General features: G+C 39.6%; 2 protein-coding genes across 5 annotated transcripts; one reads left to right on the top strand and one right to left on the bottom strand.

Annotated features, from left to right (window-relative positions):
- Nucleotides 1-25,082: 25,082 nt before the first annotated feature.
- DROSHA (drosha ribonuclease III) lies at nt 25,083-99,181 on the bottom strand. 3 transcript variants are annotated; one of them, XM_075084220.1, is made up of 32 exons: nt 99,119-99,181; nt 95,649-96,506; nt 91,806-91,898; nt 90,614-90,845; nt 89,643-89,784; nt 85,844-85,998; nt 82,691-82,771; nt 81,004-81,090; nt 80,796-80,882; nt 77,702-77,773; nt 76,050-76,131; nt 74,674-74,748; nt 71,097-71,266; nt 66,087-66,211; nt 62,828-62,927; nt 59,745-59,852; nt 54,954-55,061; nt 52,364-52,502; nt 51,651-51,711; nt 49,697-49,756; nt 47,603-47,702; nt 44,759-44,861; nt 42,214-42,284; nt 41,066-41,110; nt 38,096-38,253; nt 36,587-36,692; nt 32,748-32,889; nt 31,694-31,776; nt 31,477-31,580; nt 29,382-29,474; nt 28,528-28,574; nt 25,083-25,525 (listed from the first exon to the last, which is right to left on the bottom strand). In XM_075084220.1, the coding sequence occupies exons 2-32, from the start codon at nt 96,497-96,499 to the stop codon at nt 25,395-25,397; spliced, it is 4,011 nt and encodes a 1,336-aa protein (XP_074940321.1). In that variant the 5' UTR covers nt 96,500-96,506; nt 99,119-99,181; the 3' UTR covers nt 25,083-25,394. The 3 variants fall into 3 exon arrangements, with proteins under 3 accessions (XP_074940321.1, XP_074940319.1, XP_074940322.1); XM_075084218.1 differs by lacking the exon at nt 99,119-99,181 and adding an exon at nt 98,279-98,404; XM_075084221.1 differs by lacking the exon at nt 99,119-99,181 and adding an exon at nt 98,310-98,365.
- On the top strand, nt 98,788-113,369 carry C2H5orf22 (chromosome 2 C5orf22 homolog). 2 transcript variants are annotated; one of them, XM_075084223.1, is made up of 9 exons: nt 98,788-99,482; nt 100,290-100,435; nt 101,599-101,748; nt 104,075-104,537; nt 106,601-106,663; nt 108,831-108,952; nt 109,832-109,898; nt 110,499-110,638; nt 112,047-113,369. In XM_075084223.1, exons 1-9 carry the CDS (start codon nt 99,270-99,272, stop codon nt 112,177-112,179), a joined length of 1,497 nt encoding a protein of 498 aa, XP_074940324.1. In that variant the 5' UTR covers nt 98,788-99,269; the 3' UTR covers nt 112,180-113,369. The 2 variants fall into 2 exon arrangements, with proteins under 2 accessions (XP_074940324.1, XP_074940323.1); XM_075084222.1 differs by having other exon boundaries at nt 99,193-99,368.
- Nucleotides 113,370-135,182: the final 21,813 nt, after the last annotated feature.

The raw sequence follows: 135,182 nt of genomic DNA, 5'->3' as shown, positions 1-135,182 counted from the left end.
TCAAACAGAGGACCTATTAAAAGGTACAAAGGAATTCAGTGGTTGTAACATGAAACGGGGTGGGGGGGGGAGCAGGGAGAGGAAGTTACATGGCAGACATTTCCGGCCTTGCTACTGCACAACAACAACATCTCTACACTTGAAATGGAGTAAGGCTTCTAGTATAGCTATTCCACCCCAGCTCCCAAACCAGCCACTTTATCCCAGAAAAAGGAATTTTTTACTCCAGAAGAAAGAATAATTTTTAACCTGAAATAATCTATCCCACAACAGTACCAGTATGGGGAGACACAGTAGGGGACATACACTAGCACATGCCTCAAAATGTACAAGGACATTGTTCTGTTTAGACAAGTGCTTAGAAGAGAGATGAGGCAGAACCTTGCAGCAAGCTCTGAACAAGGGAACTTAGGGGTTTCCACAGGGCTCTACTGACAGTACTACAGGACTGGGATATGTTCCCAAAGTTGACGTCGATGGATACCCTGCCGAACCATGAGAAAAACAACTTGTCTGTGTGATCCTGTTATAGCTGGTTAAAAAAATTCCTCTGAAAGATTACGAGTAGAAGAACAACACTCCACCTCTACCAACACTAATTTTATAAATTTGTCCTAAGAAACAGATATATTTTTAGAGATATTTTTTGTTTCATTAGTTGTCAGATCTTGCTTTGTTCTATGGACAGGTGTTTCCTAGCTGTGAATTGTGAATGGGAGAGGCAACCTTCAAATAATCCAGTTTTGGAAGTAGCAGGCTACATTACAAGACACAACATTTCCATTTACTGTCACAAAAAAAAAAAAAAAAAAAAAAGAAAAAAGAAACCCACAAAACCAACTAACTGAATATCTGTAGTACCATAAAAAGCAGAATGGTCATAAAGAGGTAGAACAGGGATAGTTGGCTTTGGGAATGTGTGTCTGCACATATATAGTATGAATAAAAAGAAGGGAAATAATGACCAGTGGAAGCTAGTGATGTTTCAAAACCAGACTTATCCCTGTTGAGCAGGGGCAACAGTGCATAGTCACTTCTAATGCTTCCAGGTTTCCTACAGCAGCCAGAGGGAGGTTTTCATGGACAGGAAGAAAGACATCATCTTTTTCAGACCAAGTAAATTAAATCCAGGGTGTTTCCATGCAAATCTTTAGGAAAGAAAGTCCCTTTGTCATGATTATTATTAAAACATGTTAAATTTCTGCAGCCGATCTACTTGGTGGCCTTCTCCAGGGTGAATTACAGCCAATGATTTTGAGCAGGTAACTCACTGCAAACACCACTTTGTTAGATCTTCCTGCCACCATCTGATTTAAATCTCTCTCTGTTTCCTTTGGCTATAAGTAGTACTGAAGTGTTTCAGAAGACCAATATCTCAACTGGATGCTACCATCCCCTGCCCATTTGTGTTTCAATTAACACTGCAGTCTGAGGTCCCTTGCCAAATGAGAGCTGACAAATTAACAGTCATTATGCTACTTCCAATGAGTATGAGCTATGTCTTAAGTTGTGAAAGGCAAGTTTTTTCCCTCTAGACCGGTGAAACAGCAGCCTCCTCCAATAAATGTCAAGGCCACAACTTCTATTTTCGGTTTAGTCTTCAGAAAGGCTTGTTTTCTTAGAGATTGTTTCTGTACTCAAGAAAGAAGAACAAAAGCATGTGTAATGTCTGCAGCATCATGCATTGCTCCAGAAGGTGAAAAAACACAGTAGCCAACGCGATGTTTTAATGCAAGTCTCTCCCTTCAGTAGTTTTATTTAGGCACAGCTGAGACAATCTTGATCTTGCCCATCATTTTGCAATATTACACTTTTCAAACCAGACCTGCCTTTGTCATACACTAAACACATTCCTGAACAGTTCATAAAATTCAGCAGTAGGTATCCAAAAGCCATGACTGGGGTTACAGGGAGTACGAAGTCAGAGCAGTGGGAGTTTCAGGAAGAAGAACAGAAAGCGGATTGCATGGGGGGGGAGGGAAATGTAATCAGTCATATGCACGGCAGGCCCATGGCACTTAAAAGCCACAAAGCTGTCATATTATGCATAGAGTTACTGGATTTCAAAAGAGCTTTTACAGAACTTTCTCTTCTTTTTCTGCATGTGTCTTTTTCTTTCTTAAAAAAAAAAAAAAAAAGAAAAAAAGAGAATAAAGGAGCTGCTAACTTCAAATTTCTCCTTCCACAAAGTCAATACAACAAATAAGGCGTAAGTCCAGCATATAGATAAATCCTTTCCACTCCCATGGGCTTTTGACCTTTCCTATGTGACTGCACTATTTATGTAAATATACCTGGAGACTCTTTCTATAAGCTTTTAGTTTTCTACAATCTATTACTGTAGTGTTTATTAAAGAAACAAATGTATAGAATTATTAAGCATTCAGGTGATCATAACAAAGAAAAAACACTGCAAACACAAAATTGTTCTGGATTTTGACACATAAAACTTCAGAATCACTGTAATGTTTTAATTCTGTGATTACTTTTGTTGCTTTGAAAAATTAAACTTAAAAGAAAGGCCTTACAATAAATGCTATGTGCATCTTAACTGTGTTACTGAGCGAAATCAATCTGGCAAACTCCTATTGAAATTTGTGATTTTTAAACCCTTAAAATAAATGTCTTTTGGTATTGATTTTTTTTTAATTAAAAGTACTTCCAAGCATAAATTGAAACTGATGCCGCCACCTGGGAAGATTTACTTGCTGGCATGCTCCAGCTACACAGTCTCTCACGATGTCATCCCGTGGTTGTGCCAAGGGAGTCTCAGCATCAGATGGATCTGGTCACTGCTCAGCACAGAGGGACATTTGCGGGCAATAAGATTTTTGTCACCCAAGGGATTTACACCTAGAAGCTTTCCTGTGTTGCAAAGGGACCCATGCTGGAACGACTATCTCTTCTGCAGCGTGGATGGGCAATTTGTTATGGTCAGATGGCAAGTGTGCATTCTCTCCCTTATATTTCTTGTTCATTGTACTGGCTTCTTTTTGGGGGGCGGGGGGCAGGGGCAAATGGAATTTAAGGATTTAATGAGAAACCAATTTGAACAACAATTTCTCACAGACAGAGTGAATTTGCCTTTTTGCAAATTGATTTTTGTAACAAGTTATTTATATGATACTACTTAATAAATTGTTTTTTCTAACTTGTTTTATTTTTTTTCCTAATTTTCTCAATCGGTGGTTTGTATTCATAAAGCTATCATAAAGATAAGCCTTCAAAAAGATTTTGCAATTGCTTTAAGAGACAGGAGTAAAGCAGCTCAGTTTTTCAAACACTCTTTGTAAGTGTCTGGCTTTCAACATGCTGTAAAAGCAGTAGGATCACTGTTCTGTGATCAATGAGGCCTCCCAAAAGAGTGATATAATTTCAGAAGGCATCATTTAGTGATGCTTACTATGAGAAGGATATTAGTATATGATCGCATGCTAAATTTTTACTAGCCAAAGTTTCCCAGGAAATCAGCAGAAGCTTTGCCCAAGTAAAGGATGCAGGTTACCCTCCTCAAAGCATATAAAGATCATAGAATTTATAGTAGCACTGTTCAGTTATTTGCCTCTCATTGTGTGAGGTCCAAAAAAGGTTTAAAGGCTCAGCTCACTTATGGAGAGTCCAAATGTCATTGGCAATATCTTTTTATATAAGGAGAACAACCTCCAGGGAGAATAATGCATTTTAACCCTTCCTTAAAGACCTGTCTACATCTCCAGAAATTCCATCGTGTTTAAATTTCTTCCTAAATACAAGGACAACGAAGAGTGGGAAAGGTCACAGCAAAGCAGTACTTCATCAAAAGCATGAGAACAAATCACAAAAAGCAAACAGTTTAATACTGAAGCCAATATGCAGTTTATGAAAGAACTGAGTGACTTTTGTAACTGATGAGAGGAATTAGCCTAACCATGCACCTGCAATATTTGGTGGACCTCCAGAAGAAAACTTTTGTATGAATAACCCAGGAAACCAGCTTTTTTAGACACTCAATAGTAGATCATCAGGCTATAAATACATAGGTCTACATAGTAGTTAAAAGTGTTTATATTTAACTATCTCATTTTCTGGACACCAAATCACAGAAACTAACTGCACTGTGCATGGAGTATGCATCTACTTCCCCTCCACACCCTCCAGTAAGGACACACACTTGCAGGTGCAAGCACAGAGGCTGCAATTACCCCATCTCTTGGATCTGTTACTTTTTGCACTAGAGCAACCCTAAAAGATGTTTTGTGACATCAGCTGGAATTTTTCTTCTTCTAAACAAAGACAGAGCAGCAGCAGGAATCCTGGTTGTCCACCTGCTGGAAGGAGACCCAGGGTTTGTAACCCTCCACATGTACTGAGGCTCTGAGTGCCAGAAGCAGAATAGAAGGACCCTACCACTTTTCGCTACATGAAAGAAGAATCTGCCATATTGCTTATGTTCTTATTTGATTTACTATACCAAAGAGCACCTTAATCACAAAGAGAAGTCAATTAAAGGCTAGCATTTCAGCCAGAAAACATATTTGATTCTCAGACATTAATTTACCAGCTTTATCTGTGTAAAATAGCTCTCCCCCAACAAGCAACACACAAACCACAAATACCCCAATATTCATCTTTCATTAACACTACCAAAGTCATCACAGAGACAAGTTACATAGACAAACCATTAAAGCCTACAGTCTCTTACGTTAAAAAAGTTTAATCAGTCCTTGTTGAATTTCAAGAACAGCTCAACAAGGAAACCAAAGAAATGAGCAATACATTTAATTGATGCTTTAATACTTGCATTCAAATTGCAGGAATGATCACTTACATGAGCAGCCAAGTGAATTCAGTGTTGGTCCTTCCAATTCTAATCTCAGATAATGTTACTTTTGTTACTATAAATTAAATCCAAGTTTGTTGGTTAAGGTACAGACATTTAAAAAGAAAACAAAACAAAGAGTACATATTCTTATCGAAAGCCTTTGAAGACTTTCCTCTTTCTTACCAGCACTAGTATGCCCTTTCCTGTTCTTAGCACAGCCAGCTGTCTAGCAAATACCCACCCTTTACACTTTCTTTTCTCCAAACTGACCGCACCAACTAACAGGTTCTCAGCAGCTGTCTGTCCACACATCAGATTCCCAAGCACCTCTGTCCCTCCAAGCAGAAAAGCTGATTCCACTTTCCTTATTCCCCACAAATTAGAAAGCAAACATGAGCATTATCAGAAGTCATCAGGCAGTCACTATTTCAGAATCGCTCTACTACTCATTATGCATTTATTTTAACCTTGGCAAACAGCAGAATGCACAAAACCATGTATATTTGCACTAGCTGTGGAGATACTCGTAGCATATTTATCTGAGTAACAAGAATTTTTTAATTTAAAAAAGCTTTTTATTAAGTAAAAAATAAAATTAGAGAGAAAAAATTATTAGGATCAGGGGAACAGAGTCAGGAAGACCATATGCAAGGGGACATGCTGATCTGAAGCTTTAGCATAGTTCCTTTTCTTAAAAGAAAACAAACATTAAAAAACCCAAACAAACAAAAAACAACACAAGACCAAGGATCACCTGTATACAGCTTTCCCTGTACCCCCTGCTGGAACTTTGCCTTTCCTAATTCAGAACTTTACTGTCTGTCTGCTCATGCATGCATCTTAATTAATAAACAAATGAATAAATCCCCTCCTGATTACTTTCACATGTTTTTCTAAACATCTGCTTCTACCTATGTTGTTAGACAAAGCTGCTCTCTTCTACATCTCAGCTGGGGAACTTATTTTTCTCTCTCTCTCAGGATGCAATTGGGTATTTCACATCAATTATCTTAATTAGAAGCAAGCTTAACCCATTTCCCAATTACAGCTCCAGCTTACTACAACAAACAAACTCCCAAGCCTCCTTTAGTAAAATAAAATAAAACCAAAAACTCCCCCAAAGAAAAAACCTAAACTTTGGTAACAAGATATTGAAAAGAGAACTGAATAAATGAGCTCTGGTAAGTGAAAGAGTGAGGAAGCTGGTGTAGGGACAGAGGAGAAAGCGAGGCTCCAACTGGCTCAGTCACTGACACAGCATTCCTATAAGTCTGCTTATTGTTGGCTCACAGAGGGTGCGCTCTTCACCCTGTTACTTGTTTCATGTACTTTTCTGCCCCACATACCAAGGTGTCCCTGTCAGAACCAAAAAATAGCGCTAGGTGCACCTTTCTTTTGCTGCTTCAGGGCATTCTGATGGCCCAGCTTTTTTATAGTTAGAGTATGAAGCTAGGTTCTCTCTGCTTCTTCCTTCTCACAGTGGTCCCAGACTTTATCACTCAGGTTCAGATGGACATGAACCTAATAACAATCACCAAAGATAGAAAGCCTAAAGCAATAAAAGGAATCCAGTGACAACAGAGCCAAGGCACTTGTTTCTGCTCCAAATTATGGTTGGGTTAGCCATGCCTCTTCACAAGGCCTTCATTCTCTTGCTTACCCATTTTTTTCACAGTGTCAAATGCATCCAGCCTAGAGTTCCCCGTACCAGACACATCCCTTATTGCGTATCTGCGAAGATGACAAATTTCAGCCTTTCTATTTGGCTTCCCATAGATGCCACCAGCTTTTTGAGAGGCACCTACAACTTTTATGCCCATGCTGGATACTAGTCTGAGAAGCCATGCGTAGAAATTATTCCACATGTTCTATTCCCTGCTTGCACAGAATGCAGGATAAACAGGCAAAATATTTAGCCCACTGGGTTATAACATTCTGCCCACCTACAGCATCTGCCAGGCACTGATCTCTGAATGACGAGCGTTTCCCCCTTGCCAAGTTCTCAGGTTCAGAAATAGTAATCGCGATGCTATTTTGATTTTGTTGTTTTCCAGTATTGTCAACATTTCTCTAAAGAATTTTTACAGTTGTTTTTGAGTAACAAAGAAAAGTCAAAACTATACTTTGAGATTCACTGTTCTAATATCTTGGTATTTAATCAACCTGTAATATAATATTGATTACAAATGCCCTGGAGACAAGAGAATGGTACTTTTCTTTAGAGCAAATACTTCATTTAGCTCTTTATTGCAGAAAAAGCCTTTCAAATGTTTTGATACCAAAAATCCATCTGGCCCACGGGCTCACTCGCTTGCGCAGTCAGAATTTTATCATTGATTCTGGCAGGAGTGAAATGGGACTCCTGAAAGACAATAGAGGTTAACTGTTTGATGACCAGCATGAAGTGCAGCAGAGGACAAAGGGGCTCAGATTATACATGTTGCTCCTGAGGACTATGAAATAAAAGAACCACATGCGAACAAAGATCGCTGGCAGGAGAATATATAAAATATCGTGCCAAGACTTCAGCATTTCATTTTATTGCCCGTTAACAATTACCTTGCAAAACTGAAAAAAAAACCCTCGTTGTATGTCAGCTGAGACATCATCAAATCCTGTTAGCTGTCTCCCTTCTCTCTCTCAAATCATCTCCACTGGAAGGTCATGTCCCTGCTGCAGGCAGTGCTTGCTTTGTGCCAGCTCTGGCCACCCCTCCTGCATACCCAGCCTCCAGACCAGCTGGACCAAAGCTAAACTGCAAACCTTCATTTCATTCAGCTCTTGCTCTTGCATGTCCTTTCTTTTATCCTCTGGGTAGCCTACATATATCTATAAACATTTACACTGTATACTAACATATAGAGCTGTTATGCTAATGACTTCTCAGTCTTATCATCTTACTCCATCTTGTCTTTTGAAACCTTGCTGTGTACTTAGCCCATGCTCTGGTTTACCCCTGCAAGTGTAAATGGGCTGGCTATTCACATTTCACTGATATCAACAGTTCTGGGCACTCGCTAGGTACCTTTTAACTGTTGGTAAAGTCCAACTGTACCGTATGTGCAATACTGCCAGCCCACAGTTATTCCGGTCATCGCTGGAGCTAGTATTGTGATAAAGTGAGAAAATGCGAATTCCAGAAGACATTTTGATTACTCAAGGGAAAACGCTTTCCACTTAGACTGCCTTCCCACTGCTCTATCTCTTTGGGACAGCAGTGAGTTAGAGGCCACCAGAACTCTTTCTAGGCTCCTTAGCAAATAAGGCACATTTTTTATTTGGTGTGAGGAAAGGGAGACACAAATATCATTCCTCCAACACCGAAAGGAAGGCTCAGAAAGTAGCTTTAGGAAGCCCTTTTTCCTATGAAAACAGTGGCCAGCTAGTGCTCTCTTCCTACCCCTTCCATCCGTTTAGTACCAGCCATGGAAAAGGGAGACAAGAGTCTGTCTGTCTGTCTCACCTAAGGGCAAAAGGGGTTGGCACTGCAGGAAATGTAAAAGAGTGCTGAGGCTCAGCTGGAGAAACACTGTTCCTGACAGAAGTATATCTTGGACTGTCAAAAAGGGTTAGTGGACATATTTACATCTCTCCCATAAACCTGAACCGTTAATATCGCAGGCACACAAGAGCTGATCAAGGGGAACTTGGAAATCCAAAGACTACTCCAAAAAAACATGGAGCTGTTTTCTAGAACTTGATGGTGGCTCAGAAACTGCTTCTGAATATTTTTGTAGTTTATGATTATTCAGTCTGTCAGTTCACGGAAACTAAAGGCACTAGTCCTGGTGCATAAAATGAAAAATATGCATAAATCCGGGCAAGATTGGTGCCTTATTTTCTTCAAGTCTGGGACAAGGATTCAAACTCTAACGAGTCTGAACTGTTATTTGAAAAAACACTTCCACACTTCTGAAGACATGCTGATATGCCGCAGGTATGAGAGTTTATATTTGTGACAAAATTATCACATGCACTGTTAGGCACTGTCCGTTCCAGTCCTCAAAAACCCTGCTGCTTTACTACATTAGATTTCTCATCCATTTCCTGTAGCAACTTCAAGTCATTTACGATAAAGTCAGGAGAAGAATACTTAGACAAACAAGCTTTGGAGAGACCTCACAAATACATGACTATCCTCTAGGTCAGGGTTCATTAGCACAATTAAAGCCACATTCACAAATTTGCTCCATTTGAGGGGATGGCTACGGCCTTCACTTCTTTGAAACTGGTTCCATACAAATGTACTGGTGTATCCCTCTGCAATAAGTAACAAAATGATGGCCCATTTAATTTCATATTATGCCCTGGATTAACGCAATACCCTCCTTTGTCGCCAGTGGTTCTGCGCCGGCAGGAGAACGCTTGTCTAATCAGATGCTGCTTGACGTGCTCTGGTTTTTTGAGGTTAGCTTTGTTTTGCTGTGTGGTAATTATATTTAAGTTGCACTGGGCTGCACAGTTTAAATGAATAAATCACACTTTGGCATATATTGGTTGTAAAAAGTCTTTGAGTTAGTTAGTTTAGAAGAAAAAAAGGGAAGGAAATGAAGTCCCCAGTCTCCTATTACAGTGTGTGGACAGAGCGCTGCATCTGTGCAGAGTGACGGAGCAAGGCGGAGAATAATTTACCAGGTTATTAAAGAGGAAAAAATAATAATGTTACCAAACATTTAGTGTTACTGGAACATTTATAGCCCCATCATAGAAGTTATTCTGTACCTGAACAGCCTAAAACTCACACACATGTATGTGTTTACACAAAGAGGTTCTTTCTGTGTTACAGATAATTCAGACTCAATAACTACTTTTTTTCAAAAAAGTGTTTTTGTCAGGGGAAAAAAAAAGGTCAAACTTCGTGTGTTTTCTCATACTTACTTCTATATGTGCTAAAGTAAATGAGTCTGCTGGGCATAAAGACAGAGTTTATGACTCAGACTTGTTAATTTTATGGAGAATTAAGATGAATTTGTATTTTGTGCTTCCTTAGCTCTGGCTGAGTTGAAAGACTTGATTCTTAATTTAAAATATTTATTTATTTATTTTAAAAATCATTTTAGTTACTCTAAAAGAAAAATTTAATCAGGGAAGCACTATCAGTCTTTTTAACTAGAGTGGCACAAATAGCATCTTCATAATGTGGTGCCTATTGTACTTAAGGCTTGAGCTACAATAAGCACAATGCTCCTTCAAATTCCCCCATATAAAAGAAAGGTGATTTTCTTTATTCAAGCCTCTCGAACTAAGAAAGAAAGGGAGACGAGATAGATACAGCTCTTTGTAGTACTGGTTAGATGTGAAGGTTAATCATAAAGTGCAGCGGTTTTTAAATGTTTCAAAATGTAAAATAGAGATGCGTTCAGACCTGCCTCATAGATGGACCGTTCTAGTTGAAACTTTGAGAAATGAATTCCTGGCTCTACTTCTTTTTACTGAGAAAGAAAACATAGTGGCCTTCTGGGGCAAGATCTTTAAAGATTTTCGATGAGATTTATGTGGCAGAAAGAGCTCTCAGAGACAAATCGATATAACTAAGTACAGCGCTCTCATACAATCACGCTGATGAGGAAAACTGGCTGCATCATCAGAGGGCTGTCATTTTCTCACTTGCATCGTGTGAGATTGCCTAAGGTTTCTCACAACATTGAAACCAAACCCTCCAGTTGACAACAGCCAGTGACAACAGGGGGTTCAGGGCGAAGGAGCTGTAGCTTCTCAAGCTCGTAGGTTGCTATACACATTTCTTTTTCTGACAGACTTGAGATTCCCATTCCCTGGCACCTTATCGCCAGTACAGGCACATTCTCAGATTGCAGCTGTCCCTCTATTAGATAATTTTTATAAACAAATATGAGGCCAGAGATTGGAATGAAAAGTATATTCTTGCACTTTTTGCACATCCAAACTCTTTATTTGGGGATATTTTTAATCAGTCTATTTGCAAAGAACAGACAGAAAATGCCTCACCTTGAATTGCTAAGCAAGCTGTTTCTGATCATCAGTTCTTCACTCTCTTGTCATCAGATGAACTGATTGCATAATGTCTTTTTGTTTGGCTCCTTCTACTTCATATTAATTCCCACTGCATGGCCCTTTGGCATTGCTCCGGTTTCATTTTGCTGCTGTTAGGCATTTTCAGGTTGGTACTGCTGAGGAACTGGTAAGGGCAGGGCTCTGCTGTTCTCAGCATTGATGGAGAAAATGGCAGTCCCCACCCCAGCAACCTTACAAGGAGCAGGTAGCAGATCTCTGAAGGAATTCAGGTCTAAACTGGTAAAATGAGGAAATTAAGGATTAGGAGCTCAGCCTGCCTAGTGACTTCTGAAAATCCTGCTAGACATCTACATGCAGGTCAAGGTGCTTAAATATAGCTGTAAACCTGGCCTGGCCTTTCTTAAATGGACAAGCATCCAAACCAGGACGTGGACACTGCATGTCATTCTTGCATTTTAATTGTGGAGCGCAGACTCTGCCTGCATGTTCAAATGCACACACCAGACTCATGTATGTACCACAAGTTATGCAGAACATAGGCAAGCCTGGGCGGCTTGTAAATAAAATATGCACCAGTGAGAAATTAAAGCAATGGGAATATGAAGTCCTACCTAAAATGAGTGAGGCTTTTTTTGTTGTTGGGTTTTTTTTTGCATAACTGCAGCAGCTGGCTTAGCAAGACAAGAAGTTTGCTGCTGATGGACATTAAAAGCACAAAACAGTGTGATAAAAGACAGGCTATTATGCAGTATTTTTGTGGAAATGTCCCTCACAGCATTTTAAGGTCAGTTCTGCTACTTAACTATTAGTCTTAAACATATGAGAAAAAGATCACATGTAAAGTTAGTCAAAATGCTTAGCTTTACTGGTGATAAAAAGAGATGGAGAGCATACAAATTAGGGGAAGAGATGAAAAAAAGAAAGGAACTGAAAAGAGCAACACAGGGAAAGAGAAACCTCAGGAGGAAAACGAACATAGCCTGTAAATATCTCCAAGGTAACAATGTAAATGAAGGAAGGAAATTACGCCAAGTCTCAGAAGGAAACAGAAAAAGAAGAAATGGCCATAAGCAAAGGAAGGAAAAGTTTAGGCCAAACATGAACCAAAATCTAAGACTAATTAGGCTAGTGAAAAATTCAAAGGTAGCTGAGGTACCGTTAATGCACGTATTTAAGAACACTGGCTCAAGATCTGTAAAATTTAAGTTTTGAGAGGAAACAAAGAAGAAAGTCCTCCCTGGCACCCTGTCTATGATTTTTCTCCACAATGGTCTGATCAACTTCAGATTGGCACAGTGTTCAAATTCTGTTACTTGCAACATACCTGTTTTCTCATTACGGCTGCTTGTTCATAATTTCTTTTTCTTTTGTGACAGCTGACATCAGTGCTATTCTTACCTTTTTTCTTTACCTTATTTGACTTCTCATCAGTTATACTTCAGTCACCGCATCTCCTCAGCTTATCATTTTGTTCCCTTTCCATCCAGCTCCTTCAATCAGTATATAGACACAGATGCCTCTTTTGCAGCGAGCACTGATTTGACTCTATGTTCCTTCAGTTGCATTTGCCTCAAGCATTTTGAATTCTGTCATGTTCCAATAGAGCCTGTAGCTGTTCAGGTGTAAGTGGTGACTGTTAAAAGCTGTGCAAATGGATGACCCTTGTTCAACATGGGGCTGGTTTTCAACAGGTCTTTTCTTTCAAGAGACATCTGTGCTTCACTAAGTACTTTATAATTTAGTACACAGCATAGATGTTGTTTCATCAGCAGTATCTCCTTGATATTTTGACAAACTGTAAATTCATGCTTTTAAAGTCTCAGTTACTTGCATGCCAATGTTTCATTTCAAGGTTCAACTTTCAGCTCAGTATAGACGCTTATTAAAGTCAAGGGAAGGACCCTATCAACTCTGATGAGTTTAGAATGAGACCTTATACTTCTATTCAAGCTTAAGTAACCCAGAACATAAATTTGCCATTTCCATCCTTTATGTTGCAGTCAGTACAACATCTTCCACTTCTGCTATCACAGACAGCATTCTAATTCAACAGTCTGTTTTAAGTCCTCACACAACTCTCCATACCGTTGTATGCAAGTGCTCAAGACCCATAACAGACTTACACTTCTAATCCTATAGGACCAAGAAGTGCTATTTTCTGCTTTTGCAGATGGGCAATTGACTCAGTTGAAAAGGAGTTGAGCACTTACGTAACCTTGATGACCTATGCCAAAAGGACTTCTGTGGTGTCCCAGTAGCCCTTAAACTTTTCCTGGAAAAAGCACTTGAACCCGGTTTTCCCACTGTGTGGCTGCAATGCAGGGAAAGCTGGATGGAGCCACAGCACTGCTACAGATGCAAGGGCAGGTTGGTGCAGCAGTAAGGAGCTCACGCCAGCCCAGGGACACTGATGGGAGGCAAAGGGGAGAGAAAGGAATGACAAAGTTCATAGTCACATAACTTTTTTCTCCTCATTTTGCCATTCTAAAGTTGCCCTTGCTGGGGTTAATTAACAACTATGCATGGCAGTACTAGAGGAACAAAGCAGACTGCAGTTTTTACCCCTCTCCTGCATTTTCCATAGCAGTGACCAGACCTTGGGGTGTAACCTCTGTAAATGCTCTCTCATTACCTTCCTACTAATTAGTCTCATTTCATTTATGAGGTATATTATCTGGGGATTTTATATAGTTTAACACATTAAAAAATAAAGCTTCTTGACATTTGAAAATACTCTTAGTTTGGAGAAACTGTCACGCCTCCTCACATCTGCACGTAAGGGAATAGTTGAAGGAGTCATCTGGGGATAAAGAAGCATTATCCTCCCAGTAAGAGCTATGCAAAGTGTTAAGGAGGTTATGCCATACTGGCTCAATTTGAGCACTTGTGTCTTATTACAGCTACACATCACAAATGTTTAAAGCCTAGATTCAACTCATCTAACTATGGGCATTGGACTAATCAGATAGACAAAAGTCCTGTCACCCTTTGGCTCTCAGACAGGAGTGGGTGATTCACTGGGCCCATGCCATGAAGTAGTCTCTGCAGGTGTTGCTTTCTCTCTCCACTTATCCCAGCAGGGGCTTAGGGGCCATGCTATGACTTCAGTGTCTACCATTTGATAGCATGTGTTTCAACCTTAGAATTTAGTATGGTAGATGAACTTGCCAGCAGTTCTTGAGCTTGGAGCATTTTCCTTTTCTATAGATGCAACTTTCTGCAAGTTCTAACTTCAGACATGGTCCTTAAAAGCCTGTTGTGCCAGCCTATGCTTCCCTCCGCTGCTTTGTGTGCTTACACGCATGCAAGCTGAAATAGAACGTTACTGGAAAGGAAAATTCATCCTAGAGCAGCAGAAGCCAAACCAGCACGCTTCCTCCACTACGTTGGCTAAGGTACTTCAAAACGCAGAGGCTATTCTGCAGAGCCAGGTATGTTCACACGTCACTGATATTCACCTTCTGCAAAATAACAGCCCTCAGTCTTTTCTCCACTATCAGCTCCTTGGAAATGTGAGAGGGATCAATGAGGATTAAACTTCTGAAAGTGCCATGCCAGAAATGAAAAGAGGAGCTTCTTACTTCTGTTCACTGGAACTCCTTCTGATGGGGTGTCTCCTCCAGACTTGCCTTCTCTACATATGCCTCCTTGTACGGAAAAATTGCTGAACAAAAGAAACTGAGTTAAGGTGAACATTCTGAGTTGTATTACAAGTTTTAAGACAGAAGGATGTGATCTATTCTGAAAATCCCTGATGATTTATTTAGTGGGCATATTTTTACATTGTTTCCTTTAACATCAGAGAAAAGGTGCCTTTGGAGAGGCACAGCTTTTATCTCATCTCCTTTAAAATCACACCACAGATCTCAAAAGAAAGGCTATGCCACATCAGAATTTAAAACATTCACCTTATGGCTGTCACCCAAGTAGATGAAATATGTGCCACCGAGTTCTAAGTGATTGCTTATGCTGCCAATCATAGTCAGATTCTCAACTGAATGATATAAGTTACCACCGTTTCCCTGAAAGTGATGAAACTGAATCTTTTTATACAAGAAAATGATCTGGCCCTTAAGTTTCAGCATCTTCCAAATCCAAAGTAATTTTATCCACTTGAATAATTTATCATCGTAACCTATTTTTCATTAATTTAACTATGCTCTCGTTCCTCTCAGGCTTGGTACTTACAGTGTAGCTCTTCTACGAAAACAACAATGTGAAATTAGCACTTTCTTACTCAGCAGATCCCTTTCCTGTGTGAAGTCAGAAAGAGTGCTGCTTAATTTACCATAAAATACTAAAATATTTTTTCCCCCTTTCCTGCTTTCCACCTGGCAGAACCAATACATCTGAGGGGAAGCAGACAGGACAGGATTTTTGGCTCGTGTATTTACAGGGCTGTTAACTGCACTGCAGGGCCACTTGGGCAGCCTCTGGGTCTCTGGATTGTGACCACCCTTAGACTCCTGACGCAGACAGCAGAAGGCTATACATACAAGCAGACCTTGCAACGGTGTTGCAACTAATGACCTACAAATCAAAACAACGAAAGTTCCCCATCCTAGCTGATGTGCTCAACTCAGAGACAGTCAGTCACGTGCTTGAAATTAATCTTAGGCACAAGCATTGCAGGATCAGAGCCACTACAAGACTAGGGACTAAAACCCCAATGAGGCTATTTGTTGATGTGCTGCAAAAAATCTCAGGTGTGAACCCTTCTGTGCCAGTCCTGAGGGATTTGCTTAGCTAAAATAGAACGTGGAGTCAGATTGAGGGTTCCACAATCAAATCCGGGGACAACTGCTTACATTTTAAGAGAGAAACTGATTGCTCTTTCAGACAGGTAAAGTAACATTGTCATAAGATCCCTTGTGGAAGACAATACAGTTTGAGGCAATACTCCCTCCAACGTATCCAAGTTATTAGGAGTTTTTCTACTTTTCAAGATAAGTCCTTTCTAAAACTCACACTACAAACTCAGGATTAGTTTTCCCCAAGAAAGTACATGCAATACACAATAAAAATAGGAATTTTTGAAATCACTTTCAGTTTCCCTTTGCCATAAGACATCATTTATTACCAGAATGTTCTTCAGGTTTAGACAGCCTCTAACAAATGACTAAATCTGAAGTCACTTCGTCTGTCAAAAGGTAAAGGGCAAATGAGTTATAAGGGCAGCTGGGTCATCAGAAGTCATTCTCTTTGGACCCAATGTAGTAAAAGATATCCTCAGTCTTCCAAACAGTTGAAGTCCCAAAAGGCCACAAATCCTAGCTTTGCAACAGGCCAACCTATTCAACACAAAGGTCAGTATCATTAAACAGAATAAACAAACCAATCCTATAGCCAGAAATGACAGATCTGCCTAGGAGGCAAAGGAGTCATGCATCTGTCTGTCTGGGCCTCCTTCACTCCTACACTTTCACAGTCCCAAACTTCTATACACATATACGCACCCTCATCTGTTTAACTCCATGCAGATGTATGCATACATATGTCTGTACGATGCGTGCACACATGGGACCAGGAAAAAATCCCCTCAAAACGCAAGAAGCTATGAGATAACCCGTTATCAAACACTATGGAAGCAACAGCTGATTGAACCGAGTTCTTCTGTCCTTTGTGTACTGTCCTTTGGACCTCTAGGCTTCCTCCTCACCGCCATGCAGGGAATACTATTTTGGCCAGAGATTTACCACAGCTTGTAAAGAGAGAGGTCCTGCTTCTAGCTTTGGCTCTCACTCCTGTCTCCCAATTTCTGCCAGTCAAGGCTGGGCTAAAACCCACGCTTATTCCTTTGCCTGCTTTCTTACCAGCTGAGAACGCACTGGATGCGCTCCCACTAGCCTGCCTCAGCACTGGCGCCCGATGCTCCCAGGCTGGGGACTGTGCTCAAGCATGCGGCGAGTGCTTTTGCCCCCACTTCCACCTCCCTTTACTGCCACGGGGGCTGGCGGCTGCTAATCCTCCTGCAGGAGCAAGTACACAAGGCAGCACAAGGCTAAGAAGAAAGGAAGGTCGTCTTTTTTAGTGACATTAACCCCATTAACCCCCTCTACCTATCTGTGGCCATTACTGGAAGGCAACAGGTTCTCAAACAATTTATTTTCAAGGAACCGAGGAAATTGCTTGGGAACTTCGAAATTATGTATTTTGCATAAATGAGACCACAGCTGTTTGCACACTTACTTTCTTTTGTAACCATGCTGGAAGTATATTATATGTGCTTAGAGCCATACTAACATCTAATGGGTTTGGTGCGGATATGACCAGACTTAAATACCAACAGCCATAACACCTGGACATGAATCCAGAACAGAGACCTGCCTTGTCCTGCGCGCGTGTAACGGAGCTGACGCCAGCTCCGCTGCAGCGCAAGTCACACTGCTTGTTACTACCCAAGTGACACTTGTCATGGGGCCCCTCACAACATGCTGAACAGTGGACCTTGGAGCTACGAGCCCAAGTTGCCACAGCAGGAGCTCAACAGCACAGGCAGGCAAATATGAACGTGCTGCCTGCAGAAAGAGATTCCACCATGCGGCACCAGCCACTTGAATTTTCTTTCACTTTTTTAAATTACTAAGATTTCAGCATGAAAGAGATTATGTTAAACTGCATTCTTGTCCGTGTGCATGAAATTTAAAACGCCCGTGTTAATGCAGAAATAAAACAATCACGGTATCTAATGCTAAATACTGTAAATAAGAAGCTATGTAGTATGAAGAAAGGACAAATCCCAGCTGGGACATGACAGGCTGATTTTGTTCTCACTTCCACCCTTGACCTGTTCGATGACTTTGAGTAAGTCGTTGCTTCCTTTCTATTTCTTTCTGGGTCGGGGACTGCCTGTCAGTTTGTGTTCATATAGTGGCTGACAACAAAAGCCCCAGTGCTAGTGAAGATCTCTGGATACTACAATACCATCAATATATAAATACCTGTTAAACAAACAATGATCACAGAGGAGACTTTTTTAACTTGGTAAAAAAGTATCATGTAGCAATGAGTGAAAACTTCAGATGTTTCATAAATAAATAAATAAATATAGACATATATATCTGCATTTACTCCAAAGACATTTATTCAAATATGTTCCTAATTAAACTACAGATACCTATTACAGCTTTGCAAGATTATTTCCCACCTCTGTTTCTTAAGATATTAAAGTTTTATTACCTCACTTCTAAGAAAAAGTATTGATTTGCTATACCTTATTTTTAAGATTTATACTCTGCCTTTGCATAAAGCTCAGCACTTAATGCATTTTTTAAAGCCATCATTATCTCAAGCACATGTCATGGAACTCTATTTACATTAAAATCAAACCCCTATATTTTTCAGTACATATTTGAAAGTGGTTAACATATTTTTCTATCCAAATGAATATGCTTCTCAGCAGTGTTGAAATAGGCCTTTTTCTAGTGTTTTAGGTAGCAGTTCTGCCTTTTCTTACCTCTCCTTGCTTACATGCATAAATGTCCATTTATAAGCTGCTAGCTGAAATAGACGCCAAACTTAATCCAATTGCATAAATTCGCAACATAAGCTGCAAAAAGAACATTGCTACATGCATGAAGACTTCACAGTCTCTCTTAAAATGTCTGACAGAATCCCCCCCAAATTATACTGGAAAGAATCAGTATTTTATTTGCATGGGTGTGCAGCGAGGCTTTTGTTCTCGCTGTTAGCACTTGATTTCTGATGTAAACGTCGAGGCATGACTTGCAAGGGCAAAGAATTCAGGGTCCTTTTTTTCCTTTTCTCACAGTGGGGAAGGAATTCATGCTGTATCTGCTAACCAAAAGTATGGATCAGGGAACTTTGAAACAGGAGGCAATAGTGCTATGGACCACATTAAACACCAAGTAAACAAACAATGAAAACATGGAAAATGAAAAAAACCCAACCCAAACCAAAAACCCCAAACATAAAACAACCCACACTGATAGCAATGGGAGCAAAAGGAATATGAAGTCTTGAAAACCTGTTGCTGGATTAAAGCCACTGAGTTCTCTGAAAGTTTTGAGGACTTGTAAGGTTGGCAGTGTCCCACCAGTTTGGATGTCTGGTCAAGCCCTGATTCAAAATACAGTGTGCTGTAACACACATATTGCTTTCAGTTGTTAGTTTACAGACCCCTACTGAGCCAGGATATTGGCTGTAAAATCTGACACATTCCGACAGGTGCAAAACATATTTAAAATACTCAGTTTGGTTTTTGGAAGAAGGAAGGAGACAACAGTATTGAATGACAAATTTTAAACATCAAAGATTAAACCATTTTTTTCTTACTTTTTCCTTTGGATGGCACGACATTTATTTTTTCTTAATGATGACAAAACAAAAAGATTTTCACACATTTGAGAATGTTTACCATCACAAAAAACATAGGTAAGAGTGGCAATTTTGGATGACTTGTCCAATGAGGTCATTAAAAAGTCTTATCTTACAGAATTTTAATTAGATTTTTTTTAAAATTACTTTATACTTGGATATTGAAAAACATAAGCATTTTCAAGTGCTGCTGGGTTGGGAGATAGCTGCTTTTTGTTTGCCAGTTCAAGTATCCCTCTGGAAACAGTGCTGCAGCATTTGAATTGTAATTCTAGTTGGCAGCAAAAACAGGTCACCATGTCAGAACTGTTCTGACACAGTAAATGGCTGAAGTAAGGACAGGAGGAAATCTGCAGGGAAGGAATTTTTTTTTTTTTTTAAAGAAATGTTGGCTCAGCTTGCATGAGTGGGGTCCCATGGGTTCCCATGACCACCATCCCCATCTTTAAATAAAGTAACAAGCTACCCCCAGTGACAAACACTCACCCTTCACTGCTGCATCACTTCTGGACCACTGTGTATGGGCTGCTTCTGCCACCAGTAAAAGTTCATGATTTGTCAGCTCAAGAGTCTGTCCTTTGGTAATGGGTTGCTTTTGAAACGTGTGCTGTAAGTGGACGTTTATTTACTTATTTACTTCTTCTAAAGATGTGTATAAGCAACATAGTGTTTGGGCTCTGGCTTTTTGTAGTAGAGGCCCCAATTTTAGAAGCCTTCTCGATCGTTGTTTCCCAAGACTCTGCAGGAAAAAGGGATGAGGGTGACAGTGCCCAGCCTGCACGGCCAAGTTCTCTTTTTCTCCATCAAAGACTCTCAGGCATGGGAAGATAAATGTAACAGGCTTTCAAAAAAATGAAGATACTTAATACACAGACTGAGGTGTCCACTGGATGAGGCATCATACAACAGACCTCCTGAGTCCTGGACCAAAGTGACAATTTAATTCTTGTTTTCATGTCTCAGCAACAGAATAAACACTCATTTATTGCCTCCACAGAGGTGCTGTAAAGAGCAACAGAATCACATGCTTGAGGTATTCAGGTATCATTGTATTGTAAGTCACAGGTATATGATTAATACCCTTACTCATGAAAGATTTTGGAATCCTTTCAAGGAATGCAGTGAGGATTTAGACCAAGGGAAATATACCTAATTAGCGAGGTTTCAAGTGTAATTTGGTGCTCTCTTTATTATCTGTAGCAAGCAGGTGAAGAAAGGGGCCTCTGAGGGTAAACCTGCTCCCTGATGGACAGGGAAATCTGAGCGGCTGGAGCACATAACGGATTTCATCCTAGGACCCCAGAAAGAATCTGTGAAATTTGAGGGTACCTAAAAAAACAGGCATGGAAACAAAAAATCCAGGAGAGTTGGAGAAGACAGTCACTCTTTTCCTTCTTTTCTTTGAGCAGCCCTTGTCTTTTGACTTTTTAAAAACAAGGGAGATTTCCTTTTATTTTTCTTCGCAGACTCAGCCTACATGGCCGATGCACTTGGCTGCAGCTGCAGGGTCAGCACCTCTGACCGCACTGTTTTCGTGACCCCCTGGCAGATCGTCCAGCAGGCTGATACCGGCCAGTGCACTCCAGTCAGCAATGCTCCTTTCCCTCAGCTCGTTACCTTCCAAGTCAATAATTCACCCACAAGCAGAAAGCACAGACAGAAGAGCCTGAGACGGTCTTCTCTTTGGCACGCTTCAGAAAGTTGCAGTAGCTGAGCAACTCACTGCAACAGCAACGAGGTAGGCTACCATGAAGGGAAGAAAATAAGAAAAACCAACCAAGACCAGTGCAAAGTCATTGACCCTTATTTCCTTCTACATAGAATTGCTTTAAAAAAAGGAACCCAGAGAAACACTAAGGAGATGTGTTGGATGGTCTTTACGTAGCGTTTCATTGCTAGGTAGACGTAGCATGCCCATAAACACGAATGATTTGCTAAGAAACACACCATCTGTAACTCCAGCTGGGAACACAAAATATATTAGAATACGAGGGAAGAAAAAGTCATGAAATATTTTTAAAAGGCTATTCTCACTAAAACTAAAATCTCCACCTTCCCTATACTTCGAAGTGACCAGTAGACCTCCTGGATTGCAATCCCATTTAATCAGTGTCTTCATACAGAGAGAAATTATGTCTTCAAAACAAACGGAGTTAACCTATTTTTCAGTGGTAGATGGTCTAATGAGCAGCTCTGCAATAAGAATAAATGGTATTGAGATCTTTCCATGACAGATGAGAGATCCAATTCCCTGTTCCACCTACCATATTGTTATCACAATTTTTTTGTTAGTGTAATAAGTAAACACAAGTTCATTATGTGGCCATTGGTTTATTTTGCAGCTGCTGTCCACGCTATTCACGGTATTTGCTTAACTATGAACAAAAGAACAGACAGCAGAATCCAGAACGTCTGTCCCTGGACGCCGTGGCTTACTGGCAAAGAATAACGACGAGCAACCAACGATGGGACATGTCACATCTCTTTCTGAGCCTATTCACAGCAAGATGTCAGTCATTCCAAGTGCTAAACATTTAGACTTGCAGGGAACAGAAGACAGCAGAGCACCCTTGAACTGCAAGTTTTCACTACGCTTCAAGGAACAAAACAGGAACCACTTTCTGGTTGTTATTCCCCATTTAGGCAAAACTATTTCAAATGTTCAATGACAAATATATAACTGGGGGAGGGGGAGAGGGGAGAAGCCAGGTAGGATGTATCACAGCATGATCCCCACCACAGACAGTGCAGAACGGTATAATGTAGACCATCAACTCCCTAAGCTCTTATAGGGCTTTACAAACTTCCACCAAACAGGAACTTTTTACAAGTGAACCGCTTACTTCATTTAAATATGTAGCCTGTATAATCAGTCTTTGAAGTAGAAAGACAGATGATCAGGATTAGCCTTTTGATCTTTCCAAATTGTTTTAGCAAGTAACAACTATGCCTGAAGTCTTTTCTGGAAAATTTTATTAGCAACAATGTTTACAGTAGTCTTAGAGCGCGAGGTTCTCTTAGCATCACTGTTAAATAATCTTACAGAAACTCAAATTTTACAAAGCAAACTTAGGCTCTGCAAATAATAATGATGACTTTTATGTAAATTCAATTACAATTCCTAATCAAATGAGCTACAATTCTATTCAATGCTCTGTACATATGCACATAAAAAGCCCAAACCCACCAGAAAAAGATATTCTTTGACAGGATCTGCTGGATCCACACAGATCTCAGTCTTGTCCTTCGTTCATCTACCTGTACCCAAATCAAGACAACGGACCTTGCATGAGAACCTCTAGATCAGAACAGATCTGGCTCTGGAGAATCAAAAAAGGACTTTATCAGTAAGCCAGAGACACCTTCACATTTCCAAAAAAGCAGCCAAAGTTGCTTAGTTATAGAATACAGCTGTTCCACTGATTAACATCAGCTCAGAAATAATTCTTCCCAAATTTAAGGCAACTTAAAGAAACAACTTCCTCTCCTAGTGTGTGTTATAAAGGACTGTGCTCACATTACACATTCTATGCATCTCCTTACATTATCAGAAACGTTCACAGCCACTGTTTTCGGAGAGTGCGTACACAGAAAGACACTGCCTTTGACGTAGACAAAGGAAACATGAATTTCTCTTACCTTTTATTTTGTTTTCTGCCCTCAAGACAAGGAAAACAAAATTTATTCAGGCAATCTTCCTAGCCCATTCTTATACAGTGAAAAAAGGGAAAATAGCCCACTCATGAAGTAATGGTTATCATCTATATTTTGTTGAGGAAGACCTAATTATTCATTAACTGTAGTAATGGAATGCAAACATTTTAAAAGTTTGCTTGTTTTCAAGCAATTTATGGGTCAAAGAAGAAAAGAGAACAGTTCTGGGTTCCTCCCACCAAACAGCGTATCTGATAAATTGAATCTATTTTTATGCAAATGTTTATTAATAAGCTCACAGTCTTCTTACAGCTAAAAAGTGAAATGATGTATAGGAAGAATGAAAGTAATGTTAAACTATGAGCTAACAATTCCCCCGGGTTACTCTGGTGATACCAGACACAATGAGAGCAATTTGCAAAGCAACCATACCTCTGAAAATGAAGTCACTGCATTTTCTACTTGTTAAACACATGAATCTGGTCACAGTTAAGAGGGAAGAAAAAAATAAAGGTGTACACAGTTACCCTTAACCCTCTACCAATGCACCATTTCAACTTACTGCTAGAAGCTGACGGGCAATTCTACAAAAGATTTTGAAATACAAAAGACTTGAGGGCAGGGGAGTTGTTGCTGCTTGCTTTTCAAGCCTGCTGCTGTTCAGAGGCATTTCAGCTTTTTATTTACAGTCTGAAGCTATGAGGAGTTACAATCACTTCTCAAAAGTCAAAGAACAGCAGCATCCAGCGGAGAGCAGCTCCTTGCCTTTATCTTGTTTTTTTTATCCCCTCCTTTATGTTTTAATGGTTTATTATCACACTCTAAATTACAGAATGTATTTGGTTTTTTTTTTTCCCTCTCATCCTCTGAAATGGATTTAAAGCATCAATCCATTAAGAAAAGGCAATCATAGAAGCTGGAAGAAATGAGGTAGTGCTGTGGGGTCAAGTTTTAAAAAAAACACATTTAAGTGCATCTCACATTGCATGCGTACAAAAATGTGCTTATGAAAATGCACGTATTGATTAGCTCAGAAGTGAAACTTTGGGAAGACATTTGGGTAATCTGAACTTTTCAGCTACGCTTGCATCTATTTTGGCACCTGCAATAAAGTGCTTTCATGAATGCCCGCCACGCACCTACAGAAAGGTGCTTCAGACAAATGCTGAATAAGTTGCTCAGTACAGTGTGGCCATTGGGCAGTTTTCTTTCAGGAGTCTGTATTTTGGGCCAGACTTATGCATCCACAATATTGAAGCTGCTCGGTATCTTATCACATACATCTGTTACTTACATCAGAAAAGATGCATAAATAACTCACCAAAAAGGATCTGAAGCAGGAAAAAATGCGCAGTTAAGGAATGTAAGAGTTGCATTTGTTTCACCAATCAGAAAAGATAAAGAAGTGACTACACAACGTGTACTAACTCAGAAATCAGCACAACAAAAATGAATGGCTTGAAGTGGGCAAATTAAAACTAGGAATAACACACCAGTATCTACAACGAAGCTGGTAGCCAGAGGGGAAAAACCACCAACAGACACGGTGGATGTTCCACTTTCAGCGCCATTCAGAGGTTTTATAGAAGAAACATCTGTCTGGCTAATACAAGCTACAGAGACCAGAAATCAAGGAAACTGGGTGACTTAAAACTGCACGCCACCTTTGAACTACACCGTGGGGACAAATTCTGCCCTCCTTCGGATCCAACCAGTTTTCAATTAACCTACCTGGAACAGCACCTGTGTGGAGTTTCTAATACACCATTTGACTGTTATGGTCACACTGGTACCTCCTGGAAAAAGAAATCAATTAAAGTAGACACCAATTTGATAGGGCAAGAAGTTGAGAATGAAACTAAAGCTGTAAAAGTAAACTCAGTACATTCTCTGTGAAAAATGTCATTCTCTCACTTCAGAATTACCTTTGGTTTTCTTTTTCTTAGAGTTTTATAATGCTGATTTAAAGACAAAACCCCCCAGCCTTCCACATACACCTCTGTCACACTCCGGATGTGGAAACCACTGTTTAAAACAAAACTGAGTATCTCCTTTGCTTAAATTAATGTACCAGTTTCTGTAAAAGGACCTGAAGTTTATGGATCTGGTTTAGCAGAGACAAGAAGTATACTTAGATGCAAAACTTAAGTCAGGCACAGGCTTAAGTGCTCTGCTGAATTAGTTTCTCATAATACTTTCCTCCTCCACAGTGGAGTTCATGCAATAACATTGCTGGTCACTGATGAAACAGCATTTGGACATAGGAGACAATTGTTAAACAGCTTTTCCTCCTACAGGCTTTTGAAATTAATGCTTTATTACTTCATACAAGACAGTAAAAATAATAAAAATAATCCCACAACTTCTCATAAAAATTAGAAGGATTTAAAAACAAATCTTATTAAAAAGCCAAACAAACTTCGCACTTAAAACCAAACTAATGAAATACTATATATATGCACACTTTTTAAAGAAGAGATTATGATTTCCTATTTGATATCAACAGGCACTCTTCATTCATCATCTGCAAGAAAGTAGGTTAGGTCTCCATAGGCCACAGTCAGAGTTATTAAATAAGTAAATATGCCACTGCTTCTGTGCCCTCCTTTTATTTCCTTGCTTCTTCAGTCTCATCTGGCTCTCTCTCTTGATGCTCTCTTTCCCACCTCATTTCTTTCAACTCTTGTCTGTACTTCCGTTCAATGAACCGTTTCTGATGGGCCATCTGGGGAAAGTTATCTATACAAGGAAAAATATTTTACATTAATAAACAAACTGGTAACCCAGAAAGCCTCAGCTCTTTTTTTTTTTTTTAAACTATGATGAGATTAGGGGTAGGGGAAATAATGTTATTACCATTTTTACTCATTTATTTCTAATAATCCATAGTAAACCAGGGCTGTGTGTCATAAGGCTTTGGTTTCTTTATGATTTTCACATCTGTTTCACCTGCTACAAAGCACTGCCAAATATAATACACTCACAAAAATAAAATATAAAATCCTGGTATAGCAACATGGACAGGTATTACCTGGATTTTACATTCTGTTCCCTTAGCAACAGGTGGTCAATACTGAAAAAGGAATGTGAGACTACTGTCAATGCTGTCAGGGTTTTTGTCTTGTTCTCACTCTAGAAAGTATGAGCCGCTGGTTCCAAGCACTGTATAGATGTTTCCATTAATATTATTATTATTTTCATTATGATTATTATTATTATTATTTTAGACCATGCAGAATCCACTAGATGCCACACATTATGGCAGCATTCCTCTTGGGAAAGTAACAGTGTAGCAAAATGGAATGCAGTAAAATTTGTTCCTGAAAAAGTTAGTGCTTGGCTCTGTACCAGAATACAGCCTTAGCATAGTCTAAGAGCATGGATGAGTGAAGACTGGATAAAGCAGACTAGACAAGGCTGAGGTGATGGAGAAATAGCTGGGGGGACGGATGCTTCTGATTTCAGATATTTGCCCATTGGCTGGGACGTATGTACACTGGTTAGAACTGAGGTTGTAAAACCAGCTTACATAATTGCTCTCAATTTAGTGCACAGCTGACAGAATATGATGTTTTCTGCATGACCAGGGTGCTGACATTCATCTGTGCCTCTGCGCTACAGAGACCTGCACCCTCCAGCCAGTCAGGAAACTAAGAGGTGGTAGAGTATGTGGCAGCCTGCAGTTGGTGGTAAATCCTGCTGGGATCCCACAGAGCTCTGGGATCAGCACTGGCTACCTACCTGTGTCTGAGCCGAAGGCAAAAGGTTACTACCGCTGACCTTTAAAGCCATAAAAAATCTGGGAGATGACTTGGCAAATGACTGCTCTCCCTCTAGTTGGCTACCAAGAGAGAATTCAGCTGAGGCTCCTCAGGGAGCACCAAGGCACCCTTGGCACCAAGCGTCTTCCTCCTCTTTCTGGGTCCCAGGCCACACAGATTTTTTCAGCTAGAGAACACAGTGCAGAAGCCATGTAATATGCAGGAATTTGTGGTAGAGCAGAATGACGTCCTACTGCTGTGTTTTATTGGCTGATGAAATTTGTGCCTTTTGTTATATATTACAGGAATAAAAGGTTATTCATCAGATAGTTACAACTTGGCCATAGGAGGGTATATTTATTTAAACCAGAAAGCAATCTAAACAAAAGTAAATTGTTTTCAAATTGCTGCTGTTTTTAAAAACACGAGTGCTTTGTTTAATGGCGTTCTGGAATATTTTGTTGCTCATGTGCACCATAAAACGAAAATCAGATTTTCAGCACTGCGCCTGTCAACATGATTCTTTAAGAACTCTGAAGAACTCAGCTTGGTAGCAACCTGTTTGTTTACAATCCATTTAATATGTTGAGAAGGAAATTTATGTAATAAACTCATCATGGCTATCATATCTATAAGCAGGTACATGGAAATTATTTTTACTTGAAGTCAATCACTTACACATTAAACGCCCCCCCCCCAAACCAAAAAACTACTTCTCCACAAATACATACATACTAGAACAGATGCCCACAGGGGCTGTGGAGCCTCCATTCCCAAAGACAGTCAAAACTTGACTGGCAAGACACTGAGAAACGTGACCTAACTTAAAAGTTGGCTCTGTTTTGAGGGGTGGTTGGAGTAGACGACCTCTAGAGGTCGATGGATTCGAACAAATACATATGTCAGAAAAGAGCTGTGAAGTCCTTGGACTGACAGGAGATGAAGCTCACAGCTGTCCGAGTGGCAATACTGTCACAAGAAAAGCACTCAAAGAAAACTTCAGTAACGTTTTGTAGATATTCAGTGGAGAAGGGAAGTTACATTCTTCTACTTGTCAAATTTACTGGTGGTGAAAAGTATATGTCTAGCAGATGGGTATAAAAAAATTCTGAATTACAAGGATTCACTGTCTTCTGAAATTTTTAAGCCCTGGGATTTCCAGATGCAGAGATAACAGATTAAAAAACTCTTTGGCATCTGAGGAACTGCACGTCTTTCCTTTGAATCAAATGCAAAAAACGTACCTCCCCGTGTTCTTCCGAATAGAGAGCTTCTGCTGCACAAAATGCATGTAATCTATTTGCTTACAGTACACCCACACCTGGCACTTTAACTCAATGGACTCAAGTTCCTTCATGTAAGATGTTTGCATACACTCACTCCTTCCATATTTGAGACTCCGCTGCAATGGAGGACTGCTCCCATGCTAGCTATCCTGTGCATAATTTTGAGATGCATACACAGATCACTGGCTCCTCAGCTGATGTAAGCTGTTCTTAACAGACAAATATTGACTAAAATTGGCTGGGGATCTGCCTGCAGATTTTAACCTAGTCTCCTGTATAATCTGAGATCAACTGTTATTTTCTAAATTGGCAACTGAAAAGCATTATTCCTCCTCCCTAAATTAGAAAATGAGACAACCACACCATTAGAGACTAAGCTGTCTTATTCCACTGAATATTTAAGCATGGAAAATCTCAGTAAGACTTCACTGCACAGGGTTCCCTGTAAGTTGCAACCACTGTAGCTGATTAACTCCCTTTAAAAAAATACCTATTGGTATCATATTAACTTAACCCATTAAAGATTTGTCTTGAAAGTACTCAAAGGAAAACCTGCTGCTCAGAAGCTGTCGGCATTCACCACAGACATGCTGTTCAAATCTTATCCCCTACAAAACCTGCACCTCAGCTCATTGAAGACCAAGGATATAAATGATAATTATAAATTATTTTCTTTGTTGCTCAAATATCTTACATTTTTCAAGTGCGTCCATTGCAGCTCCCATTTCTGCTTGCTGAATACTGTGAAAGCCAAACAAAAACATGTCACATGAGATCTAAGTTGTACAGAATAAACTAAAGTTTCTGACAAAGTGAAACACTAGCTACTGTTTCGTAATAAAACTCTTTGGTTAACCAGTAGTTAGTAATTCCCAGAGTGTATGATGTATCAGCCTTTCCATAAATATGTGAGCAATAGCACTACAGCTCCAGTAGAATATTTTTAAGCACAGATCAATAACACTAACAGAATATTCTAGTCCATTCTTCAGTGAAGCGTTTGCTTTTACTTGAGAGAAAAAAAGGAACAAAAACACAGAGGTGGGAACATTACAAAACCAATGATATTTTTATAACCACCAGCAGATTTGGTAGCAGAAAATAAGATGAGGTCTTTGGGGTTCATGGCTGAAGTCTCTGCAACTTGAGAAACCATTCTAAAATGCCTAGAAATAATAACATCAGTAAAAAAACCCAGAGCACCTTGCACCCTTAACTTGCCAGGTTAAGTTTGACAGTAATCCAGTAGCAAAGCCAAAGATAAAGTCACTATTTCCTGGAAGCTGTTCTGCAGTTTCTAGTCTGAGAGCCACAAATGGGTTAGCATTGCCAGCTACCTTATAGGCAAGTTCACCAGAAAAGCTTAAGAACCAAAACTATACAGACATTGAACCTTTCAGGTATTCCTGAGGCAGAAATTCCGAATAGCTTGAAGAAGGCTCTATAGCTTTCTTTTTCTAAGGCAAACCTTGTCTATCTCCATGGCTAGTCATTTTGGACACTGCCACATTCAAACTTTAACACCATGTGATTAATTTTTCACTATACCTTGGGCCTTTACCACACCCTATTCGTTCTCCTTTGAAGTAAACAGCTACTGTGTATGTCCTGGCATGAGATGGTCCCACTGTCTGCAAAGTCCTGAAATAAGAAAGACATGATTTATTCAAGCAGGAAGTATTAAAAACCAGAACCTGTTTGTGGCACATACATCACCAAGCTTTCAGTCTGGTCAATACGTAGAGTGGAATTAGTGCAAAGCATGGAGCAAGGGTCGAAAGATACTCGTATAAATAACGTTAACCCAGAGATTACCAGTATGGTGCGCAATAAAAAAAGAGAAATTTACATAAAATGCTCCTTGCTTATATTGGTTGTACTTATTCCTCCAGGTTCACTCAAGAGCACCAAATGAAAATTAAAACTTTATAGCAAGTGTTTTCATAGTGTGTTACAGTTTGCATTTTTGCTTATAGGTTAAAGTCATATAAATTGATCATAGCTGTGCAATTGCAAATAATCACACCAATATTATTACTATGGGTACTAAAATTTTAGTCCCTGAATGTTGTGCAGTTAGCAAGGTTTTAAAAGGCCTTTATATTGGGCATGGTTGCTCTCCACATACTGAATTATCACAGGGCAAAGAAATTTTCCATCAACTGTAACTTTGAAAAGTTACAGTTTGTCACAAAACAAACTTTCCATTGAGCTAAAGTCTAGGACACGCATCAACAACCATCTAAAGGGGAAAAAACTTAACTCCCTAGACATACAACGAATTGCTGTTTCTTCCTGCTGTCCCAAATCTCTCCTCACTGTCAGCTCAAGTTCTGTCCACTACCTTGTTTCTTTCTGGAAGGAGCACCAATTTCACATCAATTTTTAAAGGATCTAACTACAGTTCTCTGTCTCGGTGTGCTGTGACAAGAGCAAATAAAACCCACCCCAAATTTAAAAGCAATAGTAGTGACTGCACTGAAACAGATAACCCCAAGGAAAGGAATTTAACAAGATAATGGGAAGATAACAGCATATTACTAGCTCTAAGCTGTACTAAAAAAAAATCAATTTATCATCACAGCAAAACAAAACAAACATTTGGTACTTGATACAAAGTGAGTTTTACAAGAATCAGTAATTGTTTCTTTTGTATTCATCTCCCTCACTCAAGACAAAGCTGTGAGTCCTCATACAGAGGCAGTGAACAGTCACATTTGCAGAGCATCAGTTGCAGTGTTAAAGCGATCATATTACTGCAGTACAGTTTGTCACTATAACTGAACTGCTACATTTCATTGAAAACTTCAGTAAGTGTGACAAACTCACTTAGACTTTCATTCTTCATACCTTTTTGATATAATAATCCCAACAACATAAGCCTTGAACTTTCATAGCCTTTATCTCTTCATTTGGGGGCTAACACTGCACACATCCCTACATCAAATGAATGGATATGGACGTGATACACAACCTTAAATTTGTTATTTTGAAGCAGCTGTTATGCTATTTTACAACTGAGAGAAGGCAGATCCAGCCCATCCAGCTTCATGTATCTGAGGTGTACAAGTTAAGAGGTTCACGGCCCTGAGCTCTTCTATCACTAAACAGGAGGACATACGTGGGCTGAATTGCACAGCAAAAATGTCCAAAACTTGTGTTACCCTTCAGTGCCTGAATCCATGGATTAGAAACAGAGCTTACAATCAGGATGTGTAACACAAGGCATTTACTATGTTTGCATAATAACATAGAGTGTAGAGAAACTTCATACTATGACTAAAAATAGAATGGAAACAGCCATTGTTCCATTTAAAATACTGTCATTCCTTACATTAAAGGAACAAATATAGAATGATGCCAGTGAAATACTCCATTCGAACATTAAAAAAAAAATATATATTTGCCCTTGAAACTGTACAAGGTAAAATGCTTACTAATTTTTCCTTGCAATGGCTTAAAAAACCTAAAGCTTGGAAAACATTGGTTCAACACTCCATCTTCAGACAAAGAGAGACTTGAGGGCTTGGACAACTACAGTAAAACTAAACTATAGGAAAAACATTGGGCAACTGATCACACTTTCCTCCCTATACAAGACAGACTGATAACCAGCTTGTATCCATAAGATGCCAGTTCTTACTTGTAAAGAGGGATGTCTGGCTCTTTTCCTTCTGTCCTGAGAGTCAAGCAGCACTGCTGAAGCTGAGATTTAGGATCATTCCAATCCTGATTTAAAATAAACTCCTGTAAGAAGTTCACAAAGATGCTTTTATGATTGTGAGACTGTGGTAGGAGTCCAAAACACAATGATGTGTTAAAACATAGTGGCAGGAAAGTAGGAACCTGACTGGTCTTACCTTTAGCCGTGGAAAAAAGCATACGTTCATGAAAGTGTGAACATATTCCAAATCTTTATCAATGTACAGGGCAGCAATAAAGGCTGAGGGGGAAAATAAAAGGTACTGTCACTCATCCAAGGAGAACATTAATGGGCTGCACTTTTTGAAACAAGTATCTCTGAGTACTCTAAAGCCATATTCAATTATGTTTCACAGCAGTGATCTGATGAGGGTATTATTATCCTGCACACACAGGAAAAAATAAAGTTGACCAAGAGATTAAGTGACTTACCCAAATCCACTCAGTCATTTAAAGCGCTAGAAACAACACTCAGCTCCTAATCTCACATTTTAACCAGGAGACCATGGATACTTACAAATAAATCAGTACTGGGTACCGCAAAAAAGTTTTAGATATAAATCACTCCTGTTTGTATGCAATTTCCATTTGCTAAGAGGATTTGTCAAAAGCCAAGGGGTCTGAATGGCTCACAAAATACATCAAAATATACCAGATACAGATTAATTTTCTTTGCAGAATATTTATCGCTGTTCCCACTTTCTTTGGAAAGAAGGTAGCACGAACTTTCACAAATGGACTAAAAGTGATTAAATTTCAATGTAGCTTTCCCTCTTGTGGAATGATCATTTTGAAGCCTCCTAAAATGCAGCCAAATGAACCACAGAAACATTCACCTGCTGAAGGAACAACTTTATCTTCCAACAGTGGCAAGAACATATTAACGAACCATTGAAACTGCTGTTAAATAGATCAACTCTGAATACAAGCTTTAACTTCCTAGACGTGCTTTTGACCTGGCCTCCATGACCCCTCAATTTCTAAGCCTACAACTTCGTCTCGGCAATTTCGCATCCTTCATGCTTTCGTATAGGCTTCAAAAATGTAGGCTGGTGTTCAAAAATCTGGCTTTCAGAGGTATAGGAATAATTCATTTGAAAACCTGAACATACATTTTTAATGTGATTTCGGGGATTTTAAATGGCTTTTAAACAAGCCCCAAGGAAAAAGAAGTTATGTAAGTACTAAGCTGTTATAACCAAATTAACTCACATTCCAAGAGATCAGCCAAAGTCTTAGTTCGAAGAGCTACAGGTCTTTTTGTCTTGTCGTTAGTGATGGCAAATTCTTGCATACCCAGCTCTTCTGCCACCTTGGCCTGCGTCCTGTTGTTCACCAAAGAACTTCGCAACAGCTGCAACAGAAAGAAGTTCCACCCGACAGTAACAATTAGCAATGTGAAAATATAAAAGGTAGGGAGAGCAGGGGGAAAAAATTACTCTTATCCTTGTAGCCTCTCACTTCTCTCAGTTTATTGACATTTTGTTTCAGCACACCTCAAATAATTTACATAAACACACACTCTCATTCTTTCTACTGCTGATTTTTCCTTCTGTTTCAATTCTTTTCACCAAATTTTATCTATTCTATGGATACATTACTTCTGTAGATACATCTTGCATTTAAAATGCTTGTTTGTGAGCTTCTTTGCAATCACATACCATCTCTTCATCAGTCCTGTACTTCTTCAGCTAACCTGCATTTTCCTAGTTTAAATAATAGTTATATACATTTTTCCACAAAAAATATAAACATACAGTATTCTGGAGTCTACAGAGCACTCCCCAGTGTCCACCAAATAAGAAGTAAATAGGCAGTATATAAAACAAATGCACATTAAAGCAAGACAGTCTAATGTTTCAGAACAAGCAGATGAGGAAGCTGCTCCATTCATTTGGCTGGAGAAGAAAATGCATAGCTGGACAGCAGGTATGTACTCTTGCTCTACTGAAGGCAGTATAGGTGAGCCAATGCATCCCTAACCAAGATCCATCTTTAACATTTTCAATGTATGACAATGCCCAGGACACCTGGTTCTCCAGCAGAGTTCCCTGAAGTGCTTAACGCAGGCTCTAGGCAGACTGCTTAAATAAACATAGAGTTCTGCCAAAGATACAATCTCATACAGATTAAAGGAGTATTTTGGAATTTTAGGGTTTCATAAAATTTTTGACCCCCTGGTTAAGGTGAGCTCTTTCCCTGTTTGTTCGCTTTTCTGCTTTAAATGAAACAGCATTAATTTAAGAAGTTAGGGATATTATGGGAGGTGGCGGTGGGAGGGAAAGCACGTCTCTATCTTCTACTGCTTATATGTAGGCTAGAGTTGAGAAGCTCAATACACATTTTTTTAATTCTCTCTTTGTTTTCCATGTCACATTTGCTCAGCTTATTAGATCCAACTTATATGCTACCTGCCTCCAGCACGTCAACTGAGCTTATGAAAATCAAGATGTATTTGCTGCACTTGATACTTCGTCTCTGACAACAGATAAATAAAGAACAGTATGTTCATAATTTGTTTGGCAATGATGTATGAAGCAGATACTCACAACTTGATCTTCATCAACTAGGCAGACTGCAGACAGGATTATACCTGCCTCCCTAACCTCTGCTTAAACTCATCTTCTACTTGTTCCTTTCCAAAATTCTTCCCTTTTATGTCCTTAAGATAAATAAACAATACTTCCCCCAGCAAAATCCTAAGTACAATATGCAACCTATGAGATAGAAGAGCAGTATTGTGCGACAAAAATCTGTTTCTTGTAATGAGAGAAGGATCCCTTTTGCTGTGTTTGCAGAGTATTTATTTAGATGGGACCTGTAATCATGATTAGTAGTATCATAAAACAAAGAGCAACGTATACACTACACAATGAATTAAAGATGGAAAAAAACCCCCAGTTAATTCTTCTAGCACTGTGGTTATCACCTTGCTCCATATTAGCATTTGCCTCCTCTACAACTGTGAACTGGCAAGAAACTCAATTACCCCGAATCATACGGGGAAAACACAGCACCCATACCTTCCTAGCAACTTTTTTAGAGCTAGTCTCCACTCTGGCAGCATGCATCATTGTAGAGACTGTAACATGTGACAGATGCTCAACTGGAGCTTAAATCTAATTACAAAGCAATTTTTTTTTATTCTTCCATCTTCACATAGCATACTACTACCCATGACTGTAGCATAAGCCAGTACTGGAGAAGCTGTATCCTCCAACAGCCAACAAAATTTCATCCTCTTTTTCAGCAGATCACTTGGCTATCTCAAAATATGTAGACAAGACTGTGTTCTCCTTTCTTTTTCTTAAATATAGTTAATTTACAGATGTCTCTCCACAAGTAATGACTACACACTAGGAAGCTACTACATTGCCAGTCAAGTGGAATCTTCCCATCTTTGACCAAAATTGTCCTCACCACTACAGACACCATTTAGCTGATGTTCCTTTATTACTTTGAACGTAAGTATGTTCCTGGATAAAGGGAGAAACAGCTCAGTGTTTGCTGTTTCTCTTCAGAACCCACATCATCAGTCTCCTTTCTCACAGGTCTCATTTCATTTGTCCTCAAATTTAAAAACATTCTAAGACAATTTTCTTTTGCACTGCATGCGCATCCCCAAAGCAGAAATTTTATTCTAGGCACTGCCTACTTCCCCATATCTTAATGTGTTTTCAGCATCCATTCCACTCTAACTTTGTAGTTCCCCCTACAAACTTGGACTGTGCAACTTGTTCCACTTGTTAACCCACTAATCGTTGTATTAAGCAACACAGAGATGTTCTGATCATTGTTCTGAGTCTTTACGGCCATTAATAGCAACACTACTTCTCCTTCCTGCCAAACAGTTCTTGAAAGATTTATCTTACTGTAACAACAGTGATGCCTACATTCTTAAAAGTCACTCACAAGGCAAAAAATCCCACCAGTCTTGGATTTCTGCCTTCTGGTTTTGTTTCCCTGAAGAATTAATATGACAAGGTTCTTCCCTTTTAACTTTTACTTCAAAAGTTCAGGCCTCATCTACACTCCATCTCCTAAATGGTGCAGAGGAATCCATACAAAAGTAAATGAAACTTAAGAACCGGCAAAGAAAAATTAAAATTACTTTTAGTCAGACCATGTTCTTTTCTTCTTGTAAACAGCTTTAGCCCAAAAGACCCAAGAAGCATATTCTTTAAAACACATTGCCTGCTAGAGACTTAGCATCACCATCCCTTTATTGATTTAATAAAACCACTCCGAGTAGCTAAGAACCTACAGCGCTACTTCCTAATTTTAACTAGAAGACTTGACTCTTGTTCCTGATGCACGTATCACTTTTTTATTCTAGTCAAGACTTGAAAACTAAGAAAAATTTAGTAAACCTAAGAAAATTTCTTCCTCACAAATAAAGCCACAGCTGTCTAGCTGCAGTACTAATTGAATCAATCAAAAAAAAACAAACCTACATAGACTACCACCCTTTGTTTTAAAGTATTGTAAGTTGCTGAAAGATCCCCAAACTGGGTTGTTCAGTGCCTAGATAAGAGACGCTGAAAGGCTACAGTAATCAACAACAAATGACTATAACAATAGTAAAATTAAATTCAAAAGCTCCAGATTGAAGACAGGAGCTCCAGACTGGAGACAACAGGAAAACCAGACTAAAACAGATTGCAAAAGCTTCTTACCAGGAAACATAACCCTGCCCAGTTGCAGGTTCATCTGAGTAAAAGTCATGAATAAGAAAAGTCAAGGGATGTGCCTATTTAAATAAATTAAGACACACAAGAACTAGTCTTATCTCCCAATTTCATCACTCACATCCTTAAAATCATTGATCCATTTCACAGACAGAACAAAAATTATTGCACTGGGCTCATAAATCACCATTTCCTATTCATTGCAGTGCTTATGACTTAAAATTAACAAAGCCTTATTAAGAGCAGTGGTTGCTGAGGCTTCTTTTATTAATCAAATCCAGAATAATTCACTAGCTGCTCCCATAATTCCAGTCTCCATCCCACTCTTGCTCTTCTGGAGAGCATGACTGATGGCAGTCTCACCGTTAAGTGCCCTTCATGATGATCGGGGAAATGGATGAATAAATACTCTGTGGCTACCAACTGCATTATGGAGTCACCCAGGAATTCCATCCTCTGGTTGTGGCCTCTGAAAAATGAGACATCAATGCAGCAAAATCAATAAGCACTCAGGGAGGAAAAAACAAAACCAGCATGCACACACAAATTAAAATAAAAAGTGATCTGAAAGTGAGCCTTGCTCATTTCCAAATGCATTTAAGACAATTTTCCAGTGTTAACCAGGTGAGATGAAAACACAGTTCATTACTGTTGTAACACCAACTTTCAGGGTGAAAGCAAATATGGGTAGCTACATATAAACACAATTATTAGCTCACAGATCTGGGACTAACTGAAGGAGAAGAGCAGCTGACATCAAGTTTGTAATGTGATAAGGTCTCTAGCTGTGTTGTCCAAAAAACGGATTTGTCACCTGGTGTGCAATGAGTCGCTAATCACAGACTCAGGAGAGACACTGCTAATTTACGTCAGGGTTGCGCAAGCCTGGGTGCTTGGTGGATTTCTACAAATCGAGCACACCGGAGACAGCTACCTCATTCTACCCATCTAATACATATTCATTCTAATCTATACAGGTTGCATAATGGCATGAAGTCACTCCTCTTGGCTCCCCTTCAGATTCTTCTGCACATGCCTTCCTCTCTTTGGGGGTCTTTACAGATGAAGTACCCTAACCCTTTCTACTCATATATATGGTCACGTGTTACGCAAGGACAATTTAAAGCTATTTTCTCTTGCCAACTTTCCATAATTTCTTCTAACAGAAACGCTTGTCCTTGATTAAATGTATGATTGCTGATGGTCAAGATATCCCATCCCTAAGTTTAGGTTAAATATTAAAACATGAAACAGCGCTTGATCAGAAAGAAAGGAGTCTACATTCATGCTAATTTAACGTATACAATACCTGTTTTTTTTCAAGGAGGGGTTGTTCTCTTACACCTGCAACTTCTTACAAGAAAGTGAACTAATGAATGCAACAATTTCAACAGAGCAAAAGGTCTGTCCATTCACAAGAAATAAAAGGATCAGGGTTTAAACCAATGTGAGATCCTGGACTGTTATGGTTCTACTCTTTGTTTCAAAGTGGGGCCTGGCAGCTCTACACACCACAGAACACAAGGGCTGTACTTGGACCAAAAAGCATGATTTTACTTCTTTCCTCTTCTCAAATGTACCTCCAAGTATGTTTTGCTACTGTCTCAGGAGTGATGTGCAAATATCAATAACGCAGGAAGCTCAGAAGAAACACTGGGATGGCTCTCTAACATCTTCTATAGTCTTTCCCATGGTATCCATTACTGACTATGGTCAGAGATGGGATACTGAGCCAGGCGGGCTTGCGAACATAGCAGCTCTATTCTCTTCTGGAGAAGAGATGTAACATCTAGAGTTTGTTTACAAATAAAGCAATCTGGGATACTAACAGAAGGACCAACAGAGCTACTTGAGGACTTGCTGTGTACTCACAGAGTCAGATGGTTAAAGCCTACTGTCCTCAGAGTGAACGCACGTGCTAGAAGCCGAACATGAGTAAAGATGACTCCAATTGCATCCTCAAACTCTGTAAGCTTTTGAAGAACTGGAGAAGTCTCAATGAGTTGCCTGTCAGTATTGGACTCCTGCAGCTGTAAATAAAATGAAGTGCAGACAATGACAAACTGACCCTGTTTTAGAACTTTTCAGAAAAATGCTAGCCTTCTGTAAACCAAGGGCAAAGAAGAGTGAACAGGCCATTCTGTGGCCAGCTGAACTGAGAAAACCCAGTTTCCTCTGGCTTTTTTTGTCTTGGATAATTACTGCTCAAAGATGTGAGCTCTGATGTATGCTTTTTTAGCAGTTGAGGCATTTACAACACATTGCTTATATGTTCTTGTCTCTACATGTGGATAGCATGGGCTACTTATTTTCACAAAACATGTATAACTGTACATGTCTGAGTTTTCTAATATTATCACATTGTTTGCAACTGAGCAACAGAATCAAAAATTATTAGAATAGGGCTAGCAGACTAACAGCATGTCAAGATGAGAAAAAACCAAATCTATTTCTCCCACTTTCCTTCAGTATCGAAAATCAAGAAGAAATACTTAGTATATGAAATTTAAAAGGGCACAATAACACAAGAAAACTTAAATTATCACTCCGGGTCAGTATCTTTTCTTATCGGTGTCTTGTCTGATGTCCTTGATGTGGTGACACTGTTAAATGGCTTTCTGCAGCTGGGCAAAGGCAACGGCTTAGGCGTTTCCTCCAGCGACTCTGGGCATCTCTCTTGTATAGCAATGCCTCAGAGGAGGAATCATCCAGATGAGGATGCCAAAGGAAAAGTAAAAATAGCCACAGTTTTGTAAAGTGGCATTAAGACCCTTTTTGGTTTGTTGCCTGTCCCTTTTCTATTAATTAATTACATGCAATTTGACTTTTTCCTTAAACATTACTGAGCTTTCAGCTGACATTTTCATAGAACTACATATTCTGACACCAAAATCCCATGCTTGGGTGTTAATGGTCAGTTTGGAGTTCAGTTGCATGTGGGGTTGAGACTGCTTTTTGCTTCCTTATGTTCCCTTTATATTTACCTACACGGAATTTCATCTGCCTTTTTTACTCCGTAGTTAGTCACTCTTGCATTCTCACAATCAGACTGCAATTCTTCACCCTGCTCTTGTCCCTGCTACCCGGAATAATTTGGTATTGTCAACAAAGTGCCACCTCACTGCTCATCCTCTTCCCCAAGCTGTCGATGCGAACAGCCTGTACTTCAGCAAAGATCCCTAGGGAAATCTGTCAGTGATCTCCATCTCTTGTAAGATGTGGTCATTTCACTCCTGTTCTCTATTTCTTATGGTTCAGACATTCCTTTAAATCTTGTAAGGACTGACAGTATTCACTGGGGATGCTTTTTTTTTCCTTCTTTATTTTTTTAAAACACATTTTTAAAGGCCTCTCATGAGTGCCTTTCCAACAGCCTCTTAGGAAACCCAGCAGACAGTACCATCTGCATCATCACATGCTTTTTTGTCTCCTCTAAAAATCTCCTATTTGTTAGTGATGCTGGACTTGCCCTTACACGTTGACTCTTTCTAAAGAGACCACATTTATACAGGGGACCATTAATTATTTTTTTCATTACTATTTCTGCTGACTTGACTACTGCCAAATAACAGGGTTACAGGCCTTCAGTTACCATCTTACCTAAAGCTTTTTTTTTTAACTGGCATCTGATCTGCCATATTGTTATTGTGACTTCAATAACTTTAATAACTCTAAGCAGAGTCCAAGTCTTCTTTGGGAAAGAGGTTAAAATAAAATAAAGTAAGAGAAAAGAAAGAAATGTAGAGTAAGAAGAATTTTCTTGGGAGCTTGTGCCACTATGCAGGACAGCTGGTGCTGAATCTCCAAAGTTCATCTTCCCATTAAGACTCTCCTCTGTTTACAGTCACAGAGACTAGGTCATAAAAAATGCTCCATGTGCACTGACTTGCTGCTGAAGATTTTGTCTATGTGCCCGTTGCAAAATCTATACAAATATATGAGACTTTCCACATGGAGGCCTCAGAGTGACCTGCTAGAAGAATACACTCATAAAAAGTTTCAAAGGAGTCAAATGGACTGCACAAAACATCAGAGATTTGGTTGGACAAATGAAACCTCTCAGATGTTCATATGATCCTGAACACCTTACTGACTGGATGACAATTTGAATACAGCCATTCTCGTAGCACCCCTGCACACTTGGAGAATGCTGCCCATGTTTGCTGTGAAGACAAGGAGCTATGGTGCAGAGAGGGTCTGTGACCTGCTCTAGGTCTCCCCCAGAATTCAGTCAGGGAACAAGGACTGGGAATCCATTCTCCCAACTTCCAGCCTCATAAACTAACAACTTGTGAACTTATATGCTCCAATACAAGAAGCATAAATCAGTCTTCAGACACCTTCATAACTTCAGTGTTTACTTGGTATTAACGCTACTGGAATCACCAAAACAACCATGCTGTCATTGTGCGCGCGCACACACAAAAAAAATCAGAATCACACTCCTATTCCGTTCAACTAATCCCTTCCTACTACTAAGGTTTCAGTCTAATTTCAGGTTAACCAAATATGTACATGGATTGTTTTTGTACCCGTTTTCCTCCAAGTTTGAGAAGATGAACAAGAAGTTACCAAAACGTTACCTCTCACTAGATTTTTTCCAAATGAGAAACACAGTTATGTATCAAACATGAGCCAAGGAAAGGTGAATGATTAATCCTCAGAGAGGCAGAGACACATTACCAAAAAACCCCTGAACCAAACAGAAAGGTAAATATACACCCTCCTTTGGCTACTTTTTAGCACAGTTTCTGAGATGTCATTCCAATGGAAACCTATGGAAAAGCACCCCTGAAAATAAAAAAGAGCTATGAAATTTATTACAGAAAGGGATACACTTACTTGGAGTGGGTGTAGCGGATAATTAAGCCATACATCCCGCAGGTCCTGCAAACATTGAGAGATGCCTTTAAAGCTCAAGGGAGTCATTTAACAAATTCCACAGTACTAAATAAAATGTCATTACTTGAAATACTGAACTATTTCAGAACCTGGCTCTGCTTACTGCAAATTCAATAGTGCTGGCAAACTAATTTTTAAAATCATGTATTTGCTGTTCAAACTGCCTGTAGTTCTCCCAATTAGCTTGTGTCAAAGAGGTGGAAAAATCTTTGAACCAAATAAAAAGTGGTTAAAGGAAGAAAAAGATTTATTTAAGCCTCAGGACTAACTTTATTTGCAAGTATTCCTCAACAGCAAGTTTGACTTCACCAAAGGCAAGGACTAAAAAAGAAAAAAAACACCCCACATTTATTTTCTTCTATTTCATACAGGCTTCCTTCACTACAGGCACTGAGCAGCAAATAAACACTGAGTTACAATAGGCTTCACAAACCTTTTATTTCTAATAAGCTTTTTAATTTCACAGACTCAGAGATTTTCAAGAAGGAAAAGACTGTATAATTCATCCCTTCACCACTGCCACGTGTATTGTCCCAGCAGTATGTACTGGTTATTTTCCTTAGCCATTATATGGGATAAATTCCAGCTAACAGTGATCTAGGATACAGTATGGAAGAATAGATCAGACTTCATTATGCAAGTGGGTAAACGTTGGATGAAATCCCCTGTATTTCTTCCCCTAGATATGCTTAAAACTTTTAAGGGTGGGAGGATTTAACTGTTGAAACAGGAATAATCACTCTACTTGTGCATCATTTCCCCAAAGCATGCCGCTTGGATCCATACCGCCCACCTCTGTTGTTAGAGCAGCACTTTGAATGGATGTCTGCAGGTTTCCCATGCCACCCACCCCTCCCTACGCCAACCAACGAACAGCACACCTGAGGAAACACCAAAATTTTTTTTGCCTGAACCAGTGCAGCTTGCTGTTCCAAACATGCTATGCTACATTCAGTTTCCAGGCACTAAGTAAGACAGGTGTGTTCCTGTTCATTTGTGATTCTCAAGTAAAATGACGGACAGGAAAGCATGTCTTCAGTTATTTTTAAAACCGAAATCAAATCATATCAAATCAAATACGTAAGTACCTTATCATTGAAGAGTAAACGTCCAAATAATTGTTTTGCTTCTTCTAGGCTCCCCTCTAGATAAACAGCTCCTGCATGAGGGGACCAATACGTCAAAGGTCAATATGGCATTAGTACTTAGAAAATTGCTAAGCACAGGAAGATCTCTGCTTTCTTAATCTCCAATAAATTTATTTTTTAAAAGTATGCTTTCAGTAGTAATAACTATTTTTTTGAGACATTTAAAGCATGTTAAACACCAGTATAAATCAATGGTCATAAACTGCACTGAAGAACCTGAAATAGTAAAATCAGTGATAGAAAAGGATACATCCACAGAGCAAAGTTTAAACAAATTAGGCTAGAAGCAATTTATTTCTAAATGCAGTTTCCAGTAATCAGCTAACTATACCATACATGTAGATAGTGAAAGCCATGAAATACATTTCAATAATTTTCATTTATTCTGTACTTTCAACAACATTACATTCTGCAATATAAATGATGTGTCAGGACTATTCCAAACCTCAGTATCTACCCAGTATCACAATAATACATTGTCTGAACTGGAAACTGCACCTCTGCATCCTGCATCTCTCAATTTCTGGAGATTATGATATTACGATCCTTTTTTTTTTTTTTTAAACTGCATATACAGCCCTCTTTAGGCCTCCACAAGGCCATTAGAAACAAGCTCTGCAAAACTTGTGCAAGCATACTGTATGTTTTGTGTGTACCACATACACTCTGTAACTGCAGGGGCACTTTATAAATTCAGTATCAACATTTCATCCTTTGATACTCTTTACGGGTGGGCTTCTGAAAACCTCAAACTAGTTCTTGTAAGCACATTTTTATAAAAGCAAAAGGGATACACAGCTACATGAAGAACACAGAGAAAGGGAGTCGATGTTCCCACACACAGAGAGAACATGGCTTACCTTGCTGTGTCTTTCCCCACCTCTTTCCTTTTGATTCCTGACTAGGTTAAGTACTCTCTTTGGACTCTTTGGAGAACAGTTTGAGGGTTTATAAGACTATCTTGCCAGAGGCATATTATGAGAGTACAGAATTTCAAACAGGTCCTAGGCAGTCTACTTATACTTCTGGTTATTGCTTTCATCACAAGGAATAAGCACCAGACTTTTACAAAGGTTCTCAAGTAGGAGCTCCAGACCTCACACAGACTTTTACAGTCCCTTAACAAGCTCCCAGATTTTAGCTATGGCCTCGACAAAATCTTATTGCTCAATTCACTTTGTGAACAACTTCATATTGGAGGTTAAACAGCAAGCTTGCTCTCTTAGAAAATCTCAGTGCTTGCTAAGCAGTTCTCATCATTACATCCTAGACAAGCTGAAGTATACGAACAAAGCCACAGATACATATCTAGTGTTTCTTTTCTGTTTCGTTTTTTTTTTTTATTATTATTTTTAAATTAAAGATCAAAGCACTCATGGAAAGCAAAATAGACTTAAAAAGAAAACTCTTATTTCGTGATGAGATGAAATCCAATTTGGCCCAAGGCAGAATGCACAGAACTGTTGTCATCTAAGCCAACTATGATCTATTTTTCAAAGCAGGACAAAATGCTTTAGGAGCTTGCGTAGTATGAAAAGACCTGGATCAGGGCTAAACCATTTCCATAGGTAATACCATGTACAGTACATTTGAATGAATATGAAGGCCAATCAGTGAGATTTAGCTTACTTTTTGTATTCAAACAAGTAATGTTTTATGAAAATATGCTATTTAAAATAAAGCTTGTGTGGATATAACAGGTCAAATTTCCGCCTTATTGCTTGCTTATTTGGTAACTGTGGTCAGGCAGTCCTGATTTCTTCTCCAACACAGCCAGTCACTAATCAGCATCTTAGTGTCCAACAGCGAATTTGACACAACTCCCCTTCATTCTCAGCTACAGGGTTTTGGTAGCTTTATTACACCAGCCATGGCATATTGCCATGCTTTTTATTTGTAAGTAAAATGCAAAGACCAAAAAATATTTACTTGGGAAACGTCACTTGTTATTCACAGGAGAAGGTTAGCAGGACACAGAGGAAGCAGGCTGGTGACTTGGTTGGGAGTGCCTGGTGCATTCAGAAAGCAAACTGCAGAGTGTAAAATTCAGGGCTGACGTACAACTCCACATTTTTCAGGTCTGCAAGTACTATTGGAAGCAGTGCACTTTTCCTGCCAGGCCATGGTGACTGAACTACTCCCCCAGACGACTGCAGGTGGTGGGCCATGGTGGCGCATGAGAGGTGGAGTTCTGCGGTGATGGACAGAAGTGCTGCGCCACAATGGTATGAAATGGGTGCACCTTCAGTACGTGGGAGGCAGGATACAGAAGATGAGATTTTCATTGTAATATTGCACACTCATCATGTTATACATGTGGCATGTGTGCAGAAGATAGGAAGAGATGAAGATTTAAGGAGCTTTTCTACCGCCTACCCTTACTAACACTACTCAACAGAGACCCATGTCTCTTCCATCACAGTCAACACGGCATATAGACATATTAAAACATAGCTGTCTGCACACACAGGCACACATGCTTTACCTATTAGGGCTTCAAAGCAGTTGGCCATGGCATGGCGGAGATCCGATTCCCTGCAAAGGTCTGGACCATGAGCATAAAGCATAAATCGATCTAGTTCCAGCTTCTGCAGAATATGTGGAAAGAGTTAAAACCATGGCTTTAGAAGTACAAGAGTACCCGTTCTAGTCACTAGAGTTCAGTTACACTATTATTTTGCAGCAACTGGGTTTGAGGGACCTTTAAAGCTTTTCTCCATAGTGTCAGTTCCTACATAGGCTAAAATTAAAAGACTTCATATTTGTTTATCAGAGGCAAGCAACTACAGTGTGATACCATGGGAAAGCTAGGAATTATCAAACCAAATTGTCAAGAGAAGCCAGATCAAAACATGTTACTAGTGAGATTTAGGAACGAATTCAAGAGGAAAGCTGAGGGTGTGACAGAAAAACAGCCTGATACCAGCTGGATGGTGCAATGTGCCGTGTTTCTTGCTGGTAGTTTGCCCTCATGTGATTTGCCTTCAAAAATGCCAAAGGAATGTTCAAAGGGTGAGGAGTTAACATTGAGGAAAAAGATTTTGCCTACAAGAAGATAAAGTACAACAGTGAGGAACAGGAACTCTCTTAAACACAATGCAGTGAACATCTGGCTTTTTCCTTTAAGAGTGCCAACAGGTGGCAGGAGCAAAAGCCTCTGGGCACTGCAAGCAGAAGACTGATATTTTAACCTGCAGTGCCACCTAGCTTTCTTTTTCTTTTCAAATGTGCATCATTAACATTCATCTGTTGCCTAAACCATAGTTCTGCTTGCCAGTCAGAATCTCAGGTAGTGAGTCAGACACCTTACATAATATATGATAATTCTGCCATAGAAATGCAGGCAAGAGCTACTTGGTTCTTTTTACATATTCATCTTTTTGACACAAAACCATTATTGAGATTTTTGAAGAAGAGATTTGTGCATCTTGCAAAGTCTGTATGAGAACAGGTTCTTCCCAACTGGGTGTAAGTTTCTACTGACTAATTTCTCATTAACTTTCAACTTCATCCTCCTAGAGTATATTTCAGATGTAAAAGTGGAGACTAAGTTGCTTGAGGTGCACGGTTTAGGTGCATTTCAATTGGAAGAAAGGAGTCTTCCATTTTCAATGAATGAGAGCCCATTCACTGTTCCAGAACCCAGGGAATTAGCAGTTACAGTGTTCCACTCCACCTTATGAAGTGCAGGGAGCACTCATTAAAGTCAACATAAAAGTGAATGTTAATTGTTTTATATCAAATTTAAACTTTGTACAGATTATTGTCATTTGTTCATGTTAACTGATGTTGTTTGGGTGTCCCCTCCCTCCAATGGCTTATCTCCTTTTTTTGGAGCTTGCATTCAGCATATTTTGCCTGAGTTTTCCTTCTCAATTTTGATCATGTTTCAGGTTATTTTTGAAATTCCTGCTACAGTGTCCCTTAGAAGCTACAGAAATTTATCATTTGATCCTTAATTAAAACAGCATTCCACATGCACAAGAGAAATTGAGGAGCTGAGAATTATATTGAGGAAGTAAACTGAATGCAACATGACACTGCAGGAGATAATTAAAGGGAATGAAACCAGGAAGGTCATATAGGATACACAAGAGGAAAAAGGGTAAGTTGGGAAATCAGGAATTTACAGATACCTAATATTTACAGGTGTATCTAATAAAAATAAACACAGTTTAAAAAATATTGCAATAAAAATTTTCAGAAGTTGTCCGCGTACATCGATAAAGGCTGTGAACAGAGCTTTAAGAATATATAAGCTTTCCTGATGCAGGTTTTAAAATAATAACATGAATTCAAATGTCAGACAGTTCAATTTGTAAACAAACCCCTGATCTGAAACATTTCAATCAATTCACGCTTATCTAAATCATTACAGAAAGCTTTGGAAGAAAAAGATTTTGTCCACTCCCTACCCTCTGCCCCTCCTGAGAACTGAGCAAAAAGAAGACATGTTAGAAATCATGCAGTTTTTGCCAAAGTCTCAAGATTGGATATGCTTGTTTAAATTACTGTGTGAATATGAACAGAGAAGATTAGAAGACCACTTGAAAACTATCAGCAATACACAGTGGACATGTGTGTGCGAATGTGTGCGTGCACAGCTTAATACACTACATCAGTAAGTCTCAGACTGGTTTTTAAAAAACAAGCTAACAAAATCAAATCTAAGGGAATACCAAATTATCTACGAATAGAGACTTAATCAACTTTCTATATCCTATTCCCCCCGCCAGTATCATGTAGAGATGTAAAAAGCTCTGTCATTCGACAGAATTAAATGAAACAAAATTCAGAGGTATCTCAATTTTCCCCACGAGGTAATACAACTTTTCACCAAAAGCTTTTCTATTGTATCCCTCTTCCACAGTTCACAGCAAATCTGAAAATGACTCTGTAGGTTAGGGAGCAGACAAAATAATTTTTTTACCACTTTCTCTACCACCTGCTGTTCTTCCTCATTATTCTATCAGGAAGACCTTTTAAAACAACCAGTTTGTTTCTTTTTCTTCACTAAATTTCTACTATTACTTTCATAACCTGTGCAATTTAAAGGTAAATATAGACACATCTTCAACATAAGCATCCTAAAAACTTATCCCTCTGCCTGCAAAAATTACTCCTAAAAACATGCTTTGGAGAAAAACATAAGTCCTATTTCATCTTCAAAATCTACTCCCAAACTGAAAAGTTTCCGTATCCCGAATCTCGTACACAAAATATGGTAACGACACTGATGTTCAAAGCAGGCAGATCCCTCAAGAAGCAATCCATGCACTAATAGCATCCTACCTACAGGTGTCAAATAGAGAGATGTATAAAACTGTACCTTAGCCAGCATGGCCAGGTGTTGGTTCTGGACAATAGCAGTGCGGTATGTAGCTAATCCTCCTTCCTCCAGAGTGGGAAACAGGTAGTACAAGTGGACACTGGCGAAATGAAAAGCAAATCAGATGCTATCAGCGTTTGGTTAAAGATGAACCACAAGTGCCTCTAGGGAACAGTGCCTTTCCCTCAGATCCCAGCTGGTAACACAGGTTCCCTCCCAAGGTGGCAACTCAGCTTGAAGTAAGGTAAAGAAACAAACATTAAAACAGTGGTTAATAATATTTGACTGGATAGTACTGGCAGAAGGGGAGAAAGAGTCCTGTTTCTCTACCAGGTAGCACACAACCTCTAAATTCCTGCAAGGACATGCACTTCCCTCATCTGAAGGTTTCTATCTACCAATAGCAGTGGGTTCAGCAAGGTTGACACCTAGAGGATGCCAAGAAATAAAGCACAAGGGAACCATCACCCTTGAGAAACTCTGTGCCACAGTCCTTTAACATGACACTAGTGATTCAGGCTGGACCACCACCCAGGGTACTTGTTTTACAAGTTTCTTACAGTACTTCAACAGATGCTAACGGAGCCAAAGAACAGAACTCAACAGTCTGTATTTATCAAAGGTGTGAAGTCATTAAAACCACATTTTACAGAAAAAAAATAATAAAAAAAATCACAGGCTTTCAACTGGTTTTAATGATATTTGTCATCATGCACGTAAGATACTTCATAAAACAGAAACAAAACAAAAAACTAATTCAGCGATCCAACCAAGATCTGAGTAATGGACAAATGATTCTGAATATCTTCATGTATGACTATCTAACCCATGTCAGAAAGAAGTTAATATAGAGAAGGTTTTCAACATCCCACACATAAGGCAGTGGATGTCACTAATTATTTAAGTCTTTTATTAACCCAGTACACAGGGAAAACAGTGCAGATGGATGAAAGATTATTTAAGGAGAAAATTTGCTATTAAACTTCAAGGCAATCTAATCAAGCATCATAATTCACAAAAGCAGAGACCTGAAGCAGAGAGTTAGAAAAAAAATTCAGACTTAAATAGGTGCTTACATGCTCTATTGAAGAGAAATGTAGCTCAGCCTTTCTCTGAATTGAGACAAAAGTTAGCTCAGAAAGTCAGCTGGTGCTTGATGAACAATGACAAGGAAAAATGCAAGACATTTTAATCAGCAAGTCTTCTATCTTACCAGCCTGTACTGTTGTATGAGAGAAAAGGCCATGGGTTTTAAGGGCAGTGGAGACCTTTATAGACGAATAGCTTTTAATACTGAGTAGCTAACGGCTAGCAGAGGTTAGCAGAGAATGGAGATGGAAGGGCAGTTTTGTTATTCGTATAACGGACTTGCTTAAAGAGAAGCTTTACAGTAAACAAGACTACTCCCCTATTAAAAACAGCAGAAAAAGAAGTTGAAACTGGATTATAATCTTTATTTTGTGCAAACTCCCTGCCTCTAGTACTCAGGGGCCGATGTAAGTAGCTGGTAATATCCCTGTACTGTTCACTGATTTCAGAATACTGAAAAGAGATCAAAACTGGAACAGTTTTTGATGAACCATGTCTTTTTTTTTATTACTTCTGAATAAATTACATTTGTGCTCAACTATTTTATTTACATACAGACATCATGCAAGCTACAGCCCTAATAACTAGAAACGTAAGAACTGCAACGTATTCAATATTACCAATAAACGCTTTTTCACTTTCAACTAGAGACAAAGAACCCATGGAAACAAAATGGCATGCTAAGAAAAAAATCCTTCCTTTAAAAAAAGGGTACAAAGTTCAACTTGTCTGTAGCTGAATCATCTCTAATCCCAATCAATTTAAAATTGCACTCCATGAAATAGAAACTCTAGCTTTTCGTTTTGTAATTTTCCTTGTTGTATCATCAGCACTGAAGGAATTTTCAAGACAGCTGCATGTAGATGTGCAGCTCTAAATATCAGGCAGGACTGCAATCACACAGAGTCATAAACTAGACACTGCAAAGCTTAATAAGCCCAGTGGTATGACAGTAACATGACAACAACAATAAAGGTGAGGACTGTTGAAGAATTCCCCATTTACCTCGTTAAGAACTCCACTACAGCATCTCCCAGAAATTCTAAACGCTCGTTGTGGTTAATCCTGAAAAAGGCATTTAAAGGTTTACTATCAGCTAAGTAACACATGCTGGTTATTTACACAATACAATTAAAACAGAACAAATCAGAGCTGATTGCTAATCAGCCATGACAGATGTTCCTGTAGCCTCCCCCACCCTCTCTGGGTAACAACTACATGAATCTTGAAACTCGGGACTGACACCACCACCTTTGAAATCTTCCTATGTTCCATTCTGAGTTATTGCCAGAGCTTAATAAATGGAGACAGGGAACGGTCTCTCTGTCCATCAGAGGGCACCAGGTGATTGAAACAGCCTGTCTTCAGTCTTGTGCATGCAACTAGGGAAGTGTACATAATTAACATCAACACCTGCAGGGTGTGAAGACTCTGCAACAGATTTGTCGGTATGGCAGAGCTACAAGGGCGTAAGTACTTTCATTTTTCACAGCACCGTTAACTGCCCTGTTTTCCGTTACTTCCTTTGAGCTCAAAAGAAAAATGGCTGTACAAGAAGATGCACTCAAAGATGCCATTAACCTAGTAGAATCTTATATTTCCTGTGGTTTCCTTTTCTTCTACCACTGCTCCTGGTTTTACTTTGTTTTGCATAAAGTTTTATTTCCTCCAAGCTCTCTGCCTGCTTATATAACAAAGAACTAGCAGGATACAGCAGCTGAAAAAGAATGGGAGCTTGTCTTTGAATATATACAAATTTCTGTTCTACACATCAAAACATGTAAGTAGCACCATTTTGACTTCACACATGCTTGTGACAGAATCAAGGCCATTGCAACAGGATTTTATTTTTGTTTTAATTCAGAAGCTCCTTCTCAAGGAAGCTTGAGAAGCTTCAAGTGTGTGAGCGCTTTTATTGTTATTTGCACTCCCCCAATAACTCTACAGTTAGTTCAGTTTCTGAAATAGCGGGCCTTTGTTATGGGCTGAAAGAATTCAAGTACCTCTGCTGCGTAAAACAAAAGTGTGAGCAAAACTACAACTCCTCTGCATAGCAACATAGCAGAAAACACAGATCTCCCAGAAGTGGGATTTTATATTTGTGTGTTATTCTGTGAAAACTAATGCAATTTAGCCTTACCTCACATTATCTTAAGGTGGCTGAAATAAGCCTGAGGCTGTCTCTCAAAGACAAGGGCATGGTCTACCTGAAATAGTGTTTGGGGAACACTGCAACAATAATTTATTCTGAATTCAGCTTCTCCCTTTCCTGAGCTTCCTCTAAAATGATGACTCTTAAAAGGTCCAGTTATAGCATTAGTTAACTAAAATACACTCTGCCCTCTAGTTCTTGCATTTAGGAGATTGCACATGCAACTGTTTCTTGCATTAGCCCTGTGAGCTTTGTTTATTCACTTTGGCTATAAACCACATCTTAAACGTTATTTATTTGCGCAGAATTCTTAGTGGTCCTTTAAGGATTATCACATTACAACGTTAATGTTTTTTGTACACGCCTTTAAATTACACCAGTAAATCAGCGAAGCCCACGTTCAGTATCACACTCACGTTAACAAGGTGCCGCGCTAGGTAGGTACTACTGTGAGGAAACGTGATGGAGAATCCAATTTATAGCAATCATAACAATAACGACAAATCTTATTTTTTACTCTGCAGAAAGCAAAAAAGTAGCCTTTTAGTCCTCCTCATTTCAAGGATAAACAAAAGTGATAGAATTATCTGTTAAAACCTTCCTCAGGAGTTTTCTGCAGGCATGTCAAACATTTACTATGTCACTTCTAATGGAGGTTCAGCACATCTTCATAATATAAAAGTCAATTCAAAATGACTTTTCATTTCAACTATTTGCCAAAGCTGTTACTGACAGTAAGTTGGTTGTTTCTATTAAACATCTCCCTCTGCAACAGCTTCCCTACTTGAAAACAATTATTTTCATTACCTGGAAGGAGCTGGATCATCCTGTCCCAAACGGGACATAATATTTATCAGGGTGTTTATCCCTAGAAATAGAAACAATGCACTATTAAATAAACAACCACTAATTCAACCTGAATAGGCTTAGAAAATAATTACTCAGAATGTTACTTTGTAATTGCTCTACACAAGATCATCCTGTTATTTACAGGGTTTGCTTACAGCAAGTATAATCCTTACAGATGCTCTCTGCCTAACTGACCGCAGTCCCACTACAATACTATTGCAGTTTTGCAGAGCGCCAGATAAAAACATCACCTTCAAGAAAAGGACATTCCAAACATTACCTAAACAATAAAATATTTACTTCATTACAGCTTAATATACTTTTAAGGGGTAACAAATATTCTGCAGCAGACTACATATTTTCACATTAATAAGATATTTTGTAAAAATATCCTCCCGTTTTCTCACCATGTTGAGCAGCAAATTAAGGAAACAATACTTGCCAAAAAAAAAAAAATACATCCTCCCGTTTATTATCCTTGCTTTTTCTCAGCTCTTTACTTGTTCACTAATTTGCAAAATCCAGTCTTTTAGAAAGATCTCCTGGTGTCTGTGTATAACCATTGAAATCCTCCACTGAGAACAATGGCCAACGAAACAACAATGGACAAAAGCTTTTCTTACTGATTAAGCGTAAGGTGAGAGAAAAATGGTAGTGGTGTAACAGCATACCTTTTTTTCTCATGTGCATATGGTGAACTTTTCTATCTCCATACTTTGGTTGTCGAATCCCACAGTTGGATAAGGAATTTCTGGCATGATCCGGATTCATACCAAAGTTTAAGTGATGGCTTGGATGAGTCATGGCAAGCTATAATATAGCATATACAGGAGAAAAAGTGTTAGATGCATTTTTGCAAACGTAAGAAAAATATCTTAGACGAGTAGTTAATAATTGTTATTTTTTAGTTTGAATAAAGGCTACAAAGTGATGTTGTGGATTAGTAGCTTGGTTCCAGCAATAGTACATCCTACATTTGTACTATTTCAGATGTCAGAAATAAGAAACATTTATGCCCAATCATGAGCTCAGCTAATTAACTTTCAACAGGTTTTTTTTTTCTTTAACAAAAAATTAGTTTGGAAGAAAAAAAGCATGAACTGTCAATTTGCCCTAAGAGTTTTGCTTACCAGCTTGTCTGACCTGATTTCAATACATTTGCTTATTTAAACATATATTCATTCTAACATTGCAGAATAGATCTTCATATTAAAAATATGAACCACTAAAAGAGTTTCTCAACCATCCACATATTTGATTTAGGTTATTTAAATATCTATGAAACTTTCCTACTTCAAAAAAACCTAACAACAACGACCACCAAATATATTATCTCCGGCATGGTTATTCACAGAACTCTTTCTCTCATGACTATACAGGTCCACTCTTTAGTTAGAGGTGAACAGCAATGGCAGGATTGGTCTCTGTTTTAGATTTGTACCATCTAGCATTATCAAAAGCTTACTCTGCTGCTGACACCGCTACAAAAGTGGCTGCAGTAAACAGAACTACAGCTAGCTCTTAAAACTCCATCCTGCAAACTCACACATCTTCTCTTTCTTTACACATACACACCTAAAAATATTATGCATGTATAAATGTATGTGTACACACACCTTGTGTATATATACATATACAAGAGATACATTGACAAATTCAAGCTGCAGAAAGTTACTTCTGAAACACTTGCAGGACTGGTGCTGCAGGCTGTGAGCAAAGACAGCCCGGTAGTTCATTCAAACGTTGCCTGTGGCTTTCCAAACACAAGACTTAGAGAAGTTTACTGTCATTATTTTAGAGAGTAAAATTACATTTAATCAACAGTAAGAACTTTCTCCAAGTCCTTTCTAATTCCTTTTTAATATTAGTAAATTTGTCATAATTGCACATTTGCAGCTTCTGCTCCATCTGAACAGGATGACACACTACAACTTCTCTGAATAGTTATATTAATGTAATCTTTCTTTAAAAAGAACACATCATGATGAAGCCGGTAAAAATCAGTGCAAAATAATACATCTAATATTGCCTATGCCTAAGTAGGTGACTGGTGTCATACACATTTTTAAAAAGCTCATTCTCTTCTGGAACAAGTTTGTAGGTTTAAAATAAATTTGCATAGGGATCAAGCATTAAAAAGTATTTGTTTTATAACTAAACATTAATTTGACTAATGCTGACACACTTGATTTTCTGCTTTCTCCCCTTTTCAACTGCAATTTGCTTTTCGGTTTGTGTGTTTGGTCTCAACATCATGAAGATTCCCAGCACTGCATTTTTATCTTTCATATTAAAAGTAAGGCAGCCTGCGAACAACCAAATCCTACAAGATGCTCAATGTTTAATGTAACTTTCAGTAGGACAAGCCCTGGAAACCAACTTCTAGAAAACAGAGACGCTATGAGAAAAACTTCCTCTGTCAGCCTCTGCTTAAAGTAGTCTGGGAGTAAAGTCTCCATACAATACAGAAACTGCAAGTTTTGAACTTAGAGAAAATTCACCTTTCTCAGCTCCAGTCAGTGGAGAGAGAGGGTGCTTATTTCAGGGGGAAATCCTGAACAGAACACTTCCCTTCAGTAACTTCAGAAGAAATGTAAGGAGAAAGGGGCTACCATGCCAAGCGTCAGCCCTCTGGAGCTGATCAGTTCCAAATATGCACTTACATAAATGACTGGTCATGCGACATGGATGCATTTAAAACAAGTAAGAAATTCTCCTCTCCGGTTCCTGTTTGTAAATGCAAAAATTTTATCATGTACTTGTAGAAATCAAGAGCTGAACCGAAGTTTGCAAATTCCTTTGCACTAGCTATAAATGTAGAACAAAAAGGCAATACTCAGGTTATTCTTTTTTGGAACAACAGACTAGAAAAGTAAGAAGCAAGGCATGTACGCTCATCTGCAGAATAACATCATATTCTTCACAAATATCTGAAAAAAGAACTTACAGGGAAATAATGAGCTATGTACCTCACGGTCTTTTCAGTAAGCGTATTTTTGTCTTTCTACACATCACAAGCAAATCCAGACTTACCGCTGGAGCAAAAATAGGTGTGTGCCTACATGCACAACAGATGTCTCTATTTAGAAGTCTCTTGGGATAACTGAAACTTTTGAAAGATCTGCAGTGCAAGTAATCAAGTACGTCTAAGCTGTGGCTATGCAGTGCATTTCTCAAGTCTCTGCAGCAGGCAGGATTATGGATAAACTCAATAATATTAGGAAGACAAACCAGCAAGTAGTTTATTTTTTCATATCTTACCTGCAGCAAGCATCTATCTCGAAAAGTGTAGCCTATCAATTTGTCCAAATGCATCAGACACTGATGGTAGCGGACATGGTGGGTGAGGACAGGAAGCATCATTGCGTGCTAAAAAAAATTGCAATAAGGAAAAGCATTCAACTTCAGTGCACAAAGTACTCAGCTGACACTTTCCATTTGTCACAACACTGAGTTTTACTGTCTTGGTTTAAATGAGGAAAAAAAAAAAATCATGGTTTCCCAACATTCATCATCAGAGCACTTAAATAAATCAGATTTGCCCATCTGCATAATCACAGTAGGGACACAGCCCCACCCAGACTAAATACATACATACATAAAACTAGTCTTCTACTTAAGTATTTTGAATGAGGTAAAAAAAGTGTCTGGTCACCAGTAACAATAAGCTGTGACTGAATACAATGCTATATGTTTGTGCCTTCCCATTTAACACCCTGCAGGTTTAGGTTAGTACCAAGGATGAAGACAGACCATTTCCCTCTGCCTCATAACATCAGGGAAGAAGCACTTTATATCACTTTAACCAGCTTTCATCAAACAACTGTAGCTACTTGATTTTCAAGCACAGTTATTAGTGCCTTGCTTCGTTCCCTTCTGAGGAAGAATTAAAGGCTTTTTGAAATGCCGTAGTCTGGCACTTCCTGGCTTAATGTGCTAAAAAATATCAGAAAGGTTGCTGTTTGATCATCTAGGAAACAGATAATGGTTTTTTGTTGAGAAAATTTTAATAAAAATTTAACTATGTTGCAACAATGAAAGTCTCCCTCTTTTAGTGTTGTAAAGCAGGAATTCTATACTAATATTGACTTTGGATGGATCTGTCTTGAAATAAGCAAACAGCACAGTTTGTCAGTACAATAGTACAGCAAGTATGACATCAACATAAAAAATCTTGCATAAGAGTGAAAAGTAAGAGCTCTAGGAGAAATGTCAGTATTTAACGAATGTTATGCACATGACCATTTTTGTGACACTGATATCAAATTTCAGTTCTATTCATTCCTATTACTGACATGACGTGAACATATTCAAAAGAATTATGTGTTTTAAAAGAATCAAAATCTGAGGACTATCACTATTAATTTCAGAAAGAAGAATGTGTATGATCATAGAACATGAGTGTATAGCGCGGAGAGATGCGAGAAAAGCCAGCACACAAAGCAGAGGTGTAATTTACGGAATAAATGGTGTTATGCACTTCTGCATGTCATTAAAGAAAGAACAGCAGAAAATATAAACTGATGAATGTTAGAAGTTAAGAATAACCAATGGCAATACTTTCTGTTTAAGTAAGACCGCAAAATTCTTGAGAACTGAACACATTGTTGGAAGGTAAACATAGAATCATTTAGGTTGGAAAAGACCTTTAAGATCATCGAGTGCAACCACAAACCCAGCACTGTCAAGTCCACCACTAAACCACGTTCCTAAGCACCACATCTACACATCTTTTAAATACCTCCAAGAGTGGTGACTCAACTACTTCCCTGGGCAGCCTGTTCCAGTGCTTGACAAACCTTTCAGTGAAGAAATTTTTCTTAATATCCAATCTAAACCTCCCCTGATGCAACTTGAGGACGTTTTCTCTTGTCCTATCACTTGTTACTTGGGACAAGAGACCAACACCCGCCTCACTACAACCTCCGTTCAGGTAGTTGTAGGGAGTGATAAGATCTCCCCTCAGCCTCCTCTGCTCCAGACAAAACAACCCCGGTTCCCTCAACCTCTCCTCATCAGTCCTGCTCTCCAGACCCTTCACCAGCTTCGCTGCCCTTCTCTGGACACACTCCAGCACCTCAATGTCTTTCCTGTAGTGAGGGGCCCAAAACTGAACACAGTATTTGAGGTACACCCTCACCAGTGCCGATTACAGGGGCACGATCACTTCCCTACTCCTGCTGGCCACATTGTTCCTGACACAAGCCAGGATGCTGCTGACCTCCTTGGCTGTCTGGGCACACTGTTGGCTCATGTTCAGCTGGTTGTTGAAACAACACCCCCAGGTCCTTTTCTGATGGATGGAAGTAACTAGTTAACAGCAAGAAAGACTCTCTGGATCTCTGGCAGAAAACTGCAAAACCACTCCAAGCAAACTGAGTAAGTGTAAGTGAAATTTTGTTTTGTTACCATTTCACTCATCTACAGTTTTCTTCGTGTAATATACAAGTTAGTGGAACACCCCTCTTATCTCCATATAAACTGTACAGGTGTGCTTCCTATGTCTTCCTTCATAGAAGGAATTCATTACCAGAAAACAAACAAACGAAAAAAAACCCAAACACACAAACACAAAAAAACCCAAAACAAAACAAAAAAAACTTGTTTCATGGGACAATGGGACAACTCTGCTTCCCTGCCTGTATGTTTCACTACATTTGGCAGAAAGAGTCCCTCAAGCAAGGTTTAATATTCTTTATACCAATACATGTGGCCGTAAGTTTGAGGAGTGAAATATAAAGATTTAGATTTTTATCAGCTGTGGTGCAGTGAATGAAGAATTGACATCTCCCTGGGAGCACACAGAAGGCCTTTAATTTGACTCTTGCAGTTATACTGACAAAATGCTGCTTTCATGGCACTAAATACTTGATTGATTCAATTAATGTGCATCATGTTGGATTATAGCTACTTGATGTTTCTGATGTTTTATGTATTTATCTCTTTATAAGAAAATAAGATATAAAAAAAGGTCTCATGAAACCATATGGCACAGGAGTTATCCCGTAACCTTGGTACTTGCATCAGGCTACAAACATACAAGTAACTTATTTTTTTGTTTTTAAATATATATGATTTTAACTACACTGCATGTTCTTTTCTTGCTGCAGCTGGCATGGCAAGGCAGGGACTCTCTCAGGTGCCCCCAGCTAGTGCCACCATCCCCAAGGCTGGAAGATGCTCCTGACCTGAAGCTACTAAGAACAACCAGCTGAGCTGAATTATTTTGAAACGCATAATTTCTCTCCTCACCCTGAACACTTAACACAGCTGTACACGGCACACCAGCACCAAAGCAGGGAGGTTCTGCGCATGGGGGGTGGTATCTTCTCATCATGGCCCCATCCTGCCAGACGGCATAGTAAGTGCCGCCCAGCTTAGTGGCCAAGTAGTGCACTTCATCAACTGGAAAACTTCAAGTGACACAGGTAGAAAACAGCCATTTTAACATTTTTGGAACATTTCACTCATCCTTTTTCATCTCCCTCCAAGCACTTCCTTTCTGAGACCACAAAGACCAGTGTTATTACTGCTATGTGGAACTTTAGAGCAACTATAAGCCATCAGAGTGACTTAAAAGAGTTTCAATCTTCTAAATGGCAATGCTTTTAAAAGCATTAATTTTAAATCATTGCACTTTAGTTCTGCCCACAGAGTTGATTTATGTGTATTTAGTTTTAGTCTTCTTTAATCTGGGAAAAAGCATGTAGCAACAGCAGCAATCTTTCATTTTACAGACATAAAGTTTGCCTACTCTTGGCCTCTCAAAGAAATCAAATCAAAGGACCTTCATACCAGAACTGGCTGATTTAGATGTTATGGCTGCAGATGGGCACAAAAACGTGAAATAGCTTCACTTTTATTGCTCCTTGTTGTTGTGCTGTCCTTCAACAACAAAATGAAACAGGAATATCCAAGACGACATTAAGAGATGATTCACAGAAGATATTATGAATAACACAGACTATTTCAAAGCTCCTAAATTAGGAATTTACACTGTTTACTGAACCTGTAAAAATAGATACAGTTCAGAACAAAAAGTTGGAAAAGGGCTGTAATTTTCCTCAGCTATGTGAGAAGATACTGTTCTACTATTCTCTTTCTTTGACTTCAGAAGCAATAGTAGCATCACAAGGAATGTTTCAGACAGAAGAAAAGCAATTTCAGTTATCAGCACTTCTCTCCCATTAGAATTTCCCCTTTGGCCTTACCAGACTTCTAAGATAACAATGGGATTTCTACCTATACCTTTGCCTGGCAACCCCCAAAGTTTATACTTCATACTGTTAAGTTAATATTAAATTGTAAGTATTTAATTTTTTAAAAACTTCTCCAAAACAACAGCTAAAAAATGATCCAAGTATACCTCTAGTATACTTATTTGGCTGTTACAAGTACTTGAATTTTGCTAACACAATAGTATATAAATATTGCACTTATTTTTATCATATCACAAAGCTGGTGGTCGTCAACTGCTTCAGAATAGGATCTGGCAGAGATCTGTACCTTGCAGATGTCATGCATATGAAACAGTATCTGAGAGATATCTTCCTACTGAGGGTCACCCTGATTTAATCCAAAAGTTAGATGTGGTGGTTTGGGTTTTTTTTTTCCTTTCTTTTCCTTCAAGCAAAAAGATATTTCTTCATGCTTCACTGTAAAATTGTTTTTTTGAAAAAAAATATCTCAATAGAAAAATATATCAAAATAAAAATATCTAAAACCAGCTCAATTGATGGATGAAGAAGCCCTTGGAGTCCCCCACTAGGCTCAATATTTGGCTAGCCTCCAGCCTCAAGCTGGCCATTCCTACCCCCTCTCCCTTGTGCTAATGAACCAGTGGCAAGAAAATTAAAATTTTAAAATAACTTTGTGTGAGGAGGGGGTGGACAGAACACTAGAATAGTTCCCTAAATCAACAGATATTACTGAGGCAAAGGTATTAATTTTCATTTGGTTCTTCTGAGCTGAGAATCACAGCAAACCATTGCGAGAGGTAAACGGCAGCTATCAAGAAAGAAAATACATCAGACGTCTCTGCGGTTTAGCCACCTGGCAGACATCAGAGCGTATCCCTGTTTTCCAGAATCCCTGGCTACTCAACTCGACGGTCACTTCACGTCTCATTGTATTCTTCTGACGAATTTTCTGGAGTGCTTCCTAGACAGGGAGAGAACAGAGCTCCTGTGAAGAACTTTCTACAACAAAGCAGTATCAGTGCACACATAAATGCCTTCACAATACCCATTTAAGGTTCGGTTTTGGTGAGCAGTTTCTAAGACTAGTCCAAATCTTGTAACTGCCAGCCACAGGCTGTGGTGGACGTGCCGGAGTAGAGCGTAGGCAGAGGATTTTGGTAGACCGAGAAGAGAACAGAGGGGACTACATTTTTTACAGCAAATGAACAAACCAGCCCAACTCATACATCCGACAGGATACATAAGAAAGCTAGTTACGGTCCTTATAATGAAAGCACCTTCTTTACCCCTGTGTGCAAAAGAACCTCTTCATTCAGGTCCATCACCGTGAATACACCTGGTTTGATGCATTCAGGGGGAGTAAGACAGTAAAAGAAAGGCTTTGTTTTGTGATCTCGGCTACTTCGTAATAGTTCCTGTTCAACTTTGTCAGTACTCCCAGTCTGGGAAAGGGGTCAGCATTCACTAGTCCTGGAGCCTATTATAATAAAATCTATCAATATTATTTGATTTCAAAAATTTTTAAAACTTTGTTATGCCTTGAACACTGGCTGTTTGGTGTTGTGCAAACAGTTTATTTGTCTCGAGAAACTATAAAAGGGACAGGCTCATTAAAAGAAAATACTTTCTATAAAAATATAACGTAAGAAAACCGGCTAAAATAAATCACCCCTGGATCAGGATCTCCTAGTTCCAATTCCACAAAGCCCCCAGGGTATGCAAGCTCCCAACACGGCATGCACTAATGGTAAAGACTCCCTCAGCGCGCTTCTTTCTTCAGAACACAAAACTTTTTAAAGCTGCAACCCATCCTCCCCCTCCTTCTTCTTTTCATTACAGGGCACTTGCTCAAAGCTTTCTCTTCCCAGCTTCCAGTCTGAAGCCTGTGAGCATCTCTGGGCAGGAACAGGCTCTGTCTTCTGTTCTGCAGAGAGTAACAGAGTGGTTCCAAGAGGTGCATCTATCCAGATGCGGATTCATCAAACCTCAGACACCTCAATACTGAGGCATCTAGGGTAGGAGGCTAGTTAGCCCTGGTTCCTTTTATATTCAATGAAGGGGGAAAAATGGCTTCAAAAAATGCATTTCTCTCTCCATTGACTTCAAAGTGAGCCTTCAGGTCCCAATTTATGCACCTGCTGTAAACGTTCAAAGTTAGGTTAGAAGAATAAAGCCCCCAGGCATGACCTTGTCGCAAATAATATCATGCAATCTCATAGTAGTGAATGACCGATGGCAGAGGGAATCGAGGTGCTTACAGCACTGCACCCCTTGTGCATTGCCTGAAATTTGCATTTCAAGGCTGTGTCATTGGGTGTTTTCTGAGACAGGTGCTATAGTGTTTACTAGAGCTAGCTGTACTTTCACGCTGACTGGCTCAGGAGCACTCCAGTGTTACTCATAATACATGATACATTCATTATCTTTAAAAGCTTATGTACTAGTCAGGTGCAGTCCTACAGGTCCTTCTAAGTTACTGACATATTCATTGGCAAAATGTGTAGGTTATCCTCACATAAAGCTTCTGCTTCAGCCCCGTATGCCTCTCAGATGGCAGACAACTACTTGATAAACCCATTATCCTAGATAATACGGTCTAGAAACAAAAATCAGCACACCACACAGTAAGTGACAGAATGCTCCTTTGGTATTTATCTTTTGAAGCAAAACATAATCACCCCCTACAACCAACCTGCTACAATTTTACAAACAAGTCATCCATTAGCCTCTAATGAGGGATGCCCATAAAACAACGGTCTTCCCTTCTACTTGCTCTGAGTGTAGAAAGCTGTAGCAAACACAATCATCTCCTATAAGGACAAATTTTTTTTTCATTACAACTGTGGCACAGTTAAGTCACAACATTGTGTTTTTTCCTATTTACAAGTAAGGAAGCTAAGAGCTTATTTAGTATCAGCATAAGTAAAATGTTAACTAAGACCCTTGCCTATGTAACAGCATACTATGCTTTGCAGAAGTAATAAAAATCAGGTGCAACATCAAATGGATCATTTATTGCAACCAAACCTACACAATTAGCAAACTGGGGAAGACTCAGGAATTGGACTTAATGATTCTCTTGGGTCCTTCCCAACTCAGGATATTCTATGATTCTATGAAACATCAGGGTTTCTAATCAATAAATAAAAATACAAGACCACTTAATTAAATTCTATCCAGTACCAAAGAAGTTAATTTCTCCTCTATGTATTGTTTACGTAAGTTGTCCAATTAAGAGTGCCTGGTAGACATGCACCAGACAAACTCAAAGCTTCAGTCCAAGATCATAAAAAAATAAATATCTGAGAGCAGGGTGCTTTAGTCTATATTTAGGTGACTTTATTTTTCTAATTTAATTCCCAATTGGTTGAGTATCTGCACTTAGGAGATGCTTATTGCTCATCACTTCGGGGAAAAGAAAGAGAGAAAAGACAAAAATTCAACACATACCTCGTTTGTCATTAAAGATTACTGAAAATAACAACCACCAGATGATTTCAACTCAAAGATCTGAAGGACTGTCACTAAGACTTCCTAATAAATTACAGTTTAAAACCATGCACAAGTGTGGCAGTTTTTATCTCAGAAGAAAAATGTTTAAAATTATGAGCCAGTTAAAAGTGCACTCTGAAATAAAAAGTCCTTCTCTATGCTAATTCTTGAAACCATTAATGGCAACGGCTATAAAGAAGTTACGGTTCTATAATGATCATTTCTATAACTGGGTAAAAAACTTGCAGTAGTTTGACGGCTGAAAAAAGGGAAAAAAATCCATTCACTAACAAGCAAAGATAAAAATAAAATCAGTGTTAACAGCCTGAAAAGAAAATCTTTTGTGAAGGATTTCTATTGTTTCCATAAACAGGGCAGTGATATGGCTGTATTCCATCCTGAATTACTGTGCTCAATTATCAGTTACAGGAAGGCCCAGCATACCTCTCTTTGTGATAATTTCTGTTTATCAGCCTGTTTGACTTTGGGACTATTAGCCAGCAAGTGACGCAGCTTCACATAACTCTTCCACAGCTTTTGGTATCTGAAGGACAAAACCAGAAAACAAGTATTTTGGTCAATACCACAAAAGTTTCTCACCGTTTGTTCTTACGAACACACCAGCTGCTAACAATGCACCCATATATATGCAGATTGTCCACAAGCATCTTTTTGCTCCAGAAAAAAAAAAATCTCAAAAGCGTTTTCCAAGAGAGGTGACAGTGACCCTGCAGTTGTTCCAGTGGGGTGGACACAGCAGCAGAGAGAAGGCACTACTGCGCAGTGTGAGGTGAACAGCAAAGCTCAGGGCAGAACTCATGTCTCCCAGATATACACCCATCCTCTCCAAAGGGCCGCCTCTACATGCTGAAAAGACCTGCCTGCAGCACGACATCTCAATTCAGGCAGGTGAAAACTCCCTCTTCTCCACAAGGTTTAACTACCACTCACTGAAAAGCAGTAGTAACCTTTCCCAAGAGGTGTCTGTCCTTACACTGGCTGAAACATTTCAGTGAAGGACATAAGGAAAGCTCTACAAGTCATGTGCAACATGAAGTCGTTCTGTGAACAGTGGAATAAAAGTTTCATTCCCTATGGGTTTGTGCTGAATGGAAACCACAAGTCAAGTTTTCTCTCTGCTTAGCATGTACTTAAGATTTCTGGTTTTCTCCAACCATCTAGCCTTTTCATATTTTCATTTTTCATACACATGAATTCCAATAACAGAACTTCTTCCTTGGTGGGAGTCCCTCTGCGACCTAGCATGCCTTTTCACAAAACCTGTAAGAACTTACTCCATTTGTAGATAACATCCCACCATTATATTCAGCTGCAATTGGCCAACAGGTTCAGAAGAATCATGACATGGACCCTGTGTCCTTAGCAAACAATGCTATCTTCAAAACAGTATCACCTCTGTAGAGTTTTTTCACGAAAACCCATCAAACCAGACTTTTAATAGGAAGCCGGGAATTAGAGGACAGAGGAAAGGAGTTCACCCAAGTAATTTATTTTCTTTTATATTTACATTATAAAAGAAGCATCCTCAGCACCAAGAGCAGTGGTTTTAGTAGGAAGTTACTATATTAATGACAAAGCAGTAAATGAAGCAGCAGCTCTTTTAATATTTCCTAATCTTCCCAGCATCCCTCATTCACAGGCACACAAACAGATCTTTTCTTATTGGCATTTTTTCCATAGATATTTCGCTGCAGCATTCTTGAATGTATACTCTCTGCCTCTGGAGATGCTGATATTTTTCGAGTCTATAAACACACCTGAAATGGTCAATCCATAGATTTTTCTCATGCCCTGTTCTCCGCATTTCTGCAATCTGCAGAATAGCACCCCTATTTCTGACAAATCCCCATCCAAAGAAGAAAAATGAGTTAATGAACAAATCAACCAACTAGAAAAGAAACAAATGCCATGAAGAGGTTTCAACCCAAAAACAAGAACGTGAAACTATGATCTACAATATACATTTTACTACTAGTATTAATATGGGTGGAAGAAGTTCTGTTATTGCAGTTAAGTTTGAGAGTTAATGAACAGATTACAATAACAAAAACTCTGTATTACAACCTTATAAAGAGAAGACACACTAGAGGAAAATCTTCTCTGAACATTACCTATTTCACACATACACCAGAGTTAAGCCTGAGATTTATGATGGCACCACAGAGGTCTTTCACAGAAACTGCTTTGTTACTTTGTCAAAAAGAAGCACACTTAAATTCTGTAAAGCAGCTCTGGGGAAAAAAAAGTCATGGAAATTTTAATGAAAGTTAAAATTTAAAAGTGTGGGAGGAAAAATTTTTTGTATCTTTATACTGTTCCCAACGCAAGATACTAGAATTTTACAAATATTAAGAAATTCAGCATCAAAATAGAGGTGGTTCTTATATTCTTTGGTCTAATTATTCTCTCTTTTTTTTCTAATAAGAAAACTAAAAGATGAGGAGAATTAAAAGTCATGCTCAAAGTCAGAAGACGATATGTTATCTGGATAAGCACTCTCTCTCCCCACTTCCCACCATATTAAATCTAAAATTCTCGGCAAGGAGTTGTAGAAGAATATGTCTGTGATGCATGCACACGTGAGGGGCTGGGCCTCAAAAATGCAGGAGAAATTCAACATCCTTAAAAGACACTGGAGGAAAATGCATGAGGAAAAAAACCTTAACAATACATGCACAAGAGCTGGGCTCTGTACTGTCAACATTCAAAAAACACATCTCCAAATCATTAGAAGAATTCCCCGAAATTGTCAGAAATTAAGAACTGTGAACAAAATCCAACAATCACTTTTATGCCACTACATGAATCCACAGTGAAACAGTATTTCTCGCTCTGCCTGAAGTTCTGATTCCTTCTCCACTTCTTCATTACATTCCTCCCAATCTCTATAACGAGATGAAAGGTACAATGAAAAGTAGCATAGACGCAACAGCTTCCAAACTAGGAAACAGTATGTAGGCTTGATCCTTCAAGGCACATAAAGAGACAACCAAGTACAATATGGTAGGGTACAAAAAATGTAAATATCATGAATAAAGCGAACAGAAGATGGCTATATTCTTCATTATTAGATGTAAGACCTGCAGAGCATCTAATTAAATGATCAAGAAGTAGCTTTGAAACAAGTCAGTCCTTTTTCATACAATGCACGATAGTACTGAGGAAGTTATTACCTGGAATCTTCTCCCTGTCAGTAGCATAAAAATATTCAGTGATTTGAGAAATTTAAAGAAGGAAGGTCCATTCAAGGCTGTTAAACAAAACGATCTAAATACATCCTCTGGCTCCGAAGTCCGTATGCTCCAGACCTTTGGGAGCCTGGGTAAGTATTTCTCCCCCTCTGCCAACTTGTTACACTATTCTCTCTCTAAAAACCTGCAACTGGCCTCTCAGAGAAATAATGTGGAGCTTGAGGAATCTTTGGTTTGACCTAGAAGAGCTGTTCTTACGTTGAGAAATTTCATACTGCACATGTATGTACATTTACTTCAGCAGATCCTGAATTATGCCAGGAAAAAGAAGTTATACCTTATATTTTCTAATTTACAAGAGCTAGTGTCCAATGCCATAAGCACTAAGCTTTATATTGGACTCAATTAAGCACATAAACAAGCCCTATTTAAGCCACAAATGACAACAGTAATGAGTTTCTAAATGAAAGATGGTAGGAAAAGCATCTTACTGAGGATCTCCAGCATAACTGAGTTGAGCAGGTCGTATGCCAAAGTGGACAATAATGGGAAAAGTAATTACATCGGGATTGAACTGTTCGCGGTCCAGTTGATCAATACGAACTGAGCTGGGTTTCTAAGAGAAAAAACAAAATATACATAATTGACAACAGCCCCATGGAAAATTTATTGCCTCTAGCCCATACTATCCAGGAGCCATGAAGCACCAATATTCCATGCTTATTAAAATGCACATAATCATTAATACTATAATATTTGGCAATGACAATGACTGAAACAAAATGGACTTAACTCTCCCACCTAAAAAAGGCAGTCTTTTTATTTTCATTTTTCAAGTCAGGAAATCTACAGTTTGATTATTTCCGAGGACTTGAGGCAAATTTCTTTGGTTGAACATTACACTGGAAAGAAAATCAGGATTAGCATTCTGCCATCCAAGTTCCCACATGCCTGAATAGTTCACTAAGATCAGGTTACGTCTCTAATTTTAATTCTGTTCCTCATTTCCCAAAGCAAGTGAAGCCATTATTAGATCCATTCAATCACACCGACTAAACAGCATTAAAAAATCTGTCATGCTACTCTTAGAAAAGGCTCCTAGGCTGATGTGTACAATGAGGAATACAGTCTTGTATAATGAGGAGACTTTTGTCCTTTCTACACTTCAAAATAGAAGTTCTTTTTATAGTTAAAAAGGACAGTGTAGAAGGAGGCAACTTTCACTTCACCTCGAAAAACACAGAAAATGAGTAATTGCACATCACTGTATAAGACATGCTGCTTACAGAACTCTCGATTACTTATCTAACATATTTAAAAACTCAGCTGAAGGTGCACAGTTTGTCTCCAAGTAAACGTTTTCTCCATTACCTGGCAAGCTGCTTTGTTATGTGCTTACTTACTCCCCACTTTGCAATTGGCTGGATGAGGCCATTTTTTTCTGCTTGCCTAAGGTTTCAGAAAAAGGGCATTACTTCTACTTACCTGCATCTCAAAACTTCTAATTTAGCATTGTGAATTTCTCAAAGATGGGTTTCACAGTTACAGAAACAGCTCCCACCATTCTCTTCACAAAACAATAAAAACTGTGTCAAGAACAAAGCTTTTACCCTTCACACCACCTTGGTAGAACCATTCAAAGGAATCATTTTCTGCATGGATAAGCAAAGCCAATTCTAGAAATAAAGGTAAGCCTCATCAGGTGGACATATTTCCAATCTACTTTAGAAAAAAAAACCAGCTTACTTAGAACTTTGATGTTCAGCTAGAGAAACATTTCCAAAGGAAAAATGCTTATCAGCTTCCCTTTGGAAATGATGACTGAACATAAAGTTACATCTCCCCAGCCAAAAAAAGACAAAAATTTAAAAATCTAAGTTAGTTAGCTCAAGCTGCCAGGTTGTTTGTTTTTTTTTTCTTAAGGGAAAAAAAAAAAAAAAGAGAAAAGGTTTTCCCCACGGCACTTCCAATAAAAAGGGATTAGAAGAACAAAATCTAATGAAAAACATGGGGAGGATTTGTAGCAGCCAGAACGTTGTTCTCTAAACCAGAGGTTAAAGTCCTGAAATTTAAGTTTAGCTGCTCTTGTTGGGTTTGCACAAAGCCAGTTTGAAAAGTTTTTAGCTTCACAGAAGTTGTTCATTGGTTCTGCCCTTTCTTAACATTAAAAATAAGAAACTTCTCCCATTCCCGCCCCTCTCAAAAAAGAAGCCTTGCTACACAACTACTCCTCCGAGATCCAAGGCAACAAAATACGATTAACAGTATATGAAACAATAATTATGCTCTATACACCAATTACAATCAATATATTTTTAAAAATTACAGACAATATTTTCCTATTCAAATGTTTCACATTTTAGACATTTCAGAAGTAATCTGAAGTAAGTAATCTGATCAGAAGTACACATCAAAAGTAATCTGATCCTCAAAATTGTGAAAGGGAGAAGAGCTTTCAATACGCCTATAGCAGGGTCTGTGTGAAACGTGTGGTCCTGGGATCACTCAAAACTAGACTCTTTACTTATATGCCACTGCCTTTGAGTTTTGTCACTCAGTTACATAGCTGTTCACAGGCGCCTGATAACAACCACGGCAAAAGGACTCCTTATTTAAGACTTAACCACAATTGCTCCTTCACTGATGGTTATGAGAGGGGAGTAGCTAGGCTATGCTTTTCTGCTTCAGCACAGTGAACCCCAGCTTCCTCTCCAGTGCCGTTTCTGAAGGTTAAATTAACAAACAGCACCATATGGAAACATACAGTATAAATTGTGCATCAGCCGACAGGACACAAGCAAATTAGATATTCTTCTTCCAGATTTTTATCCTTGTGTTCTTTTAAAAGTGCTGTGATAGACCATCTAATAAACATAACCTTTTAAAATCTCATTGAAAACCAAGAAATTCTAACAGAACAGAGGCTCATTATTTTTGTTTCCTACTCCATACCTCATGAATCAAGGCTTTGCTGGTATTAGAAGACACGATGAGATTGCATGCTGATGTAGTGCAAAAGTATGTTAGAATACATATATATTTGTACTAGTGAGCAAGCAGCAACATTTTAGAAAGAAACAAAGGGTGAAGTATTGAAGAGGATTAAAATTTGTGAACGTTTAAATCTATTCCAACACCAAGTTTCACTGAACTAATGAAACACCATGAATAAATTAAATGGTTTTCAAATAATGCTGGACTATTGTTAGTTATTTAAGTGAATGGGCTTTATATGCCTATCCAAATTTTTTCCCTTCTTAATCAGACATATACGCACCTCACCTCTAAAAAAAATAAATACGTATATAAAACTTAGGTCTGCTCACAAGACAAATCATTATTTCTGAAGTGATGCTGTTGAGGAAAGCAACAAAATAAAATTCAGTGGTTTTACTTTGTTGTGCCAAGTGGATAAAATTGAATTGAAGAGCTGTCATTTTCAAAAACAGTTTCACATTTTCTCTATAACAGAACTGTTTTATCTTCTAACGTTGTAAAATGCATGGAAAATACTTCCATACTCTATTTTTCACTTACTTTGATACCCAACAGAATATGCTGCCGTGAACAGAAGATATCCACAAACTAAGGAAGTCATTGCAATCTTCTTGAGAGAAAAACACATGTTCTAATGATAATATTATAACATGACAACGTTTCAGAGTGCTGCAGATTTCTTTTACGCTTACATATTTTGATGTCCACACACATCTCTAAAAACATTGTCTTGTAGAATGCAAACTTTGTCAGTAAAATCACACAAAATCTCAAAATTAACACTACCACTCACAAACTGCACTGCCTTGTGCTTACAAACATTTGCAGTTCAGTGACACAAGGAAGGAGCATACACGTCTTCCTCCATTGTAAACAAAAGAACAAGTTTTCAGCTAGCTGAAATCAGCATATCTTCAGCAAAACTGCCCAGGTTATGTCAGCATACACCGTTCAGGCGCTGACAACTTGTGCACTAGCATGTATCTTGTATGACAGAAAGCACAGGCAACATTCAGTTAAACAGTTACGGCTGTCTAACAATTTCTATTATGAGATTTTGGTTTAGCACTCAGTTTTCATCAGCTCAGGTAGAATTTTCCACAGTGAGTGTTCACGTGTATTCTGTATTTCATGTTCCCACAGATTATCTTATTTTCCTTTTGGTCTAGAAAGTTTTAGTCAGGACAAAACCACTCAGAATTAAATCAAGGGAAAAATAAATTATCCTGCCCAATTTATGATTAGCTTATAGTTTACTAAATGTAATGCTGCCACACTTAAAAATATGAACTTGAAAAATATATTTAGGAATTCACCTTGGCTGCAGTTTGGGGACAGGTTTTTCAGTTAACAAGCTAAATGTCTCCTTAGGCATGATGCCAAGTCACACTTTTTCTGGAGAAACTAAGATGTTGAGTTATGAGCAAAGGAGGAAAATGAAGTTAGAGAAAGAAAGGTATTACAATGGCAAAAGCTGCATGACAGTCTAAAATATTAGGTCCAAAACACGTCTCTACTACCAAGATACCACTTTGCGATACCGATCAAAGCACGCAAACAGAATCACAGGTTGGAAGGGACCTCAGGGATCATCAGTCCAACCTTTCTGGGAAGAGCGCAGTCTAGACAAGATGGCCCAGCACCCTGCCCAGACGACTCTGGAAGGTGTCCAATGTGGCCGAGTCAACTACTTCCCCGGGGAGATTATTTCAACAGTTGACTGTCCTCAATGTGAAAAATTTTCCTCTGGTGTCCAATCGGAATCTCCCCAACCCTGCAGCTTTTAGCAGACATCATCTGTTCTTGTGACCCACATTTCTTAAGCATGAAAGTCAGGAAAATGGGCTAAATTCCCATAAACACTGGAGTTGAAAGGAGCTGTGTTCAGAGAACATATGCTTTAAAATACTAATTGTTCCAAAAATAATAAGGCCATAGGGGTTTCAAGCTTGGCACTGAAAATTAATGGATGCATTCATTAATGCACACAAAATTCCTCAGTGTGAGAGAGCGCAACATAGAAACAATGTGGAAAAAAACACATAAGCAGAAAACACCTTTTCCATATTCAGGGCAGAATCTGGACAGAGCACTTTAAATAGAGCTAGGGTGTCAAAAGAAGAAGATGAAAGAAAATAGCAAATTGTTACTAATTCTCTAGTCCTGTGTGAGGGAAAAGAGAAAGAAATCATGCACATAAAGACTGAGAAAATAAGAAAGTAGAGGAGCAAACTACAGTTTCAAATACATAAAATGCAGCCATTCCTTTTAACATGCACATTTGCAGATTGAAATGGTGCATATCTGGAAATCTGCCCTTCAGTAGAGCAGCAGAGGGTGCAATTCTTCCCAGGGTTGGAATAAGTCAATGAATTGTTCCTATAGCAATCTGCAACTGTCACTGGTCATCTATTCCTTTTCCAATTCAGCCTGTAGCGGACTCTCCGAAACAAGACATGTACTTGTCATTGGGTTGTTCATAAAAGCAGAATTATTTGCCCTACCATGCCAGGACTGGTAACAATCATCCCTTTGCATTCTTCTGCATATTTCTGCCACTCCAATTCTTCCCACTGAAGCATGTTGGCAATCTCCTCTTCAGGCACCAGAGCTTTATTGCATCGTAACAAGTAGAGAAGAATCTGATGCATTGAGAGCACTTCTTTTCCTCCATCTTAAAAACATAAATAAACAAACAAACACATTGCAGATATTCACTCCTAAAGCATGAGCAAAAGAGAAAATATGCAGAACACAAAATATTTAGATGAGCAAAATAAAATGCAAAATGCTTAAGCAACTTGTCAAATATGAAGCCAAATGTTTTATTGATGAATACTGCACGCGCCTAAACACTTTGCTAAACTGGAAACAATAATGGTAATGGTAGCAAGAGTAACAGTTTCATCATAATGCAAAGCTGAAGTTTCTAACTTGCCTGAAAAAAAACTTCAGAATGAGTAGGCAGAACAATCAGTTACATTGTCCAGTTATGTCTTCCTTTTCACACTTTTATCATTCTTTTTACAACGGTAGTTAAAAAGCCTTTAGGCATTTATGTGGCTTTTATAAAGAACACTCAAAATTTTACGGGATACTTCTGGATGAATGTAGCAAGTTTTCCTTGCATTTTAAATTCATCTGTAGCACTTACATGCTGTACCTGCAGTAATGAAGAGCCTCGTGCTGTCTTCTGTTACTAAATGAATCAAGAGTACATGAAAACTGCTAAATACTTCCAAGACCCCGGGAAACATGCACAGCAAAGGCTGCTTGTAACAAAGGAAGACAGTACACAGTACAATACACATCTGACTGGCTCCAGGTAGCCAGTTACAGATGTGAAGATGCAAACAGGAAAAACGAGTGAGTGACAGTCCTGACAGACCACCACCCAGAAGACACTGACTACTCAAATTCAGTACTTCCGCTCATATGAGTAAAAAGATAGACATGTTAGTGCAATGCTTTAATTTTGACACATATCCCTCCAACCTCCCTCGTTCAACAACGGGGTGTTAATTGGTAGGTGTGAAGGCATCTGCAAGTTTCATCTGCACAGAGCACAAATGTTGATTTCCCTTCCCCAGGGAGCAGGAGCAATCTGGGCCTGCCACTGAGTACATTCTCTCTATCACTAGACACAGGCAAAAAAAAAAAAGAATGAATGGATTAAAACCAGAAGTAAAGACTTAGAGCAACATGGGAGATGATGCCACAGCACAAGGAATGTGGTCCCAGGCACACAGGAAAAGCGTTGCAGAACTGCTGCATAACAGCAGTGTCATGTAAAATCATGTCCTCTACAAGACACAGGAGGGAACAGTGCATCTCTTACTTCAGCTGGGATTACAGCACTATGGTACAGAAAAGATGAAAGGGAATGATATAGCTTGGCCTCTTAGAACAATTAACCTCATTCAAGCTCCAAGAGGGATTCTTAAGTGGGGAAAATACACCCCAAACCTCACTGGAAACAGAAAATTCTTCTAAATCACTACAGGGCAGATATTTAAATGTGCAACTTTTTCCTTCAAATTAAAGGGGGATTCAGTTTACCAGACTTGTCCTTGTCAACAGCTAGATTATACTGTTATGCAAGAGGTAGCACATGTCCAACAATCACTAAAAAAAAGTGTAGCCTCACTCACTGAAGACCATGTACCAGAAGGGTACAGGTTGCTACACATAGCTGTGCTGAACAGTAGTTAGAGACCTGACCTTTTCTAGGTCAGGCTATGCAGCACTTGGGACCCTAAGTGCTTTTTCCAATCTTTTACTCTCTTAATATGTTTATCATCACAAACATCTATGACAATGAATACAATACAGCAACTATTCTGCATGCTATGCACCTCTGGCATCCAGTAAACCAGGTATGATTAGCTTAAAGCCTAGAGCTACCCCAAGGCCTGTCTCTAAGTAATCCACACAGAAAACCTGACATCCCAAACCTCATATTTTTAGGCCACGATAGAAAAATAAGAAAGAAAGAAGAGTAGAGGGGATGGGAAATCACCAATTCATTTCTATCTTTAAAGAGACAGTTGATGGATGTGTGGAGGTCTGTTGCACCAATACATCTTCTTTGATTAGACACAGATAAATAAAGTTCTGCAAACATACCTAAAGGAAATAGATTCCCACTCTCTGGAAATTAAAAATCTCCAAGGATATCTCAAAAAATAATCAATACAAAATGCAAACTTGATGAAAAAAAAACTGTCATAAAGATGCTAAAAGGCAACTATATATGCAGAAACATCAGGGGAAAGGCATTTTTATAAAGATTTAGAAAGCTGGGAACTTTAAAGAGGAAGCACACAGAAATACATGTTATAGAGACTTATCTCCCCCATCAGTAAACAATCCAACAGCGCAGAAAGAGCTGACTTCTAAACTAAAATAAAAAAAGCCAGAATATAAAACCCCCAAACTAACAGGAAAACACCCTCAAGCTACACAAACCAGGCAGGTCAAACTTGTTCTCATTTTGTGATGAGGTCAAGTTAATCAGCCACATGTGGCTTGATAGCTTATTTTGTAAATTGCTTCAGCAGAACCAAATCAATGTTTGCTAGTAAGCCTCAGAGCTCTGCTTCTGATTGAACAGTGTTGTACATCCAGGAAGGAACAACAATTAGAAATATAGTCATCTAGCCATCAGTACTCTCCACAGTAATGAGCCAAACCTCATTTAGCCACAGCTATAATTAACATCCCAACTAAGTTTCAAAGCCCAGAGCAGAGAGCACCTCCAGGCCACAGCCCTCTTGATGAAGATTGCTCCATGTCTCATCTGCACCCTCAGTCCAGCAGCTGAAATGCATCCTCCTGTCCACACAACCCTTCTGGAGCAATCACTGGCAGGATCTCAGTGGGACACATTTTCAATGGAGCCATGACATTTATATCAACTGAAAGTATGTCCTAGTATCTTAGGATGTGTTAAATGCCTGCATAAGCTGTTCACTCAAAAAGAGCGTAATGCTCCACACCGAAGCTTGTCCTTGGCTGGCAGGCTAGGGTTGAATTGCATTGGAATGGTGTTTTTCTGTCTTTCACCATTTGCTGCAGGGTCTAAGCTTGCATAAGATAAAGAAAGAAAGAATCAGAACAACAAGTGCTTAGGGGTGCCAATCATGCTGACCCTCAAATCTGCACATCAATAATTTTAATATAATCAGTATCCTGAAGAGCAGAGGGAACATTAAATGCAGTGTCACATGTGAGATTAGATCCTCAAGTGCCATAGCTCCATCACAGGGCAGGACAAGGATGACCCAGCACTGCCAAAAATCACCACGACAGACAAAAGTTGGAAGTGAGACTTGGCCTACCCATCTGAATCCCAGTTCTGAGGAAACCCTGAACACTGCCAGCAAGCACTGTCAGCTTCAGATGGAAGCACCGGATCTCTATATTCACTGAACCACGTGACTTGCAATAAGTTTTTGTGTTGGTTGTTTTTTTTTTGGGGTGGTGGTGGTGGTGGTGTTTTTTGGGGGGTTGTTAGGGTTTGGGTGTTTTTCTGTGGTTTTTAGATCTAATTTCCATAAAGCTACCTAATACAAACATTACCTGGAAGAAATCTCACAAATCGCGGCATGAAGTGAAATCTGGGGCAGGAAACAGAATCATTGTCAGTTGAAGGACCTTAAATATGAAAAAAATAAGGAAAATTTATGAACAGCAACATATTTGCAAAAGGAAAAAAAGAAGGCAACCCTGCCACAGATTAAATCAATGAACAGTGATTACATTTGATAGGACCTAAGTTTCAATCAGAAAAGTAACATGACGCATAGCAGAGAGGACCAGAGTAACAACTTCAAGTGAAAGCTTTCACCTGGACAATTTCAAAGCAAGCTACAATAACGAAAAAATTAAAAGAATCTAACAAAACCACAGTAGTTTTATTTAAAACAGTGCTAGAGAAAAAAATTGTTTCATATAATTAATTCAGTTAAGCCTTACAGACACAAGCACTAGTTTATTAGTCCCTCTCAATTGGTGGGTGTTTTTTGGCTACAATAACAAAGATAACACGGAAATTTCCATGACACTATCTCGTGTTTTTTTCACTTCCTATTTCATCATCCGAAGCTTTGCATGAAAATAAAAACAAAATCAGTAAGCACCTGGTGTTAAAAATAAAAGAACAATCAAAACCAGTGATACAAAAGACAACACTGATATTAGAATGCCTTTAGTATCCCAAAGCCAAAGAAGGCTACAAGAAAACGTATGAAACTTGTATGCTCCTCAGTTTAACTGCAAGAAGTGCAGGGTGCAACTCCATAGGCAAAGTCAAGACACCAAAACACACGCACAGATTTTAAAATGAAATTCCTTTGATATTCTCAGTTTTCTGTTAGGCCAAGTGAAGGATCATCTCCGAAATTCTCCTTTGTTGCAGTCTTCACAGAAACATATTTTCATCTTGTCAAGTCAAAAACATTCAGCTATAATGATACGTTATTCCTCTACAGCTGTCTGTATGACACTGCTTTGTAAGTTGATTGTAGAGAAATACTGTATGAGTAACTTGTTTGTTAGCTTGTAAAAAAAGAGAGAATAGTTTACCTGGCACGTAAATACCGTGCACATGATACTGTGCAATATTAAACATACAGTAATATTTACTGTTTGATTAAAAAGAACAGTTTTGGATTAGGGAAGAAATTTAGTTTATCTGCAAGAATACAGTGCCAAGTTTGTGCATTTTAATAGCTACAGCCCACACCAATGAACTCCAATGTATTTCATCTTCTTAAAGAACAAAGTGGAGATTTGTGTCCCTCACATAAACCAGCATTTGACTTTGTTCTTTTGAGGCCCCTCCCCACTTGTTTGTTTTTAAACCAAAAAACATAGCACAATAGAGTCTTATTTACAAAAGCTGCAATTAATTGGCGTTTTGTACGGGGTTTTTTCCCCTCCTAAATAAAAGTTACCTTTAAGATTCCAGTCATAGAGCTCCAAAATATCTTTGAACAGATATGAGGAGAACAGCTCAAGACCTCTCACACAAAAATTCTGGGAAAAGAAAACAAAAATAAAGCATAATTATATAATACTGTAATACAAATAATGTCACTCATATATTTAAATAAAACAATCAATAAAACAGCATCTTCATATTTGCCAACTGCTAGGCAGAGCTTTAGAAACAGTGTTGATATATCTGTAATCATCTACTGTGACATAACATAGCGCTTCAGAAAGCATTCAGAAGGCATTGTCAAGATAGCATTGTAAGGAAGACTCTTTAGTCAATGTCCAAATCAACACTGAAGGCAGAAATTATGAATCTCTGATAATTCGCCACGTCCTAAAACCCTGTCACCTGAGCAAGGTAAGCAGATGACATACTTCTGAGAAGGATCTTTTTCATAATTCACCTTTTTCTACATGTTCTTATTAAAAATTCATAAATCACCATCTGTGATATCATTCTTACTTCCATAGCAAAGTATCAGTACAATGCAAATCAAGGATTTTAACCTCACGAGCCAGTAGGAAAGGAGAGGAGAAAGAAAAGAAGAAAAAAGAATTACATTCTTCTCATCAAGTGGGGAAGTAGCTCCTCCAAAGCAAAGAGCTTTCATTCAGAAATGAAGGAACTTAAAAAGCCTTCCTTAACAAACAAAATCAGGCCAGGTTGATATAAATTGTATGTGTATGATACCGACCATCAATTCCAGACCCAAGGCATTTTCTTATGCAAGAATGCATTAGTAAAGGCAGTCTGCAAATAGTGCTGCAGCCAACTGACCAGGAGTCCAAAGAAAGGTCAAATTCCCTATTTTGCTTGGTGGCCATTTGTCACTTTAGAACGATTCGGAGACAACACAGCAGATTCAGGAACAAGAAATGAATTGCTTTGATCACAGTAATCTTGCTGGGGAATTTCAGGGCTCTTGCATATATTTAGATGCTGTTGAGCAACAAAAAGAGAGATAACTAGAAAGAAAAATGTAAATATATGTGACTAAATTAAACACTGATCCTATCTTTGTAGTTAATATGCAGGGGTGTTTCTGTACCTACACATGCTGTTCCACTGCAGCAATTTACTTCACAAACTGGCTTCACCAGGGATTAATTTGTAATAATAATAAAAAAAGATTATGAACTGAATCTGCTTTGTTTGTATCCACCGGAAATTTGTTTTGGCAACAGCTTATATTAAGTACTGATAAGCAATCTTCAGAGCTTCAAACTCATGATTAAGTTTCAGCTCTGCCATTGACTTATGTGGTCCTGGCAAACCAGCACCTCCATATGCCTTATTTTTGTCATCCATAAAACGATAATGCCTAAACTCAGCTTACAGATAAGAGTGCCTGACATACGTTGTATATAACTTAAAATGAAAAGAAGCTATGGATATAAGCACTTCTTACTATTTGATTTTAATATATGATAGCCTAGGTAGATGGATTTGTGCTAGCACTTGTGAGTACAAGTTCCTTTTCAGCCATTTTTTCAGAACACAGCCTGTCTCTCAGAGACTTCACAAGATGGGATTCTAAACAGTTCAATCCATTAAGCACATCAACAACTCATAACCCACGCTGACTTTTTGACTATTTATCCTTCTTACCTCAGGCATCATCTCCTCAATGAAATGAATTGTATAGTCAATGTTAAATCTGATTACTTTACACAGAGGAATCTAGAAGGAAAACAGAAATTCAGCATGAAGAACTACACAGCATCAAATGTATAGTTAATACAATTTTGTATGTAAACATATTACTGCCTGCTGAAAAGGGCACTTACTAAAACAGCTGCTCTGGGGGAACACGCAAAGACAGGTACACAAGCACGTGTAAGAGAAGCAACAGTTCTAACTTCTATCTCTGTAATAACACAAGGCTGACAGGAGGGATGGTAAAGGCAGATTAAATAATGCCATCTGCTGGAGACAAAATTTTGTTTAGAAGAAAAAGCAAAGCTCAGTAAACCCGTATCTTCTCTCACTTGTATATTTGGAAGTGAATTTATTGTTGGTGACACAAAACGTCAGATTGATACAGTGACCAGAAGGCAAGGTGTTTGTAGCATACTGCCAATTCTGTTAGCTATGCTGTCTAAAATATGGCTTTAAGTCATAGAAACACAACACAAGAACTTCAGGATAGATTTAGACATTTATAATAACTCCATCAATAAATATTCTCAGAAGTTCACTCAACTAACTAGTAAGACAAACACCTAATTCCTTCTTTTCACCTTTGAAAAAAAGGTTCCTGTTTGCGAAGTCCATGGACCGCTGAAGGTGTATGTTTGTTTCTTAAGTGAGATTTTTTAAAGCAAAAATGCTGAATTTCTAGAAGACTACAGAAATGCCTAATCCTACCGTACACATCTTCAGCTCTTCGCAAGTTTTACTATTCACTGGCCTTGCAAGCATAAAAAACATCTTAGAACAATTCAATGGTCTGTGAAAGTGAGGCAACCCAACGTTATTCTCCACTGATAAGCACACAGATAAATATCTGAATGGTGCTGGGGTTGCACTGAAATCAATGGATTTAGCAGAGGCGCAATATTCTGCTTGCATCTTCTTGCAGCCCACTGTCAAACTTTTGACTTATTTGTCTACAAAAATCTGTTAATATCTGCATGATAAACTAAGGAGCTACACCAAACAACCAAACAAAAAATGGCATTTCCTGCAATTTGATACAATATTAAATGTGAACGCAAAAATAAAAAACCCTGGAAGACGAATGTCCCATTTAGAATCTGAGGAGAGGAAAACCTGTCACCTTTAAATCAGCGGGGCTTTTTTTAAGAAAAAAATAAAAACAGAGGAGTGTTCCCTTACTTTCTAATATGTAAGTTCAACCAGGAGAGGATATTCTAATTCAGAAATTCAGTAGCCTGTGGTATTTTTCTTTGTATTGAACAGAAAATGAATGCTTTATAGAAGTGACCGTGACCAAAATCTCCATGAACTAGAGTTCCACATCCACACGCAAAAACATAGCAAAGGAACATGTGGTTGGTACTATAAAGTTGGTTTGTTATATTAAAAAATCATAATTTCTCTTATGACTGTACTAACCATTTTCCCTAATATCTGACCTGCTCAATTATTATTGAGTAATAGTAATAACAGGGGTAAGACTTCTAACAGTGTGCAGAGCTAAGACTTCAAACTACAGAAATTTGGTTCATTCAAAGATGTTGGTGTTCAGATTTCTATTTTTGCTACCTTTTGCCACCTCCCTTTTATCACACATGTTCCAAAATGTCTCTCAAACAGCCATTTTTATGTTGTCAAAATCATCTCAAGACAGCAAAAGACTCCTTCCAAGGGGCTTTATAGCTGTTAGTAACAGGAACTGACAATACGGTGTTGCTTTGTATTCAGCTCTGTAAAAAATAAATAATTTGCTGCCGATCACCTCCCCTATTTGGAATGAGAAAAACACAGACACACTTTACAGTAAGAGTAAGCTCAATGTCTTTACTAACTACTCAAGTCTGACAAGAAGAGCTTTCCTTGATCTCTGTATATGAAAGATTTCCATAACTCTCTGCCTTCCTGTCACACAGCAGACACAAAAATTATAAAGATACGATGGTCTTTCTACCCTTTTAATGGGAGTAAAACTAAACTGTTCCTTTTTGCTCGTTTGCAAAGTGAAAATGTAAAGCCTCAGGACAAATACGCCTTGAACCTCAAGGCTGAGTTAATGCTACCTGGCAGGACTGCTTCACACTGCAACCCCATGGGCTGAACTCTACTCTCTTACTGACTTCTCATCAACATTACAGTCCCTTCCCTGCTCACTGAAAGTAAAGTGTTGCCATATATATCATGCAAGCAAACTGTCCTGAAAAAAATCCTTTCTTCTCAGTGCCTCGCAGTTCCAGTATTCTTACATCCCAGTCCTGTACTGATAACTGGGTTTTGGCATTGGTGGTGTAGCTAGTAATAGGTATAAAACCAAAGGAAGAACTAAACTCTACAACATTTGAAAAAACAGCTCTTGAAATATCAAGATAACAAAAAAATCTTCAAAATGTACAGAAATGAAGTATTTGCATATTTTTATTCAGATATGGCTAACAGCTTATATTGGAAAAGCAGGGCAGTCAGGTATCAATCATGTTATATTGTTCTTGCTATATTTTCTTTCAAAACATTAATTGCCTTTACCTACAACTTTTACTAAAAATCATAACTTGCCTACTTCCTGAAGAAGCTGAACAGATGTTAGAAAGTAGTGGATATGTCTAGGTAAGTTTTTAGAAGAGAGAAATCCCTTTACAGTGGGTCACTGAAAAAAGTCCATTTGGCATTTAAAAAAGGGAAAACCTTTTTTTTATTGTTGTTGCTGGTTGTTTAAACATTTCAACTTAACAAACCCCCCCATCCAATTTAAATCCAATTAACAGTTTTAACAATTTATTCCATGGTTTATTTCACTTCCAAACTGTGAAACGTAAAAACATTACTTTGATGCACATCACAGTCTCAGTCGCAGTTTGAAGACAATGCTTACCACAATTAGTCAAGGCAAAACCTGAGGCTCATTAGCACAAATGTCTTTCCGATGTCCCCAGTGCTGGTGAGGTTTTTGTAACATGCATGTGCCGTTGATTTAGAGAAGTTCTATTTCAGGGCAGAAGCACCTTGCCTTCCCAACAAATCCCATGCATGTAGTGATGAACATACTTACGTTTGTTAGGGGGGCGTGTGCAAACATTGAGAACCCTTCAAAGATATATTCATGGTCATCATACTCAATAACAGTAGGTCTGTCTGTCTAAAAAAAAGCAAAAAAAAAAAAAAAAAAAAACACCACGGAGTAAGCCAGAAGTAGTACTACTTCTGTCACTGAAAACAAAATTAAAAGTCCTAGTTAGAATTATTTATAAAGTACTTACTAAGAAGTTTGTGGGAGGTGACACAGTAATTCGATAGTGGTATAGTCTTCCAGCATTGTTGGTCATGGGGCGACATGGTTTAATGGGCTTAAAGAAAGAGATAAGTAGAATTATGTGTAGAGTCAAGGCAAATTTAGATTAAAAGAGAGAATAAAGCATTTCTAATAGCCATGAAATATGCACTAAGAAAAATTAAATAAAAGCAGGTAGTCATAATTAAGCATTCCGGGAAGATGGAAAGTGGGGCCTTATCTACATTTTCACTTTCAGAAATATTTTTAAAGCTATTCAAAAGGAAAAAAGGGTGAAAAACATTGCTGTAATTTTTTCATTTTCTATTTGACTCTCCATCTTTCTTATACACACCAGTTAGTTGTTTACGTACCAGACTAATTTCCTCTTTCATATAAACTTGTTTCAGGAAATTGATTTTAAAAGCTTACGAAAAGAAACCTGGACCTCACATGAGAAGATCTCAAAGTCTGTTATCAAGATAGGCAGGTATCAGCTCATCTGTTTGGGGCAAACCTGGGGTCTGAAGAGAAGGGATTAGTCTATCACCAAGAGGCAGCTCTGGTAACTGCTCTGCCTGCCCGGTTGTAATGCCTGCCTGCAAGGTCCAAAGGCAGCCAGCTTTCTGTGCACTCTGATACCCAGGATTCATGTTTTCTTCCAGCTTGCTCTGAAGGAGTCCATTTTAAAGACCTAAAAATCCTCAGCAGTCAGACAAAACCAGTTTCTCATATGCCCTACATCTAATTTGCTTCAGTTCAGAGGCTGCCACCAGCCTGCTCAGAATACATCTGTCTGTATGGCAAAAAAAAAAAACAAACCACCATCACTGCAGCAAGCAGTGCTACTCTAAAGATCATTACAAACGTTGGCCTGATGGTGATGGCAAGACAGCTACACCACTATGCAGCTCTGTGCACTTTGCAAAAACCATCCAGTAACTAGGGTAATTACTCTGGTTGTTCAGCCCCAAATTAAGCTTCTCACTGCTGTAACAAGACAGTTACAAACCAGCCAGTTTAAAGCTAGGCAGTTTTATCTACAGGACAGTGTGAAAACCAGTATATCCTAGGAGACTTTCTGAAACTGCAAATTCCCAGCTGGCCTTGCTCCAGGGAGCAGCTGCCTTCATGCAGCAAGTTTCATATATCAGTTTTCTCCTGCTAAAATTTTCTCCCTCCTTCTCTGCAAGAAAACCATTAGATGCAATGTGGGGAGGAATGTTTAAACTGCAGACGTGCGCTAGTGCTAAGGCGAGAACACCTCTTGACAAGCTTCCTGCTCCTGTCAGGAGCAGAATTACGATTTTATTTACTTCTCCTTTTAAAGCAATCCCTTCACAAAAACGGCCCTCATAACATACTCATCCACTTGAAGATGGTATGTCTTTGGCCACAAGTTCTTTTCTATTAACCTAATTGTGTTTCAGGAACTTAAAAAAAAAACCCAACACCTAGAACTAATCAAATACAAGCAAAAGTTTTCCATTGTTTTCAGGTGGATTTCATTACTGGTATTGCATTTTAAATATGAGGGTACAAAACTAAGTGAATTAAAGTCGCACAGGAGTTTTTATTAAGCCTGTAAATCATGGGAAAAAACCTTCAAATCAAACCACGTATGAGTTTACAGCAGAAAGTTTGTATTCATAATTGTAATTCTTATAATTACTTACCTCTTCACCAGGATAAATGCCATGTCTTATTCCTGTTCGTCGGGCTTTAGCACTGCACTTGCACAAAGGTCCATCATTCATCTGTCAAAAACAAAATAGGATTCTGTTTTTACTGAAAAATGGTTTTGGAAAAGTATGTTGGTTTTAATGCCCAGAGTGCTGATGCTTCTAAAAGCCTGTCATGCTTAGATTAAGTGGATGTTCTTAAGCCAATAAAACTGAAAACAGTATAGACTAATGTAAGAAAACTGCACACCAGCATTAGAACTTCATCACTGTTTCAGAAGCACAAGACAGAAAAATGCTCTCAGCAGAACCGTACCGCTATACTATCATATACATCTTTTCCATTTCTTATACATACAAACAGCACACTGTCTGTCTAAAATGAGATTCAGGTCTTATACATGTACATGCAAATATTTACAAGCTGAAATCTCCATGTTCAAACAGTCCCACTCAGTTCACTGACTGAAATCCCGTCCCTGATTAACCCCTCTGCGATGCGGCAAGCCTATCACCAAAAATATGCACAGCAGACCGTTTGAAGATTTTGATACTTTAAAGAAGTAATGAGAAAACTTCAAACACATCCTGCGAACAGATCAGTAAAAAAGTGGAAGAGGAGAAAAAACCATCCAATTCAGTATTCTGTATGGGTGCATCAAGTAGCTATGTCAAAAACGGCCACTGAACGTTGTATAAAGCTAGTGTCTGTCTTTCGACTTTTATGACCAAGTTCAATGCACACTATTAATTACTGCAACACACTAAAGCTTTTTGCTCTTAACATTGTGCCCATTGCAGAAACCCAACAGAAAAAAAACCCAGAACCAAACAAGTGAACCAAATGAAGTTCCTAACCCTAGGCTTCAATGGAGTTTTTCAAGGTTGGAATCGAAGAACTGAAACATTCTTTTCAGATTTAGAAAAAAAACCAACCACCTTGCAATGCAATACAAAAGCCAGTAGAACTTTCCATGGCACTATAAGAAGTTTGAAAATGGAAATGGCATCCATGGTGGGGCTAAAGAGTATCATCAGCAAATAGATATAATGTGAAGATACCTCAGGAAGCAAGAGCCACCAAACTGCTGTCAACGTAGTCTTCAGACAGTTGGGAGAGGGATGCAACTTTTTAGTTTCGATGCTAATTCTTGGAATGTTAATCTCAGTTTAATGTCTTCAGACTGGCACAATGCATACATGCAAAGGAATATAAGTAGGGCACTTCTCTAATCTGTTGGGAACTTAGTCATGCAGTCTTAACATCAGAGTGACATGACATCTGTTTGTTCACACATTTTTTTTTCCACACTCTGAGACCCTTGAGGAAAGTACAGGCTCAATGAAATTGAATCATACAGCTAAAAGCATACTTCCTCACTGGCTTATACAGCCACAAAACAGGAGGGAGTTAAAAATGCAGTCAATAGCAAATTGCTCATCGCTCCCCAAAAATAAAGGCCTACTGAGGCTATTAAAACAATCATCACTTATTTTTGAAAATCTCATCCTTAATTCTTAGAACTGTTCAGCACTAACTCTGCTTCTGTTACATTAAATACACAGACCAAAACTGAGGGAGATGTGAAGTACCTGTAAAGCCCAGGACCTGAGAAGCAAGTCAGACACATATCTATCTTGTCCCTAATGACACAGCCCATGGAAAACAATGCAGAAGAGAAATCATGAAGTGGTGATAAAATGACGTTGAAAGATCACAATTTTACATAAACTAAGGCAATGGCTTCTAACTTCCTCTGGCCAATAGGGCAACACATACATGCAGTTAACACTTGTAAGCAAAAGGCCACTGTGGTGGCACCGGCTTTAACAATTATTTTCTGGCAACTCCCAGCACTGCTGGAGATTATCCAAAGTAACAAACACTCTGCTCAGACTGAAGTGTTGGGAAGATCTATCCTAAAAATCCAGTTTTGTGTCACACTGTGTATTTGTACATGGGGGTGTACACAGCAATCATTCCTGGTTTATGTAGTGATAGTTAGAAAGCATTTCGGCATACCAGATAAATACCCAGGAAAACTTCAAACCTTTTCAGATAAAATCTACTCAAAAGCAGTACAGCACTGACAAGCTCACAATGATCTGATTTCAGGCCCTTCAAGAAAGATGAAGAGTCAGTCTCAAGAAAGTTTTTGGGAAAGAGAGTTTTTCAGCAGAAAACTCATAAACCACACATTCCTGAATCTATTCATCCTACAGTTATTCCACTTCTTTTTATTTATCTAATATTCTGGCCTAAAACATTACTTTGAAGTGTACCCAAGAGCTACACAATTTTTTCAGTTAAATATCTAAACAGTTTGCTAATTTTGTTTTCCATACAAATGAAAACAGCTAGCTATGCTAAGCCAATTTTTTTTTTTTTTTTTAACTGGAAGCATAAATATGAGTCTGTAATAGAATATTCAACAGACCTTTGAATTACCACAGAGGCAATAAGCATTGCAGTATCTATTGGCATTATGATTTGTTGCATGCTAAACTCATGCATCACACAAAGTGCCAGAAAAATAAATTTACTGAGATGCCATTTGACAATGAGTTAGAATAGACTGTAAAATATTTAAGTAAGAAAGATAAAGATGGCAAATTTGCAAACAAAAACTAGTCTTCTGTGCAATGTATACATTCAAAACAACACTTCATGAGCTCAGCAATTACATTTAATGAGAACTATAATCTCCATGCAATTACAAAAGAACCATTAGACAAGAAATTAGGAGCATTAACCGCATATTTAAAACATTATTTATCATTATGAGCTGAGAGCTTTTAGGTGAAAAATTTGTAAAGGAGGTAAGCATGACGCCTTTTCTCCAACCCAGAATTCATCTGTGTACTTTTATCTCAGGGCTAAGAGGACAGCATTAGTACACTGTTAGCAATTCAGGTTTTATTAACACACTCAGACGTGATTCCAGCTGAATAATCCCCATGGTTCATGAGCAGGAACCACACTCCTGAAATCGAAAGCGAAGCGCTTTGAAGAAGGTGAGAGAGAAAAGGGGAGTAAAAAATGTGTACTGAAATAGACGTCACTCAGCATGTTTGACAACAATGCAGAATTTTAGGTCTACAGGGGCGAATGACTTTCAGAGACAATACTTCTTCCTTGCACCATACCTGTCCTGGGTCATTGTACCACAGTTCTTCATGGAGGCGATCAGGGTGTGCTTTTTTACGCTTAATTTCTGCAATGACGTCAAAAACTTCGGAATCTGAACTGCTAGAGCAGCTGCTGTCATCTTCAGAGTCACAGTCTGAGTCACTGGAGCTCTCTGATTCACACAGGGAACAAAGTTAGCTGAAAAACAGTGCCACACACTCTCTTCTCCAGTAGCAATGCATTCTCTAACATGACATAACTAACTGGCATAAAGTTGTGCATGATGGTCACACTAACAAGAAGAGGGACAGCAACTGCATTTTTAATTAAAAATTACAGCAAATGCTATGGATATTAAAGGCCTACAACAACTGCATCTGTGTTTGGCTGTCCAGGAACACCACTGATCAGTTGTAGATGAGCAATTTCAGTTACTTCACATTAAAGATTATAGAGCTATAACCAACACAAGTATGACCATAAAGTTAAAAAAAAAAAAAACACAGAGAGCTAAAACAGGAAAAATACACATAACGTCATTAGCATGAGCTGAACAGAACCTCTTGTTGTTTAAAAGTTAATTCTGCTTGCTATGAGAAAAGTGCTTCTCTCTAGTTCCATTTTACCTAAAACTGTTCCTGTCTGAAGCAGGATATTGTCTATTTAAGGGTTACAAAACAGTACACATGGATAGAATTATTATAGAACGTGTACTGTTAGACTAATTTTTCATGATCAGTTATTTCTAATAAATTCATTATCACATAATTAGAAACCAGAGACAAGAAGAAAACCTGGAACTACTAGCTGAGTGAATCCAGCCACAAGTTTTCTGGAAGCCCTGTTCTGTGAGTTTTCCTCCTTACTTTTAAAAAAAAATAACCCAAACAAACCACATCATTTTTATTTGTATTAGCTGGAACAATTTTTCTGATATATCAGAGGGGAGAACAATGCTAAAGGAAAAGAAGAACAGAAGATGGTCTTAGACTTGTTAAAATGTGTCCTTTGTGGTCCTGTCAAAGTAATGTTAAGAAGTGTCTGGTATCAATTAAAAAAAAATAATCCCAAACCAAACAAAAAACCCAGAGCCTGATCTCAGGTATGTCTAACATTCTGTGGTACTTACAGGTGACTCCCTTTCTTATGTATGCAATGTTACTCATTTCCACAGACAATCTCAGCTCCAGATTAAATAAATGTCTTCATAGCCAAAACATATAGCATGAAGCAAGTAAAGTTTACTATTCTTGGAAGGAGGGATGCAACATTTATTCCATTTCTAAGCTTTGACTTAAGAAAAAATATATTACTATGCTGCCAGTGCTTTGAAATACTCTGAAACTATGGTTTAAGATATGTGTCTTTACTGAATACAAGCCTCTCCTTAGTTAAAAGAAAAAGAGGGAGAGAGAGAAAATGAAAATATTCCAGTAAAATATGCTTCCCTTTTTGGTTTTTTTTTCCCCCCTTCTTTTTCCTTTTGAATCAAGATGTATTTCTATACAGTCTGGAATTCAGCATACAGTGTTATTAAAATATGTTCTTGGGATATATGGTTTACAGAGGTCATATGCTCAACTGCAAATTTTGGCTGAATGTGCATACACGTATAGTCCTACAAATATTCATAAGCACTTGAGTTTTAAAAGTTTGCTGATAAACATTAATTAGTTGTTTAAGTCTAATTTTAGGTGCAAAATGAGTGTGGGACCTATAAGAGTGCCATGGTTTAGCCCCAGTTGGCAATCAAGCACCACACAGCCACTCGCTCACCCCTCACCCTACACCCACGGTGGGATGTGGGAGAGAACCTGAAGAGCAAAAGTAGGAAAACCCGTGGATTAAGATAAGAACAGTTTAATAATTGAAATAATAATAATAGTTGTTGTTGTTGTTGTTATTCTTAATATTATTATTATTAAAAAGAAAACGAGAGAGAGGAGAGAGGAACAAAACCCAGGAAAAACAATTGATGCAACAGCTCACCACCCACCGACCGGCGCCTAGCCAGTCCCCAAGTAGCGATCACTGTCCCCCAGCCAACATCCACCCACAGTTTATATGCTGAGCATGATGTCAGATGGTATGGAATATCCCTTTGGCCAGTTCGGGTCAGCTGTCCTGGCTATGCCCTCTTCCAGCTTCTTGTGCACCCAGCAGAGCACGGGGAGCTGAAAAGTCCTTGTCTAGTGCAAGCACTGCTCAGCAACAACTAAAACGTGTCTATCATCAACATTATTCTCATACTAAATCCAAAACACAGCACTATACCAGCTACCAGGAAAATAATTAACTCTATCCCAGCTGAACCAGGACAGAAAGCTGGAATTCTGAAAGACCAATGCAGAACTTTTGGATTTCACATACTGAACTCAGCCTTTCATGACCTAAAAGTGCTCTTCAAGTGCACCAGCACCTCACTACTGTACACAATTACTGCTAATACAAGGCAGAACAGAGACAGCATTTACTTAAGTACAGACACTGCAGAAACATGGCTGTAGGATAAGCTGGCACAGACACCAAGTCAGCCCAGGGCACCAGTGCAAACACAGAAGCTTCGTATCTTCCAGAAAGAGTGGAAAAAGAAACACAGAGGAGTTACTCTTGGCCCTGTATTTTAGCCTGGAGCAACAAAGGCACTCTTACTGCAGGGATCCAAGGAAGTGAAGCTTTACACAGCTACGTTAAATGTGGTATTTCTGTCCTTGCTTTATCCACATGAAAAGATACCTACTCAAAAAACCCTGCAGTTAACTTTGATAGCGATTCTTGAGTGAATTTATACATGTAAAAATTCGCTGTTCAAAAAAAGGTAAAAAAAAGGTGTTTCCTTTACAAGAGTGAATTCACATTTTATTTACCCTGTGTTTATTGTTATTCTTTCATCTTTGTTTTATTTTTTATACTGCCCACATGTAACTGACCATGTCATTATATACCTGTGTTTCACCTTTAGAATTTTTGGTATATGATTTTTAAAGAGTTACTAGGCTCAGATACGAGAGCATAAGCAGCTGAACGGGCAGACATGAAGCATCAGTTAAAAAGCAAGCCCAGTAGACTATCTAAATTAACGTGACATGCCGAAGAATTTCTTGAACAAATGCAACTGACTGAAAAACATACTCTGAAACACTGAAATGCTGGAAGTATAAGAACAGCTAATAGTTCTCACAAAACAAAATAAGAAAAGCAACTTTCACTGACTTCTGAGTAGACAAACGGCTATCAAAAAGTATGCCCTGCTAATTCAACCAGTATCTTCCCAATAACTGATACAGCTAGCTAGCAGACTTATTTCACTGCAAGAAGATCCATATGGTATCTGACAATGCAGGCAAACTACACTTTGAAAACAGGTACTTCTGCTTGAGATCACAGTAAGCAGAGTTGGACAACTGAAATACAATCCAGAATAAAGACGAACTCAGTGCCATAACAAGCAGCCATATGAGTTTAACAGCACTATTCTCACTTCCTTTTTAGAAATATAAGACCAGGAGCTCCTCAAAGCCTCTTATGCACTGTGCTTTGGCCTATCTGATCACGCTCAGGGTGCCTTCATGCCATGGAAGAGACTTAAGCATAAGGCAGTGCTGGATACTCTCCATATTCCCTTATGCTTTCTGGGTAAAGAATCTAGTTCTACTTCAGTCAAAAGCAACAGTAAAACTCCCATGGATATGCCACAGAAGGAGGGACTTAAAACACATGCATTAACCTTCCAACATTATTAAATACAAACCTCTTCCAAAAACAGGTTAAATACAGATTATTCCATTTCAGAGCTTTGTCATCATTTCTGCGTACCTAAATCTTCATCCAGCTTGGTCTTTGGTGGCTCCCACGGTGGCCTGGCTGCTTTGGCCTTTGCCTGTCGCTTTCCTAACTCCTCATCAAACTTTTCATACAGATCTCGGAGCTTGCTTGTTCCTACCACAGTTGAGTCCCCCTGATAATTAAAAAACAGAACAACAGCAACAAAAAAACAAACCCAGAGTTGAAAGATCACATGAACACAACATGCATGAGCATTTCACAATGAAAAGCAATGGGGGTAAAAGATAGATCTCAGTGTAGTTCAATGAAAGTTGAAATACTTGTTTAGGTTTTAGACAGATGAATTAGCAGAGATATTACTTCATTTGCTGGTGCATTATTATCAAACCTTTGGCCTAACAAAGCAGAATTATAGCTCAGCATTGATTCTCAACAGGTTCAGAAGAAGCAGGAGACCTATGGAAGTGTTTTGCAATTTAAAAGAATTTTATCACACGCAAGAAATACAAAGCTCAGCTCATTTTCTTGCCTGCTTTAAATCACCATGAATTCACTCTCCATGTCATTCTGAAAAAAAATCCCCACAACCAACCAACCACAAGCAAACAAAAAACCCTACAAAAACCCAGAAATCTCCCCTCCTCTGTCACTACTCCACCAGCAAGTACCAGGCCAAGTACAAAGAATCCTGACTTCCTGCTTCTACACAAAACTTCTCAAAGGTTGTGGGAATATATGGCGGTTGAGGCATCTTTGCTCAAATACAGGAATAATGGGGAAAAACCCAGCCTTCCCTTCCATGTACCACTAATCTGAATGAAAAGAGACAGAAGAAATTGATGAAAATAGAGAATACCAACAAATAAAGCCCCTAACTGAGGTAGTTGGGAGGATTAAGTGACACAAAATATGATCCTGCTGAAGGGTGCATATTAATCAAGTAATCAAATAATCAAGAAAGGACTGTGTACAGTAATTTTAGAGTTCTCTCACAAACATACCACTTGATCCATAGGGTCATTGGAATAATAGCTTTCAGAATGGGTACAGCGAACCCAGACTGGCTTAAGTAATTCCTCATCTTCCTCTTCATTTTTTTCAGATGCATTCTCCTCTGATTCTTTGTCTTTGACAGCAGTATAATTTTTCTCTTTGCTGGAGCTCTGGTTCTCAGACCACCTTTCTCTGTCCTCTTCCCATCGGGGTCTCTTTCTCTCTCTGCTTGGAGACCGGCTTAGTGGGACAAAGCAAACAAAAGCAATTCTCGTTATTATTTTAACAGTGACAGTTTTATAATGGAAAACAAATAGTTTGCTTCAGAGCAGTACATCATTCTATCATGTAAACTACAGCAAAACCCAATTGCCTCTTCCTGCTTTTAACTTCTTACCTACTATAAAAATTACTTAAAATTGAAAGTGCTTTTGTATTTTAAACCTTATTCAAGAATTAGAATGAAAAAAAATATGCTATTTTAGATTAAAACTCCTACTTGCATACTAGATTACTTTCTTTTCATTTTGTTCTAAAGTTAGAAGCTCATCACGAAAAACTAAGAGTTACTCTCACAACCAGAAGTTACAATATAAAGAAGTTTTAATATATAGCCCACAAAGTATTTGCATGAGAAAAGAATTAGGGTTTTACTAGAAGGATTATACAGAAGCCGCACTGCTTGTGTTACCTTAACTCTGGCACTCCTTTGAACAACACAACATTTGATATTCCTTATGTATTACAAGAGCAATGCTTTCAGAAGCTGAATGCAGGAAAACTACTTCTTTTTAATCTCCTCTGCCTACAAAGCCAATAATGTTGCACTGATTTCAAATAGCCAGGATTCAGAAAGATATTTTTTTAGATATCAGTATTGAAAAAAGCCCCTAAAAGATGATCTAAACATAGAATGACTTTAAATAATCTTGGTACTTTACAGACTGGAAGCAGATGTAAGAGGAAGTCTTCAGGACACAGCAGTGAAGCCCTCTCTCCAGAGACTAATCTGGTTTCTAACTCTACAAGGTCTTGAGATAACAGATATTTGCATGTATACGCAGATGGTTATAAAGTTAAGACACTCTTCCTTTCCGAGTTTCAAACCAGGCATGTATGCACATTTACATACACAAAAACTCACGTGCATGGATACACAGAGACTCAAGTACACAAGATAGCAAATGTAACCTTCCTTACCTTCCTGCTCTCTTGTAATCTTTTTTGTAGGATCTGTCTGGTGATGGCGATCTTCTGCTCTCCCGGTGCCTATGCCTCTCCCTCTCCCGCTCCCTTAGAGAGTTCAAAACATAAGTTAAATAAGAAATCTGGCATTTCATACATTCCACACCTGAAAGGAGCACAGAAGCAAGCTGAGATAGTGTTATGCAAAATGACACACATGATGACTGCTAAAACCCCAGACATTCTTAATGCTGACCTTCAAGAAATTTGTAAAAGGCAGTCACCTATCTCCTCTGCCTTTGTCATAAAGCCATCTATCTCAATACGACAGCCAATTCATACCACGCAAAGGTAACTTCTATAAATTCACCACTTGTTGCCATTCTTCCTTTTCTGTTATGAATGGCAAAGGGTAAGATTATTGTATCTTAAACCATTCTTAGTGCCTCAAGAAAGGGAAAGAAAACCTATTCCACGCACAATAGCTTCCTAAGCTCCAAAGTCATTCACATGTTTCAGGCAAGCCCTCTTCCCCCTCACAGCTGCCTCAGACACACAAAAAACTGACACAGAAAATCTGCATCATGCTGAAACTACAAATCTCATCTACAAGACGCAACTTGCACATACACATAAAGAACTTGACCACCCAAACATACCTCTGGGAAAAAATGTTTTAAATTAACTGAAGGCTTGGAGAAAAAAACCTAGGAGTGTTGGTCAACAGCCAGCTAAACACAAGCCAGCAGTGTGCCCAGGTGGCCAAGAAGGCCAAGAGCATCCTGGCTTGTATCAGAAATAGTGTGGCCAGCAGGAGTAGGTGAACGATCACCCCTTTGTACTCTGCGCTGGTGAGGCATCACCTCAAATACTGTCTTCACTTTTGGGCCCCTCACTACAAGACAGACATAGACATGCTGGAGCATGTCCAGAGAAGGGCAACAAAGTTGGTGAAGGGTCTAGAGAACAAGTCTTATGAGGAGCGGCTGAGGGAACTGGGGTTGTTTAGTCTGAAGAAGAGGAGGCTGAGGGGAGACCTTATCACTCCCTACAACTACCTGAACAGAGGTTGTAGTGAGGTGGGTGTTGGTCTCTTCTCCCAGGTAGCAAGTGACAGGATGAGAAGAAATGGCCTCAAGTTGTGCCAGGGGAGGTTTAGACTGGATATTAGGAAAAAAATCTTCACTGAAAGGGTTATCAAGCACTTGAACGGTGGTTGAGTTACCATCCCAAAAGTATCTGAGAGACATGTAGGCATGGCACTTAGGGACATGGTTTAGTGATGAACTTGGTGATGTTAGGTTTATGGCTGGACTTGCCTTAAGGGCCTTTTCTAACCTAAATGATTCTATGAAATTACTGTGTACATGAGGCATCAAAGATCACACAGGTGGTCTTCATACTCTGCTAACAGCTGACAGCTCATTAATCCACAATCATTTGTGTGTCTGTCAGGACTCCGAGTAAATGAGTCTGCTGATACACAAGGAATTATAAACACGTGCCTCAGGTGGTTTGGTGAGCTAACAGAATGAGTCAAGATTATTTATGTGTGTGTATATATGTATGTTTTCATATGCATAACATGAAATAGAATGCAAATCTACAAAGTACAAAGTTCATATAAATTATCTGTTGCTCTTCCCCACAGCTGTTCAACCCTCTCTACTTGTGCCTTCTTCAAGCATGGATTTCAGTCTTCAGTAAGAGTGTATTCTATGCCACCAGGTTTGCCTGAGAGATGGATGCTGTGCAAAAAACACACCAAGGCCGGCAAACAGTTCTCAATAAAATAAAATAAAATACGTTTCAAGTAAATCTTGAAGCTGTTGGCCTCAACCAGTAATCCACAAGTGTTTGAGAAAGAAGCTGCTGAAAACATGCATTTTCAAAACTTAAAACTGCACTTTAAAATCTAAACAATAAATTATAAAATTACGTGGCAAATGTTTGAGTTACCTACAAAGGGCAGAAATTCCACAATCTCATCATACAGAAAAGGCGAATGCCTTAATGCCAGACGCATTCAGTTTTAGGAAAATCCTCTTTTGGAAATCAAAGTAAACTTACTGAATGTGAGATTTGGGGGTGGGGTTTTCTGCAATACAGCTGTCTAAGGTTCTGCAATTAAATCTCTGCATATCTCAAAGCGGCTTCCTTTCCACAGGTACTATGTGTAAATTCATGTTTCACACATGACATGAGAAAGCTCAAAGCTTCTAATATTAGAGCATGTGATCCAGGTGCCCTGATAAATATTTAGATACTTAACTTACCAGTATCTCTCTTCAAATATTCTGACCTAGATCATTAGACAAAAAATATACTCGGCACTGGTGAGGCCGCACCTCAAATACTGCGTTCACTTTTGGGCCCCTCACTACAAGACAGACATAGACATGCTGGAGCGTGTCCAGAGAAGGGCAACAAAGCTGGTGAAGGGTCTAGAGAACAAGTCTTATGAGGAGCGGCTGAGGGAACTGGGGTTGTTTAGTCTGAAGAAGAGGAGGCTGAGGGGAGACCTTATCACTCTCTACAACTACCTGAACGGAGGTTGTAGTGAGGTGGATGTTGGTCTCTTGTCCCAAGTAACAAGTGATAGGACAAGAGAAAACGTCCTCAAGTTGCATCAGGGGAGGTTTAGATTGGATATTAAGAAAAATTTCTTCACTGAAAGGTTTGTCAAGCACTGGAACAGGCTGCCCAGGGAAGTAGTTGAGTCACCACTCTTGGAGGTATTTAAAAGATGTGTAGATGTGGTGCTTAGGAACATGGTTTAGTGGTGGACTTGGCAGTGCTAGGTTTGTGGTTGCACTCGATGATCTTAAGGGTCTCTTCCAACCTAAATGATTCCGAGTCTATGATTCTGTTCTAAAAAGAGCCACCAAGAGAGCAAATCTAAGATATATGAAAGATTTAAGTTGTGATGGTTTACTCTAAAATACCACCATGCAGCAAACTGTGTCATGTCAGCTCATAATTTTGAAGTCATTTGTGTCTATGAAGCAGACGGACAAAAGCTTCATGATACATTCTAAAATAAGTAGTCCACACTCATCCATCTGAATCATAAGATGTCAACGTAGCCTACAACTTGCCTATTTTTTTCAATTGGTGTATGCTAATTTTCACCTCAGTCCTGTCTTGAGATCACATACTGGTTTGCTGAGGTCTTAACCCTGAACAGAATCACACAGGCAAGTCTAAGCACCCACTGGAACATCCCATGCAGCCTGACGCGCCTGCGCTGGTGTCCCATGAGGATGAGGACAGAGCAGGATGAAGAACACTGCAGAACATGCTTTTCACGAAAACACCTCAGTGATTAGATACATGCACCTATCAGACTATAAACCCCTCCAAGTGCTGGTTCTCTACAAATACAGGGCTTCCTCAAAGAATGACCAAATTCAAGTAACACCTGGAACCCTAACTCTGGTACCTAAATCTTGAAATTTTAAGTGCTGAGACTTAACCATTTATAAGACTCAACTTTGAACACAATCTTTTGCACAAAGTTGTGCCAACTCTACTTTCACACTACACGTGTATAAGTTTCTATGGTAAACAGCCATAAGAGTAGAGCTCAGCAATCCACCCAGTTTTCAAACAATAGCTTCTTTGCTTGCAGCTATCTCCGTGGACAAGGGAAACAAGTCTGCCAAGCTTGCAGAGGTGAGGCAGAGGCAGTGTACCTGAAAGACATTGAACCAATAGCTCTTTCCATTGGACCAGAGTACTGGACACCTCCCAAGCTAGAGCGACAAACGAGGGTGAGGAAAGAACATCGATGCAAACAAATACTATGGGACAATGATGACAGCTCTCCCTCTGCAGGCAGAAGATACTTCAAGTTACCTGTTACGCTCATAACTTCTGTGATGAGGCGATATCCTTCCTCTGTCATAATCTGTCCGGTGCCGACTGCTTTCCTGCCTCCTCCTATCTGGACTCCGGCCTCGATCCCGACGATCCCCATGGTTAGCGGACCGATGCCTGTCACCATGGATGTGCCCATGTTCACGATGTCGGTGCTCATCATAGTGCTTGCTCCTCTCGGGAGACCGGCGATCACTTTGCAACTTCTCTCCCTGGTACTGACCTGTGTGCCGAAAATGGCTGCTGCCGCCACTGCTGTTGGTAGTGCTGCTCTGAAAGGAGCCAGAGCTGTGCTGATAGCTATTGAAGTTAGGTGGTGGGAACGATTGCTGTGAATACCCTGCGGAGTACACAGGCTGGTAGTTGACTTGCTGTGGTATGACTGGTGGGGGGGGAGGATGCGGTACTGTGGGAGGAGGCATCATGTAAGGAAAGGTGCTTTGCCCAGCAGGAGTTCCTGGCACAGGAGTGTTGCTAGGATTTGGCACAGGCGGAGGAGCAGGAGGGAAGCACGGAGGCACCGGGAAGCTCTGCCTCATCTGGTGGTTTGGAAATGGTGGCCTCATGGGACACTGGCTGATGGGATTTTGAGTGGAAGGGGGCACTGGAGGAGGATAGGGCACAAAGTCTGGCCTGGGAGGTATGTAACCCGTGGTTGGAGGGTTTGAATAGGTTGTTGGAGGGGCAGTTTGCTGGTCATACTGGTATTGTACGGAGGGCTGCTGTGGGTGAAGCTGCCGTAGGTTCTGAGGGCGGTAGGTCTGTGTGGAAGTTCTTGCTCCTGGTCCCCCCTGACCACGGGGACATCCTCGCCCGGAATGGAAAGACATGGCTCACCTTTAATGAGGAAAATAAAAGTCCAGTGTCATGCAACGTTTGCAGGATGTCCTTAATGTATTTGCAGGAACTACTCCTGAAGTGCTGAAATTACAGTTTCTGCAATTTCCCTTAACAGAAGCAGTGAACAACATCCACTGTCTTTCATGGGAGCTTTGTGCTACTCAGACCTCTAGCACAGGTCATTTATGCCCCTTTGATTCTTTTAAGCCTCTAATCCATTAAAGCACTCTACTCTCTTTAATCCAGAACCCAAACTGGACCACGCTCTCTGACTTAGAGGAATGTTAATTTCAACAAATGATTGATATAATGACTGGCCAGGAATACAAGCACCTCTACTAGACACCTTGATATAAAGCCTTCTGATTCCCCACACCAAAGAAACTACTCACTTTAACAACTGCAATTGTCAGCCAAAGTCCCATAATGAGGAAGCCTTTCTAGAATATGATTCTAAACTTCAGGCAGAGTGACTTTACTAACACCTCACTGCGAGTTACCTGATCCAAATCATGTAAATTTTAAATAAGATTGTAGCAATTTACATTCACAATTGAGACCCCAGTTTAGTGAGGTACTGAATTCAAGAAATAAAGTATTTTAAGTTAGGTAGGAATATTTTTGTAGAATGAGAATCTTACAGGCTACAGAAAAAAACTTCATGTAGACTGTGCTGTTACTCCAATTTCAATGAAATAAATGTTTCCAAAAAAAATCCCTGAGCTGCCAGCTTGGCCTTATTACCTTTCCAGCAACTGCTTCAAGTAGGCTTAAGTCTTGCTGAAAACTATGCATGTATTTAATGCATTGTATTAAAGTTTATAAATGAAAACCACTGTGCTTCATTAAAGTTAAAATTCATTCTTTAATTACAATGTAAAGTTCAAAAAAACTCGAAAAAAATAAAAAAACCCCAAACATTTAAAATAAATCATTCATGGTGTCTTGGCTGGAATAGAGAGAGAAAAAAAACCAATAATTAGTTAAGCAGTTGCAGACCTTGAATCCTGTTTTCCATAAAAGGGAGGGAGAGAAAGAAAGGAGAGTCACACACATAAGTGGAAAGATCACCAGAGAAAGAAAGCAAAGCCTCCCTTTACTGAGGCTTTGCTGACACCGAAGTACACACAGAGAATATTCTCCCACCTGCTGCCTGCAACACGGCCAACCTGGACTGCTCAGAGTACTGCTTTCAGCTGCATTCTGCTGCCAGTGCTGCAAAAGATGTACCTTGCTGAGAGACAGCAGATGACTTCTGGTGAACCAACAAAGAAAGGAAAAGAAATGAAGGAGGAAAGGACAGACATCAAGGAGGAGGAACCAAGTGGACTTTAAGTCTCTCCTTACACACGCAGGGCATAGTGGGGGCCACTAGAATGGGTGGTGGTAGCTTTCATTCCCTCCCCAGGGCAACTGGACAAAGGCCAAAATAAGCGAAAATCCTGCATTCCTAGGAGGTAGCAGCCACGATGGTAAAGCCACTTGTTCCTTCCAGTCAACCTGTGCCTGCCCCATACCATCCAACCTCATAAAGGCACTAAGAAACAACAGTGGCAGGAAACAAAAAAAGTCCATTTCCATTATTTTGTGTGGCAACAGTGCAACCTTTTGTCATTATTAATTCTAATCCATTAAATACTGAATCTATTTAGTTTAGTTCTCTGGTCACAATCTTACACAGCTCAGGCTTGTAAGATAAAACTGTTTTATAAGCTGAAGATGCTTACATACACATTTTATTTAAACAGGCTAAAGTAAACTCTTATTACCTCAAACAAATTAAAGCAAAGGCCACTGTACCATGCTGCCTTGCCTTAAAGCGCATTTCTTCTTAACATGTCACAGAATTCAAACAAAAGGTCCTGTTTATCAGCTCACTGTTAAACAGAGCTCTAAGACATCCCCAGCACCAGAGAACCACTCTGGTTCTACCACCTTAATTTCACTGCTTCAGAATGGACAGAATCCCAGCTGCAAGAAAATACAAAGGAAAAAAAAAAAAATACATGAAGTGATTTTAAACACCCAAATTAATTAAATTAAAGCTTCCTCTGCTACATTCTTTGGTCACGTTCATTTTCGTTTAAATTTAAGTAAGTTCAAAAACACCGTAAAGGGCAAACTCTCCTTTTCCTATCACCTAGAAGAAGCAATTCATTGTGCCGGTGGAAGCCGCCACACACAAAATTAAGGTCAGTACCTTAAAAACCACCAAAACACCCTCTTCTCTCACTGCAGACCCGCAGCTGCGGGCAGCGGGACTGAGACCAGGCCACATCCAGCCACCGGCTCCCAGCGGTCTGTAACGGCGGCGAGAGCGACACACGGGCGGGAGGGCGGGATGCGCCGCCGCGCTGCCCTCCTTCCCGCCACCGCACCGAGAGGCCGCCCCAGCCGCGAGGCCGCCCGGGCCCCGCCGCCCCGACCCGCACCGGCGCGAGGAGCTCGCCAGCACTGGAGCCACCGCGCCCCCTCCGCCCCAGGGGCCCGCCCCCGCCGCCCGCCCTGGCCCCAGGCCCCACGGCGCGGCGCGAAGCGCCGCGGCCCGCCGCAGGGAAGACGCGGTTCCCTCACCCACCCCCGCGGGCAGCCGGTCTCGCCAAGCCCACCTGGCGCCCCGCCGCCCAGGCCAGCCCGGCCCGCAGCGCGCCGGCTCCGGAAGAGGAAAGCGGTGGGACGGCGCTGCGGGCGGAAGCACCCTCCGCCGGCAGGGAGGGAAGGAGGCTGGGCCGGGCTTTGCCCTGCCCGGCCCGCGGCGGCATGAGCGGGCCGGCGGCTGGCAGCGGGGCCCAGCCCCGCGGGGGCTGCCTGCGGGCCTACCCGGCGCTGCCGGTGTGGGTGGTGGAGGACCACCAGGACGTGAGTGCCCGGCGCGGGGCGGCGGGGCTGGGCGGTGAGAAAGGGGAGTCCCTTGGATGGCGCATGGGGAGCCGCTTCGTTTCTTTTTTTCCCGCGGCGCGGAGGCTGAGGCCGGTAGGTGGAAGCGAGGGGCGCGGCCCGCTGGAAGCGCTGTGCAGTCGGGCCGGGCTCCCCCCGCGGCGGGCGCTGCCTCGGGAACAGCCCCCGCAGGCCGCACGCCTGCCTGCCCCGGCGCTGGCGAGACGCGAATGAAGTTCGGCGCCCGGGTGACCTGAACATCCTTCCCGATTCAGTGATTAAGTTAGTTAATGTCGCGATCGCATTTTGGCACCTTTTGGAGCAATCGTTGCTGACGGGTTTGGTTTGTTGGTTTTTTTTTCCCCCCCCTTCTTTGGGTCGTAGTTGCTATAGTGGAGATAATGCCTACCTGACACTGCTCTTCGAATTAGCTAGGCATTAGTGCAGCACTTGGAAGCTCAACCCTACACGGTATATGGTGTGCCAACAGCAAGTCTGTAAATGTAATCACATCCTAACAAGCAGATTGACTGCCGCTTGATGAGAAATGTTAAATTTGGAACTTTGCTTTTTCAGTTAAGTAATTAAACAAGGGAGTGAAGAACGAGTGGCTTTTGAACTGCTCTTTTTTCTCATACGGTTTGTTTATAGTGGCATAAACTGAGGCCTTAGTCCTAAGTAAGCAGATTCTCATGTATGGAACTCCTGGGCTTATAATGATTACAGTTCGTGAGCAGTCTTGCTACTGGAATCGTTTCCGCTTTGTATTGTTTTCCGTCTCCTCCTCCCGCTAACCCAAATTCAGAAAAAATAAGAGTGGGACTAGTGTGTTTGCTGTTAAAGCTGTTGCATTTTTTAGGTTACTGGTTACAGTGGAAAATAGTTTTATTTGTGTTGTTTTAGGTGCTGCCTTTCATCTACCGTGCCATTGGTTCAAAGCATCTTCCTGCCAGTAACATCAGCTTTGTTCATCTTGATTCCCATCCAGACCTTCTTATTCCTGTGAATATGCCTGCAGACACTGTATTTGATAAAGAAGCTCTTTTTAGGTAAGTCCTGGGTACTGCATCAGAGTACTTGTAAGTCTGCTTCCACTGCCTTTGATTTACAGGGGATATTGGTATGACTGCTTAGGACGTATGAACAAAAGAGGCGTAAGTCAGCCTCAAATTGTATCTTCTGTTTTTGCACTTTTGCTGAAAACTTTATTTCTTTGGATGGAAAATGTTATGTTTGTGTTTTTTGAGTGTGGTCAAATATCTAAGTCATGTGTCAAGCAATTTAAGACTTGGCAAATTTAGTATATCGTTATTAGGCCAGTTAGTTCCCCTGAATAACAGGACAGCACCCTGAGTGGATGCTTTATGTCTGAAGAGCTGTGGTTTTAAAACAGCCTTTTTCTTTTCCTACTGAAAAATTGACTTTGCAATTGAAACAATGTCTCTTGTGTTGACGTGGCGAATATGTGAAGTTGAACAAGATTTTTCTGTTAAGATGATTAAGACTAATGTTTTCCCCCAACTTCTTAGGTAGGTAACAAGCCACAGAGTGATCTTTGCTATTGCCTGTCTTTTCCTATTTTAAAATAAGTATTGATTGCTTTAGTGTTATGGTGATTTACAGCCATGACAAGATGATGTAATTGGTGTGTAAGTAATTGTATCATGCTACCTGTAGTCAATATTTTGTTTTCTTTGGTGAACGAATAATAAGGTTTGTGGGCTATACCATATACCTAAAAAAATACACTGTTGATAATTGGGAAAGTTGCTATTCTGTAGGTGCTGATAGACTCACTTTAATTGCTGAGATTATATTTAAAATCTACTCAGAGCAGTTTACCATAAAATACTCCTTGAGGAAAGTTTCAAGTTAGAACATCGTTGATGATGCTCCTTGTACTTTGCTCTGTGTGATTTATCAAGAGATAAAGGACAACAAACCGTGTAGTTTAAAATCAAAGTGCCATACTAAGCGTGAAGCTGATTGCACTCTACAACCCTAACTTTTTAAATCTACTGTAGGCATTTCTGATCTCTCCTGTGAATGAAGATTTCCCTCCCATTTTTTGTGAATCTTACACAGAGTACTAATTTCAGATGATTTGCATGAGGGCTTTCAAGATGTGGAAAATGTTTGTTGTGTTCTTGACCATATTTTACTTACAGGGAAAGTAACAGTATTATCTCTGGCCTTTCTGCATTCATTACAGTGAATTAAGTATTGAGAACTGGATTATGCCTGCTGTTTATGCTGGCCATATTTCTCAAGTAGTATGGCTTCACCCACCCTGGGCTCAGCAGATCTCGGAAGGGAAACACCATTTTTTAATTGGGAAAGATATTTCAACAACTACAATCAGGTAAATTGTCTGCTGCCATATGCTAATAATATAAATGCTATCTCTGTAGCTTTTTATGGGTATTTTTTGTGTTCTTGGATAAAGATGGAAGTTGTATTTGTGAGTTTCTTAGGACCTACTGTGACTGACACTTTGTGTGGGTGGGTACAGTTAAAATTGTGCCTTAAATTTTTTTTGTTACAGGTAATTCTAGCTATTCACATTTCATTTCAGCTACCCAGGTTTTAAATTAGTTATATTCTTTAAAGTCAAAATCTCAGCAGTAATTTTAACAAAGAATTTTGGTAACAGAGGACAGCAGTTAGATCCTCCTCAGTCCTCTCTTATCAGGACAAAACAAACCCAGTTCCCTCGCCTTCCCTGTCATGTGCTCCGGCCCTCTCATCAACTTAGCGGCCCTTCTTCAGTTTGTTTTCATCTCTTTTGTCCTGGAGACCCAAACCTGGGCAGAGTGTGTCACATGTGACCTCACTGGTGTTGAATAAGAGGAGAAATCTTTTCCCTTAATAATTCTATTTTTCTTGTGGGTGTTTTTTTGTTTGTTTGTTTGTTGTTTGTTTTTTTTTGGGGGGGGGGGGGGAGGTTTTGTTGGTTTTTTTTAAGTTAATATACTAGTTAAGCACTGAAACAGGTACACAGGCAGATGGTGAATTCTCCATTCTTTGACAAAGTAAAAACTCAACTGGATGAGACCCTGGGCAGCCTCATCTAGCTTTGAAGTTAGTTCTGCTTTGATCAGATGATTGACAAGAGATTTCCAGATGTCCCTTCCAGTCTTAATCATTCTGTGATTCGAGTTCTGGTCAGAACCCCTCATGATTTTGCAGGATGCAGTCAATGACAGTTTCACATTCACCATATTCACTGTGTTGTGATTTTTTACAGCTTGAATGGATGTTTACAAATCGTGTCTCTTGCCAGCTCATCAGAATAAATCTTTTGAAGCAAGTTTAACAGAAGGCAGCAGAGAAATGCTTTGGTTTACCACCTAAAATAAAACACAAAAGCTCTACAATTGTGAATCTGAGGCCTAAATTAAACCTAAAAAAAAAAAAACCACGCTGGTGCTTTCAGTTACATTTAACCATAAGAACTAGCACACATACAGAAATACTTCATGATGTCTGAATAGCTCTCCCACAGATCCTCTGGTCACCTTAGCAACCTTTAAAACAACATTTCCAGCTGCCTTTTGAAGACGGTCAGGTACCTTTTCTTCAGGTTCTAGGCTTAAAAATAATCATGAAGAAAGAAAGGGAAAGAGTCCTCAGAAGTATGAACTTCCTAAAAGTTTTGTTGGTAACAGGTGGCTGGATATGCAGTAGACATCTTAGTTAGTGTCCCACCTAGGGAAAGGCTGTAGCATGAGCTTATGTTGAACCCTGGAGAATTCCTGAGAAGAGGCCCTATGAATCCCCCGTCAATAAGATGAAGTTGTGACCAGGCTCCCACCTTAGCAGGCCTCGGATAATCCAGCCACAAGACACAGGGGGAACTAAGCCTCAGATTTCTGCTGCTTATGAATTTATTTGCCTTTGTGATTGACTGATGATGATACCCTGTTGTCAGATGAGGCCTTAACACAAGTGAACAGTTCACACTTATTATTTTTAAATCTGAATTTATTATTTTTAAAGCTTAATGATGTACTCTAATATGGCTTGAAAATATTTTTAAATTTTCACTGTAAGAGGAGTTTTTGGCATTATTGGGTTTTGTTTGGGTTTTTTTGTTTTTAATTAAGTGGATGCCACTGATATGTAGCTATTCATCCTCGAGTTACCTGCTGTCCCCCACTTAGAATAGGGAATCTCTGTTGGTGGTAAAGAAAACTTAAATAGTACCTATTAACTAACAATATTTTATTTTTAATAAATCAATATCCATGGGTTTCAGGGTACTTCTCAAATAGAACTAACAGAAATTTCCATATAAAATAGGCATTCCAAGACAAAATATCCATAGCTTTGCAGTCTTACGTGCCATAATATTGACAATAACTTGTTAAATTCTGGATGTTGTCTTCAGAATGGAATTCAATGGCAAATTAACCTTAGTAGAATCTTTTTCTTATCCATTAAAAACCTTGTAGGCCATCATAAAAAAATAGAGTGAATTTTAATATATTGTTTCAGCAGTAAAGAAGTAGAAAAAACTTTAATTTAAAAACCTGCAGACTAAAATAAACAGTTTTGCGTACACAGTTGTATTGCTTTTGTTACCCATCAAATATGTATTCATTCTTCTCAGGATCCTTAAGTGTACATGCTTTTTCCCAAGCTCTTTGCAAAGATGTATATTAATTGTGAGTTATTGTCAATTGTAGGGTTACAGGTACAGATCATTACTTTTTAAGTGATGGCCTTTATGTCCCTGCTGATCAGCTAGAAAACCAGAAGCCTTTAAATTTGCATGTCATTCTCATCAATCCTACTGAAGCACCAAACAGCCAGGAAGAGAATGGCGAGGTAGCATCTGCTAAGAGACTGAAGCTAAATACAGATGACATATCAAGCACCACTTCTGCCTCTTCATCAGTGGTTCCTGGTGACCTTGATCACAGCACCCCAAGTCTGAAGAAGAAGGAAGTACAAAATGCAAGCACCCCAAACAAGGCAGAAACATTGTCAGAGTGCTCAGCTTCAAGCTCTCTCAGAAACAGTGAATGCCCAATAAGAGAAGTTGTTAAAGATGTCTGTCGAGTACTGCAGAAAGGGGATGCCTATGTTTTAGACATTGACTTAGATTTTTTTTCAGTCAAAAATCCATTCAAAGAAATGTACACACAGGTAAGCATGACAATGGAGAGGCCTCTTACCATTCACAAAAGAGTACCAGTCCTAGCAGTTGTCGATGGAGAAACTTTCATCTGAGCTAAATTAGCAGATCAGCTGATTATGATTAATGATTCGTGGTAATATTTTAAGGAGAGACATTCTAAGAGAATGTACACTCCAAAGAATTAAAACAACCTAATAGGGGTAGATCCTTAAAATACCTTAATAAAATACCTTAAAATACCACTTAAAATTGGTATTGGGTGCACATTCAAGCTCAAGAGGTGTATGGCTCACTTCTGCTTGTTGCTTGGAACATAAAAGCTATCCTTGGGTTTCCAATGGTGATGTTCCAAATACCCACAGCAAGATTCATCAGGAAGGGATGACAGATTGTATCACTTTTTATGATATTGGAAAGCCACAGTGGTATCAGGAGAATCTGCCTTTTAAAAAGGCTTGGCGGTGTTGATTATTTAAAGAGTGGTAACTTGTCCCGATGAGAGGCTGTTACTCTCATTTCCTCTGTCTGGACTGATGAGTATAAGGATGAGCGAGCAGCTGTTGTCTCTAATGCCACGGCTTTGAGCTTAACGCTCTGCCTTGTATTCCATTTGTAATGGCTGCCCAGCAAAAGTAGCTCACCTGTATAAACTCATAAATACGTAGATGCTCAAAGGTGCAAAGCAGTTAGCACCTCTTCCTGATGTGACCAGGTTTTTCAGGAACTAACTAATGTACCCTGAAAATTGGGTGTGCCGTTCAGGTTTACAAATTCTTCTGCAATATCCTGACTGCTTTTAGCATTTACATTTCTCTTTTTAACAGTTTTAACTTTAGCCTATGCTGACATCTTCGGAGTTTCAGCTAGACTACTGCTTCCTTGTTCACTGTAAAGAAGTGCATATAGTGTCCCTCACCCCTGTTAGCTTCTGACATGCAGCATTTATGATCACAGTATCTTCAGACAATGTGCAGCGCTGGTTGTTCTGAATCACAGAGAGAAGCGTACAGCAAAGGGAAAACACTGTGGAAAGAATAAAATTCAATACCCCTCTTAGGGCTTGAAATATATTCTGAATAAAATAATGAAGGCAGGTTTTTGTTTGGGTTTTTTGGGGGGTGGGGGGGTGGTTTTTTATTTCGGTTCCTATGCTTTTTGTTTTTTGTTTTGTCTATGATAGGTTCTCAGTTCTAGGAGCCACTTTCAGAAGTGGACTTGCACAGAGCATCCAGTGTACCTTTTTTGATACAACAATTTCATTTGCAGTTAATATTTCTTAACTATGTTTCTTCTATTGTAAATTGTGGTAATTCCATCCAAAAATTGTTCCCAAGTTAACACTTGAAATGCAAGAATCTAAGGAAAAGATTAAAAGCAAATATAGTTCACTAATCCAGAAGAGTATTGTCTTCCCACCAAAAAAGTCTAAAATCCAAAACATTGCCCTAAAGATGCATTGTAGTTTTGTAAAAGTTGAATAGTCTACCCTTCCTTTCTCGTGCTGCTGTGAAAAATTCATGAGTGTTCACCTTTTTAATGCTGTTACGTAAATAATAAGATCTCTTTATCCTTGATTAATTAAACCTGAATATTATCAAGGAGTAGGGCTGACAAGCCCCTCTCATAGTTTACTTGTTGGCCAACCAGCCTGAAGCCTTTTACCTGTCCTGTTTTCCTTTACAACCATACTGTCCTGTGGGCTTTGTCTGCCTAAATCTGCCCTCTCAGTTTTACTCAGCATCTCATTGGGACCCTAGTTCAGCAATATGTATGTTTAATTTCAGAGACTCTTTAACAAAGATGCTTTTTTTTTTTTTTTTTTTTTTTTAAAAAGCTGTGCTCTTGAAGTCAGGTTTAAAGTTAAGCAATTCCAAAACGTTTGACTGAGGCCATTAAGTATTGCGCTCTCAAGCCTCACAGCCTCTTCCTCACCTGCATTTATAGAGAGTTATCTGCAGTACTAGAGTAATTATCTTGGTGATCAAATTCTTTGTTTTAAGAAGGAAGGCTTTGAGGATTTTGTCTCTCATTTGAAGAGTCTAATTTTTTGCCTCTTTTTTCTTTTTCAAAGACAGAATATGAGCTTTTACAAGAGTTGTACAATTTCAAGAAGCCTCATAGAAATGCAACAGAGGTATGGTATTTCCTTGTGGGATGTATGAGGCGGTGATTCTTTTGATTTACCCAATAAAAATGAGTTATGACAAGGAAGGAACCTGTGAAAGGTGCTTAATGAAGTGGTCTCCAATTAAGCTATGCAGCATGCTGAATGCTAATCAGCAGCATCTTAGGGATTCTTTCCTATTAAACATTTTGGTTAAACATGTGAATTGCATAAATATTTAGCATAAGTGTGAAAATTAATATCTGTAAACAAGGTAATTGACAAGGAAGAAATGAAAACATAGTAAGTCATCCGCAATCTTGTTCTTTTTATGGCTCAACAGGGCTTTGGTTTGTTTTTTTTTTTTTTTTGTTTGGGGTTTTTTTTTGTGGTTTGTTCTGGGGTTTATTTCCCCCTCCAGGCTCTCCCCTTCCTTGCCCTAGTGGCTCTGATAATCAGAGCTGGGCTGAATGCCTAACTGGTATTTTACCTATTTGTTTATGTGGAAAGGCTGGTATTACACCACTGTAATGTACTTATCGTTGTATGCCTTGTGTGCTTCTGAATCATGGAAGTGTAAGCTTGCTGTAGCTGCCAACATAGTCATTCAGCCGCGAGCCCAGACCATGGAGACAGCCATAATAATGGTCATTGCACCAAGTAATTTCTAAACAAGATCTTGTCTTTGCTTTCGTAATCTCAATGCATATAATTATCACAGATCAATGAATCTGAATTAGTATGTGTGTATAAGGAAATTGAGACATGTGGAAGATTGTCAGATTTATTTTCATATATCTTAGTCAATCAGCAATAAAAACAGGTACCTGTGTAAAAGGTAGTTAAATATAACAGGGGTAAATGCTTTTGATTTAAGTGCCCAATATGATTTCAGGGCATAAGTTATTTACAAAAGCCAACAAATTTATAGGAAGCAACTGAAATTGTTAGCAGGCAGTGAGTAATGGATAGGTATAGAACTGAACAAGGCAAGACTAGATTCATGGATGTTTTTATAGTGAGACAGTCAGTTTAAAGGGTTTGAAGGTAGAAAGCTGGTGAACTTTGTGTTTTTCGAAGTTTCAGAAAATATCCTACATGTCTAGTTCCTTAAAATCTGTTTTTGAAGTTCCAGAGTACAGTTAGATGTACGTTTCTATCATACTACAAGATAATAGTGTGTTGTTTGGGGTTTTTTGTTTGATTTTGGGTTTTTAGTCATATAGAGGGGGATCGGGCATGTCTTTAAGGTTAGTTACTGGTGCTGCTTAGAAAAGTATCTTATTCATACCCCAGGATAGGATCATAAAGCTGTACTTCATTCATGATTGATACCCTCAGCTCCTCTTAAAATGTCATCCAAAGCTGGTATCGCTGGCCAAAAGAAGCAGCATCTGTTATATGATACAGCCAACAGAATCCTAACAGGGAAGTGTTATGGTCTTAAATGTTACCCATCTATTCCAATGTGCTTTTAAACAATTTTCCTTCACATACCCCTGCATTTTTAATACCAATAATGCAAAGCATTGCTTTTCATTCGATATGTGGGATCTTTTTCTGCAAATGTTTGCATGTACAACTGTATTCATGTATTAGCCTCACTCCAAGAAGACTGCCTCTTTATGTGTTCTGAACTTTTTAAGAAAGGGCCTAGACCTTTGCATGATCAGAGCAATAACTGACGTTTTAAATTAATTCCATGTTTTTTCAGGTACACAGAGTTAAAACAACTTTGAAGCATCAAATAACCCATCTTGTTTTGTTTTTCTGAACATGCATTTGATTTAATAATATTGGGGGGTTTTAAACTTAAAAAATTAAATTCTTTCGTTATAAAAATGTAAAGCTTGTACTCATCTGAGCATTTCAGTTCTATAGAAACAAATCCAACAATTAGTCATGTACAGTTTCTTAGCTCTCCCTGGTGTATTCTGCCAGAATGTAGATGTGGCTTTTTTTTTTTATTTGTTATGGGAAAGACAAAGCAAAGAGAGGTGATTTATTCTGAAGGTATAACAGCTTCTGCAGGCATTCATTCTGATCCTCTTGAAAATATTCTGTAGTAGTTAATCAATTGTTTCTGATTCCCCACTTCCAGTAGATCAGTCATTTCAAAATTTAAATCATAGGGCAAGCCATTACATTCTTGCCTCGTTCTTCTTCCTAACATACTTTTATATGTGCTCCCTTTAAGGAGGGCTTGCTGGATTGTGTTGAAAGTCGTGTTCATCAGCTTGAAGATCTGGAAGCGGCATTTGCAGATTTGTGTGACAATGATGACGAAGAGACCGTACACAAGTGGGCTTCATATCCTGGGTAGGAGATTTCTAAATGGCTTAAAATGCAAACAGTAGTTGGGGAACTGATTAGCCCAGCCCTTTGCTAACAGAAAAGGAGAGAGGCTGGATAGGATCTATGCAAGGCTACAATTTTTCCTTTAGAACTAGAGAAAGAGTCAGACAAAACAAAAGAAAAGGCAGCCTGCTGTTTTCCATGCTATGGTAAGCCTTCCAAGATCAGCCTTGTACAGCTTCATGCAAATTCTGTTGTCTGTGGAGGGAGGCACATTTGGTGACTAAAAATTTAGTGATCTGTGTGAAGCAGAGATCTCAAAAAAAGCAACAAACTATGGAAGATATGGAGAAGGATTTCTTTGGTGCTCCCAAAGGTTCTGCTCTCTGTGGAAAAAAGGAAGTGAATGAAAGACTCTACCTGAGCAACAGCATTCACAAAACATCTCAGCAGCATCTGCTATGCTTTTAAACAAAATGTTTTCAGCTGAAAACAGCAGAAGTCCAAACTTTCCCTTGATAGGAAAATAATTCATTTTCCCCATCAAATGCAGCAGTTACTGCTAGACTTATCTAACTGATCACAAACATTTCCTATCAAGTTCATGTGACTTTAAGCTACAACAGCTCCTTTCCAGGTCTGCCCTAAAAGAAGTACAAAGAGGCCTTGCCAGAGGCAGGTATCAGTGTAGGGGCTTTCTAAGAAAGACCTGGTGAAACAGTACAATAGTGCTGATAATTTCGATTTTTCTTAGGTGCAGAATGACATGGAGGGGCAACTTTCATTTTCATATCCTAGGCCATGATAACTTCTCTCCCTCCCTCTCTCCCTCCCACCCCTTAAGGTAAACATATGTGTTTCCAACTGTTTATGTAAAAAGCTTTGGTTTTGTTCTAACTCCAGAATGAAGCCGCTTGTTCAACTAGTTCACAGTTTGAAAACCAGGATTGAAAGCCCAGACTACGAAATGGTAGGTGACTAGGTAAAAGAGCAGAAAGTAGACAGATTTCAAAAGCATGGCTTCAACAGGGAGGGAAAAGATCATGCTTCATTTCCGACTTGCTTCTTGATTCAGGACCATTTGAGATTTTGGTCGCTTTCCTTTTTTTATGTCTTATTACTTGGGCCAGCTTTTCTTTTTAAATCTTCTAAAAATTCTACTCTGCTTGCCTGTATTTAGGTAACATTAACGTGATCTTTCATGACTCTGACATCTCAAGCTGCTTCCTGTGAAGGAAGGTTTAATTTCACAAGTGTCTTGATATACTTTATACAACTTAAGGTACCTATTTGTAAAAGATAAGACCTATCATCTTCAAAGGCTGCAGCGTACTCTGAATTCGTAGGAGAGATACAGTGTACTGTAGAAAATGAAACAATCCATACAACCTCCAGAATTTTATTCTTTTTTTTTTTTAAAGAACAAATTGGGGTAAAACCCCCAACTCTTACTACCTGAAGAGGTGTAAGTTACCTACTGGGCTAGGGATGGTATCTTAGAGACGTTTTACACAGATAAGCTATATCAATAACTCACAACAGAAATTAAATCTGTTTAATTTACATGTAGGTCCATCAGGCTGGTCTGACCTGTGATTATGTGGAGCTTCCTCACCATGTTAGCACTGAAGAGGAGATCGAAGGCCTCATACAGTCCGTTAAAGTTCTACTGAAAGATATGCCTAAGCCCACACTTGTGACAGTTGCTCGGTAAGAGTAGATAGATGCTTTTACTTTAAAACGCTCGGACTGTGCTTATGAAGCTAAATGATTCTATCAATATAGCACTGGTTGGCACTTCTTAAATCCTGTCTTGAAGTGGAAGTTTCACAGCGTAGTGAAAATTGACATTTGAAAATGTCAGTCATAAGGCAGTGACAGTATCTACACAGCTAAGGCAAGGTTCTGCATGGATGGCCAGTTTTACTGGTTTGTACTGTACTGGTAGCACAGGTATCAAAAGCAGTGAAAACATGACGACTCGGTGAGCTTCAGCTCAAGCTAAATAAAGCCTGTGATAAGTCCTTGTGTGTGTTGAGATGGATAGCTGTCACTGGGGTTCATAATCTCCACTACAGTTATTACTTATGCTAGTTAGAGTAAAGCTAGCTTGGACAAGCCTGCATGGGTGAAAATGACACCTTCCTTACTCTCTTGTTCTAGGGTTCTTTGTGCTACAGATAGGATTTCTGTTTTCAGTGAAACTTCTGATGGACATGGTTTTCATCTAATAGGCTGAAAGGGATTTATATTCTAGAAGGCTCTAGTAAAGCTTTGTATGGGGTAAAGGTTATGCTTCCAGGACTGTAAGGGTATTACTTGGGAGAACAGGATGGAGTTTGAGGCCACGGACCTGGGAGACCCAGGGATCTGTCCCAGGAAAACTTAGTTTGAAGACCGCAATGTATCTGTTGACAAATTGTTGTAATTTAATCACTTCAGAAATGCTAACTGTGCCCTTAAAGGAAAGGCAACAATAGCAGAAGCTGATGAGAAATTATTTTTGTCAACAAGAAATAGTATGGCTAATACCTACAACAAAAGAAAGCTGTATTTCCTGTGCCAGCTGCAGCGTTATCATCCACTGTTGCAGACAAAATACAGTATCATTTATGTACACCTTGACAGATATAAAATCCAAGAAGTGTGAGCTCTGCTTTTTTATTAGTATCTGTTTGCAGTTCAGTAATAGATACTGTAAATAATGTTATATCCCAGGGATTGTGAAGATTTGTTTTTCAGGTTTTTCTACCTATTTTACTAGCAGCATTTCAATTTTTCAGTCTTAACTTCCCACCAGTCCTTTAATTAGATCATTTGCTTGAACTTTGACTGCCAACATGTTCTGTGTCAGAGTCGGGAAGAGAGTAGAATTGGAGACACGAATAGGTCACATTCCTAATCTGCTCCAGACTTTCTATTTGACTTCAGGCAAACTCTTACTCTTACGAGTAGTGAGGAGAAGCACAGCACTATGCTTTGAAGGGATACTGGGGCGCAGAACTCACCACACTTGGGAAATTGCTTCAGTCTAGACACAGAACATTGCAAGAATACAAAATGTGGTGATGGTGGTGATATCTGTATTCTCTCATGCTTTTTTCAATTCCTTTTACAGATCAAGTTTGGATGACTATTGCCCTTCAGAGCAGGTTGACATCATTCAAGAGAAGGTTCTCAATTTACTACGCTCAGTGTATGGCACTCTGGATGTGCACTTGGATTACTCAAGCACCTCATCATCTTTGTGACCTTTCTTCATGTGTTAACCCTCTAATGCAGTGGAATAATTTAAATTGCATATTAGCTATAGTTGCAAGGGGAAAAACGCTATTATTTCAGCAGGTGGCGCTAGAACCCAAGATGACCGCGAGCCAGTTTTGAGTTGCATTGCTTTCTCTAAGTCAGCTGCATCTGACCTGTTACCTGCCTTGGCTTTGTTCAGATTAGTACTGTGATTACTATTTTTATTGTCTCGCTTCTTAAAATTGGTGCAAGAGAAACTACTTTTTGTCTATAAAATGTATTTTTTCACCTGATTTAAGTGTCTGTAAAAAAAAAAAAAATATATATATATAACTTCCTAAAATAAATGGATTTGTTTTATGTAATTTAACTTTTTTTGGATGGAATTTGGTGAGTAACGATAATGTGCCTGAGTTGCATTGCACCTTTTTAAAAAATTATCAGAATAATGCCATTAAGACATTAAATTTACATTGTGATCTTTCTTAACTGCCGTGCTTGAGATGATTGGCATCCCCCTATCATTTCTGCTGAGCAGCTTATGGGTTCTGCCCCATCCACAGAATATCATTTATATTTATACCCTGTTGCATTAATATTGTCTTATTTTGCCTTAGAATATTTCATTGGTGAATCAGATAATATCCCTAATGTACAGACATTGGCTTGGTATTTTAATCTTTACATGTTTTTGAGGATAAAAAGTATGCGTGCATGTGCATACTTTCATCTATTGAATCCTGTAAGGAGTTGAACTGATGTTTTTTTCTGAAACAAAGGTTTAACTTCACTGAAGTCAGCAGCAAAACCTTCTGTACCAGGTTTTCGCTCATTTCAATATTGCTATTTGGAGAAAAAATAGCTAGTTTAGAACAATTTGATTTAGAAAACAATGTCGTTCTAGAGAAAACTGCCACTTCCAGAGGGGGAAAAAATAAACCCCACAGGATCTATTTGGGAATGAAACTGAAATGGGAAAGAGAAGATACCACCTAGAATACTGAATTTTACTTGTAATTTCTTCTTAAATATTTCTGTTCATATGTTAACATTAGTGTTTGCTCTAAGGAGGCTTTGTGCACTTTTATAGTTTTTTACTACTTCTGTTGTTGATATATCTGACTATATTATAGACTGTAAATATGTAATTATTTTAAAATAGCTTTTCCAGTAGAATAAATGCCATGACCATGGACCCATTTTCTTCATGCGTATGCATTCTGTCACAAAGGTGTGGCCAGCCTTGGATCCAAGATCCTTGATACGTCATTAACAGCCATATATCGCGTACAGAAACTAGGCAGAGTCAGATCATGTACAGCTTGTGTAAAGTTTTTTTCAAAGATACACTCTTTGCTGGGCTTTGAATAAGGTAGTAGAAAACAAAAAAAAAAAAACAAAAAACAAACCACTGGATCAAAGGTGCCACAGGTACTCCTGTGCTATAGAGAATTATGTTAGCCCCAGAAAGAGAAGTGTGCAGGGTGCAGTAACAAAATTCTGCCTAGTTAATGATGCTCTGCTTTCCTTTCCCAAAACAGAGCATCTGCAGCACATCAGATTGTACCGGGTGCGGGTGCCCTGGTGCCGGCAGCAGCAGCTGCCGCCGATGGGGGCAGCCGGGGCGGCCCCTGTGAGGAGCGGCCAGGGCACAGAGGGAGGCAGGGACGGGGGGCAAAGGGCTGCCCGGCAGCCAGGGCTGAGGGAAAGGGGGTGAGAAAGAGCCCCGCCAGCCCCGAGGGGAGGAGAGCGGCGGGAGGGGAGGAGGCGCTCCCGGCGCCCCGGCACAGATTCCAAGTATGGCTTGACCTCTGTCTGGCACAACACCATGCCACATTTTCATTGCAGTATTTCTACATTTGATCTGTGCTTCAGGACAAACACAAAACCCCACTTCCATCTTTCCTCTTTTTCCGTTCCCTGAATCCCCCTTTCAAAATAAAATGTCAGTCAAAGCAACTTTTGGCTAGATACACGAAGCAGTTTGCAACATCACAGATCAGCACCCAGAGAAAACAGGGGTCTGAAATCTTTCCACACTGATAAATAACTGCCAGTCACTTCCACAAACCTGTCATGCTAGCATCCATTCAGTCCATCCACCTGGCTCCAGTGCTGTGGCTCTGCCCTGTTGGCATGGCACAGCCTGGCCCGCACCTGGGCCACCCTTGGCTCTCTACTCCTGGAGGGAGCAGCCACCATGGCTGCGTCCTGACAGTCAGCTCAGGCCGTCTTGGGTCTTGAGCGGGCCGTTGGCAGGCACAGCCCTTGAGCTCTACCAGGGCCTGCCCCCATGAATCTCCCCAGTCTGGGTGCCGTGGGGCCTGGCCATTGGGCTGCAGTGTCAGTTTATGAAACTGGCTGCACAAGCTGGGTGGGAAGAGTGAGCCCTCGGGGCCCACTGTGGCTGAGGGCCAGCGGAGGCCCCCACAGGTGAGATGGCTGGGGCTGACTTCCCCACAGGACCTGGAGCATTGCCTGCCGGACTTGGCTGCTGCTGTCAGAAGGTGGCGTCCAGCACACAGGGGAGAGCCTACCCACACCCTGTGGTGAGCCTGTTACCTCAAACATACATATATATATTCTTCTTGGATGAAATAGAATAGCGCAGGAGTTATGAGTAATTAATAAAGGATCACAGCTAGGAGTGGAAACAAACACCTGAGAATTTCAATAATGCTTGAGCCGGATAGGAGGGTATTAGCAATGAATGCCTCATTGACAAGAACCTCCTAAAAGAACACAAATCAGTAGAACTTCAAGGACTAACAGCGGAAGCATCCTGCTACAAAAAGAAAAGTGTGAAGATAAGGGAAAGCCACAAATCAGTCAGCAGTGATAAAAGGGAACATATTAGTCCAGAAGGCGCTGAAGCGTGGAAACTGGGGGAAAGGTAATTCTGGCAGGGGGAGATTGCAACCACCGACTCAGCTGAGGGACGAAAGGACTACCCCCCCAACTCCTCTTGCACATGCACATGCTTTACACTTAAGCGGAGAAGATACAGACCAGTGGAAGAAAGGGATGCCTAGTCAGGTCAATTATTTGTATTAGATAAGCATGGTGTGTTAACTGTTATGTATAAATGTCAAAAAGAAATTATAGTAGGTGTGCATGTTAGGAATTATAGTTAGGTGCGCACCTGGTGCTGAATAAAGTAATGCCTGCTCTTTAACATGCTCCTTGTTAAGTTTTATTCCCAGCTTTCGGTGACAAGCCCAGCCATGTCTTCCTTCCTCTCCCTTACTATCCCTACAGGAGGAGCCCATGTGTGATTTTTACCAACTTCAAGGCTTTTAAATGAAGCAATGCCTATTTTGGCTATGGCCCACAACAATCGGTGCAGATTTTTGCAGCAGCCTTGGCTTTAGATCTCTGCCTCTGTATGCTTCTCGTTTAACTGGCCCTATACATGAGTCTGATCATCTGATTCACCATGGTCTGAAGGATGGGGGAGACTTAGTACTACTAGCAGCAAAACAGCTGATGTAATTTGGGAGCTGGGAAAAGAAGTAGTACAATTAAACAGAGGCCTCCTCACTAAGTCCTCTGTGAAAAAGTGGGCTGCAGCCCCCTTTCAGGGGACTACTCCTGCAACTTTCCTTTTCCAACACAGACTTGGAATAGCTGCTGGCCCAAGATGGCATCTTGAAGTTCTTTGCAGTAAGATCTTTTTCATATTTTCTGTTGTATTTAGTTGATGTTTGGAAGGCAAATTTCTCTACTTAAGCAGTGATACCAGGTGTATATATATGTTAATGAAGCAATGATAATTCTGCAGTGACATATCACTGCTTATCTTGAAGCTAAAATTTATGTTCTTATTGGAGTACTGTGATCACCATGGCTAGCAGTATTTAAACTCATCATAAGCCTGGATGCCTGAGTTGTTGGTGAACGGAAGTCTACAGGCTGCACCCAATGCAGTACTGCTGTAAGGCCTTGACTGTTATAAGAGATGCAAATCTTTGTTAAAAACTAGCTGCTCGCCTTCTTGACAGGTAACTCAGACAAGGGAACAAAACATCCTGCACTACCCCAGTACCAAGAAATGCTAGTTTTAGTTACTTGGCAGAAAAGGCAGTTGTTCATGACAGATTTTGGAACAGTAATTAAAGTGAAGTGTGATTTTAAGGCATAGCTGATGTTTTAAGTTCTAATGAAACCACAGAGCACTCTCCTCAATGTTCACTGCGTTAAGATATGCTGTTAATGCTGCGATAATTAATGTAGGTCAGTTAGAAAGAACTAGAGTGTTGTGAACTATACAAAACACTGTATAAATAATGAGTCTGTGAAAATACTGTGCCTGCAACCACTGCCTTCCACACAGGCAGCTCCCTCAGTTCACAGATGGCTTATTCCTAGCCTATATTGTGGTAATCTGTGGTGAGTTTAACATCAGAAAAAAAGGACATTTATTCTTTGGCTCAACCTTTAGGCAATGAAACAGGTAAATATGAGGTATTTCCCTAAGACAGGGCAGTAACCTTACTGGGTTTGTGGTTGTGAGGGCATATTTGCTTGCCGATTCAGCCAGTGGAAAAAAAAAAAACACATCAAAATCACTTCCATAAAGAATAAAAGATAAGTCATTGTCATAGGAGACTCTCTTTTGAGGGGGAACAGGATACCCAATATGCAGATTGGACCCACTTCTCAGGGAAGTCTGCTGCCTCCCTGGGGCCCGTCTTAAACATGTGACAAGAAAACCTCCTACTCTGGTACAGCCCTCGGATTATTATCCATTAGTGCTTTTCCATGTAGGCAGCAACAAAGTTGCAGTAAGAAGTACAAGGGCAAACAAGAGGTATAGGCAGGGCAGGTGAGGCGGTAGGAGGGTGCTGTATGTAAGGGGGGGGTTGGATTGTATGGTGCTGGCAGTTGGTGATGACACGGTTGAGAGCCTCTGGGTAAGGATCAAGTGGGTGTTGCTGTGGGAGTCTACTACAGACCACCCAGCCAGGATGACAACACCATTGAATTATTCTGTAAGGAATTAAGGGCTATGACTAGATCACCTGCTCTTGGCCTTAGGGGTTATTTTGTCCTCCCAGACATCATGTGGGAATATCATACAGCAGGCACAAACAGGTCCAGGAAATTTCTGAAGCATGTTGAAGATAAAATCTTGGTGCAGGTATGAAGGGACCGCCGAGGAAAGGTGCCCTCCTAGATTTGTTGTCTGTAAACAGAGGGGGACACATCAGCAAGGCAGTGATTGGTGGCTGTCTTGGTCACAGTGACCACAAAATAGTTGAGCTTCAACTCATTGGTGATAGGAGGAAAAGTGCCAGCAAAACTTCAACCCTGGATATGGGGAGAGCAGGCTTTGGGCTGCTGAAGGAGCTAGTTAGTAAAGCCCCCTGGGAATCTGCTTTTGAAGGTATTGGGGTCCATGAATGCTGGTCACTTTTTAAGAGCCATCTCTTCAGAGTACAGGAGCAGGCATTTCCAAAGCGCCAAGCAAGCGGTGCAGAAGGCCAGCTTGGCTGAGCAGGGATCTTCTTGTGGAACTTAGGTGGAAAAGGAAAGTGGACAGCCACTGGAAGCAAGGACAGGTGACGTGGGAGGACTACAGAGATGCTGTTTGCCACTGTAGCGGGAAAATTCACGTGGCCAAAGCTCGATTAGAGTTCAAGCTGGCCAGCACTGTGAAGGGCAACAAAAAGGGCATTTAAAAATATGTTAACAGCAAAAGGAGGACCAGGGATAGCATTGGTCCATCACTTGATGAGGCCAGTTATCTCACAAATAAGGCTGTAGACAAAACAGAGGCATTTAAAGACTCCTTCACCTCTGTCTTCAACACCAGTGATGGGCCCTGGGACCTCCAGAGCCCTGTGTTGGAAGACCATGAATGAGGGGACGATAAACTCCCAGCCAACTCTGAAGTTGTTCAAGACTTGCCGCTCCAGCTGTATGCACACAAGTCTATGGGGCCTGATGGGATTCATCTCAGGGTACCGAAAGAGCTGGCCAATGTCATCACAGGACCTCTCTCCACTATTTTCCAATGGTCTTGGGAGCCTGGAGAGGTCCCCATTGACTGGAAGCTGGCAAATGTTGTCCCAGTTTTCAAGAAGGTTAAGGAGGAAGACCCTGGTAATTTCAGGCCTGTCAGTCTCACTTCAGTGCCTGGCAAAATTATGGAGAAGGTTCTTCTGGGAGTTCCTGAAAACCACTTGAGAGAGAATGCAGGCATTGGTCATAGCCAGCATGATTCACGAGGGGAAAGTCCTGCTTAACTGACTTAATTTCCATTTATGACAAGGTCACCCACCTAGTCAACCAAGGGAACCCAGTAGATGTGAGATTCTGGATCTCAGCAAAGCTTTTGATACTGTCTCTCACAGTTTCTTTCTGGACAAAATGTCCAGCAAAATACTAGACAAGTCCATAATACTTTGGGTGAACAAGTGGCTGATGCATCAGGCTCAAAGAGCTGTAGTAAATGCGGTTACCTCAGGCTGGTGGCCGGTCACTAGTGGGATTCCCCAGGGCTCAATTTTAGGGTCAGTGCTCTTTAACATTTTTATAAATGGTCTGGATGGAGAAATCGAATGTACATTAAGTAAGTTTGCCAATGACACTAAATTAGGAGGATGCGTGGACTCCCTTGAGGGTAGGGAGGCCTTGCTGAGAGATCTGGATAGACTAGAGAGCTGGACAGTCACCAACTGTATGAAATTTAACAAGAGCCAGTGCCAGATTCTCCACCTGGGATGGGGTAATCCTGGTTGTACGTATAAATTGCAGGACAAGAGGTTGGAGAGTAGCCTCGTGGAAAGAGATCTGGGGATTTGGGTCAATGGCAAGTTGAATATGAGTCAACAGTGTGCCCTGACAGCCAAAAGGGCCAACCCTGTCCTGGGGTGCATCAAGCACAGCATAGCTAGCTGGTCGAGCGAGGAGATTGTCCCGCTCTACACTGCACTGGTGTGGCCCCACCTCAAGTACTGTGTGCAGTTTTGGGTGCCTCAATATAAGAAAGACATCAAACTACAATAGTGTGTCCAGAGGAGGGTGACGAAGATGGTGAAAGGTCTTGAGGTCAAGACTTAAAAGGAACAGCTGAGGTCACTTGATTTGTTCAGGTTGGAGAAGAGAAGGCTGAGGGGTGACCTCATCGCAGTCTACAACTTCCTCAAGGGGGTCAGTGGAAGGGGAGGTGCTGATCTCCTCTCTCTGGTGACCTGTGGTAGGACACAAGGAAATGGAATGGAGTTGCATCAGGGGAAGTTGAGATTGGACTTTAGGAAGAGGTGTTTCTCTGAGAGGGTGGTCGGTCACTGGAACAGGCTCCCCAGGGAAGTAGTCCCAGCACCAATCCTGTCAGAGTTCAAGGAGCATCTGGACAATGCTCTCAGTCATATGGTTTAATTTTAGGTAGTCCTGTGAGGAGCAGGGAGTGGGATTTGATGATCCTTATGGGTCCCTTCCAATTTAAGATATTCTATGACTCTCTAATTCTATGTGTCTGTGAAGCATGCAAAACCTTCCTTCCTCAGTTTCTAAACCTATCACAGTACAGGTAGGTAGATCAGGATGGCGTATTTGTGGCACCCATCTCATCATGGTATGTCCTCACTTACTACCCAGTAGTGTAGTTTCTTAGTGTAGAGAAAGGGACAAATTTAGTCTCTGAAGTTGGTTCCTATTCTTTATATAGACGGGTGGGCCATTTGGGAGTCAGAAATAAATCACTGAATAATAGCAAGTTGAGTGGCAAGAGTGTTTGCCTCTTTGGAGCAGTGTTTACCAACCGCTGGCAATGGGAAGGAACGTGGGGACAAAAGTGCCCTTGCAGTAGTGTTAGAGATCTAAATTCAGTTATACATGTTTAGAAAGGCTAACAAAAGTCACAAATCTGCCTCTTACTTCCACCAATATACTTGTGATTTTGTCATAACAGTCATCTTCACCAATGGCACCTTTACAGAAAAAAAAAGCTAGTTTTAAATGCAATATTAGGAAATAAAGGAAAAGATTACACCATTGCTACCAGTTTTCTCTTACACATTTGTGTTGTATGGCACGCTAACATCAACTAGTCCAGTTTTACTTAAGGACCATAGATTGTAATGTCGTCTTTTCAGTTCACAGCTTGCTTTTTTATCATAGCCAAAAAGCACACACATTACTAAAAACACTTAAAAGGAGAGAAAATCTACAGTAAAGGTCTGGAAGGAGCTCAAGAAAGGGCAAAGCAAGTGTCTTTGAAGTATCCTGTTATAGAATTTTTAAATAATGTAGAAGCATAGGACATTCTTTACAGCCCCCTGAGAGTTAAAAAAGCTTTCAGAACAAAGCTATTAGACATTAAAATTACTTCCTGAAGGTAAAAAGGCCATTAATTTCAATTGTGTCATAAAAGTTACCTGAAGAAAGGGCCTTTAGCTGGTCCCCAACCTATTGAGGGGCACTGCATCAGGCTGGTCCTTCTCAGAAGATCTGACAGGAGGAATCTGCCCTCAGGTCCAGAAGGGTTCTGCCACAGCTGTTACCACCTGTGATGGTATTAGAGTCCAGGCAGAGCACCAGGGTACACTTCTGGGGCATTTCTAAGCGTCTGTAATCCTCTTGTCTGCTGTCTTCAGGTCAGAAACATTAAGGAAGGCCAACAAGGCAAAATTAAGTGTTTCTACATGTCTTTCTTGTCTGAGATTGGATGCTAAATGAATTTGGCTGTACCAAAAAATTCTATGTGAAATTTCTGCTATTTGTGTCCTTCCTCCTACATAGGCACTAGAAAGATGAAAGTTCATTGCTGACATGTTATTAAAAAAATTACATCTAGACTTGCCTTTTCAGGGATCAAATATTTTCCTTGCTGCAGAAACAGCTTCCTGCTTGAATGGAGTATATTAATTTCTCTCTGCAATCAGCGTTGCACTGATTTCCACTCTTAGAAGCACCCATCAGTTAGATAATTCTCATACCCATGAAAATTACCCTTCTCTAATAAATTTTGAGTGCAAAATCTCTGAGTACCCTGCAATTCATATTAGAAAATGGTGTACAAATGAATTCATTCTGGGGTGCTTTGATAAATTCATAGGCAGGCTGCTGACCTGGGGAGAAAGGATTAACTCTTCATTTTTTCCCAAAGAGGACAGAGGGAAGGGAAACTCAGAGCTCTTGTCCTGTCTGGAAGTAGGCATCCAGGAAGGCAGTCACCCAGAAAAAGGACAGAACTGCTGAGAAGCAGGTGCTGTTGAGCACCTTGCTGCCTGTGTTTCTGGCTGAAGCGACTTACTGTGATTCATCTGGAAAGGGCTGAATTTATAAACCAGCATACACTCCTCTGACAGATACTCTATGCCAAATGAAAGTCTAGCTCAAGTTCCAGTTCATGTTCATAGTTACACCTGGTCTGCCTATACCACATTTTCCCACAAATATGATATAATTTAATGTTTCCTTCGCTTTATTTGTGGCTATTTCTCGTTTATGTGGACTGCAACCAGCCACCTTCAAGTGGGGTTGCTTTTTGCTCATGTGATTATGCAATAGCCAGCTTGCAGGGCTTTAGAGGAAAGACTGCAAAGCAAACAAAAGCCTTCCCAAGAACCTGTCTGTCCGTAGCATTGATGAAAAACCGCCTGGTTCATGACTTATTGAATTCAGGCTAGGGTGGGAAAAAATTGAATTTCAGTCTGAGGGCTTAATTTTTATTATAACATGTTGATGACTTTTAAAAAACCTTTGCTGTGCCTGGCTCAATTTGCTTGTCATGAGATATGTGGCAACTACATAGCAAATGGGTTTTACAGCATATAATTTACTTGTCGAGAGTAAGTACTGAAAAGCATTCCTATCCAAACTTTATTCTGTCAGAAAACAGGAACACTGTCTTCATTGGTATTTTTGACTGGTACAAGGCAACATTTTTATCTTGCTTTCACTTACTGGGTACTTGTAGAAGGCCATACCTGTACTTTAGAACATATTTTTTGAATTCTCACTCCACCTTTCTCTGCAGGCCCCTCCAGATGACCAGCAATTATTTTTTTTCCTAACTTCTGTACATTTTTTTGCCACAGGATGACACTTGAAGAACACATATAGGTGAGAAATTCCTCTGACCCACTTTACTGTGAACATATTCATGCAAACACTTCACTGGTCAGGACTTCTGTCCGAACAAATGCAACAACTGCTCAAAGTAACAGTTTTCTTTATGGGGAATGTATTTGGTGACCTAGATCCAGCTGTGGTTTTTGCTCTTCCTTGCAAGAGGACATTGGTGCAATATAAGTTTTTACTTGTCCCAATACCAATGGACACTTTTGCATTTAACATTTCACGTATTTCATCCAGAAAATAAAAGAAAAAAAAAAGGTACATCGTAAAGAACTTCCTTAGGGTAAAGAAAGAAATTGTAGTTAAATGAACTGGAAGTATTCGTTACTTACTTAAGTAGTACAGTTAAAGTATGTTGTATCCTTGTGTCTGGAAAAATAAAAACATTAGAAACAAGTTTAAGCCATTTACTGTTTTGTATAGATATGCTATTAGAGAAATTTGATCAGAATAGTGCTTTTTAAACACCATCATGAAGGCACCAGGATTATAATCAACTTAGTTGAAATAAAGAATACATTTTTTTTTGCAAGGAATGAGCAGCTGCCACTTCTAAGAGAAGAGTGGGTTTGTTTTTAAATAGCACCTATAACAGCAGAGTGACTAACATAGGTATTCACTACTCCATCAACCTCCAAAATTTGAGAGCCTGTGCACACCCTGGGCAGCATACAGAACAACTCCAGAAATCTCCAGCCTTTATCGCAGAAGAAGCAATAATAATTAAATTATTGGTAAAATTTGCCATGCTCTGCTCTGTATAAAGCCCCTTAACTGGGGCTTAGGATAACAGGGCAATGACTGGCCACTCTAACACAGTCACCAGCATGTAGACTGCAACCCTCTTGAAATGAAGTGGGAGATGTGCTGGGCCCACTTGGTGCCCCAGCACATTCAAAGTCACAGGCAGAAAAGCACAACAAACCTGGGCTTACTCCAGGGCTGGGGGACACTTGCAGTCCCTCATCCTGACTGATGTGTACCACCATGCATTCAGGTCACCCCTGCCTCAGGTACCCCTCACGCCCTTGGAAACATCAGCTATAATGGATTTTAGAGGTATCAAGATTTGGATCTTGCCAGGGAAATCTGTTGTTCTGTCAGAGGAGATTTCCAGCTTCAGAATCAAAAAGAGTCAAGATTAACTCCTTGGTCGTCTGCACCTCCCATGGAGGGGCAAAGATTAAGGATGTAGAGGATGCAAGTTGTGCTTACTGGTAGAAACTTATCTAAAAGGAGAATAAAGGAGAGAGAACCCTTCTCTGCAGCTTGAGTGATGCAATTTTTAATTTGCCCCTTGCTTTGCTGTGTTTTGTGGAGGGTCTTTGCCAACTAAATGGAATATCCCACCTCCAATTTGGTTATCACTGCAAAAACAGATTCCTGCATCCTCACCTGCTTTTGCTTTTTGAAATTTTACCGTTACTCTTTTGAACTTACCTGACTTTAATCAAGACGTTGCCAGGATGACTCTGGAAACAGAACTGAAATCATCCAGAAAGTTTTTATGTTAAGTAGTTCTTAAGATGTCTGCACGTCAAGATGGTTGTCTCCCTGGAAACATTAATCTTTAGACCTACTATTTGCTCTGAGACTTTCATGCCAGGTATACATGATCTTTTGAACACGTAATAACATTCTTTAGTTCTTGTAATTAGATAACTGACTTGGATTAATTAGCCTGGAACAGCAGCAGTGTATTACAATGAAGTGCAAGTTTAAGAATGTTGTGGGGTTTCTCCTACAGTTAGAATTTAAATTACTGTTTAAAATGACACTTCATTTTCATTTTTATAATTAAATACATCAGCACTGACTTTCTTCTATGTCAAGAAATGGAATAAAACTGACATTCTTCAGCACTGCAGTAAGATACTTTTTTCTCTTCTCTGAGACATTGACACAGGAGTCACTTAAGATGGGCCTGTTTGCAATACAAGCTTTTTTTTTCCTTCAAATTTTGAGAAGGAAAGCCTCTTAAAACTGCATTTATCCACTACTGCTTTGAAACACAGAACAGCTAGCCTTTCTTGAGTATGATATTTATGTTTAAAAATGTAGTATTTGCTGCAGCTTTATGAACTGAAGATAGTCAATGGTTGCATTTGCATCTATGCATGGATGGAGAATTGGGTAACTCAGACAGAAAGCCACAGAGCCATCCAGAAAACAGGCAATAATTTCTTGGACACACAAGCTTTGTAACAAATCTTGAAAAGGCATAGCTTTGGCTTCCTCTTTAACAGAGAACTAAAACTGAACTGAATGGAGAGTTCAAGGTCAGAAGCAGAAGGTAGCACCTGTGCTTTCTTTTGCTTTGTGTCGTGGTTTAGCTCCAGCCAGCCACCAAGCCCCAAACAGCCACTCACTCACTTCCCCCAGGTGGGGTGGGGAAGGGAATCAGAAGAGTAGAAGTGAGAAAACTCGTAGGCTGAGATAAAGACAGTTTAACAGGGAAAGCAAAAGCTGTGCGTGCAAGCAAAGCAAAACAAGGAATTCATTCACCACTTCCCATGGGCAGGCAGGTGCTCAGCCATCTCCTGGAAAGCAGGGCTCCATCACGCCTAGTGGTTATTTGGGAAGACAAATGCCATCATTCCACATGTCCCCCCTTCCTTCTTCTTTCCCCCCCAGCTTTATATGCTGAGCATGACATCATATGATATGGGTATCACTTTGGTCAGTTGGGGTCAGCTGTCCCAGCTGTGCCCCCTCCCAGCTTCCTGTGCACCCGGGGAGCTGAAAAAGTCCTTGACTAGTGTAAGCACCACTTAGCAACAGCTAAAAAACTCAGCATTATCAACACTGTTTTCAGCATAAATCCAAAGCATAGCCCCATACTAGCTACTAGGAAGAAAATTAACTCTATCCCAGCTGAAACCAGGACACTTTGTGTGGGTACAAAAAGCAAGAATGATCTAGGAAGTTTGGCTATTTATTTCTGGAGGAATGTGTTATATATGCTTAAGAAAATCAGAAGGAATACAGAAAACTGTAAAAAGAGGAGGACATTCTAGATTAGCTGGCTTAAGTTACAGTAGCTGGGTATTAGTATTGACCCAGGACAAGCAATATGAATTCAAATTTCTGAGTATGCAGCAGTAGTAAGGGAACCAAGTGGTATCTGTTGACTAAAAAATGTCATCTACTTCATCCATATTTTCAGCTTCATGTGCAAGAGGACACATTTTTTAAAACACATTTCTTGAGGCTAGATCTTATTTTTATGGATGCATACATGTCCCTGGAATTAGGGTCAAAGTGAAACCAATTTTTACAATTTTTTGTTGTTTTCAAACAATAGGAAAAAAACAGCATATGAAGACCTTCCACTGCATCCTGGGCAGGACACAGCCATCAGATTTCTGTCTGAAGAAAAAGAGGTCTATTTAAAACCCTAGAATCCCAGTTTATGTAGGAGCTCATCATATCTAGTTAGCTCTCACCTTTTGCTTGAGGAAACCAAAGGCCCTAGGCGTCTAAAAGTCACCCCGAGGGTGAACAAACATTTAGGACTCTGCTAGTTTAATCATACCGTAATAGGCAATTATCCTAATGAGACCTGCAAGTGACAGGCTTTGAATTAGCTGTTATTAGTTAGAAGAGTGGTCTTAGGGTTGGAGTGAAGGAAAAGAAACTCAGGAAGAAGCTCAGACAGCACATCAAGCCTAATCCAGTCCCTGGGTTAGGGACTGCACTGGAGATAATTCTCTGTCTTTTAAAAACCTCAAACCTCACTTGCATCCCACACTGGAAATTAAGACGTTTTAATTTCATGCAGCTTAGCATTAGATTCATCACTCACCACTATCCTTTGTGCAGACACTTTACATGTAATCCAAAAGTGATGTTTGGAAAAGTAAATAATCTTGCTTTGTGGTTCTATGTGGCTCAGAGCATCTAAACAGATAACCATCCTCTTGTGACCCTCCAATTCCTGGAGCCCCATGAGCTGAAATTGTTTCCTGAACTGAGGAATCCTTCCTGACCGTGACGATATTTGTTACTGTCACTAGGTGGAGCAAAAAATGCATCGCTTGAAAGCTGCTTGGAGGACTGGAAGTAAGGTGGAAGAAACCCAGAACCTTTGCAAGTTCATCTCCTGACTAAACTGTGATTATGAAAAAGCAATGGGATAATTCCCTCCTGGGCGTTCAAGGATTTTCTATTATATTAAAAGCTCAACACTACTTTTTACCATTTTAATAGCTGATGCATCTCAAAAAGACTTGCAAAGAAATAGGATAGTTCTAAGTAAAATAAGAAAATATGAAGGATGGACTGACAAAGTATCCTAAGGTACCTAATTTTTAAGGAAAAAAGCATCCTAATCTTATGAATATGGTTTTTTAGTAACACTTTTAACCCAAGCATGGTATAGATATTCTCCCTGCAAAGGTGCAGGGCCTATTGTAATGTGCTGGATAAAAGTCTTAAGACTGTAAATACTACTGTCACAGTACATGGATGTCTTCAATAAAATTCGTATTTGTTTCTTATGTACTCATCTGTCTGTCTTTAGTTATGTCTGGATGTTTCTGTGTTAAAATCACTGGTAATGTATCTTAGCTGGAGCACACTGTGTGAGTCAGCACAGACAGGACATAGGAACAACCGCAAAACCATGGACAAAATGCAAAGAGTAAATTTATTTTTGTTGCATCACCAATCAGGGCATCCCTGAAGCAGCACCTGGGCAGAGGCCCACAAGCGGGGACGCAGGCATTGCTGAGCTTGGTCCATGCTAGACAATCACCAACCCTGCTGTTTTTCTGACAAATCTCTAAAAATTCACTTAACTCTTTTGGGGTGTAAATACATGTAATCTGTGGTCCCCCATCCGCTTGTTCCTGCTGCCCCCTCATTTGTTTGAGGGGTCGTGCTTCCACCACCTCCCTGCCTTCTAAATCTGACTCAACCTTGGAATCCAAGGATTCACTCCAGATATTTCCATCCCATTCCTCAGGATCCTATGAAGGTTTTGGGATGAGAGCATGAACTTAGGAAATCAAAACCTTACTTTTTCCATATTTGTCCCTTTGTTTACTAGCAATATGCTCTACCAACCACTCTACAGTACCTTGCAGCCCACGGCACCGCTCTGCTTGAGTAGTAATTACGTCTTGCCTTTGCCTCTTATAAAGTCCCGATTTCCCTTTCCAACTCTCACATTTTACTCTGTAATGCTACGACTTCATGATCAAGAGCTCTAAGACTAGTAACTAATGATCATCCCAATCTCTCTGCTAACTTGTGAGAAGACTCCGAAGCCGCTTTCCATGGCAATCCACGCATAAACAATTCAGTTGTCTGGGGGGGTAACCACTGCCTCATCATCTGTTTCAGGCCATGCTTCTGGCAGAGCCAATGTAGCCAGAAAAGTGGGTGTGGGGGCCCAGCACTCAGTACTGGGCCATCCTGGAATATGGGAGTCACTGTCATGGCCTCCCTAGTCCCCAATTTTTTTGCCCACCATGGCATAGCTGTTCCTGGATCCTGCTGACTAGGCCAAATGCGTGAGTCAGCACAGACAGAGCACAGGAACAATCACAAAACCAAGGATGAAATGCAAAGAGTGAATTTATTTTTGTTACCTCACCAACCAGGGGATCTTCTAGCGTGGACCGAGCTCAGTGGTGCCTGCATCCCTGCTTGTGTGCCTCCGCCCAGGTGCTTCCCTTTGGCCAGTTGGGCTCAGCTGTCCCAGATGTGTCCCCTCCCAGCTTCTTGTGCACCCCCTGCCTGCTCGCTGGTGGGGTGGGGTGAGAAGCAGAAAAGGCCTTGACTCTGTGTAAGCACTGCTCAGCAGCAACTAAAACATCCCTGTGTTATCAACAGTTTTTTCAGCACAAACCCAAAACATAGACCCACACTAGCTACTATCAAGAAAATTAACCTATCCCAGCCAAAAACAGCATACCTAAACATTAAAGAAGTGGCTCTGGTCTGAATTTTCATCTGGTTCTGTTTCATGGTTGGGTTTTTTTTACAGGTTAATTGCAATTCACTTGGGCATACGTAATTTCCAATTGGGATATTTAACTCTCTCAAGGAAGGAGTCACCTTTGGAGAGAGACAAATCATTCCAGCCTCCCTTGCTAAATGCTAGTTACATATTTTCAGCAGTTTCCATAAATGTCCTAATGGTTTTGCACATCTTGTACCATAGGGAACTGCATTGACTGGGATTGCTTACCTTTAGCAGGATTGTTAGCATATAATTTTACTCAAGGCCCTTGACAAAACAAAGAAAAAATAACATTACATCTCTGCTTGTCTTTCATTACATTACAGAATGAGGTCTGTCATATGCAAAATTAGGGCTAGATGTCCTAAAACAGGTCTTACATGTCTTGCCCTCACCTGCTCTAAGTGATATTAAATCTTAGATTTATTCAATGTACAGTGTCAGTCAGTCAAGAAACATCTCTTAACAGTGTATTAACATGAAGTTGAGGTAATATGCTGAATCTCACTATACTATGTTCTGTTCTAATGTTTATATCCTTTGTACCCTGCTTGCTACCTAGCATCTCTTCCAGCCATTCCTGTTATTGCCATAAACATGTTTTGGAAAACACAAATTTAATAAGACTCCAAGGCGTATGAAAGCTTTCTGGAACGCTCTGCCTTGCACAAGATGGTCCTTCCCCGTCGCTTGATTTCGCTCAGTTCTGAACACTAACATACAAGCTAACTCAAATACTTCAATGCATCAAAGCCTGCCTTGGGGCTTTCTTCTCTTCACTTCAGCTTTATTTATTTTTTTTACTTAAAGGTAGTACAGGTCACCAGCTACCCAATTCCCATTCACACTGAATTTCTGGTATCACATTCACACTGAATTTCTGGTATCACCTGTGTAATTCTAGTTGCCTGAACTCAAATGCCTCCTTGTTCCAGGCAGCTTCTCAGAGGCCTTCCCTACCTTGGCTCTAGGCTAGTCATTAAACTGGGAGGTGGCTGGTCTTCCTCAGTCAGCACACAGGGCTAATTCTCAAAAAGCAACTCTGATGTGATAAATCTCAGTCTTTCCTCACACCTTGAACATTGAAAAAGAACGACAACTTTTTTTTTTTTTTTTTAAATTCATGTTGCTAAAACCAGACCTTGGATGGATTCTGTTTCCATGCTTGTAAGCGCTATTTTATTTCAAGTAAATATGGGACTGGTCACAGGTAGGTCCTTAAAGTTCCTGAGAAGTGCAAATAAAAAGCTGATGCAATAGTGACTTCCATTTCCCAGATAGTCCAAAAGTTTCAATGCAGGCAACGATATCAGACATATCAGGCAGAAATACTTCACTAATAAGATTGCTTGTCTGCTTGTTTATAAATTGCAAGACTAAAAATATTTTTTAAAATTTATATGATACACTACAGTTTTCATACTTCAGCATTTTTACCTGTAATTTTAGTAGTTTGTAAAAATTTTTCCTACTGAGGTGGTCAAAATTGCTTGTTTTTAATTTGTTTACTTCAATGTGGAGTCTTTGAAATATTTTTCTAAAAATCAAAGAAATGTATGAATAAATAAAATTTCATCTGAAAAGTGAAAGGTTTTAATTGAAATAATATAAAAATGTTCCAAGGTATATATTTCAGAAGAAAAATACATTTTTTGACACAAAAAAAAAGAGTAACATTAGATAAGAACAAGAAAAAATATTGTCAACCAGGATGCTAGAATACTGTCTAAAACTTAACAATTGTTGGGTCGGTGATTTGCTGTAATTAATTTCTTCTGTATTTTTCTTCCAGAAGCATTCCTTGTTGTATTTCATGTCACATTATCTAATGTAAAAGAAAAAAAAAGTTCATTTAAAAAACCACCACAGCTGTCTGCAAGTCACAGCAGACTTCCAAGACCTCCCTTTTAGTGACATCTATAGTTCCACAGGAGTAATCAATAAAACTGATGCAAGGGCTTTAACAGCTAGTTTATTTATCGCAAATACTTTATTTACTTCATTTAGTAAACGTTAGCAAAAAGCATGACATACTTCTGGATGTTACAGATTGATCTGCTGTGTGAAATTGTTTTCTTTTTTGTGTGTATGAAGTATAGCGTTCCAGAATGTTTCATTTTTGCAGCAGTTTATTTACTCCTGATAATATTTATGTGTTTATTTTCTGAAATCTTTCTTCCACTGTCTTTGATGATTTGCTTTGTCATTGATTGATCAGCTTTGATGATTTTCAAATCAGGCCAGTACTTATTTGTTCCCAACAGAAAGTTATTTTGTCATGTGAATAGGACCATCCGATGTTCAGCTAGGTATAAAATGAAAGTGATCATTGTATTGGTAACACTTTGCAACGTGACACATTAAGAATCACTTAAGACAAGTTAATACAAGATTTAACTTGTAAATATAGTGCAGGTATGAACAGAATATGTCATCAATGGCTTTATAGATTGACCTGTAGAAAACGTTATGTAGAGTTATAAACAGCTGGTTGGTCTCTGGTCTTAGAAGAACGTATAGGTAAATTCTATAGCTGGAATGTGTACAATACTATCCCTTATATGTACATGAGTGCACACCTATAGCTGTACATACAGTCTGTAATTATAGACTATATAGCCATTCATCTTTTATTAAAACTTACTTTAGACATACATCAATCTTAATCAGCCCACACTTTATTCAGCCTTCTCAATCCCAGTGAGTGTTCCACTGATTAAAGGAGAAAAGGAAGAAGAAATTGTTATTCCATCATTTTTCATGTTTTTATTGCAGGATTTTTAATCTCCCTGATTCTTCGTGTATTTCTGATTGATGAGTGAAAACACAGGAACTAGTAAGTTGATATTGAAAGGGTGACTATTAATATACTAAGTACCTTTGACATTATCTCAAATATGTTTACTCTCTGAGAGTTCTCGCTGTGGCCAGCAGGATTAATACTGTGGCTATGTTTTGATTTTCAGAATGATGAATTTCCTGAGGATGGAGTAGCATTAGACATGAGCTGTTTGCTGGTCAAGTTGTATATATTGTTTTCAAACAACGATAGATAAAGAGAGGGAAAAACTTCTTTTTTTTCCTTTAAAAATAAGAATGTAACATACAAGGAAAATAATGTATTGTTTGTATTTGCCACATTTGGAAAACTGATCTTCCAGTTGCAAAACATAAGTCTGAGAAGAAATCTATGGACAAAATAATTATATATATATATAGTCACACACATGAGTAACATGGGCATTTGATAGGGCAGAAAAATATTTGCATCTATGATCTGGAAGTTTTAATTACTCATAAACTGAGGAAGATTTCAGGATAACAAAGGATGCTGGTGATGATTCTCCAGTCCTGGAAGGAAGGGGCAGCGACAGACCTACTTACCTGCACTCTGTAATAAGCTATCAAGCAAAAGGAGCTGAATTAACACTTTAAGCCCTAGCCATTCTGTAGATGGGAGACAGAGAAACAATTTGGTCTGGAGGAGAGCTGGAGAAGTTCTCAAAATCGTATAGTGTATATCCTCCTAAAGAAATGAGAAATCTATCACCACAGTGTTGGAGTGACTGTGACTGTTGTTCTCTGTCTTCCCTTTCCCCCAGATAAGTGCTGAAACTGTTGATCTGCTTCAAGCAAGCTCTATAGAAGATTAGCATCTCAGACTTGTCAGCCTCACCCTCCCATAAGCTCTGTGTAAAGAGCAAACCAGGAACTGGGAAGAGACATTACAAATGTTCCCAGTGAGGCAGCAGCATGAACCGACTCTTTTAGATTCCAGAGAGTACATAGACACACACGCACGCGTGCACACGGTCACACACAGGCACAACCCTTCTTGACCTCCCAGTGGTGGAGAGCTGTCCAGTAGCTGCTCAGTGTCTCTGACTCAATGGCATCATGCAGAAGACACAACTGCACAAGGAAAGAAGCCTCCTTAGTTCTGGTTGATCTGAGTCTCTTTGGTCTTCACCCAGTCTGCCATGGTCTGGCTAAAGCTGTCTATCCCAGGGGTCACCCCCTGTGCATCTAGGATCAAACACAGCAAGTGTGGACACAAACATGAGAAAGAATGCAGCAGTCAGAGATGAAGAGGAAACTCATGGATCAGCAAACCAGGGGTTTGTGGGGCCACAGGCAGCTTCAGAACATCTGCAGCAGGGAAATGCAGCTAAAATCGAGGTTAGTAACTCAGAGTGCAATGGATACAGCTGTTCTCTGCACCACGGTTTCCCAAGATAAGAAACTCCTGCGCAACACTGAGCCTGGGAGAAAGACTTACTTTGACTCTGACGACACTTATCTGTGAATATACTTTTACTAGTTTCAGAGGTTTTTCTAACAGTGGCATAGGGGATGTTAGAAGGAAATATGGGCTCTTAGTGTTTCCCACGTAATCTGAAACTGATGAGTTTCAAGTTGCTGGCGATTGAGTAGAAATTGCCTACCAGGAGGACAATCAGGAAAGTAGGCACCTTGGGCAACAGCCACAGCGTCGTCAAAGGCAAAAACATCCGAATCAGCCCTTTACTGCAGACAATAGTTATTCTCTTTTCTATGGGTTAAAGGAAGGTTATAACAATTTTGACCCTTTTGAAAGTTGAGCCCTTTAGATACTTTAGAAGGCCTTTTTGTTGGAAAATAAAACAACTGCTAAAGGTTGTCTCACCACCTCATTTTGCAAAGTGAAACCTGGGACCTCAAGGTCCTTACAAGGGCTGGACATTGTGTCCCATAAAAATTAAGTAATCAGTAATATATGTGTACAGGAGTTTTCATTCCTGTTAGTCTTTAACTGGACACTGAGGCACAATACTTTGGAAATCACTAATATTATATATTTTTTCTTTTTTTTTCTCCTGGAGTTGTTAATTGATGTGGTAGTTTATACTAGGCTTTTACTAACAAAGTTTCCTCATTCAGCAGTCATCTGGAATGTTCTAGATCTGTGAATAAAATTTCTTGCTTTGGTCTTATATAGTCATATACTTCTTTGTCATTGTGAGAAAATGAAAGGCTTTCATGTGTAGCTTAACAATTTACTTTTACTTGCAGTGCTCAGTGTGCCATTTAGAGATGTATAGGTACTTGGTAATTCTGGTCTTTAAATTACCTGCTGTAAGGGCAACAGCTGCTTCACCCAGATAGTATGAGACCCTCAGGGCTTTTTTCAGTTTTCCCTAACTCAGTTTAACTAGTTATAGCTCTTTTTTTTTTTTTTAGATTTTTACACTTCATCAAATGTGTTTATACTTAATTTTTAACATTCCTCAGATATAAAAGAGATAGAAAGCATGTTAAGAAAGGTGACAGACCTTTAAAAAGAGATGCCACAAGCTCTACTTCTACTGGGGAAATCATAATTGAGAAGCTGGGGAGTTCAGAGGGTGAATCGGGTAGCTGTAATGAGGCAGAAGTGGTGTTTAGTGGCTGTAGCAGATGGTAGCTGGTGAAGAGGATGTGTGACATGGTAAGAATGGAAAAGCAGAGGAGGATGAGAAAGCTGTGGGGTGGGTCTGTGGAGCTGCTTGAAAGTCAGTCTGTGTTTGAAAGTGGTCTGGATGTGCTTATTTATAACGAGTAGGGACTGGGGACTGCTGGGTTTATTCTCATTGATCAGCTAGTGGGTAGGAGAAGACTGTTGAAACTTGAAAGAGTAACTGGACAGTGAGTTTGGGAAGCATGCCCGGGGTTGTGTGCACGTGGGGAACAGTGCTTCCTGGAGACTGGTGGTGTTGAGTGATACATGGAGTTAGTCCTCTGCTTATGAAAGAAAACTACTCTAGCTATCCCAGTCCCAGGACTTTGCTGAACTATATAGGTGAAACAAGGAAGGGCTGCCAAATAACCTGGAACAATGAATGCTGCTTAGTCTCAGTAGCTGTGGGTAAACAGCTTTGTTTCACTGAATGCATTTAGGCTGCATTTCTTGAGGTGCTCTCAAAATGAAAAAGTCACCTAGGGATTTCTCTTATTGCTGAGGATGGGAACTGTGTAATATTGTAATGTACGTAGCCAGGGGCTGCATGCGTTATATCCCCTTTTTCCCCTCAGAATGAGAAAGCATGAAATAAAATGGCAGGAACTTTCACTTTTTAAAAACCATGTTGGATTTGTAAGATAGTGGAATCCTAGAGATGAAGGAGAAATAACTAGAAAAATTGGGAAACTAATTGTTATTAAAGAATACCACTTAATGTGGTGGTCAGCTGAAGTAAAGGAAGAGGCTGGGGGATGAAGGGATTGAGACAGCCCTGAGGAGAAGGACTTGGGGTTACTGGTGGATGAAAAGCTGGACATGAGCTGACAATGTGCGCTCACAGCCTAGAAAGCCAACCATATCCTGGGCTGCATCAAAAGAAGCGCGGGCAGCAGGTCAAGAGAGATGATTCTACCCCACCTGGAGTACTGCATCCAGCTCTGGAACCCTCAGTACAGGAAATACATGGACCTGTTAAGGTGGGTCCAGAGGAGGGCCACAAAAGTGATCACAGGAGAAGAAAACCTCTTCTGTGAGGACAGGCTGAGAGAGTTGGGGTTGTTCAGCCCAGGGAAGAGAAAGCTGCGGGGAGACCTTATTGTGGCCTTTCAGTACTTAAAAGGGGCTTATAAGAAAGATGGAGACAGACTTTTTAGTAGGTTCTGTTGTGATAGGACATGGGGTAATGGCTTTAAACTAAAGGAGGGTAGATTTAGACTAGATATAAGAAAGAAATATTTTACAATGAGGGTGGTGAAACACTAGCACAGGTTGCCCAGAGAGGCGGTAGATGCCCCATCCCTGGAAACATTCAAGGTAAGGTTGGATGGGGCTCTGAGCAACCTGATCTAGTTGAAGATGTCCCTGCTCACTGCAGGGGGTTGGACTAGATGACCTTTAAAGGTCTCTTCCAACCCAAATTATTCTATGATCCTATTCTATGAGTGGAATTAACATGAGATTGTTCTGCAAAGGCT

This window comes from Phalacrocorax aristotelis, chromosome 2 (genome assembly GCF_949628215.1).
Source record: "Phalacrocorax aristotelis chromosome 2, bGulAri2.1, whole genome shotgun sequence".
In the NCBI taxonomy this organism is placed as follows: Eukaryota; Metazoa; Chordata; class Aves; order Suliformes; family Phalacrocoracidae; genus Phalacrocorax; species Phalacrocorax aristotelis.
The sequence above is the reverse complement of the archived record's forward strand: the minus strand, read 5'-3'. Positions and strand labels throughout refer to the sequence as shown.

Excerpts from the sequence above, each read along its gene's own strand:
- DROSHA (XM_075084220.1), bottom strand. The coding sequence starts at position 96,499 with ATGTCTTTCCATTCCGGGCGAGGATGTCCCCGTGGTCAGGGGGGACCA. Across the intron at positions 55,062-59,744 it reads TACGCTCTGATGTCTGCCAG|CACGCAATGATGCTTCCTGT; the intron begins GTGGCTAAACCG and ends AATTTTTTTTAG. Across the intron at positions 52,503-54,953 it reads GAGATAGATGCTTGCTGCAG|CTTGCCATGACTCATCCAAG; the intron begins GTAAGATATGAA and ends GCTATATTATAG.
- C2H5orf22 (XM_075084223.1), top strand. The coding sequence starts at position 99,270 with ATGAGCGGGCCGGCGGCTGGCAGCGGGGCCCAGCCCCGCGGGGGCTGC. Across the intron at positions 106,664-108,830 it reads CTCATAGAAATGCAACAGAG|GAGGGCTTGCTGGATTGTGT; the intron begins GTATGGTATTTC and ends GCTCCCTTTAAG. Across the intron at positions 110,639-112,046 it reads ACACTTGTGACAGTTGCTCG|ATCAAGTTTGGATGACTATT; the intron begins GTAAGAGTAGAT and ends TTCCTTTTACAG.